Source organism: Diadema antillarum, unplaced genomic scaffold, assembly GCF_040938485.1.
Source record: "Diadema antillarum isolate AM-2024a unplaced genomic scaffold, OU_Dant_1.0 seq00002277_RagTag, whole genome shotgun sequence".
Lineage (NCBI taxonomy): Eukaryota > Metazoa > Echinodermata > Echinoidea > Diadematoida > Diadematidae > Diadema > Diadema antillarum.
The window spans coordinates 155,495-299,673 of NW_027272902.1; the positions used below are offsets into that span (position 1 = coordinate 155,495).

A 144,179-nucleotide genomic window follows, 5' to 3' on the forward strand; every position below is an offset into this window, starting at 1 on the left:
GCATATATCTTAATTAGATTAGCAAGAGCAAGGGATGTTCAGGGTCCAGTGATTTTTATTCCAAGTAGTAGGAAAAAGAATGCAAAAACTTTAATAGTTCATAAAATTCTCTGTTAATGTTATCCTATAATGACAAAAGCTTGATTATCATGTGAGTTGATCAGGCAGTGGAGAAGAAAAGGGGAATGGTAGATGAAGGAGGCAAGGACAAACCGTCCAGAAGTTTCAGTGTACATGAACTGTGTGGCCGTGGGGTGCTATAATGTGAGAGAGGGGCAGCAGACAGCCTCTCCCAAATAATTGTCCAAGCTGTAGTTACAGTCATTAAAGCTGCACTACCGCATGTGATACAAGGAGCGAAAGAAGCTTGTATGAGCACAATTAAAGATGTTCTGAATCCACATGTCATCTCTTGAGGATTCAGTTCCAGCAGCACGAGGTCCAACATGAGCTAAGGAGGGACAATCTCTGCCTGACTAGCCTGCCAGAGGGGGCTGAGGAGACAGAGGAAGAGCTTTAATACTGAGGGCGAGTCAAATGTTGCCAAGGAAGTTGGCATAGACATTTGGAAAGAGGACATCTCATCTTCATGATCTTGTCATCATCTTGGGGAAAAGGCAAGAAGGAAAGAGCAGGCAGATCAAAGTCTACTTTATTGCAAACAAAAGGAACAAACTGTATTCTGGGCATTCTAGTCTGAAAGGAAAAGAGAACATGAAAAGTGTGTACATCAATGAAGATCTAAAGGCATGCAATGTGTCACTCGATAAGTGCATGATAAATGCCAAGGAAGCTCATGATGTCGAATCGGCAACAAAACCAAATACGGGAACATGACATGCAAGTTGAATGATGGACAAAGCAGAGTCATCAAGAGCCCAGATGATCTCTTTGATATTGGCTTTGAAATTACAGACCCACTTCAGTTTTTGCAGGTTTTTGTGAAAGTCTTAGAAATTAATTAACAAGCATTGAATGAATTTCTCGGTCTAACAATTTTTTGATAGTCATGTACATACTGTAAGTATTTTGTTAATGTTGTTAATAAATTCACCTCAACTCAAATGCAAAAAAGGAAAGGGTGGTACTGGGGCTGTAGATTAGAATCTCTACACAGAGCAATACTATTTAAAATGTACCTTGGGAAAGGCCATCGGTGTCACCCGTGTGACGAATAAGTAGCGTTTGCTACTATGGACATCTTGATTCCCCATACTAGAGTACTTTGTCAGCATACATGGCCATGCTGCAAACATCCTGTCTTCAGCCATGATCTCCTGGCTGAAGTCTTGCTTGATCTGTACAAATTAGGGAACAAGATTGCATTTGTAATCATATTAAGGGTGACCCAGAAAGAATGCTATTTAAACCAAATGGAAAAAAAAAATATAATACTCAAGTCAATAACAAAAACATAAACGATGGAGTGAATTATGCATGATCATTAGCTTCTGCAAAAATGTTCATTATAAACATTTTTCTCACAAGTTTGTGTGAATTTGCACAATGTGCTTCGTTTGGCATGGAAATCTTGACAGACTGAGAAGAAAGCTCCTAATCTGTGCATAGAAACTTATTCGAAAGTGACAAAAGTGCCAGAAGTTGGTTCCAAACCACCTACCTACACGAAACAAATAGAACTCTACTAAGGTGGTATATAGTACAGGCATTAAGTTTACGTGTGGTGCATAGACTATATTGTGCGTTAAAAACACCACAATCTGTTTTTTGTCTTTATCTTCATTTTCTATAGGGGTTCTAGGGGTTCTTTTTTTCTACTGGAAGCTTACGTAGACCTTAATTCATCGAGCATCATTGATGGCAATGATGCTCAGTAAAGAATGAATTGCTCCAGCAAAAGTAGCAGAACTTAACTTGCACTTTAGTATTGGAATTTAGGGGGTTCGTTATGTTTACAGTAGATTTTAATTGTACGGTTGGACCTACTACTCATCGACCGCCTAATGTTTATTTGCTTGATAAGAATATTTAACACTGAAATTCATGCAAAAAACTTGACCTACGTGATTGAGAAAATCCAGAGCTATATAGGCTATCAAATGCCTTTGTTCCCTTTTCGATTGGAAGTTTCAGTGCAAAAATATCGCCGTCGAACTTGCGTGGCCTCGTTTCAGCTCCCCGCGGTAACGCTCCTTATTGAGAGCGACCGCTGTTTTTGCATTGACAATGCACGCAAACCGAGTTGTATTGAACACCGTGTTGTACGAAGCTTTTTAGAAACTTCCATGGACATTACATTACGATTCGGTGAAAATATTCATTCGAAATTTTGTCCTTGATTAAAACCATTAACTTTGTTAATGAACAGTGAATTTTCGCGTTTTCCCACACCATCCTCATCACCAGTCAAAGCCAATCCATTTTTATGTGCTTTGCGTGCAGTGAAATGTGTACTACTATGCGTTCAGTGCGCCAATTAATACACGGTCGGTTTATTACAAGAGGGTGGTCGTAGGGCTATATCATACAGCCGACCATGGCATAAGTTCTAAATTATGAGGTAGGAAATAATCGAGACAGGTCATTGTGTAACTGAAATTAGTTAGCAGTAGCAGTCTAAAATATAGGCCCTAGCCCTTGACTAGGCCCTAGCATTACCTAGCTAGGCCCTAGCATTACCTAGCTAGGCCCTAACCGTCACGTTAGACCCTATGCCTAACTAACTTGTTAGATTTCTACATCATCGAACTCGGACACTGCGCCTATAATTGTGCATGATGTGATACGGTGCCTGTTAGTGTTACAACTTACACTGTAGAATACTGTACAACGAATAGGCTACTGTACTGTGTCAACAATGGGAATATTCCGTACGCTGATTTAGATGATTAGTTTTTGTAAAAGAAATTCGTATTTTATGTGAAGTTTTGAAAATGGATGTAAGGATTGAATTATGCAAGTGTTTATACAAGCACGAGTTGGTTGAAAAACATAATGACAAATGTACGTACCGGTACAGACGACCTAACTTAACGTTAACGTTAACATTAACAGTTTGTTAGATCTAACGATACATGCATGAAGGCAGGCGTAGCGCAGCCCGGCCAAGAACCCAAAGCGTGAGTTCATACATCATGCAAATTACAGATGGGCATGAAGCGATGTAACTATCAGTTAAATAAATAAATACCTTGGAATGACTGGCAAAGTTCTTCTATAGCTAGACGCCATTTGCTGAGAATGTTCGTGACTCCATATAGCTGCATTTTTGCAGTCATCGTCACCGCCGTCCATCATGATGAATAGCCGCGCTACTGTATAGCTATACGTACATAAACGTGATGATGTACGTGTGTGTGTGAGGCGCAGTGGCCGCCCGGCGGCGATCGATTGCGATGCGACGAAGGATATATGCAGGCCCGCTGATTGGTTCATGACTATCACATGACTTTTGCCCATCAATTTCTGAACAACGTTGTTTAATTGCTTGGATAATCATTCCGAATTGTTTTTAAACAACCGCTGTTTAAGGCAATCAAGCTCCAATTTTCTATATTTAAACAACATTGTTTAGAATTTTAAACAACAATATTTTAAACAACGAAATTTTACACAGCGTTCTAACAGTGTATATAGTCAGTTGTAACTCCATCTCTCGAACCTCCTTGCTAGTATACCTCCTTGGTAAGACATTGCAATTCAACTTGCAGCAAAACAAGGATAAATGAAGATACAAAAGGAAATTTCAAGGAGAAGAATAAACACCCTTTTAAAGGGAAAAAAACGTTTTGCAGATGACAGGAGAGATGGGATGAAGTACTGTCTGCTTAAAAAGGTGTAAAAAGTATAATAATGAAGAAAAACACTAAACTAAACATACAGTATAATGTTAATTATAAAGAATGAATTTATATTGCATTGGTGGTTTGGATGTATGATTAATGTATGACATGAATATGAGACTGTTTATGTCCAGACTGTGGACATTTCACAGGCTATTGACCATTTCGTATGTTATTGCCCAGCATACTTGATCACGGTGAGGGCTTTCGTAAAGTTAGATACTGACCATCATACGGGACTATAATGTAGGAAAGTTTAATTACACCTTGTTGAAGTCTTCAGAGTTGTTACACCCAGAGTAAGCCGTGTATAGCTTCGTACGCAAAACGGACTGGGGAGACTCTCTCCTCTGGAGAAAAACCTCCATATTGTGATATTCAATTCAATTCAATTCAATTCAATCATAGTTTATTTCCAATCATCGAAAATCAAAAAACATAGTACAAAGTATACATGTGATGAAATATTGTTCAAACGTTTGCAAAAGATTCATGTAATATATATACGAGACAAATTATAGAACAACATATAACATGTACAATATTTAGGAAAAACACTGTATAAATACTTCGTGGGCGAGCGGAAAATAAATTCGATTATGGAAAATAGTGATCCACTAAAAAGCAAAGCTTGTCGGACGTGGATCGCTAGATAAATAATGAGTAAATTATATACTATTCTATAACAATATACATGTAATTATTTTGAGATACACCGGTTGGGAAAAATATGAAAATGAAATCATTATAATTGTCCTTATAGGTTTTCCAGTCCAATTTTGCACTTACTCCATGCGATATTACAAACAAGTCATTTTTAATTTCATGATAGTGCAACCAAAAGTACAAACTTGATATTCATAATCGCCACTTGACAGCCCAAAATGCACAAGTGACATTCAAATTCGCCATAGAGCACTGAGAAGTGCAAAAACGACATTCGTATTGGCCATAGAGCATTGGAGTTGAGCAGGGAACGACACCCAACTAAAGTTAGAGCATTCAGAATTTCAATTTCGCCTAAAGGTATGATAAAATGGGATAAGTTGGACACTGGGGCAAGTGGGACACTTAAAGGAATATGAGTACGTACGTCCTATACATTGTTTAGGAGAAGGCATTATTATTGTAGTGGAGTAAAAGTTTTGAACGAACAAACAAAACTGTAGAAACAAAATGGATGCCCTCACTGAGATAAAAATTATAGGATCATCAGAGCCATCGTCAAAATCTTGAACATCTAGATTCACAGATTCACTCCAAGATTTTGCATCGTATAGCTATTCTATGAATAACAGTGGATAAGACATGGTGGTGAATAGTGTCCTATTTGTTTCAAAAGTCGTATTTTAGTGTCGTGAGTGAAAGATTGTGCAGCAGAAATTCAGCAAAACATAAGTAGGTCAGTAAAATTTTACTTTTTTATCCATCAGTTTGATTTCGGGCATTTTCTCCTCAGATGAAACATTGATCGATGGCGCGTTGACAGCGACGTCATCATTGAGATAAAGTAGCTTCCTGTTAGTGCTTTGTTTTATTAAGACTCATTTTAGTCTTACTTTTTTTCAAAATGTTTCATTGACAAGTTCACAGGTCCGAAAAGTCCTATAAAGACTGTATCAGGCCATGACGTGAGGGCGGCAAATTTAAGAAACGAAATAATGGACATGCAACTGAAAATTGGTTTTAAAGTAACTTATTCATTGTGTTTATGATGCTACTCTTTCACCAGAATTTCCTGTAGGGAACTATTATTCAAGTAGGCCCTAATTATCAAAATAGGGGAGAAAAATGTGAGATTTCATTAATTGCTGCATTAAAACATTTCCTGTCCCACTAACCCCATGGGGTTGGGGTAAGTGGGACGCACGTAAATTGAATGGACGGTGGTGATTTTATCAGTTCCGCATATACCAACAGTTATATGTCCCAAAAAAATTACAATCAAATTTTTGCATTGATAACACCCAATATGATTAATCTGTCTAAATGCTACTTCAAGGTCTTAAAATATGACATCTTTGCTCTATTTCGCAGAAAACCCCATTCAATTTGGTTAAGCGGTCACAGAGAAATGTGCATGTTGTAAAGCATGTCATGAGTCTGATTCTTCCCTTCGATGCTTTTGTGTGTGAATACAATAGACAGAACTTGGAGGGAAGAGATTCTTGACATCCTCTACAAAATTCCTCATTTCTCTTTGACCACTGAAGAAAATCGAATGGGGTTTTCTGTAAGATGTGGGCAATGAGTTATAGTTTCATACCCTGAATTTGTATTTGGATTGATTCACTATTTTTAAAGATATCACTGCGGAGGGTCCCGTTGTAATTTTTTTTTTTTTTTTTGGGGGGGGGGGGGGACATAATCTATACGGTAGTACTTCCGCCTTTCTCGTATTATATAGACAACCCTACGCGTATAATAATGCTGTCCCACTTACCCCAATACGTCGGGGCAAGTGGGACAGTAGTTATAGAGTGTTATCTTGAACTGATTATGAATAATATTTACCCAAAACCAAATCATAATATTTATGTTTTGTTTATGGTGAAACTGAGATGCTTGAATATTTCTTGGCGCGTTTTATTTTTTGATGACTTGCAAATAAAAGCTGAAGTGTCCCACTTACCCCACTTTACCCTTTTTATGTTCATAATTATAGATAGTGTGTATTTAATCATTTAACGGTGTATTTAATTGAAATTGAAATTGAAATTGATCAGATTTATTGCCATCCAAAAAACACACAGACGGGTGAAAAGTCCGAAGACTTATAATTCCCGTTTACAAAACAAATTATACATAAATACGTGAAGATACCTTATACAATGTACAATGCAAAGAATGTTATCATCACTAAACAAAGATTAAAATAGTAAACAATCGTTTCCAAAAATCTACGAACAAATAAAACAGACACCCCAACAACCTCTTCGAAGACTTATAATTCCCGTTTACAAAACAAATTATACATAAATACGTGAAGATACCTTATACAATGTACAATGCAAAGATATAGCATCACTAAACAAAGATTAAAATAGTAAACAATCGTTACCAAAAATCTACGAACAAATAAAACAGACACCCTAACAACCTCATACATTGTAGTTTGCACTGTATAATACTCTTTATACTCATAATTATATCTCCATCTATTTTTCCTTTGTTTATATTTCATATCAAAATCAGCCTCTCCTTTTAGTCAAATCCGCAAGGGGAATGGATAACATTCGGCGATTTACGTGAATTTCAAATAACACAGATTAATCCACACAGGTTTGTGTCCGTCAAAAATATTTCAGCCTACCCAAAATTTACGTTGACCAGTCCCTATATACTCATCAATAAAAACTTTACATTTTCAAAAAATAACGTAATAACCCTGTTGATCGTTGAGACCACATATACACATATATATATATATATACACACACACACACACTCACTCACTCTTAAAACAGACACACCTTAAGATTATCAAGACAAGCATTCAAAAATAGCCACACACGTATTGCAAATTACACATCCTGAGCTATGGAATAATAAAAAAAAAAAACATACTCATTACATTCAAAAACAAAAATACACAAACAGCACATTATACATTGAATCAAAATCAACACCTTTACCAATATTCAAACCTACCCAGCACTATATATTTAAAGTGAATAAATTATCATCAATCAAAACTGTGAAGTACATGTACATTGGAAACACACAATATAACATGTAAATTATCATTCACATTCACATTATATCTTTGAGATTCACCAAATTTCCCCATATTTCTTACTTACATCTTTGAGTATTATACCTACTGCGTATAATTAAAATTCGAATCCTAAAACTGTGGACGATAATTACAAATACAATAGCAAAAACATGTATACACTGCCCAACAAATAAAGATCATTGACCAGTATGGCCTTCAATAGTCGAAATTCACCAAGATTAACAAATCACATTTAACCGGAATCTCTAAGGGTGCGTTCGAGCGCTCTAAAGCGAACCAAAGCGAACTGAACTAAAGCGTACCGTACCGTACTGTGCCAGTTTGGGAGCGTTCGAAAGCTCTGTGGAGAAAGCGTACCTCTCGAGTTATTTTTAGAAAAGGTCACGCTTGTTTGTAGCGAGAAGGTCATTCACCTTGCGCTTGACCTACTTACAGCTGCCCCGAACAAAGAGAATGATGTTTTTGCATTGTGACGTATGCACATGATACGCGCATGCTTTACAACGAACTTATGGTACGCTTTGGTACGCTTTTGGAGCACATCGGGAAGTGATCCACTTTTGGCTCGGTACAGTACGGTACGGTACACTTTAGGAGCGTTCGAACGCTCCTCTAGCGCGGTACGGTACGGTACAGTTCACTTTAGGAGAGCGCTCGAACGCGCCCTTACAGTCAGACCGCAACGTCCTGAAAAGCCTTCGCATTTATCGTACGCGTATGCATGGACCTCGCGGACATGAATACGTAATGAGCTGGGAGACCACATTTTTAGAGTGTCTGTAAATCTAAACGACACTATCAATCTTTATGATTTATACATCGATAAAAAGCTGAAGACCTGTACTTTGATGAAATTTGACCACTTAAAAGGTTATGACATATAAAATATACTGAACAAGGAAATTATGAAACACAAAATTTGCATATTTTTCATTTTTTTAAGGGGTACACTAGACCAACGAAATTAAGGTGGACCAAAATGGAAAAGGTACAAAATGAAAGAGGAAATATCATTCTATGAAAACATAATGACTTTATGTGGACTGATCCTATGAACGGGTCAGGTTGGCGAATAAATCATTGTGTTGTACAGTTAATTTTGACGAGATTTCAGTTTACCGCGAATACGCGTTTCTGATTGGTTAATTCCCTCTGAGAGGAGAGTTGAACGAACCTCGCGGAATGACAGTAAACGTGTACTCTACATAACAGTAATACACTGTGTGTAGATGACAGTGTAGGACCCTATGGTGTGTGTGTGCGCGCGCACAATGTATGTATACGCGCTCAGGTTCAGGCGCAGCTAAGATCTCCACGTAAAGAACAAGAACAACTCCACTCTGATCAATCGACAGCTCAACTTTGGCTTGAACTTTGTTTGCACAACTAGATAGAGTAGCGTGCATTAATAAATAGCATACAAATCAATAATAAAAGATCTAGCACTAAGTTTGCGCACATGAGTTCTTTGGGATTCTCTATTTTGTATTAGAATAATTATTCCTTATTAATCCATTGTATACATCGCTGAGTAATTTATCTAATGATACCCTGGGAGCGCATGATCATTCATATATATCTCAAATTGCCACACTCTGATTTTTACCCGACGAGACTTTCAATTTTTATTGTTTTCTTAGCGAGGGACCAATTCAGTTCTTACTGTGCTATTATAACAAGTATATCTAAAACGTTGACTATCATTCATGTGGTGATTCAACCTATGAACGGGTCGGGTTGGCAGTAAATAGAAAGCCTTGTTCTAAAATTTGTCTCAGGGTCGTTTGGAAAATATCGATATAATGCAGAGATATGAATAATGGTATCATAAGCTCATTTTATGTAATGTAAGCATTAAAAGGTGTGATTTATTTCAAATATTCACAAACCATGTCAATTAGTCGCGGATAGTAGATCTTCATGTCGTCAATGAGTGAATCTCGTAGACCATGCACTTTGTCTCTGAATTATCTCGCAAAATCTCGGGTGCTGAGAAGGACATGCGCAAAAACCTGCGCGTACGATAAATTTTTGATTTGAGCTCATTAACAGCAGCGTTGCGGTCTGACTGTTAGTGATACACTGGTCCTGTTATAAGAACCTGGTGGCCGTATACCTGCAAACCATAGAACGTCACATGTACAGCGCTGTATGACAAAAATGAACGCCCATCAGACAATATAAATATAGACCACAGTAGCAGGTACAAGAATGCAAAGCGAAGTGAGATGAAAACGGGCAATATCTAAAAATTCAACTATTCAATAATCGAATGAAATATGGAATGGGAGATTGTCTATATCGTTCTGTTCTCGTCCGAGGAATGACAAGTTTTGAGGCATTACGAAGATGACGTCCGGCAGCGGATTCCCTTCTCTCAGGCAGAAAATGACGATGTTTGGAGCTCAGCAATGACTTTGCAAAGTTTATAGCTAGCTCATTTATTATAAGCCGTCTCTCCTCAAGCAAAGGGATGCCTACAATCTGTAGAAATTCACAGTAAGGTCTCAAATTTGGGTAGAAAATAATTCTCAAAGCCCTCCTCTGCACGCGTTCAATGCTGATAGACTGCGCATTGGTGATGCCGGATGTTCAAACGGGTGCTGTTCGTTATTCCGAAGGTTCGTTATTCCGAAGGTTCGTTATTCCGAAGGTTCGTTGATCCGAAACACGCAAATTCCCTATACCTACACTGGTTCGTTAATCCGAAAATGAAAAAGGGTTCGTTAATCCGAACATTTGTGGCGTTATTCCGAAGGTTCGTTATTCCGAAGGTTCGTTGATCCGAAAATAAAATAGGGTTCGCTATTCCGAAGGCCCGTTAATCCGAAAATGACCTAGGGTTCGTTATTCCGAAAGTTCCTTAATCCGAAAATGAAATATATTTCGTTATTTCGAAGCTTCGTTATTCCGAAAATGAAATAAGGCTCGCTATTTCGAAGGTTCGTTATTCCGAAGGTTCGCTGATCCGAAAATAAAATAGGGTCCGTTATTCCGAAGGTTCATTAATCCGAATATATGATAAGGTTCGTTATTCCGAAGGTTCGTTAATCCAAAAATGAAATAGGGTCTGTTATTCCGAAGGTTCGTTAATCCGAAAACGAAATAAGGCTCTTTAATCCGAAAATGAAATGAGGTTCGTAATTCCGAAAATGAAATAAACTCACTGTAATGACAAAATACATTGTCGTAATAAAAAAACTGCTTGAATATGACGCAATGAAAATTCGATATTGTCTCGGGGAGGATGATACACGTGTATTAATTAATTTCAGGTAAAGCACGTCGTGTTGCCTGAAGAAGTGGCGCATCACAGATCAAGAATCTTGATTTCAATTCAGTCTGAACAATTATTTACCTGAGCGCTTGGATTTACAGCGTAGGGGACTGTGTGATTTTTCTATAGCCTATTTTCAGACATCCTCACATTTTTAATGATAATAACAGTAACGAAGTCATATTGCAAGTTTGGAATGAAGTGCTCCATTATGCCCCACCTTCCTAATACTGTAGTCGGGATCTTCGACATGCAGCGGCTCCGTGTAAATATGATCTCACATCGTCCACCTACATAATGGTTATTTTCAGCACTCTGTATCATATTTATCATGTATGATAACGACCAATATAATTGCCAACATCTATACGTACGTTTGTTTGTTTGTTTGTTTGTTTGTTTGTTTGTTTGTTTTTTAATCAATTGTACCAATATCCAATGACGGGGGGTGTTTTTTTTTTGTAAGGTGCTTGCAGATAGTCCCCTTTTTATTTTGTGTCCGTGTGTGGGGGTGTCTATCGATCTTCTGGGCTATTAGTGTCTTATAAAGAGATTTATTTCATACAGGCGAGGTATTCTAAAGGGATAATATAGTTTGATTGAGATGGAAGATTCAAATATTAACTTTTTGCATGATAATTAGAAATCTCCTGTGAAATTTAAAAAGGACACAATTCTAAAATGAATTCAATGTGTATTGTATTAAAATCGGTTTAAATGGCCGAGATATCCAAAAACAAAATAAAACATTTGGCCAAACAAAAGGTGGGTCCAACGTAGGATCCCTTTGTTTTGAAAAATTTCAACCATTTCAAACCAATCTTGCGTACTCTTTCATATTTCATAAGAAGTTTCTCATTATCTCACAAAAAAAGTTGGAAACCTGACGCCCCATCTCAGCCAATAATATACCATCCCTTTAATTTTGAATGCCATCCTTTTATTTTAAGATGGTGACCGCGGTCCCCCCCCCCCAAAAAAAAAAAAAAAAGATCATATGTTTAAAGAAAGTGAAATGCATGCAAACTGACAACTCTTTTTTTCACTTCTAACAATGGGTACCGTAACTTGAATATCCAAACAGTGCACCTAAATGCATGTGTCCAAAATCGGGTTTTACACAAAAATGTCATGGCAAAGGCTATCATAACGGAGTGTAAAACCCAATTTACGTAACTTTACGAGAGCTAGAAATGATACAAAGCACTGGCTTACACTTTGTTAGTTACCATAACGACATGAATACCATGTGTTACCATGTCACACAAAATAGTGGAGAACTGCATTTAACTTCTCATTGAATGCATGCAAAAATAATTTACCTAGTGACTGATCGGTAGGACAAGTTCTATTACATTCCACTCTTCACAGTGAAGCTTATTAAAAGAGATGTTACATTTGAAATCTGCTTGTTGAGTATATTTGATTGTTTATTTGTTTAAAAGTCTTTATTTTCAAGTCCACGCATGTGTGATTTCTTTTTTCCTGTCATGCTTGAGACATGCTAGAGTCGCAGAATATGGTAATTATTTAAAATAATGAATGTATTATCCTGACAATGATGAAGAAGTAAAGGAGTGAGAGGGGGCGAGCTCATCCTCCGCAGGAGAAAATGCCTCTACTTTCATCGTTAGTATACATGTACAAATGAAATTACAAATTACGACGGCATTCTATACGACGCCGATAAAAGTTTGTATGGAATTGCGTGTGTTTGTGTGTGCCTGTTTACATTAATGTGTGTTTTCGTGTATGTTTATGTGTCCAAAGAGAGTATGAGTATGCTGGCATCCCTTTTCAAAGTGAACATGCCTCTCTTGAATTGTTGTGATGATGATGATGATGATGATGAATTTAGACTACCGATAAACGTAAGGCTATAAGGCGACGATAATGGGGGTGCGGAAAGCGGATAGGATGGGCATTTAAACAGTAATTTCAAAGGTTCTATGTACTTGACCTCAATACACACACTCACACAATATGCGCACACGTATCAACGAACGCATAAGACAGTAATTACAACACTATATTTCGTCACAACAAGAATTTTACTCTATTTTCGGAATTTTAAGAGCCTTACTTTATTTTCGGATTCACGAACCTTTATTTTCGGACTAACGAACCCTATTTCATTTTCGGATTAACGAACCTTCGGAATAACGAAACTTATTTTATTTTCGGATCAACGAACCTTCGGAACAACGAACCTTATTTCATTTTCGGATTAACGAACCTTCGGAACAACGGAACCTTATTTTATTTTCGGATCAACGAACCTTCGGAATTACGAACCCTATTACATTTTCGAATCAACGAACCTTATTTCGTTTTCGGATTAACGAACCTTCGAAATAACGAACCTTATTTCATTTTCGGATTAACGAACCTTCGGAATAACGAATCTTATTTCATTTTCGGATTAACGAACCTTAGGAATAACGAATCTTCGGAATAACGAACCTTCGGAATAACGAACCTTCGGATTAAATACCCTTCGGAATAACGAACCTTCGGAATAACGAGCTGTAACCGTCCAAACAAAAGGCAGCAAACTCAAGGGTCGGCCGAATGTAGAGCCGATAGACGGTAACCAAATCATCAGTACTTACGCCATTTCTTTTGAGTTTGGTGAGAATGAAAAGTCTCCTGGAAGCATTTGAAATCATACGCTCCATTTGTTGATCCCACTTTAAATCATCTTGGACAAGGACCCCCAGTAATTTAACCGACGAAACGCTTTCCAGCCTTGATGAGTTGATTTCCAGGTGAAGAGGTTGTGGCTCCGTCCGCAGGAACGATATCTGCATAGCTTTACATTTGGAGGCATTGGGAAGTACATCATTGTCATTACACCATGCAACCAGTGAATTAACATGAGCTTGCATTTCAGATGACTGTGTCCTCTTCACTACTTCGACCAGGGTCAAATCATCAACATATTTCCATCTTTCTGGTGTATTAGAAGCAGCATCATCTTTAACCAATGCCAAAAAGAGGATTGGCCCGAGTCGTGTGCCTTGGGGGACCCCACAAGTAATGGCCTTCTGCTGTGAAGTTTTGCCCTTGTAACGAACAGTTTGTGATCTGTTGAAGAGAAAGCTGCAGATCGTTGGGATGATAGAACGGTCAACCTCCAAGTCAATCAATTTCTGGATCACAATCGTGACGATTGACGTGGTCGAAGGCCTTGCTGAAATCAATTGCACACATGTTGACGTATGTTCCAGACTTGTCAATTCCGCTGTGGATGGTGTCCAGGAGACTGACAAGATAGTGCATGATGGAAGTACAACGTAAATTGCCAAACTGTCTGGGATCAATTCTATCACTGATGTCTCTGATTATCCACTTGGCAAGAAAACCTTCAAATATGCGTGCTATTGTAGGAGTTATTGACATGGGACGTAATTGGTCAAAACTAGTGATGGCACTAACTTTGGGAATGGCACACACGGGTGCATTTTTCCAGATGTCGGGGAAACAGCTTTCCTGAAGGCAACAATTGAAAATTCGGGTCAAAGGGTCAGATAACTCATACGCAAATTCCCTCAGCAAACGGGTCGGACATTCATTTGGATGGCGTGCTTTGGAAGTGTTGATGCGACGAAGTCTATTATACACTTCCAGGGATGCCAAGTTCGAAAGATTTTTATGAGTGAGATTTTCACGACTCAACGTCTCGGCGCGCGCATGTGCTCGCGAGCAAGGGTGTGGGAGGGGTTAGTACGGAGCTTTTTAAATTTTTAGCTCTTAATGGTGCGATCAGGAGCAACTTAAGTGACTATTTTTTACTTATTTTGAAAGACAAAAGGGAAATATACCTTCAGTTGCAACTATCACTTTAATCCTTTGAGCTATATGCTCATTGTTAATAGGCCCAAGTTGCAGATTTCACCCAATGCGTGAGAAAAATGGGTGCCATGCGTGAGATCGTGAGACGGACCCTAAATGCTTGAGTCTCACGCACAATGCGTGAGACTTGGTAGCTCTGCACTTCTAAGCGTCCAATAACCGGAGGGGTCGTTGCTGGAAGATAGGCTGGTAGTGCCGATAGGTCAAGAGGAGAAAGCGATGAGCAGATGGCTACGAAGTGTGAGTTCAAATCTTCGGCTACTATACTTCAACATCAGTTTTGCTTGCAAAAGGAAGACTAAGCTGTTTCTTATGAAGCCCTGCAAGATGACGCATTTGCTGATGCCATTTACCAGGTTCTGAAGACTTCAAGTGTTGAACCTTACGCAGATAGAAGGTGCTTTTCGCGCGTTTGATGAGTCTTTGCACAAGGTTCCTATTATAAGTTGCCTGAAATCATGAACTCTCTTAATTTCTAGGATTTATTTTTAAGTCCTAAGGATTTATTGCTTTAAGTCCTAGCGGACTGTAAATACAGACAAAACCTTAGGACTTAAAAGTAAGTCTTAGCTAGGATTTAAAAATTTAAGTCTATGTTCGACTTAAATTTCAAGTCTATAGGATTTATTTTTTAAGTCTTATTAGATTACATTTAAATCTTTCTTAGACTTGTTTTTAGAATAAATCCAGCTTGGATTTAAACGACGAAAGACTTATTTTAAGCCTTCCTTGGATTTATTTCAAATAAATCCATCATGGATTTAAACTCAGACTACTGAAAATGACAGCCAATTGATGCACTTTCTTCACATGTAAAGGTCTATTTATTTTAACAAAATCAAACTGATGCATTTTTCACAAACAACGATAAGTTACAAAATATACAGATGATTGTCATACACATGTAGGCTCCAGAAAAAATGAAATACCACATGATGAAAACAGAGCATATTTTGCAATAGTCTCAGATGGTCACATCTTCACATTCATGTTACTGATGCTTCTTTCACTGTGTTCTGTAAACAAGTTACTAGACGACTGGAACCTTCATTGCCAAATAGATTACTTTTTTTCACTTTTTTTTAAAATCTTGCAAGATGACTCCATACGACTCGATTCACTTTCATTTTATGTATTTCTTTCCCTGGTGAGCATCGTTAAGTCGTAAGATGGAAACTATGAACAAATATAAGATTATATATGAATTCTAATAACTTAAATTTTAGAAATGATGCCGTGTAATAAATAATACAGCCTCCATTAAGTTGACGTTTAGATTTACACGCTTTGTACGTCCCATGCATGCAATTTAAAGAATTATTTGACTTTTTGGAATGATGCATAGTATAAATTTAATCAAGAGGGAAGTAAAGGCCAAAATTAGTGTAATCACATTAGAAAAGAGAAGAAATTTCCCTACACAGAATGGTGTAAAGACTATGAAAATCAGCTACGAAATAAGGAAGATATGCCTCTTTTCAATTTCACACATTTCCAGAAAACAGATCTTGTCCAGTCTTTATGAACGTCCAAATGAGGGAATTGATGATGTCATTCCTTCAAAATATTTTTACACTTTTCACCTGCATGTATTTGCATATTCATACGGACTAGTCAAGAAATGTTTTCTGAAAACGTGTTACATTTCCTTATTTCTTACCAGACTTCCCTAATTTTTCCACTATTCCGTAGGGAAAATTTACAATTGAATCCAAACTGTATTACATACAACAGTAGGGAGCAAGATCTATGTAAACTCTGAAGTAAATTCACCTTAAAACATTAAGAAGCTCAAATAACAATTAACATTCTAAACTTACTTCTAAAATTCCTTGAATATCGATTGTCTGAAATGGATTTACATAAGTACATTTCCATACTGCATTTTGGTAGACAAAATGTTTGACAAAAGAATATACAAATTCCTGCTTAATCTATTGATATTTCAGAATCCATCTCAACTGATGACAGGGAACCATCTCAAGAGACTGTTCAAGTGAGATGGACCACTAGTTTCTTAATTACTTTGATGTCATATCTCGTAACAAAGCACTATGTTGAAGTGATGCAATCTTAATTTTTAACTAGAATTATCACTCATTGTGATTAATATACCCCCACCCACAACTGAGGGAATTAGCTCAATCAGGATTATTTTTTCTTACTTTTTAATAAAGAAAAAAATTACCATGGCAATGCACTGTTCCACCTCTCAAATCAAGTGCTCAAGAAATGAGTGAGCAAGATAAATAAACTGACGATTTCTATGGTTTTTACTAAAAATTGTGTAACCATGGCAACACAATGTTGGACATTAAGAAAAAATGAAGTTTGCACAACTATAGGCCCTATATCATAGCCGTCATATGTGCCATTTTTCAAGCTAAATGCTAAAAGGGTGAGGGGTTTAGTTGAATTCACATTAGTGCATCATTTTCATGCAAAATATACTGTTACTATGGCAACACATTTTCCACACTGACAAAAGATTTTTTGCACATCTAGGTAATGTAGAGGTAACATGTGCCAAATTTGAAGCCAAAATGCTCTAAACAGAGACAGGAGAATCGAAATGTTTGTATGATTTTCATTGAAAATGCACCGTTACCATGGCAACACATTGTTTAACAATGATGAAATATGAAGTTTGCATATTTCTGAACTACAATGGTTGCATGTGCCAAATTTCAAGCCAAATGCTCAAAGACTGAGGGAGTTACCTGAATCCAAAATATTTTTGTATGATTTTCATTCAAACTATGTTGTTACCATGGCAACACAATGATCAACAATGACGAAAGGTTAAGTTTGCACATGTACGTACCATAGTGGTCAGGTGTGCCAAATGTCAAGCTAAATGCTCAAAGACTGAGGTTGTTACATGAATCCACAATATCTTTGTATGCATTTTAGTGAAAAGATGCTGTTACCAAGGCAACGCATTGTTCACCATTGATGAAAGATTAAGTTTGCACATCTATATGCTAAAGTTGTTGCATGTGCCAAATGTCAAGCCAATTACTCAAAGAGTGAGGGAGTTAACTGAATCCACAATATTTTTGTATGATTTTCATTCAAAATATGCCGTTACCATGGCAACACATTGATCGACACTTACGAAAGAATACGTTTACACATCTACATACCACAGTGGTCTTTTGTGCCAAATTTCTAGCTAAATGCTCGAAGACTAAAGGAAGTTAGCTGAATCCACAATATTTTTGTATGTTTTTTGGTTTAAAAAAAGCTGTTACCATGGCAACGCATTGCTCACCACATTGTTTCCATATCTATATACCATAGTGGTCATGTGTGCCAAATTTCAAGTCAAATGCTCTAAATTTGTTTAAGGTGCCCATCTGCGCTGAATCTATCCTTCCTCGTGGGTTCAAGCACATATTTTGGCTGGAAAACCAAAGTTTATTTCTTTATAAATAGAGAGTTTCATATTAAAGTGTTTAGCCACAACGTCATAATGAAAATAGCAACAAATCAGCGCTCAATAAATGTGATGGACAATGGCTCAACAACACTGTGGGAGTGATGAAAATTAGGTAATCGTTGAATAATTACAAAAGTGTTCAGGGGAACTTAAACTTTCTTCTTTCAATTTAAATCAATGCGGATCTGGCATTACTTTTTTTTTTTCATCATCAACCAGACATAATATACAGAAAACAAGCCAAAGATGAACAGTAAATAAATTGAAACTGGACATGTATAAAAACTTGAAATATTGCAAAAGTGAGGCACACACATACATGATAGCACCTCTAAAGGAAACATTGCGGCATTAACTTTCCTTATTGTGTTATTTTCATTTAAAAATGCACACAAAAAAAAAATTACAAGGAAACTTTACTACAACCAGGGCATGACAGACATGCTTCTTGTGTGCATGGATTTGTAGCTCAATATAAATGGAAAAGTGAGGCACACATAACATAACTCAATATCCATGAGTCAAACATTATGCATGATAGTATCTTCAAAGGAAACATTGCAGCATTTTACCTGTGTTACTTTGATTTAAGAATTCACCGAAAATTAAGAAAACTTTGCTGCACATCAGGGCAAGTCAGATATGCTTCTTGTGTGCATGGGTTTGTGGCACAATGTCGAAAAATCTTACTAGCATCATACACTGACGTGTTCTTGAAGTTCGTGGCTAATGCCCAGAACGAAGCCCTCACTTGGGATTGTAGCAGTACATGAATATGCCGCCACAAAATCAAAGAATGCTTCAAGCACCCAAGCATATTTGACGATGAAGACACAGTGGGCTTTAAAGAGTCTGTCAAATTCTTGCTTCCGGTCATCTCCAGCCTGGACTTAGTATGGTCTTGTCCAGGATGAGAAAATACTGGATGTACGTCTAGTCACTCCCTTATCTGACTAAGCAGGGCTGGCTGAAGGTGGCATCTTTAGCATCACTGAACTTCGCGCTTCTCGCTCGTGATGTATACGTTTCGCGCGGATCAACTTGGCGTTTCCCGTTTGCTAGGGCTTTCAGGTGGGAGAATCTCCAGATCAGAAGATGCTTTGGGCTGGGGTTGGAGTCTCTGCATCAGCAATGCCATGAACATTGGTTCCTACCTGAAAAGAGATTAAACATGTATAGCACTACTGATATTTCGAACTAAATTTCACTTGAATCGTTTGAGCAAATGACAAAGGCTACAATTATTATCAAATAAACTTTGCATCACATAGAGGGAAGTTAAGTTCTCAGTGAGAGGGCACTCTGGAGGAAAAAATATTAAAATATAATTTTACATATTGATCTTAAATACAATGTACTAATAACATATTCATCACATAACTTTTAGTTTGTGATGTACAAGTAAATATTTCTGATATATTTCGGAACATATTATTTTAAAACATTTTGTCTCATCTGGTAAACCTCAAAGCCTTGAAAAAAGTTCCCAGAAATCAGATTACTTTTTGCCATCATCGGGGTGGGGCCTACTTGATATTTACATGTTCCAGACTCATAAGATATTTGATGTACATATTATTACAAATCAATAGAAGTCAGCATGCATTTTTAATCCGTAATTTAATGAATTTAAAAGAAAACTGTCAAAACACGGTAGATACCCCTACACAATACTCATTGCTGAATGTTCTAAAGTTTGTTTGAGAAGAATCGCTTCAAAAACACTGATATATCAGAGAAGAAAACTTTGTATTTCTCACGACAGCATGAGAAATTCAGATTTTTAAATTCCACCTGTTACTGAGTACATGCAGATTCTACACGAGTCTTGCTTTGTAAGATACGAAGCTCAAATATTCTTCTCTAAACATGAGCTGGTACTTAAAAGCCCAATGAAACATGCATATTGATAATTCTCAAAATTGGAAGCTCAATGATTTGATCATAAACTGATTTCAAGTCTATAAACATTAAGCATATACTGTACTTACAGGCACATAGTCATTCTGCACCAGGTACTGCTGGGCATCCCTCGGGAGCATGAGAGGTCCTCTCCCTTTCTTCTACATGGGGATGTTGGGTCTGTGAAGCATCGCTGCAAGTAGTGACATTCCACAAAATTCCTATAGAATGGAACACAATACAATTTTTTTTTCAACTTTAAGTATTTCACCCATTCTCTTTAACATATTAGATATGACGTATTGTATCAGCTCTGACAATTCCTTATTATCAATATCAGTCTATGAAGAGCAAACTTTCCTGAAAGGTGTAATAGCAATGAAGCATAAACAAATGAGTAAGTTTTACTCTCACACTTTGGACAGATATTGTTCCAGTAATTATAATCAATGCCACAAGATCTATGAGGATTGGCGGAAGGACTTACTGTCTCCATCCATGTCTTCACATCTTCTTACGATGTCTTGCAACTAAGGGTGGTTTCGCTTGGCAAGTGCAAGATTCTATTGACGTAAAATGGCCCCCATCTGTTCACCATCTCCTGCACTTTTCTCGGTACAACTGGGCAAAGTCCGCATTGATGTGAAAATAAACACAAAAACTGTGAAATATCAGTGATCAGGAAGTGGAAAATGAAAAACAGAAACGCTTGACAAAAAAAAAAAAAAAAGGAAGAAAACAAATATGCTTCGGGGGTATAAACGGTCGCCATAGCCACATTTCTAGATTTTTATGTAATTAATTATTTCTTATTGGTCTCGAGGGTTGTATTTCATGCTGGAGGAAAAAATGAGACCGATATCTCTGATTTTTGTTTCAGATGTTATCGTTCAAATCAATTTTTAGAAATACCAGGGATGTCTTGCATATCTAAACACCAAGAAGGGATAGTCCTGACAGAGTACTCCTTGGAGTACAAATTATACAAATAACAGGTAATTTGCATTCCCTTTAATATCTTAAAAAATATTAAAAGTAAAAAATAAAAAAAGGCCTCATATATTGTAAAACTTCACTACATTCCCTCACTGATGTATGTGATGCTTAATGCATACATCTCAGCCAGAAGTGTAGATCTGTAGAATTTTTAAGTCTAGATCCTTCTACTCAAACACAGATCACCACATTGATTATGCTACAAAGAGAAAGACTGGAGTAGAATACCTTTATCCAGGTGCGAAATCTTGTTCCATTGCACGAGTTAATCCCATACATTATTTGTTTCACACAACGCCTTCAACAATAACACTAACAGACTTACTAGTTCAAGAAAGAGTCTTGAATTCAGTGCAGAAATGGCAACCATAATGCCTAGGTGTCCAGGCCTACTACTGAGTGGTAGTAATAATAGTAGAAGTATTTTCATGGAATGCAAATCAGTAGCACATTCACATTACATACACATGTACGCAGCCGAGTGCAAGTAGCATTGAAGTTGATTATTCCAGTAAAATGAGTGACATGATGCACGCTTGATAGTAAGAGTGTTGAGTGCACACGCCAAAGGTAATTGTTTATTGTGACATCAGACTCAGTAGACCTAGTCATGCAAATGGAACAGAAACTGTTTATTAATTGTAGACCCCCTATTTTAATATGGGAGTCAATGGAAATTGGTGATGTCAGCCAATATGGCCCATGCGATAGAAGTTTTTACAGTTCAGAGCTTGATGCCACTGCACTGGCATTGCAACATTGGCGCCCTAAACCCTGGGGCGCTCATCACACAGGGGGCTTCGTGTTTGGGCTGGTCGCAGTTCTATTGTGATAGCGCCCATAGGGTCTACGTACTATTGGTGGCCTAAACACAACGTTAAAAATAAAACCCATCTAACAGCATATGCCCTACATTTTATCACAGCATAGTGGGGCATGATAAGGCCTAGAACTGTGCCTTTCTACGTAGAAATTGATAAATTAAACCTTACAAGAGTGTAAGAAGGGGTGAACTGACACTAACTTGTTACTGTTACTCATTGTTAGACGACAGTTAGGCCTACGCTACAGTAGCCTGTTATGTCCATAGCTTTACCTTTCAGTCAAGACACCAACATCGTAAATCATTGGGTAGAATGGGCGCTTTATAAGAGTCCCTGTATTATTACACTTGTACTTGCAGTTTCACCGAAATAGAGCCCCCACAATACTAGTATAACGTTTTAGCCTACATGTAACTTGTTACAATGTTTGGATAGACACATTAGCCATGAACAGCCAACGTTAGCACTGGCGCTTCAGGGATGGACAGCGCTGTATACAGCGGCAAGGCTTAAACTCGCCAAAAATGTAGGGCGGTTAGTGCACATCTTTACATCTTTTATCTTTGGTTACTGAGTCCCAGAGTTATCAAACACATTCTTAAGCACTCATACAGTAATATGCTCACCTTTAAGCAACTTGGTCAAGCTTCCGTCAGATCATGCCCTCAGAAAACTCCGGCCTGCATGACTTCTGCCTTCAAGACCAACTCAACTGTTCGAGTCAATAGCGTTTGTTTGCAAGGAAGGTACAAGTATACTATAGTACATGTACAATGTACATATTGTGCACTGAATGTGTGTATGATATGACTACGCTATCTAGCATCGCATGAAGCAAAGTGACGGCCAGCGCCAATTCCGGTTTTAGGCGGTTCAAGATAGCGCATGACGTCATTTACAAGTCATCTGATTGGCTGAAAGTTTAAGTCCTTGTTAGATTTAGATTGCGAACAGCTTCGACACTCAACTTTTAATCGAAGCCACCTAAAATAAGTCTTAAAGACTTAAAATATTTTAAGTCGTAAGAAAGATTTAAAATTTAAGTCCTAGAAATTAAGAGAGAAGACCGTTGGAAAAACTGTTGTTGCGTTTGACGATATTACCCTTCGAATACGGTCAGACATCCAGGGCTGATCATTTATTGGCCGTCGTTTGACTGTCTTGAGTTCAAAATAAAGTCTGTATTTAGCGTTTAGCCGATCGTTGAATTCATTAGCATGGTGTTGGCATCTATGTAGAGTCTGGGAGGGCAGACCAATCCGTCTGAGTAATCCACTGTCCAAATGCTCGCACAGAGGATTCCCTAATTAATGGCCGAAAAGAAAACTTAGTACCCGGTAGTTTTTCTAGGAGGTGGAGCTGTCCTTGGGTGAAAAGAGACAACATTGTGATCACAGTTGACGAGATGGGAGCCGAGATAGCAGCTTCATTGTACTCATCACTTAAATCCGTTAGAATTTTGTCAAGAATGGCTGTACCTCTCGTGGGGGTGGCAACAACTTGGGAAAGCGAGGTTTGAATCTCAAGATCACGTACGTGTAGCCAAGTAATTGAAATCACCCAGAATGAGGAAGGACGAACTACTATAGATTGAAGACGAGCACAAGAAGAAGACAAGAAGAAGACTGGTGCACACTTTTGGTGATTTTTTTTTCCCTATCAAAAAAGTAATAGAAAGAAATATTCACCGAAAACTGAATTGCTAAATCACTGTATCAGCTCTTGTTCCGCATGTGCGACACCACTGTATAGGTCTTTATAAAATACATAGAAGTATGTAGGTTTATCTTCCTCCGACAATCAAGGAAGCTTTTGCTTTTTATGATCGCAGTTCAACGATCTGCCATGTTGCACACTTTTGATGGAATAGGGCTGTTGGAAAATTGTCAATACAAAGGTGTATAATAGCCACACATGGAGGGAAGGCGATTATAACGGGGGAGGCGTGCGGTCCAAGGGGATGTCCCCCAACAATGCGCCCCTCCCCATACGAGGGAGCTTTTGCATTTTTAGAATTGAAATGAAAACATGTTAATGTTTGCGTCGTTATGCCAATCTTGTTAGCATGACTGTATCACTTATACTCTGAGACGCGATACAAAAGCAGCAAATCCCCTATAATTTACACTTGTATCTCGTACTTGCTATTCCACTAATACGAAAACCGTCGATCTATCAAAAAGGTCTTTTTACCGTCCAAGCCACAAAATGTGAGTACCTCAGTTGATGCAATACAGAGAAAAATAAAAAGAATACAGTTAATTTTCAAAGCAAGCTAGCTACTGAGAGTTGTGCCAGCAGTACCAGTACGTACACAGAGCAAAGTACACAATTGAGTACGATTTCGCTGCCACAAGAGGTCTCCCTTTCGTTGTTTTCTTTTTTCTCGCAAAATGCGAGATTGTAAAAGTGTCGTCTCGATCCAACGATACTGTGTCCTCCATATTGGCTGCTTTCCTCAACACGCGCGCTTTGAATGAAGAAGAACTATACACATCATGATCACAGTATCAGTACAGTGCAGACAAGTAGAACGCGGAATTGTCATCTGTACAAATAGTAAACGAAACCTCAACCTCATTAAACATTTCAAAGCTTTGCCTTTGGTCACCAAGAGTTATAGCCACCATTTTAAACTGAGTCTTCTATGTCGCAAAGGTAGCATCACAAGAGTGCCACGACTTTGATGTGGATTGATTCGAAAGGTAATTACGTGATGTTTTTCGTGGTTGTAACGATATGGGTTTGTGAATTTTCGCGGGACCTAGGCTATGGCTATGCATCCTTGCGGTACTGAGTACATGTATGTCAGTATGTTGTGCTGTGTTGCTGCCTCGCGTGCTTGCATTTTGCAATGCAATGCAAGGCAAGCAAAAGAGACAGACTTGGCAGTGTCAGTGCTAATTGTTACTACAATGTTAGTTTGCAATGTCATAAGTGGTCAGTGTAATAGTAGTAATATTATCAACCAATATTTCCGTCTGACTCTAACAGTAAATTGATAGGTAATCATGTAGAAATGCACACCTACCGTTCGCTTCGCTGTTTGTCAATCAAATTTTGTGCAGCTATTGGATATGCTAAATTGAACCATATCAGAGAGTTTCCATGGAATTAGAAAGCCGAAAAGGTAAGAAAAATGAGAAATCGGAGTTGAAAAGTACGTCGGTCGCGAACATAGTCTCCAACGTGTAAGTAGTGCACCGATTTCGCAGAGAACGATGTCAACGATTATAATCGATTCTGGTAGTCTCTAATCAGCCGCTTACTAACAATATCGAACTTGACTCGTGCAATACGTGTAGCCCCTACTTTCTTTTTCGTATTTTTTCCCTTATTGTTAGCTCACCTGAGTCGAAGGCTCAAGTGAGCTATTGTGATAGTTGTTTGTTTTCATTGCCACTATCATGATTATCACTATTCAAATTATTGATACGATTATTCATACCAGGATTAAGACATCGATCCTTTCTTTAAAAATTGTGGCAAGTACAAATGTATTGATTTTATCATGACAAAAGTTGATAATAATTCAAATTGAATAGTGTTGAAGGGAGTAGAATGAGGTTGAAGGAAAAGTGGAAGAAAAAGGTTAGGCTATTATGAGGGAGAGAGAAAGAGAGAGAAAAGAAGATGAGAAGGAAGTTGAATTCAAAGAGGGTTTGTTTCTAGTATCTTCATAATTTATAGGCCTGATTAAATTAATGAATTAATGAGAATAGTATTACAAAAAGTGTATGTTATACAATCATGTATTAATATTGTGGACTTCTTAAAGTGCTCATTTTACCTAAAAAGAAACAGAATATTAATTGAAATGGTAATATGTTTTTGATTGATTAGTTCAACTTATAGTAGAAAGTAAGGCAATTGTTTTTATGATGGTATTTATTTTTCCATTTCATTTTCTTAGTTATGGATACAAAAATTGCAACCCCAGTACTTGCTTTTGTTTTGTGGGAAAAATCAATTTTATTGTGCAATATTCATGATGGATAATTCCCATTTTTTTCATATATCTTTTACTGTTTTGTACACATATTATCTGTCCAACATTTAGTCAGCAAAAAATGTTGACAGATATACAGTCACACGCAGGAGAAAATTACATAAAACGATAAAAAACAGACGCATCAAGATCACTTTCTTTCTTCCACATTTTACTGTCGAGCCGACGTAATTATTGTGGTTAAACACCAAACAAGCGGCTGTATTACAGACTACAACAATCGATTATCATCGTTATATCGCTCTTCCACATAATCGATCATCCATCATGCTACGCTGGCACGGCCGTCGATCGGCGTACTTTTGAGTCAAAATTAGCTACTTTTCTTCTGCAATTGACTATGAAATTTCATGAAACCGTCAGATATGGTCCATCTTGACATTTCTTATAGCCACAAGAAGTTTTCATTGACAAATTAAGGAAGGAAATGGTAGGTGTGCATGGTGTGCATTTCTACACGATTACCAATTGATAAGCCATAATAAATATGGCATAAACATAACAACATAACACGACTCGCGAGTAAGACATGACAACAGTGGAAGGTGGAAGGTGCATACTATGTCACTAGTATCATGTAGTAGAAGTCTATGTGTAGTAAATTTAACCAAGTTAGGTTGTTAAGTCTAACGTTATAATGTCATAGTTATATCATCCACTACTGCACTGAGTACTATTACTCAATTATGCTGTTAGACATGTTCTAGACTTCCTTTATAATTACAAATTATTACAGAATACCGGCAACCAAACACGGAGAGCGCAAATTGCTCTGAAAAGAGCGTAATTACTCTTGCCGATAGCAACCATCAAAAATATTATTAATCTGATCTGTGATACGGTCCGTGATTCGGCTGTCAACGATTGCGTTTGTTTACGTTAGCCTTCATCCTAAGAAAATCAGATTTTCACTGAACCATGAAATGAGATCAATTATCCGTAGATTGATATGTAACATACACATAAACAGTGTTTAAATCAGTCCATCTTTTCATTTTCTTGGAAAAATCTCGCATTTTAATAACTTTTCGCGTACACGTAGGCCTGTCGTAGCGGTGGCTTCGATTCGCCCATCATCATATTCATAAGTAGAGAGCTCGCTAGGGCCGAGCCAGCGCACGGCCGCCGCGCGGCGTCCGCGGGCAGTCGTAAATCACACAACACCTATAGCGACTCCCGTGGGAGCAACCGCGAAGCTCTCCACGGGCTGCGCGATCGGGCAGCCAATTTCACTGAAACAGGCATTGCAAGGTCCATTTCGTGTAGGCCTACCGTTCTTACCACATGGGCTTACTTGGGGTCGATAAATCTTCCTTTCAAAAAATCAGAAAACACTTCAATTTTGAAAAAAGTTAAGTTTCGACACTGCCATATTTTGCGCAATGTGGATTAAGTACAAAATACACCAATGTCAAGACAAATAAGTGCGAAATTTCGACTTAGCGTGCTAACAGATTGTCCTCCTCGGGCTACCTTAGCGGTTCGTAGCAGACTCAAACCAACGTACAAGGAAGGCAAAAGTAGTTCAGGTTTGTGATTCGAACATGTCGTTTGACATAGGGCCGTATTACTTTTTAAAAGAATGATATCAATGCACCCTGTCATAACTGCTACAGCTAGCGATCATCGCGAAGAGTTGAGCACTGCGTGTGTAGAAAACGATGTACTTGCGTGAGAGCACCATCTAGTGCTCAATGACGCTAGCTATTTACGTGTGTTTTCTTTACTGAATTGAGCTGAAGCACTGCACATCCATCTTTTTATTTTTTTAAACGTTTTTATCGGAGAAAAAACATAACATACACACATAAACAAAACAATAGACCTCTAAAAACTCTACAGCATTTATCATTTTAGTAATATCAAACAAGGCATTATACATTAAACATGAACTTATTGAAGTAAATACCAAGATTATTATTTTTTGAGGCAATGTTGTACTCTGTCTCATAATTTGATGTTAATTTGGATAAAAATGGAAGGTCTCGTATTCATTCTCGTATTGAGTCGTAACTTCAAGTGTACTGTGGAAACTCAATTAGAGTCTTTTTATTTTAAAATTTTTCATAAAGCCATTGCTACAAATGACTTTATCCAAAATTGGGAGGTCTGACACTTCCTTATGTAGTTTATGCAAAAAGGATCAGGATTCTATTCAGCATTTTCTAGTTTTTTGTGAGATTGTTACTCCAATCAGGTCCAGATTAGAAAGATATTTAAGCTCCAGTTTGAAAAAGACAGTAGAATTATCAAATTTTGAAAAACTCTTTGGCATCAGCCAGTCTCAATCTTACTCTTCTTGTGCCAATTTTTTTCTGCTCTGTACCACACATCCATCTTGGTAGTGTACCATGTAGAAATGTGCGGCAAGGTTAAGGGGGGGGGGGGCTATTCAGGGTTCGAAATTGGCGATGGTCCGCTGGCCATTGGCCACCTAAAATCACGTCAGACTAGCTAAAAATCATAAAATTCTGAAGTTACTAGTCCGTCTGGCTAGCCAAAATATTGCTTCAGTGTCAAAATTGATTCTAAGTAGTCCGCCTGGCTAGTTTAAAAAAAAGTTAAGTGCGACCCCTGCTATTCGCCCTTATGAGGCCATGAATTGAGAGTGTACAGCTACAGTGCAGTAAATAGATGCATCTTGGTAGTGATAACACATTGCTATTCATTACATGTACGATTCGGATTAGCATGATGATTAGAAAGACTCGGCAGGTCTAAACTAAGATATAGTAGAAGTCTATTCTCATCGACCACCTATTTTTAGATCGACCACCCTTGCGCAATGGCTTTCTCTCATATAAAATCAACAGTACTCGTGGGATGGGGCGCAATACACAGTGTATGCTGGAACACTCGAACATGATACAAATCAAGAGAAATTAGGGGGATACAGGTAAATAACCTCAGGATCCCCCGGAAACAGGCGGAAAAATGAATTGAAGAAAATCCTCATTAGTACTTACACGTAATAATTGTTAAATACATATTTGCTCATTCACTGGATTTACATGCTTTTCAATGGGAAAACAGGTGGACGACTAAAATGATGAGCTTGCGCCGGTGTACAGTAAAAAATGTGACTTGTGTTTGATGCCGATAATGCTGCGCATATGGTACAAGTCAACAATCTTAGCCCGGGATATGAATCTGCGGTATTTTGTGCCTTGAGTGCAATGAAATTAAGATGAAACTGCAGGATATTTTCTAAGATACAAGGTATTAAAATCAAAAAGTGATCAATGAGTAGTACTATGCTACGAGTACGAATTTATAAACTGTTTAACGTTAGACATGTTAGAACTTCCTCCAGTCCTGGAGAACTGCGTTTGATTCGCAGAAAGAAATTTTTAGCGATACACTAATCGTCATACACTGTGTACTAATGTGGTCAGGAGTCGAGCCAGAGACAACAGACATAAACCAACAGAGTAAACAAAAGCAAAGAGCAGAAAAGATAAGAAAGACAGGGGTTTGATCGTGCAGCAGTATGCAATGTACAATTGTACCGCCCGCAAAGTGATGAAGTATAATAGATTCTAACTTCATTTGATATTTTATCATAGATGTTCTAATTTCTAAGTTCTATACAACTTTATTTTCCTACATTTTGTTTTCCATTCTCATTGTCTTTTTTTTACAAGATGAATTTAGAATCAACAGCAAAGTTACAATTGATTTGGCCAGGGACTTCTGATTTATTAGGATGCACTGCAACTCCACGATGGCGTCTTGGGACGTAACGAGACCAGGACTTGGCATATCATACATGCATATGTGAACTAGCCAAACATTTTACTCATTACAGTAGCTAGTAGCGCTCCAAGCCTTGTGCCCGGCACATCATCAACACCACTACAACACGTGCATATTCTCTGACTAAGTGCCGCATAGGGTACACAAGGCAGTCGGCGCATGTGATTGTGCTGTTGGCTGGCCTGGAATGGAAGGATCTTCTTCTATAAAACTTACGATTGAAACAGATAAATTTTTGTGACAAGACCAAAAACAAAATGAGGAGAAAAGAGAAAAATAAGCTGTCTAGAATTTATGGGAAAAATAGCTTATGTTCAGAGCGGCGCTTGCCTGCTAGCAGCTGAAGTCCTGATTATATACGACTAGGATTTGATCTGTCGTAGCGATTTCAATCCGAAGTCCCCCAATCAATTGTAACTTCGCTATTGACTTCAAATCCATTTTTTCAAACAAATACGATGAGAATGGAGAGAAAAAAAAGCATTGTACTTGCAAGAAAATAAAATTGTCTAAAATTTATGATAAATATTTAAGGTTATTTTCATCACTTTGCGTTCGAGGTGGTAATCGATTGCGTGTTCATGTGGCTAACACTAACAGCACAGCACAGCAGGTTCTCCAAACTGTGATATCCAGCTTCTACATATGGATATACAGTACAGGGCCGGTGGCACATTTTTAAAAGTGTGGGGGGGGGGGGGCAGTTTATATTTATGATGCCACTTCCAGGTTTCATCAGCTAACAAGTAAAAAAGAAAAAGGCCTTACCCGCGCTCCCATTTAAAGGTTTCATTGCCTAGCAAGACAACAACAACAACAGCAATAACAACAACAACAACTACAAAAATTGCTCCGGTGCAACTTCTATATGGTGGCGAACATAAGTATGCATACCTCATGGCATTAAACTGACAAAAGTGTTCATAACTTCCATATTTTTTAACAAAACTTCATAGTTTTTTCTTTCTACAAAGAGCAAAGAATACAGAATTGTATTCATACCTAAGATTTACCAGTTATGAGCTGCTTCCCCAGTGATTTTTTTATAACATTGTTCTTTACAAAAGCAGTAAAAAAAATTGCTTGGACAGTCAATTCGTTCTTCTTGGCCTTCCGCTTCCTGTCTGAGAGATGACATTATTCCTTCTTAGCTTATGTGGCTGTAACAAATCGTTTACTATTTGTCTTTTTCTGTTTAGTATATACAGTCAAACCTGCCTTAGCGGCCACCTGTCTATAGCAGCCACCTGTCTATAGCGGCCACTGAAAAATCCCCCCCCCCCCCCGAGAGAAAAACCCTGTTAAAGGACAAGTTCACCTTCATAGACATGTGGGTTGAGTGAATGCAGCAATATTAGTAGAACACATTAGTGAGAGTTTGAGGAAAATCCGACAATCCGTTCAAAAGTTATGAATTTTTAAAGTTTCTGCTCAGTCATGGCTGGATGAGAAGACTACTATAGCTTGTGATGTCACATGAGTACAACAGTATAAAGAAAGTACAAAGAAAATTCACCTTATTTTCACTTTTCTCGCATAACAAAAGAACACTCGACTTCTCTCTTTCAGAAGGCAAGGGGAATAATATTATCTTTAACATACATCAATAACAAGTCGAAGAAATGTGCACTTTATTCATAAAGTAAAATTTTGTGAAATTCTCTTTTTATTTTCATTATATCGTTGTACGCATGTGACATCACACACTGTAGTAGTCTTCTCATCCAGCAGTAATTGCGCGGATACTTAAAAAATTCATAACTTTTGAACGGATTGTCGGATTTTCCTCAAACTTTCACTGATGTGTTCTACTAATATTGTTGCATTCACTCAATCCACATGTACATGAAGGTGAACTTGTCCTTTAAAGACCCTGTGTATAGCGGCCACCTGTCTAACGCGGCCAGCGGCCACAAATTAGAGTTAACCTGTCTATAGCGGCCAAAGAGCCGATAATTCAGCGTGTTTTTCTGCTTTGTAGCCGTGCCAGTCATTCATGGGCAACGATTAGTGATCGCCAGTATTATTCGCTATCGCTGCATTCATCACTCATTCAGTCATAATAATGCATTAGGTCAATTCCATTGTGACTTATGGGACAAAGTGACAATTTTCGGCAATTTCAAACCAGTATTTTGAGAAAATAGTTGCATCAAATGCATTTTTCTCAGTTCATGGTTAGATCCATCATATCACAGTTTATGAAAACACCATATTTAGTTTGAAAAGTATCATTGCATTACGTACGGTCTTGTTTCAGATCAGTGGTGTAACTTTGAAAATGACTACTTTATGAACTCTAAAAAATAAGTACAAAGTCGTATTCCCTTTTCCTTTGGTGGTTTGAAAGGGCACCAAAAGTGCTACCTCCCGTAGCATAACAAACTTATGTGGTCAATTCATCTCCTTGCCAGGGAGGCATATGTGGTCCAAAAGTGCCATTCTTCAGGGACAAATTTTACAAGGTTTTAGGGTAATCAATATTATGTTATAAAGCTTTCCAAAATTAAAATCTTATTATTGCTGTTGTAGAAGAAGAGGAGTCATACTAAATACCTATCACCATTGGAACACTACAACATCTCATATGTGCATGTGACACTACCTTTAAAGGGGTGTTTCGGACGTGACATTTTCCGTTAACAAATTAGGGTCTAGTAGAATTAGTGCTTGGAATAAGTAATTTCAAAAAGAGAGCATCAAATCATTATTTAATGCATGGCCAATGATGTGTAGATTTACATGTAGCAGTATGGAGGCATCACCCATGCTTGAATAGAAAACATTCAAAAATACATTTTTGTTAACAATTTTCCATTAACTTTTTGTCACGTCCGAAACAAATTTCAAATTGAGATAATCAATACAAAAAAATATAACTTAACAGTTTTCACCATTTCTAAATCACCACTGCTACTCTCATAAGAGTCTGTGAATATTAGGAAAGTATTTATTTTTTTATAAAAATTTTCTGGGAATTTTACGTTATACAAATGATGCACAGGATAGAGTGCGTTAGTGTAGGCGTAGTGCACTCGAGGGTATTTACAATTGTGAAACATGCACGAGGCGAAGCCGAGTGCATGTTGCACTACATTGTAAATACCCGAGAGTGAGCTACGCCTACACTAACGCCACGAAATAATCCTGTGCATCATTTGTTTTATAAAATGGGTCGAAAATTCGAAAACTAACATCATTTTTCAGCGTTTTTCACGTACCTTTGTGGGTCAAGACGTCCGAAGATGTTCGTCCCAAACTTTTACGCACGTCGCACTCGCGGAAGTCCCGCACATACAGTATAAGTATAATGGGGGGTTGGGTTTCCGGACACCCGCATGAAAACTTACTTATTTTACATAGAATATGCACCCTTTACCTTAAAGACTTGATATAGACTCCTCATATAGGCCTACTAGACAACATACTCTGAAAACGGCGTGAGAATTAACCTGCTAAATCGTTGGATTTGCTCTTCAAAGTGACTCCATGTACGCGTCCGGTCCCATAACGCTTGGTCTACTGTACTGTACAAAGTGTACGTATACGTACGTACGCCACATATGTTATGCACAAGGGAAGACAGGCCGGCCGGCCGGCAGCCCGAACTAGAAGTTGTTTACAGGATTGACAGCGCGTACGCGTATGCATGCAATTCATCAAAGGAGCCGCCGCGCGCACAGACGATCGGCAATCTACCATAGGATTACAGGCAGTGCAGTTGTACTGAAGTAAAGGAAGGAGGTGTGTCTCATTTCAGTGCTTCCTATTGGCTACATTCTTGAACCCATTTTATAATTTCCGTTAACACATGTCACGTCCGAAACACCATGTCACATCCGAAACATACACATAATAACTTTCAAGTCAGGTTCTCCACTAACAGACTTGCCAGGTAAATAGTTGCTTGTCTGACTTTCATAACAACTTACTGGTTATATGTATGCATGAATTATGTCAGCTCAGGTTCATTTGTACAATTTGGAGTAATAAATGTAAACAAAGGGTGTTTCGGACGTGACGTGTTAACAACCTACTTAAACAAATGGACCAGACACAGCAATATACATTTGTTCACTCATTCTTCTTGTATCATTATCATTTACAGGGTACAAGATGTAGAATGAATTACAACTAACATTATTTAATGGCACCTACTTGCCCAGAGACACAAGTATGCCTCATTTTAACCTAGGATTGGGATAACTGAGTGTCTTTCATTTCCTCATCCACAGAGGGAAAATGGGGAGTAGGGTTTCAAAATATGTGTAATATCTTCAGTATGTAACTCATATTTGATATCTCTTACATAGTCTCTCGGCAGTTTATTTAAATTCTTGGTAGTTTGAAAAGCAACAGATGTTTGCATTATAGTAAACACTGTTTCGGACGTGACACATTAGTGTTAACATTACTTTTTACTTGAATTCTATACAATTTTGCTCACATCCATTTGTGTTTTAAGTCAGTTTCATTGAAATACCAATGCAAGGCAAACTATTTGGAAAAAAAATTAACTTACCATTACTTTTTTTTAAAATTACTTTTTCACCGTTATTTGTCAAGAATATTCGATACATGTATGGACATGGATATTGCATAATGTTCTCATTGGATATTCACATGTTATATTTCTGTACAATACATTGCACAGCGACTCATAAGCGTGCTGCAGCAGTACATGTATGTTATTAACTTTATAGTATAGTGTCATGCTAAATTGCTGTGAATAATGAATCAGTTTCATTAATAATTCATTGATATTTCATTACATCAACTTCTATAAACACACAAACTGTAGTATTGAGAATACTGTGAAAATCAAAATGTCAGATTTCTCTCCCTACTTGTACGGTGTATGAGTAGGGTCAATCCTGATTTCAGATAAACTGCGCCCCATTAATAAACATTTTTGTAAGGAATAATCACATGATCTGGAAATGTAACTATCCAGACAAGTTACCCTTAGTCAACTATCCCCCCCCCCCCATGAAGTTCCACTTTAGTGCACTGCGCAGTTGAACTGGGATATTATTAAAGGTGTATGAAACTAGAGTGTGAGTACTAATAACTGGGAGAGGGCTACGAGCAGTAAGATACTTTTACAACTCCCCTTCTCAATTCTATATTAAAGGGTCATTCTTTTGCGCATCTCAATCTGCTCTACCAAAATATGACAAGTCAAGTTTTACAGGTTGTGCATATGGACATATAATATATGGAGAACAATCAAACTCCAAATTGAATTGAAGAGATGTAAACTTGAAATTACATCTTATACAACACCTCAGAATGATGTCGAATTGTGATTGGCCAAGAACATGTCACATGACATTCAATAGAAAATACCTATCAAACTCATTGAGAGTGACAGCCATTCAATAGGCCCCTGGCATGGGCCTATTGCATGGCTCGAAGGTACTATAGCATGGCTTCGCGGGGGGCTACTAATGCATGGCCGCTCACAGAGTTCTGTGGCTCACACCCACCCGTAGCAAAGCGCCAGCAAACTACATGTACATTGTATGTGCTGGCCGGCTGCGCTGCGCTGCCGGTACCGCGCCGTAAGTCTCACATACCAGGCGCGGCGGAGTACTGCAACGTTAACGTGTACGCGCAGCTACTTTACCTAGCTAGTTGCATGTATCGCGGCCTAATACACCTACTGCTGTGTTTTTACTTTTGACTCTGATCTGCTACTTGGACCACAGTGATCCCAAAATCAAGACTTCATTTCAAGTTGAGAAACCGTAATTTCATTATTTTTCTGTGTTTTTATACAAAATCATTTTCGGAAATAGACAAAGTCTAACTGCTAGACCTACTACTAGATCTACCGACATCTCAGATCGGCCTAACAGTCAGGCCTAACTCGATCTAACGTAAGCGTATAATGGGTATAGACCCTGCGGAGTTTGTGATTCCTGTGTGTGGTCGAATCATGACGAGTGTTTGAAAGCAGTACACAGGGTGGTTTACAATTCTCTGCCTGATTGTTACATTTATTTTTGGGCCTTCCTGAGTTGGCGGTCACTAATTTAGTACTGTGATTGTGGACAAGGTGTTGTATAAAACGAATAATTTATGATTTTGTTCGTGCATTGGGGCACGTAATACCGCACTCGGCGCGAGATTCGCCACTGGTCTATTCAACGCGGCGCTACGCGCCTTGTTGAATAGACCAGTGGCTTATCTCGCGCCTCGTGCGATATTCGTGCCCTATGCACTCACAACTCATAAATTATTCGTATAATATACTATGCACTCACAACTCATAAATTATTCGTATAATATACCATCCACTCCCAACCAGAAGCTGATTTAGCGTTAGAATAGGTGATAAAAATGAATGTTTAAAGGACATGTATATACGCATTGTAAGAACTGTACTTGTACATCCCCGAGTGAGCTAGATACATATGTACATGTAGATGTCGTATGTATGATGTCCCAACACATACAGTAAAGGGCATTGCATCATAGACAGACAGAGTAGTGCAATATATTTGAACAAGCAATGCACTTGTAAAAAATAAATTTAAGGAAATGAAAATGTAAAACGAAACTTGAATTATTATGATTACATAAACACATACAAAAAACAAAAAAACAAACAAACAAACTGGCGACTAAAAGTGGTATAAGAGGATGTAAATATGATCTTGCCTGCTAAAGTTCCCTATAAATATATTCAAACTTGATGGCATACACATGTATGGTGTATGCATAACATTATCTAACTTGTGTTCCTACAGTCACAAATACCATGGTAGTCAGGATATTTAGCATTTTATTACCAATAACATTTTTTGTACTTGTTACTGATGGTACAGTGCAGGACCAATTGATTCCAGTACAGTTCTACAAAATTTCGAGGCCATGATTTGATCTTTGTCAAAGGTATCAAAAATACAAATAACAGCATTCCTCACTTTTAATATATCGAGGTATGCATAAATGCACAAAATAATTGAGCATGTTTGCATGTGCAGGAGTTAACTGGACAGATGTTCTAAAGGTAACTACTGTAGTAATCTATCTAACTAGTAACCAATTTCAGCAGACAAGCGAGCTCTACCTCAATCGAAGGATGTGTTTGAATTCACCAGGAGAATGTTGTTGCAATTTATCAAATGCATATTATTTATGCACTGATTCTTGAATATTTGTGTAAGAAATCATAAGTACGAGATTATAAATCCTAGTGATGCCGTGACTTGGTTGTTATGTACAAAGCACAGGTCACTCACTAGGACATAAAACCACCTGTACATCCTGTATTCTTCATGACTCTTGAAAACTTGTACTAAACAATCTGGGTTGATTGAGTTTTTGGCAACATAGAATGCATGTATCTATATTATGTACTTCAAGCTCTTTATTTCACTCTGTGTCATGTAAACTTTTAAGAGTCAAGTCCGAAACAACATTATGGATTTTACTGATCTATAAAGCTTAGTGGTCTTCAATCATTATTCCTGACTTGTAAAACTGACCTTTTTCAAATGTGTGCAGGTGACATGAATCACTAAATCCGTCTGTATCTCAATATTGCCTGTACCCGACTTGTGTAATGGCAGGCTTCTTGATAACTAAATACTTTGCATGAATTGGCTATTACAGCTTTTTCCAACAAGTTAATAGGTCATTTGATGATAAATTTGCTTTTCCTCACCACTTTAATGTGGCAGGCAAGCTTGAGGGATACAGTGCGTTGCTTTGCCAGGACAATAGTTCAGGCTTGGTGAAAGGCTTTGTATCAAACATTAGAGACACAAAGTTGTGTAAACATTGTGTGTCACGTCCGAAACGAATGTCCTGCATGTATACTATTAATATGTTGAATGCATTTTAACAGGGTAATTATGCATAAACTGTGGCTTGGCCACCATTAAGATTTGAATTCTAATGAAATTGATCTTGTTATTCCACTTAAAATGAGTTACATTGTATGTTAACTACTGTGTCACGTCCGAAACAATAGCCTTTTGTTAACAGTCACGTCCAAAACAGCTGAGTCAGAAAAATATCATCACAAGTTAAAATGACCGAAATCTGGTGATACCTATATCATTGTGTTACTTCCTAAGCATGTTTTGTATACACCATTAGTGATTCATTTTCTCTCATTTTTAATAAAGAAATTCAAAAAACAAACGGTCATTTTGTAAAAAATGACATATTTTGAGTTTTCCTCCTCAAATATGAGAAAATTACATCTCCTTATCAGAAAATGTTGACTAAAATTTGGAGTCTATATTGGAAGCATGAAATATTGATAATGATGGAAAGAGAAGTTGAATATTTTTATGCTTCTATGTCAAAAAATGGAAAAATGAATTTTTCATAAAATTAGCCCCATGCTTCAGTTTGCCTCCCCGTAAATTTCCTTTTCATTGATATGGGAGCTCTGAAATATTTTTTCCCATTAAATACCAACCCTAAGTGAAATGTCCAGCAACATTTCAAAGCATGAAAAGCAATTCTAAATTTTAGCCATTTTGTCCATCAGTTACACCATTGATCTGAAACAAGACCGTACAGCAACCAAAAATTGCTGTCGTGACTTATGGGACATTTGAGGACCACCGTTTTTCACATGGGAAAGTAAGTTCTGAAATATTCTTACACACAGAGTCTCTGGAAAGATATTTTCTTTCCTGAATGTAGCAAAGGGTTGGTGCTTACCCTGAGCCAAGTGGTATGAATATCTACTCATTGGTACAGTAGCAGGATAGGGAAAACCAGTGTGACTGATGGGACACAAAAACGTGACTTATGGGACGCTATCACCTACCACATTTTGAGATTGAGAGAATAATATTAACTGATGCCGGAACAAGTTCTAGAACATCATAAAACCAATCTATGACCAAAGAACATTCAGAAAATAAGCCATCTGAATAAATTTAAGGAAATGAAAATGTAAAACGAAACTTGAATTATTATGATTACATAGACACATACAAAAAACAAAAAAACAAACAAACAAACTGGCGACTAAAAGTGGTATAAGGGGATGTAAATATGATCTTGCCTGCTAAAGTTCCCTATAAATATATTCAAACTTGATGGCATACACATGTATGGTGTATGCATAACATTATCTAACTTGTGTTCCTACAGTCACAAATACCATGGTAGTCAGGATATTTAGCATTTTATTACCAATAACATTTTTTGTACTTGTTACTGATGGTACAGTGCAGGACCAATTGATTCCAGTACAGTTCTACAAAATTTCGAGGCCATGATTTGATCTTTGTCAAAGGTATCAAAAATACAAATAACAGCATTCCTCACTTTTAATATATCGAGGTATGCATAAATGCACAAAATAATTGAGCATGTTTGCATGTGCAGGAGTTAACTGGACAGATGTTCTAAAGGTAACTACTGTAGTAATCTATCTAACTAGTAACCAATTTCAGCAGACAAGTGAGCTCTACCTCAATCGAAGGATGTGTTTGAATTCACCAGGAGAATGTTGTTGCAATTTATCAAATGCATATTATTTATGCACTGATTCTTGAATATTTGTGTAAGAAATCATAAGTACGAGATTATAAATCCTAGTGATGCCGTGACTTGGTTGTTATGTACAAAGCACAGGTCACTCACTAGGACATAAAACCACCTGTACATCCTGTATTCTTCATGACTCTTGAAAACTTGTACTAAACAATCTGGGTTGATTGAGTTTTTGGCAACATAGAATGCATGTATCTATATTATGTACTTCAAGCTCTTTATTTCACTCTGTGTCATGTAAACTTTTAAGAGTCAAGTCCGAAACAACATTATGGATTTTACTGATCTATAAAGCTTAGTGGTCTTCAATCATTATTCCTGACTCGTAAAACTGACCTTTTTCAAATGTGTGCAGGTGACATGAATCACTAAATCCGTCTGTATCTCAATATTGCCTGTACCCGACTTGTGTAATGGCAGGCTTCTTGATAACTAAATACTTTGCATGAATTGGCTATTACAGCTTTTTCCAACAAGTTAATAGGTCATTTGATGATAAATTTGCTTTTCCTCACCACTTTAATGTGGCAGGCAAGCTTGAGGGATACAGTGCGTTGCTTTGCCAGGACAATAGTTCAGGCTTGGTGAAAGGCTTTGTATCAAACATTAGAGACACAAAGTTGTGTAAACATTGTGTGTCACGTCCGAAACGAATGTCCTGCATGTATACTATTAATATGTTGAATGCATTTTAACAGGGTAATTATGCATAAACTGTGGCTTGGCCACCATTAAGATTTGAATTCTAATGAAATTGATCTTGTTATTCCACTTAAAATGAGTTACATTGTATGTTAACTACTGTGTCACGTCCGAAACAATAGCCTTTTGTTAACAGTCACGTCCAAAACAGCTGAGTCAGAAAAATATCATCACAAGTTAAAATGACCGAAATCTGGTGATACCTATATCATTGTGTTACTTCCTAAGCATGTTTTGTATACACCATTAGTGATTCATTTTCTCTCATTTCTAATAAAGAAATTCAAAAAACAAACGGTCATTTTGTAAAAAATGACATATTTTGAGTTTTCCTCCTCAAATATGAGAAAATTACATCTCCTTATCAGAAAATGTTGACTAAAATTTGGAGTCTATATTGGAAGCATGAAATATTGATAATGATGGAAAGAGAAGTTGAATATTTTTATGCTTCTATGTCAAAAAATGGAAAAATGAATTTTTCATAAAATTAGCCCCATGCTTCAGTTTGCCTCCCCGTAAATTTCCTTTTCATTGATATGGGAGCTCTGAAATATTTTTTCCCATTAAATACCAACCCTAAGTGAAATGTCCAGCAACATTTCAAAGCATGAAAAGCAATTCTAAATTTTAGCCATTTTGTCCATCAGTTACACCATTGATCTGAAACAAGACCGTACAGCAACCAAAAATTGCTGTCGTGACTTATGGGACATTTGAGGACCACCGTTTTTCACATGGGAAAGTAAGTTCTGAAATATTCTTACACACAGAGTCTCTGGAAAGATATTTTCTTTCCTGAATGTAGCAAAGGGTTGGTGCTTACCCTGAGCCAAGTGGTATGAATATCTACTCATTGGTACAGTAGCAGGATAGGGAAAACCAGTGTGACTGATGGGACACAAAAACGTGACTTATGGGACGCTATCACCTACCACATTTTGAGATTGAGAGAATAATATTAACTGATGCCGGAACAAGTTCTAGAACATCATAAAACCAATCTATGACCAAAGAACATTCAGAAAATAAGCCATCTGAGAATTACACAAGCTGTATTATGGTCATAATAGTGTATCAGAAATGATACATAAATTCTGCAAAAATTGGCAATTTTCATGAAAAATTAAGGTTTTTCGGACATAACTCCACTCCACGTTCACTGATGTTCACAAATGAGGTATCAAAATATCCGTTGTGAAAGGCTGCTTTGAGTAAACAATACCAGATCATCTAATTAAGCTTCATTAATCATCTATACTCAATAGTTTGATTTTCATAAAATGCAACCTTTCCGTGGAATTGACCATTAGTATTTAGCTTTCTTCACGACTGTAGTACACATGCTGATGTGCAACAATTTCATAAACACCGGCATTGTTCAATGCATGAAACACACGTGTGCATACGTACTCAACACACATACATGTACATGTTAGTATTTATAGATGTATACAAGGATGATACATGTACATGTAGGCAATGCACACAAAGTTAGATGACCTGTCTATAGCGGCCACCTGTCTATAGCGGCCACTCTTTCCGTCTCCCTTGGGTGGCCGCTATAGACAGGTTTGACTGTATGTGCAACTTCTCTTATGCTTTTACCTGCATGTCATAGTTCAATTACCCTCTTTCTTTCCAAAACAGATGCATTTTCCCTTTGTTTCTTGCCATTTTGACGATCCAGCAGATCGACACTGAAAATTCCAGTCTTTCAAGAACAACCTCAGTTGTAGTCCAAACAAAACAGACCTCTGTAAATCTATGGACCCTCCCCTGGTTCCGCCGGCCCTGCAGTATGCACGCGTGTGGCTGTATCCACTCCAGTGACTCGTACCATGGCTACACCCACACTTGTGTGGCTGGATGGTAAAGACACACGCGTTGTTGTATACGCTGCCTTTTGTAACTTATTGGCACCTGCCCCAAAGGTTGACCTCCCGTGCTTAAAGGACAAGTTCACCTTCATAAACATAAGGATTGAGAAAATGCAACAATATAGTAGAGCACATCAGTGAAAGTTTGAGGAAAATTGGACAATCGATGCAAAAGTTATGAATTTTTTTAATTTTTGTGTTGGAACCGCTGGATGAGGAGACTACTACAGCTTGTGAGTCATGCGTACAACAGTATAAAGAAAATGTAAAAGAAAATTCAACATATTTTCACTTTTTTCGCATAATAAAAGAGCACTTGACTTGCCTCTTTCTAAAGGCAGGGGGAATAATATTACCCATAACATTTGTCGGTAACGAGGCAGGGGAATGTGTACTTTTTTCAAAAGATGGAATTTTGTGAAATTCTCTTTATATTTTCCTTATATTGTTGTACGCATGTGACATCTAAGTTATTCATACACTGCAGTAGTCTTCTCATCCAGCGGGTACTGCACACAAACTTCAAAAATTCATAACTTTTGAACGGATTGTCTGATTTTCCTCAAAATGTCAATGATGTGTTCTACTAATATTGCTACATTCTCTCAATCCTTATGTTTATGAAGGTGAACTTGTCCTTTAAGGTTCGACCGTGCACAAAAGCACATAGGGTTTTACATGTTGCAGGCGGTCAAACTTTTGACAGCGTTGTAGTCGAATCATGGGCGACTTGCGTTGTGTGAAATATATCAAAGTGATCAAACTTCTTTTATCTCAATTTTCATTTTGTTCTACATCATAAAAGGCAATCCAACAAAATATCGCTATGATAAAGAACCAGAATCCTGTCAACGCAATCAGAATTCGGTCAGGCGATGAGCACGTCCAATGTCAATGCGCGTGCAAGGCCGCTAAAAAGTGTGCTGCGCCATACCTTGTTGGTGCAAGGTCGCATTGCTCGCGGATGTTGCGCCGCCCATTGGTGACTGAATTCTTGCCTGATGCATTTAGTCACTGCATCAGCATGTTTGGAGATGTTGTTTTTCTTTTGCATTTTTGCCAATACCATCACACTCTGAGCTTGCAATAAGGGGAAAATCGTGCAAGAGAATGGCGTATTGCTCCATTTCAAGTGCTTTTTAGGTGACCCTGATTCTCTAAACTGGGCTTAATTCTCGCGTGCTTTGGAAAAGTTGTGCTGATTTTGCATTTTTGATGGCAAAATTTGGGATTTTTGATGGATTGTCGGAGGTGACTAAGGGACTTCATGTTGTGAACGACAGTGCCAGTATTTGAAATTATGTGATTCGCGTGTGTTGTGATAATAAGGGAGTTCACGGTTGTGATTTGCGCATGTGCACAACAAAGGTCAAATGAGAATGTCTGTGTAATTACCACTGACTTTAAATGTAAAGAAGTCTCGAGCAACTATGAGAATCTGAATTATGTCGGTACAATGTATGTGTTTCAGACTAAATTGGAATGTACAGGTGTAAGTCATTCATCAACACTGTTTAGAATAATCTCTCCATGCACTTTCTCAACATTGATTTAATACAAGATGACATGCTTCAAGAAGGAATTCTTGATCACAACACATACAGGCGTCCATGTTATTTCAAAGTCTGTGGTGTAGGGGTCAAATGAGACATGCACTAACCATGAACTCCCTTATAGAATTTGCTGGCTTGTGAGTAGTGATAAGTGACTGTATTGTGGTAGGTGACCGAATAATGGTAAGCATAGACCCCGTTTACAGTGCGTGGCCGGGCTCGGCTGCGGCTCGGCCGCGGCCATGCCTTGCGTCAATTGCACGGCCGAGCCCCGCAATTTTGTCCGTTTACACTGCTGGGCTTGGCCGCGCTTTTAATTAAAACCTTTCAACATTTTGTCGTAGTGGCGCTCTGCTTGTAAACAAACGCAATTTGGTATTGTCTGGTTTTCAGACCCTTTGCCAACTGAATACCGTGGCGACGAAGTCACCGTTCGGGCAAAGGCCTTTGTCGAAGGAAAAAATCATTTGCAGGACAAAACCACCTTAAACTATACTAGTTTTCGACGTTGAGGGGGTTAATATCCTGATTAGCGAAATAGTACAGGCAGAGGGTTTGGAAGCCAGACTAAAATTGGCCGCGCATTTGGCCCAGTTTGCGTTTACACTGAGAAAAGGCCGGGCTCGGCCGCGGCTCGGCCGCGGCTCGGCCGCGGCCGATACCACCTCCAGAGCGAGGCCAAATGCGAGGCCAATTTTGGCCTCGCATTTGGCCTTTTGCGCGTTTACACTGAAGCGGGGCTGGGCCAGGCCGCGGCTCGGCCGCGGCCGAGCCTCGCACTGTAAACGGGGTCTTACCGTACAGAGACTGGGTGGATTATCTTGGCTCTAGTCAACGCTATGTCTACTAATGCATTAGAGTCTATATAGGGCCCTAGGTCTAGTCTAGCTAGACCATTCTACATCATCAGTGATCATGTAGTGTACGTTTAGTATGTACACGGTAGATACATCTTGACTAGATTTCTAGGCTATATCCTAGATCTGTAGTTTCCAGACATTGAGAATCTAGACTAGGACCGGTAGTACAAGTAGGATAGGATCTCACCTGTTAGTTCTTCTTCTTGTCCTACATCTGTATTAACACCTTGGCTTGGAGTTGCTCAGCAAAATGTAACAAGTTCTACTTTCTAAGTCTTTCTATCTACTGTATACGCTATAATTTTCGCGTACATAAATTTTCGCGAATTGCCGCTGTCACACATTTTCGCGAGTGGTTAAATTCGCGATTGGGGGAACAGAGAAAATATGAAGTGGCAAAGAAAGTGTGAATTTTCAACTTACTAGCAAATAAGAATGATACTAGTTATACACTGCATGGAAAAAACATACCAAACTCTGCGAACTAGTAAGTTAGAATTCAACATTTTTGAAGTGGTTGAGCCCATCGCGCTAGATTTCTGACGAGTGGTACGAGGGGTACGAGTAAAATTCAACGGCAACCAGCGGGAACATACGAAGCCCCGGCCCCTAAAGTTGACATGTGAATGTAGCGGCATGCAAACGCAAGAGCTAGTGCTAATACAGTACATATACATGTAATCCAAGGGTGACACGCCGCGCGTTTGTAAACGTTGTGGCGCAATATACAATGTATGTAGGTAAACAAGCTTAGCCAGTATGGTCTGTTCGGTAAGCCGTGACATGGTATACTAGTACTGAAATGTTCGTATCATCAAGGCAAGGGATTCATTTTGGAAGGTAATATTTTCGCGCGTTGTTAATTTCGCGAATAGCTCCCGACTCGCGAAATTCGCGAAAATAAAACCCACGCGAAATATATAGCGTATACAGTACTTATGTGTCAGTGACTATCCTGCCCTCTACAATTCTAGGGTGTCTGAAATGTTTTTGTAGTTTTTGAAATTCCTTGAAAAATAGATAGTGAACCATTTTGAATATGAAAGAGAATTAGATAATTAAGACATGTTTCAAATTTCATGGCAAAATGATGTGTCTGTGTCAAGAAGTTTACCTTTCAGATTACAGCACTATTACAACCTTTTTTGACAAGTATGCACAAAAAAATGTCCAAATCATGTTTGCAAACAACACTAAAAAGTTGCATACACTTGCAGGTCTCCAGTGATCAGACAATGAGCGTACCGCGGTTAGGAAATACAGTGCACTCCCGTTATAACGAAATGCTCGGGACCAGCCGTTTTCTTTTGTTATAACGAAATTTCGTTATAACCGAACAAATACAGTATATAACAAAAACAAGGTAACCACGCATATATCATATTATGTTTGTTGAATACTCATCATACACTGGAAAGCTATGTGAAATGGGATGGTACCTTTTTAATTTCGTTTGGATATTACATTCAAAAGAGAGCATAAAGTTGTTTTTGTCACACAATAAGTCGTATAGAAAATGATAGTTTAGGATTCCGTTACAGTTCGCTATTCCAAAGAGTCGTTTCTTTTCTTAGTAAAGTTCGTTACTCTGAAAGACTCTTTGTTCCGAAGTTTTGCCATTCCCAGGAATCCGAGGGTTTGTTTATTATTTTGAAGCTTCGTTCTTTTGACGATTCGTTATTCCGAAAATTCATAGTTTAGATATAAATATATTGTTCGTTTTCTGAAGGCTCGTTGATCGGAAAATGAAATGAGTTTCGTCATTCCGAAGGTTTGTAAATGAAAAAATGAGAATGGTTCACTGTTCCGAAGGTTTTTAAATCCGACAATGAAATAAGGTTTGTTATGCCGAAGAAGGTTTGTAAATAAAAAAAAAAAATAATGAGAAAGGTTAGTTATTTCGTAGGTTCGGTTATCTTTAAAGACGATTATGAAGTTTTCAATTCCTAAGTTTTGTTAGTGAACACACCTTTTTCACCTTTGGATTAACGAAACTTTTTTCAGTGTTCCGATTAACGAAAGTTTAGAATTCCTATCATTTTCTGACTAATGAACCGTCGTAATAAGAACCATATCTCATTGTCGGTTTAACGAACTTTAGTAATAACGAACTGTGAATAATGCCAAAATGTTCGTAATAACAAATCCTGTTTCATTTCCGAACCAACGGACATTTAGGTGTGTAAGAATCTGTGTGTTTTGTAATAAAGTACCTTCGGAACAATAAAATAAACCTTGTTTAATTTCAGATTATTGTATTACAATAATGCAAGTCCCCCTCGGAAACTGTGCAGGACACAAGGAGCGAACATGTACACAGTGATGTGAAGCGTTCGCCCATGCAGAGACGCTATAAATGCTTGTTCCGCTACGTATTTTCGGAAGCAATTTGCATTTCGTTATAACGGAGCACATTTCTTTTATTTTTTCTTTGTCAGTGGTGCTCAGAAAAGATTTCGTTATAATGAAAATTTCGCTATAACCGTGTTCGTTATAAGAGAATTTCGTACCATAGACTTCAATGGCGATAATTTTGGAACCAGAAGTTTTACTTCGTTATAACGAAATTTCGTTATAACTGTGTTCGTTATAACGGGAGTGCACTGTATGCGTAACAAGCGCAGAAGCCACTCCCCCGCTGTGTCGTCACACTGCATGTGATGTGTGCGTGGATATGCTCGCATGGTAACTTGCTACCCTTCCACACAGGCAGTTGTGTACATTTGCAGTCCCACGCACGCTGCATGCCCTCGTTCTATTATGAGTTTGACCACCACAACACCAACATTGCAAGCGTGAGATCGAGAGCATGCATGCTGATACGTAGATATCACTACCTTGTGTTCCTGTTGTATGCTGTAAGATCTGCTGTACGTACACAAAGGACAAGGAAGCAATAAAGCAAGCCGTCCATAATTCGACCACCTGCTACATGCAGAATCCTATGCCTTTGCGCGCCGTCAAATTTTGGCCCGGGAGGTCGAACCTTGGTACAGGTTTTTTTTTACTGAATGTACTTCAGAGAATATGCTCACACTTCAGTGTGCACATGTTCACGTTTACGTGCTGTTCATATCCTGTATAAATGGCCAAAGTCCCCACGATAAAATGTATCAAGACTCCATCATTGCTTATCCGTAAGTGTGATTGCCCCTTAGCCTTATCAATCACAAATCGGTTATTCCCCAATCAGTTAAGATGTAGCTATTGATATCAGATCCGGGATCTTTATTATGAAACAAAGATGATTGAAATAGAATAGAGTATAATATTGTTGGTAAACAAAGTTGTCTGGAAAGAATAAAAATTTAGGTAATTTTCCTAACTTTGCAAGGCGGTGTGTGATGTAGATTTCACATTGCATGTTGACGTGGCTGCAGCGATATCAAGCCTACAGTAGACTGTAGTAGACGCCTGTGCTTGAATACAGTCTAGTCACATGCATGTGGCTGTATCAAGCCACTTGGGCCATGAATACAACCACATGCATGTGGCTGGATGGTATTAAAGACACACACATGTGGCTGTATACACTGCCCCCCCCCCCCCAAAAAAAAAAAAAAAACCAAAAAACAACAACAACAACAACAAAACAAAAACAAAACAAAAACAAAAACAAAAAAACTGTGTACAGCTACAGTACATGCCTGTGATTGTATCCATCATAGCCCAAGTGGAGCCACACGTGTGTGACTAGATTGTACAAAGTTTATAACAGAGGAGAGGTGGCTGGATTTGGCTAAAGCCACATAGACATGCAATGAACGTCACACATTGTGTACCTGGTACATTGCACCTTTTGAAGCAACGAAAATAACCTAATTTTTCACACCTTCTTGCAGAATGTGCTACCTAACTTCTCAAGTTTTTCAAATTCTTTTCAAATTGGTTCAGAACTCTTGCCAGAACATGAATTTTACCAGCCCAAAAATAAAGTCCAAAAATATAAGAAACTGATATAGAAAATCATTTGTAAGTCAAAGGCTGATTAAAACACAATCATTTGAATAAACAGCACACATTGGTCTGCATGCTTAAACACATTGGGGTAAGATACTTGGACTGTTGGTATTGCATTGCATTGGGACTTCTTGACGTAAGTGTGGGAAAGTAGCTGAAGTGACATTTAGTGCAGTGCATCACTAAACAGCCATTATCTTTGGGCTTATGTATAGTTGGCTTAGGTGTAGGTTTGTACAAACCAATGTAGGGGAGAAAAGTGAAAAAAAAAAGCTTGCTTCAAAACTTTTTGCTTGCCCAATTTGGCCAAGCATCTCCCAGATTAGAATCTTTAAAAGATCTTCCCTCTAAGATAAAAGAATGCTTTGAGTAAATACATTAGTGAGTGTAACTTTCAGGTTTGTTGGGGTAACGGCAAATTCAGGGGTGACCCCTTTGGGCCAGTACCACATTTTCACAATGCTTATCTCCTTAAAAATATACATGGTCAGATTTTAACCACAAGGGGAAAAGAATCTGCAGAACAAAAAATGACTGAGTAAATGCTATTAATGAAGGTCCATTGATGAGCATATAACAATCATGTATCAAAAGATTTCTTAGAAAACTTGCCAAAATTTTGAACACAAATTGTAAATTGCAGGTACAATATGATGCCAAAGAGATCAAAATGCAAATTCCTGTGAACAGCCTACAAATGGCAATGTGCTTTCAGGCTGTCTGTCTGTCTGTCTACTTGTACTTACCGTGCCTTTCTTTTTTGTGCCTCTGCCGGAGGTGTTATGTTTTCGGGTGGTCCTTCCGTCCGTCCTTCGGTCCGTAATCAATTTGTGGACAATGTAACTAAAAAAACCGTTTGAGGTATCCTAATGAAACTTGGCATGGGATGTATGGGCAAAGTTGTGCCTATCAACTTTTAGGTGCACATTCTAAAGGTGAAAAGGTCAAGGTCAAATGCTCAAAATTTCACTATTTCCCCCGTATCTACACAGTGCCTGAAGGTACTTTCTTTCAACTTATTGTATACATGTACTACCAAATAAAGATTCTCCATATGAAGTTTTGGGTCATGAGGTCAAAGGTCAAGTCTAATGAAGCTTCACGTTTTTCTCCATATCTCGCAAAGGGTTCTTGGTATCTTAATGGAACTTATGCGTGTACTGACTGACAGTGATTACCTAGAGAATTTGGGGGTCATGGGTCAAAGGTCAGAGGTCAAAGGTCAAGATCAACTCCTCAAAATGTCACTTCTTCCCTCATATTTATGCAATGCCTGCAGGATTTTTCTTGAAACTTGATATAATATACATGTATTACCCAATAGAGATTCTCTGGGAAGTTTCTTGCCAAAAGTTCAAAGGTCAAGTGAAAGTGCTAAATTTCACTTCTTCCTCCGTGCATCGAAAGTGACTCAAGGTATCATCGTGAAACTTAGTACATATTTATGCATGTTCTACCTGACAGTGATTCTCTTGGGAACTTTAGGGTCATAAAGTCAAGGGTCAAAGGCCAGGTATAAAATGCTAATATTTTACCATTTGATACTGAAATTACACTTTTTCTCCATACCTTAAAAATTACTCAATGCATAAACTTAAAACAGGGTCAAAGTCAAGTAAAAATCCTCCAATTGCCAAATACCTGCACTCCTAGGCAATTTAGCCATTCATCCAATTAAACCTAATTCAAGGAAAGTGAACATTCAGCACATTTTTGACAAATTTGTCATTTTTGTCGAGCCCACCGGAGGTGAGGGGAGACTAAGGGATCGCCTGCAGCGTCTGTCCATCCTTCCGTCCGTCCGTCCGTCGTCTGTCCGTAACGCTACAAAAACTTCAATAACTCTTTACTCTGGGCTTCAATTGCAATCAAACTTCGAGGGAAGAGGGGTTATACAAAGTTTCACATTTTCCCATATATGAAGGTCACCTCAAGGTCAAAGCTCACAGGCAGGGGTCAATGAACTTTTAGGGCCCAATGTTAAGTTTTTATGGCGCGTTTCTATTGTGGGTCATAACTTTTGATCCATAACTCCATTTGTGACCAAACTTGGATGGTAGATGTCCCTTGGGGAGTGGATGGTCACCACAAGGTCAAAGGTCACAAGCAGGGGTCAACGAACTTTTAGAGCCCAATGTTATGTTTTTATGGCGCGTTTCTATTATGGGTCATAACTTTTGATCCATAACTCCATTTGTGACCAAACTTGGATGGTAGATGTCCCTTGGGGAGTGGATAATCACCTCAAGGTCAAAGGTCACAAGCAGGGGTCAACGAACTTTTAGAGCCCAATGTTAAGTTTTTATGGCGTGTTTCTATTATGGGTCATAACTTTTTGATCCATAGGTCCGTTTGTGACTAAACTTAGATGGTAGATGTCCTTTGGGGAGTGGATGATCACCACAAGGTCAAAGCTCACAAGCAGGGGTCAACAAACTTTTAGAGCCCAATGTTAAGTTTTTATGGCGCGTTTCTATTATGGGTCATAACTTTTGATCCATAACTCCATTTGTGACCAAACTTGGATGGTAGATGTCCCTTGGGGAGTGGATGGTCACCACAAGGTCAATGGTCACAAGCATGGGTCAACGAACTTTTAGAGCCCAATGTTAAGTTTTTATGGCGTGTTTCTATTATGGGTCCTTGATTCATAGGTCCGTTTGTGACCAAACTTGGATGGTAGATGTCCCTTGGGGAGGGGATGGTCACCACAAGGTCAAAGGTCACAGGCAGGGGTCAACAAACTTTAAGATCCCAATGTTAAATTTTTATGGCACGTTTCTTTTTTGCCATAAATTTTTACCCTGTTTTATCTCTTTTTATCTGTTATATCTCTTTTTTTATCTGTTATTCCCATTCGCTTACAATTTCTTGTATGCGAATGGGCGAGACACATTATGGCACTTGCCTTGTAATATTTTACCAATTATGTGAAACTGTCATCACACATTGTCAAGACATTGCACTATAGACATTAGGAGAACCATGCATTATGGCGGAGGCATACCAGTTGCCATAGCGACATTTCTAGTTAATACAGCAATAAGTTCAAGGCAACAACACATGAGGTATCAGTACATGTACACTTATGTATCTTTTGAAGATGAAAAGATAAACAAGTTGACTTGGTGCAAAGTTTTGATGATATTTGGTCAAAATCACTGATTTTAATGATAATCCCTTCAAACACAAACAAACAAAATACCAAGTAATGATTTTGAGTCAAACTTAAAATAGGGTACAGTTGTGGGCTGTGATAAGGTGATTTACTTGTCTGATGAGTTTTATTCCCAAAAGCATGAAAAAAAAAATAAGAGGGGTTGTGAGAAGCAAGGGAATCAACATCAGATATGTTCATGAATTTGTAAATTGAAGGATATTTGTGTCTTTTCTCTTTCAGACACCACTTCACAGAGTTGCTGCTTACCTCCTGTTTTCATGTGTTGGATATGCTATGCCGACTGTGAAGGATGACTGATCACATGATTTTGGAAAGAAGGCTCTGACGAGTGTTTACAAGCTATTGTGAATTCTCTCAATATATCTCATCCGTCGAATCATATGTGATTTTATGCACCGAGGCAAGATATCTAATTTGCCAGAATATTCAATGCAACCTTCATCATAAATGCCTAGATCAACCAAATTTGATATGAGGATTTTATAAGCTGTCAATCAAATAATGGGCTATGGAGATATTTTCAACTTGTAGTTACTTTGTCCAGACATATAACATGGAACAATAAATTACGGACAACCCTGAGGCCTTTGTGTTGTTATTCTGTGAATACATATTACATATTGCGTTGAAAATTAAAGCAAGCTACCACATGGCAGACAAATTACAGCATGACTAGAAAGGAATTTGATGCAAAACAAATTAGTACAGGTACATTTCACTTTTAGAAAATTGCATAGAGCATGATGCATTCATAGCATAGCACAACTCCGACAGCATAGATGGACGTCGAGCATTCAACGTGAACTGCCATTGGAAGTCTGCAGAAGACTTAGCCTTTTTTTTCTGTTCAAAGCTTTGCAAGAGAAAAGGAGAAAAGGAACACTGTGTCCATTTTTGTTACAATTGCTGGCTCCACTCCCCAGCTGTTACCATGGCAAGGTAACCCAGTGAGAATGGGGTTGGAAAGGCAGTAGAGTAAGGCAAGGAGAAAAAAAGGCTGGTTGCATGAAGGAGATATCAAGACACGTTCTGTGTAGAAAAGGGAAGGGAGGTATCCACAAGGAGAAGAATAAGGATATTTGGAAGGCAAGAACCAGAAGGAAGAACTCACTCTGCGTGTGATAGACCTACAGTTGTCAGTTCCACCTGCCTACTTTCTGGTGTCTCCAAAGCCATTCTGCTAATTTGCTTTCTCGCCTGGAGGTAAGTTGCACTGCACTTTTTGCTGTTTATTCTTTATCAGCTGTAAGAAATGATACTAACCATGTTGGTTTTACTTGAATGAAGCTGGTTTGCCTTACAAACTACATTAATTACAGATCTATTACCCAATGTGTTGAATATGCTGGTATTTGTATGTGTATGACTGTTAAAATTGAAGTTATGTAAAGGAATTATCCAGAAATAAGTATAAACCTACAGTGGCAATTATTCTGTCTATATGTATCTTAGGACAATTTCTTTCTGCACTGTAATGCAGGGCTGCACACTAACCCATTTTTTCAACTGGTCCGACCTGTCTGACCAATAGGTTCCCAGTTTTCCCACTTTTTACTGGTCCATCCCTGAAAAAGTTACTGGTCCGACAGTGATTTTTGCTGGTCAGGGACCTCGGACCAGTGCCAGTGTGCAGCGTTGTGTAATGTGAATTCGAGCTTATTTATTGGTAAACTGTGTGGTAGAGCGGTCTTTTCATGTCGTACAATTGTAGCTTGTAGAAATGACTTTTCTTCCATCAACAGCATCAATGTGACCATCTGTTTTGCTAGACTGGAGGAAGAAAAGCATCAGATGTAATTGATCATTTTTTGAATGATTTCTTGTCTTTCTTCTCTCCAAAGGAGAAATTCTTGCTGCATAACATAAGAATTAAAGGCATTATGTACCATTTGCAGATGAAACAAAAACCCAGATATACAACTGTAGTGCTTCAAAATAGTTCTAAAATACAGTCAACTTCGGATACGTCAAATTCGTTGGGACTGAAGAAAATGGTTCGACGTACGCGAAATTCGTGGTATGCGTACGTCGAATTTTCTTCGACTTATCTGACGTCTATCGATGTTCAACATGGTATCTGTTATACGTAGTGCCTACCGATTGTTTGCATGCCTGTCAATTGGAATTGAATCGACTTTTATATGAATGAATTGAATTAAAATCGGAATTGAAATCAAAATTTCAGAAAAATTTTTAGAAAAGATTTGGGTGGCCCTATCGCGCCACCAAAAAAAGTCAGATGTTTGCCTTTACTTTTGAAAATGAACAGCGGTAACAATCGGCTCCGTAAGATGCTAAAATAAATGTCAGATGTTTGCTTTTGATTTTTTGATTTTCGGAAATGAATAACGGTAATATTCGATTCGGTAAGATACTAAAATAAATGTCAGATGTTTGCTCATACTTTTGGAAATGAAAAACGATAAGACTCAGCTTCGTATGGTGCTAAAACTAATGTCAGATATTTGATTTTGCGTTCGGAAATGAATAAGAATAACATTCCGCTCCGGAAGACGCTGAAAGAAATGTCAAATATTTGCTTTGACGTTCGGAAATGAAAAACAATATTCAACTCCGTACGATGGTTAAATAAGTGTCGGATTTTTATGCCTCCGCCAACGAAGTGGCCGGAGGCATTATGTTTTCGGGTCATCCGTCCGTCCATCCGTACGTCCGTCCGTACGTCCGTCTCGTTTTGTTTTTGTCGATATCTTAAGAACCGTGTGGTGGTTTTACCTCAAACTTGGTATGAGGGTATATCCTGGGGGGATAATACTTTGTTTGGATTTTAGTGTCACGGGGTCAAAGGTCAAAGGTCACAGGTTATTTTGTGAACAAAAAAACTTTTGGTACAGTATTTTACATACTATGAGACTTAAACGTTTAACTTGGTGTGAGGGTAGAGTATGACAAGACAAATATTCACTGGTATTTTGGGGTCAAAGGTCAAAGGTCACAAAGGTCCTTATGATATAACAAAAATAAAATATTTTTATAATATTACAGATGTTAGACCCATGAAAGCCACTGATTAACATTGTGTTTGATCGATTTAAAAAATTCTAAAACTGAGCTGCCTGACCAGTCTAATTATGTTCAGATGGATGACACAAGAATGCAAAAATAATGAAAGTAACACATTAACTATGAAGATATCTATGATAATTGCATTTATTCTTGGTCCGAGAATAATTCTAGCACAGTAGTCTATGGAGGTGATTTCAAATTTTTACTTTTTTGAAGTACTAAATCAAGCACCTGTCTGCAGTTCTACAAGATGTACATGTAAGTAATATTGTCGGATTTGAGTGAGATATGCTCAAGCACAGCACTTCTAAGCAAGTTGTATTTGGGTATACGTTGAAGGCATTGTTAATTTACTATTAACTATGATGACTTTAGACCAGTGATACAACTGTATCGGCATGTTTCACAATTCACGTAAAGTTAAGATTTGAGGCCCAAATTTTACATTGTAAGTCTACCCCTGTGTTTGGTATCAAGTTAAAGTGAGGCAGTCATAAATGTTGAAAAAATATGTTGTTGTTGGTACCTCCAATGAACTACTTTCACCAAAAACAAACTTTCAAATCACCAGATAAGCTCGTAAATTTTTGTTGAAAAAGTGTGAATCTACATGGTGAATATGCTAATGAGCAAGTCTTGGCGGAGAGTCCGACGTCACCAAGCACAACTCTTCCCAGCTGTGTTCTGCTCGTTATGCGTACGCTAATTGTTATGGTAATCTTTGGTCTGAACGCCAAACTCAGCTACATGTGTAGACGGAGTACTGTGTACATACATTGTAAGTATGGTAAGAATTCTCGTGCGTGAGTGGTTTGTACGCAAAGTAGTATGCAGCACGGACAGAAGCTAGAAAAGGACCGTGCCTATTTGATGTCAAGTACATGGTATATTTGATTTTTAGAATATGTATAAATGTATGTTTACAATATTAATTTACATGACTTATGTAACTAAGCTTGAAATATTTTGTTTAAAATAATAAAATCACATATTTTCACATTTTATGATAAAATTACAACTGATCATTTGAACACTTAAATTGGTTTTTATAGGCACGGCTGTCAACTTGAGAGTAGGGCGTCAGTGACGTAGCATCTTTTTACAGGCTCTTACATGATCGCTTGCAGGAATTATTTTTCAAAAATCGCGAATGGAGACAGTTTTTAATTTCCACGTGTACTGTACAATAAACTGGTGAAAGGTTATATTTTTTACTATTCTTAATTATCAGCACAGTGAAAATCTCAGGACTGCCTTCCTTTAATGGATTTTTCCCTGGCATTGCTTACATGCAATAAAAAACAGTGGTCCTTTCTGCTGGAGAAAGTTATGAGGTCCTAAGTCCCATCATGGTAGGAGTGTAATGCTGGCTTATTTCCATGACATTGTGACCTTTTAACCCATGCTGTACAGAAGAAACAGCTTACTTTTCTGCTTTTTCTAAATGTATTGAAGACACACTACAATGTGGTGTGCTGTTTGCCAATAAAGGTTAAGCCAGTTTTTAGTTTTGCGCCATCTTCAAATGCTGAGGAAAATAAATGCAGCCAATTTTTAGTATTTTCAGTGAGGTATATATCCTAATTTGACAACTTGAAAGAATCAGTTCCTTTTCTTCAATATCCTTGGTTTTTAGCCACGAATTGTTCGTTGTGGTAATATACAGTGCGTATTAAAAAAAAAAAAACGCAACAAGATTTGATTTCAAATTTGTGAAGAATGTGTTAATTTTACACCAAAGTGAGTAGCAACATCTTAAAACCACATATCTCCTCTTTCCAATGATATCTTACTTATTCATACACGGTCATGGATGGCTGAGTAATCATTCTTTTTGGACAATGGGTCAAATTGGACTTGGGACCAAGTTTAGGTACTGCAAGAATCAATGCACCTTATTAGAAATTAACTAAACAAATGGAATAATGAAATTGATTTTAATGATATTAATGATCGCAATTAATGAAATTGATGAAACTAATGATCGGAACTTACCATTGTCTTCTTTCAGATACTAGTATCTCTTTTTAACATTACATTCCATGCCCCTCAACATGGCCACCATTCCTTTCCACACAGAGCTCTTTTCTCCATCTCACGCACAGCCCTGCGAATCATTGGGGCTTGGTGGCGTAGAGCTTCAAACTCATCAGTGATTCTTTGTCTCAAAGTTGCAATGTCAGGTGGAGGGGTAATGAACACTTTGCTCTTGAGATAACCTTAAAGAAAAAAGTCACAAGTCAGATCGGGAGATCGTGGTGGCCACTCCACATCATGACACAAGGCAATCACCCAATTTCCAAATACCTCAGCCAATCTGTTTCTTACTGCAACTAGTTGATGAGCTGGTGCGCCATCCTGTGCCCACCATAGGCATCTGAACACATCCTTTTGTTGTACAGAAAAATTTTCCATTAATTCAGGAATCACATTTTCATTTAAAATTCGTAAGAATCCATTTCCGTTCATGTTGTTTTCAAATAAGAAGGGCCCTAGGAACAAACCGTTTCCACAAAATCCAGCCCAGACATTCAGCTTTTCTCTACGAAAATCGACGTCATAGTTAAATGCAGAAACTGAAACTTGGTCCCAAGTCCAATTTGACCCATTGTCCAAAAAGAATGATTACTCAGCCATCCATGACCGCGTATGAATGAATAAGGTATCATTGGAAAGAGGAGATATGTGGCTGTAAGATGTTGCTACTCATTTTCGTGTAAAGTTAACACAACCTTCACAAATTCGAAATTAAATCTTGTTGCATTTTTTTTTATACGCACTGTATTGTGTGAAAGTTTTAGCAGGTTTGAGCAATAAGAACTTTAATATGTTTTTATATATTACCGGTACACATTGCCGAGGAAGAATAAGACTGATCCATGCCCACTTTCTACTGCATCAAGGTCATATGATGAGTGTTTAGAAGTGTTCTTATTCCAATGCTTTTTTTTTTTCCATTTTTTAAATATATTATCATAAGCAAAAACATAGTATTTTGGTGTAATATGCTATTGTTTTAGAGTCACATCTTGGATATCAACTCAAGTCAACATACATGTCATTATATTCATTACTCCATCTACACTGTATGTTTATACATACACGTACATTCTACATTTGAGAATGGATCCAAACACTTTGCGCACATACAACAACTTGTACTCAAGGTCAAACTGTAAAGATAAATTTTTGATGAAAATTATCATATCTTTCAACATACAAATGTTGTACCAGCCCTAATTTCATAAAACTTCTTAATAATGGCCAGCATATTTCACCTCTTCACTCTTTGGCAAAAGAGAAACAGTATGAAATATATGAAAGTGGTATTACATGACTTCAAAGGAATGCCTACAAGTATGAAATTGAACATCCATTTTGAGTTGTGAAAATGTGACATTAATTCATATTTTGTGATGGTTATGTGCTAGTGGTGAATGAAAGCGGTATTTACAATCAGGAATATCTAAAAGCAATCTCAGGAGAAAAAAAAACATATCTCTTTTTTTTAATGATTTTTTTTTCTAATATATCAGTCATTTTGATGTACGCGTAGTTTGACACCCCTAATTAAAGTGCTCATTTACGCGCATTTTAATGTAAATTTAGACCTTTCTTTTTACTTGAAATGAAGTATTTGTACACTCAGGTATAACAAACAGCAAAAAACACATATATTTACCAAGTTTTCTCATTTTTCCTGTTAAACATTTTTGCATACCCTGATTGTGCATTGACCAAGATAATTTTTGTTTCATACTTTTAGTAGACTTCCACAATGAAAACGTGAAGACAATTGTGTGCCAGTCCGTGTCCAGAAAATAAAGAGATAGGGAAAGGTGATGTCTAGATAATTCAGGTTGGACTCTAGTAGGAGAGTGCAATTAAAAGTTTCCCTGTAGCACTGAGGGCTTCAACCTGTGTGAGGCATACAAGTTTATGCTGACATTTTTGCTGATTTGTTGCTTGCCGTACCATTCGATGGTTACAGTGTGTACAGTACATGCTTGGTTACTCTAATCTCCTCATGGTGAGAATTTAGCAGTTTTGCTCATCAAGGTGACTTTAAAGGCGCATAGTCCCGGTGGGTGCGGGGGCGCTGTTGATGATACTGCCTATCACCGTTAGCATTGATACGAAGATTGCCAAAGTTGAGCTGTCATCAAGAGTAAAGCGCGTAGGTGTTGCTAGGTAACGTTGCCTTCGTTGTCTTCTCTGCGCATCACGCAGTCTGTAGTAATGCCAGGGTGCGTGCATGTGTGCTTCTTAGTATGACATCACAAAAGAAGTTTGCTAAAGCTGTCAGCCCCCTCAGCCAAATCATGAGCCGAACTGTGATCGAACCTCGGACTACAGTGGATCAGACTTCTTTGGACTTGGGGAAATGGGTCAAATTGTAAGCGCTATTAAAAAGAGGAGTCGATAGCGTAGGTCTCTATAGGAAACTTGCGCCGTGCACCTGCGTATGCATTTGACTGAACCGCTGGGACCATGTGCCTTTAATTGTATGCCATATAGTTCACTTTATAGAAAGTGAAGCATACAATGTATACAGTGTAAAAGCATTAATCTCTTTTGAGTATGGTTATACACTATTCTATCTGCTGAAAAAAATACTATAATGGTACGCTGTATGAAAGATTTTCAATATGCATACGTGTACAATTAAAGGAAACCAAAACCCAAAGAGAAATGTGGATTGAGTGAAAACAGCATGAAAATTACACATTCCATCAACTGACACACTGTATGTTGATGGTATAATACAAATAATGACTGCTATGAGGGGCACAGTTAAAATTATGGGCCCAAGGTGATGTGAAAACCGTAACCATGCCCGAAGCGAAGCTGAGGGCATGGTTATGGTTTTCACATCACGGAGGGCCTACATAGTTTTAACTGTGCCCCGAATATCAAGCAGTCATTATTTGTTTTATATACCGAAAATATAGATTCCGAAATATAGATACCGAAAATATAGATTCTAGTCTCTTTTACAGCACTCGTAATCAATGCTGATCGACAGCGCGGCGGTCGTATCATTGGTGCGTGCGTACATGAGTAATCGTTCTATGTGTACAGTGTACGGGGTTGCGACTGTCTCTAAACCAGTCCGCTAGTCTCTTTTACAGCACGCTGATCGAATGCACGGCGGTCGTATCATTGGTGCGTACATATGAGCGATCTATGTGTACGGGGTCGCGACTGTCTCCAAACCTATGTATTTACTAACTGTGCCCGGGCCCCGGTCACAGTAACTAAAAAATAGGGCACAGCTATTTTCATGACTCCCCTTTTAACCAATCAGATGAGAGGATTCTCGAAATGAAGTATATAATAGCAATTGTTCCCCCTGGTTCAGAACACAATCAAATGCTCTTTCATATGTTAGAAAAGTGAATTTTTGTGGAAATCCCTGTATATTTTCTGTATATTGTTGTCCACACATGACATCATAACATCAAGTACTGTAGTCTCCTCATCCAGTGGTTCCAACACCAAAAATTTAAAAATTCATCACTTTTGCATCGATTATCCAATTTTCCTCAAACTTTCACTGATGTGTTCTACTAATGTTGCTGCTTTCACTCAATCCACATTTCTCTTTGGGTTTTGGTTTCCTTAAACATGTACCCATACTCACTACATATAGGTGTGTTTGGTGTCACACACACACACACACACACACACACACACACACACACATTATGCTTGACCTACATTGTGTACATATTTGTACAAATGTGTAAGTGGTGCAACCACTACGATGTACATGTACAAATGTATAACGAGTACAAAACAAACAAACATTAAGCAGGAAGTCTACATGTTACCACAAGTCAAAAGGTTCATTTATAGGAGACTTGCACAATATACTGTTGACAATTTCAATGTGTAGGAGCTACAATGTACTTTCTAGACACAGATGTTTCACATAGAAGATGACATCCTGCTATTTAGTGCATACCAGAGCATACATGATGCTATTTTGTATAATTGTTGTAAGTTTTGTCATGGTGGACTCATGTTTATCTCTTTGCAAATCCAGGAACAGCATGGTATGCCACTGGCTACCATGGCCAACCCTCCTGAGCATGACTTTGCTCCATCTTGGCTCAAAATCCCTAATGACAATCGGGTGAGTGTCACATTAGATCAGATAATGTACCTGTACATTCTCTCACTGTCACCTATTATTAAACCTGACATCCCGTGGATGCAGTAGGCCTCCTGTAAATTTCCCATGTTTGTATCACTGCATCATGTGCTAACACTGACGTTATAAAGCACTGCTTGTGAAATACAGTATTTGATACAGTGTATTGAATACCTGCATGTACATTTTACAATGTACAGTGTACAAAATGTTTGTTGTTTTCATTTTCCATCCGACAAGATGGCTGGATGCCCATATTCAGCTGCACTACACAAGTAGTTCGTCTTCTGTGTACTGTACATTCTACACAATCAGAGTATTTTGGTGTATGATTCTAATGTAGAGTAAAAGGATTTCATTGTTCCTTGAATATGCACTAGGATTATGGCAATGATGATACAGTACAGTACTGCATTTCTATGCATGTGCAGATACAGGTGTATATTTTCAGTAGTGTGGAATGCTGAATGTGTGTTTAGTTTGAGATTTGTCATTGTCACTGCTTGTGTATCTGATGACTATGTTGTTGCTACACATGCAATCAAATATTTTGATCCTCATCTTTTACTCTGCTTTCTCCAAATTATAGCTCATAGCTAAACAACACTCAGACCAAAGAGCAGGGTCCAATTATCCTTCCTATGCGGAGCATTCAGATAGTGGACGCCAACGCAGTCGACATTTCTCCAATGAGTCATCATACCAGGGCTTCCCAGCACGTCATCCTCCGCAACCCAACATCCATGGATACCGCAGCAGAGAAGGTTTGAATCAAAGTATCTACTCATGACTTTCAATATGTCAAGGGCCATAGACCACATTTTCAAACCTCAGCCTCAAAGGATGCTGGAGACATTATGTATCGGAGGTTTTAGTCTGTTTATCAAGGTCAAAGGTCACTAGTTGGAAATTAAGCTTAATAGAGTTACAGGTAGTCTCTGAGGTCAGTCAGTCAAGATGAATAGATTGCTATTTACAGTAGATGAAAGTTTGAAGTTTGAAGTTTATTAACAACAACATTTAAATGAGTACATGAATACATGAATGGATACACAAGTTCATAAGTGAAGCGAGATAAATACACATATGCGTAAACATTAGAACTAAACTGGTTTTCATTGGAGAGAGCATATTACTTGTAAAAGGTATAAAACAAAAATAAAAGATAGAAAAAAGTAAGAAAGAGAAGAGAATAAGAATAATACATTATATATTACAAGATGTAGTCGTCAAAAGGATCAAAGATAGCACAAGTGCTAGTAAGGACTGATCCCTTGAACTCATTGTCTGTAGCACATCTGTACATGTATATCAATAGTAATCTAAATCAATGTGTACATGTTTTATGTAGAACTAAAGCTGAGAAGTTTCATTCTTCTTACACAGCGTAATTTATATTTCAAACAAATAATCCATAAGCTGTTTTCGAGATGACTTTAAATGTTTAAGCAATGAATAGCACCTGACTCACGATATTCACAAAAATAAAAAAGAAATATTCGGCGTATACAGTATTGCTTTTACCACTGCTGTTTTTGCAGTGAGTACCGCAGCAAGTCATATATATTTTTTTCCATTTTTGCCCTTTTTTTGTGTGTGATGCAGTAAATGCATTTTGGATTTGCTGTTTCTGTGATTTGTAAAGAGAACACATGATGATGAAAGATACGTTGAATCGAGATGCGGTCATTTTCAATTTGTTATTGCAGAAAAGAGGATCAGGCCTGGACCACGTTACCATTCTCTTGAAGATCCCATGCGTCACTCTGAGTTCCCCAGTGCCTATGCCCCACTAAATAATGGTTTTCTACCACCTCCCCACTCCCTTGGTTACTACCCCTCCTCTGATTACCACCATGCCCTGCACATTCATGGAGGCAAGCGTGGCTCCCCCCTTCACCACAATCTCAACCGCCTTGATTCCCACAACTATCATGGGCGTAATGTCTATGGAGGTGAAGGGGGCAGAAGCCGGTACAGTGGAGGTGGAGGGGCCAACAAGCACCGTGGTGGTGGCCTCAATGACAAGGCTGGTCCTGAACCTGGGGAGTCCTGTGCAGTGGAGAATAGTGGGACAAAGGTTGGAAGTCGCAACAAGAAGGGAGAAGGAGGGAGTGAGGATGGCGAGGGAGATAAAAGTGCCTTATCAAGTCATGACTTTGTAAGTTTGAGTTATGCATGTATTGTAATTGTATCCCCTGTTAGGTGTACCAGAGGATACTTATGATTCAGCAATGTTAACTGCTGCCATTTCATTACGTTTTGTGTTTAGGCAATTCTGGCCATATTTTTTTAATGGATTTTATTCTTATTCAGCATGGAGGTGTATCTTAGCATTTAGATGCCTATTACTGTTGGTGGTAGTGTCCTCGCTTGTTCTGTCTTAATACACAAAAGGTTTGATTTTTTTAAGGTCTGCTTGTCAGCGCCCTTCTAGGCACATTTCTGAATGGATTTTGTTTAGTATGTAGAATAATCTCAGTCAAATCTTAACCCTTATCATTTGTGGTGATGCTTCCCCCAATGTTTCGCCTTTTACAGAGTCAAAGGCTCTTGTATGCACTCAACCATGCACATTGCTAGATCAAGTTTTTTCAAAAGCATCATGGTTTATTTAAAAATCTGCCTGCCTGTAACTTTTCGGAAAAGTGCTCTTGCTTGTTCTGTCTTTATACACAAGATGATGGATTATTTCTAATTATCAAGCTATTGTAACATGTGGGTCTTTTCCCCTGTTGTATTTTCTTTGGGAAATGCATGAGCAGAATTTCTATAACCGGATCAAATCATCTTGAAGAAGGCTAAATCCATGTTGACATTTACATGAATTACAAGTTCTTACAATGTAGTAGTGCTCATCAGTGACAGAATTAACTCTCTCCAAGTGTATTCATGGTAAAAATATATATTTGGGGCAAATTCTTTGTTGTTTACCCCCATTTTTTTTTTCTCTCTCTCTTCTCTTTTAAACACAACAACATATTGAAAATAATTCCTAGTTTTTGTCGAGCCCACCGGAGGTGTGGGGAGACTAAGGGATCGCCTGCGGCATCTGTCCGTCCGTCCGCCGTCTGTCTGTCCGTCCGTCGTCTGTCTGTAACGCTACAAAAACTTGAATAACTCTTTACTGAGGATTTCAATTTCACTCAAACTTGGAGGGAAGAGTGGTTATACAAAGTTACACATTTTACCAAACATGAAGGGCACCTCAAGGTCAAAGGTCACAGGCAGAGGTCAATGACTTTTAGGGCCTAATGTTAAGTTTTTAGGGCGCGTTTCGTTTATGGCTCGTAACTTTTGATGTATCTGTCTGTTTGTGACCGAACTTAGATGGTAGATGTCCCTTGGGAAGTTGAAGGTTATCACAAGGTCAAAGGTCACAGACAGGGGTCAACAAACTTTTAGGGCCCAATGTTAAGTTTTTAGGGCGCGTTTCAATTGTGGCTCATAACTTTTGATCCCTTTGTCCGTTTGTGACCAAACTTGGATGGTAGATGTCCCTTGGGGAGGTGAAGGTCATCACAAGGTCAAAGGCCACAGAAAGGGTCAACAAACTTTTAGGGCCCAATGTTAAGTTTTTATGGCGCGTTATGATTGTGGCTCATAACTTGATCCCTTTGTCCGTTTGTGACCAAACTTGGACGGTAGATGTCCCTTGGGGAGTTGAAGGTCACCACAAGGTCAAAGGTCATAGGCGGGTCGATGAACTTCTGAGAGTTAGAAAAATATTTATTTCTTGTACCCAAATGGGCGAGACACAATTTGGCACTTGCCTTGTTTGTTTATTGTGGGTTCATTGAAATAGAATAGGTGGTCAATATTTTCCACAATCAATTTTATTGTTGGGAAGAAATTTGAAGCTTTTTAAGGCTTTTTTGTCGAGCCCACCGGAGGTGTGGGGAGACAAAGGGATCGCCTGCGGCGTCTGTCCGTCCGTCGTCCGTCTGTCCGTCGGTTGTCCGTCCGTCCGTCGTCCGTCCGTTGTCTGTTCGTAACGCTACAAAAACTTCAATAACTCTTTACTCTGGGCTTCAATTGCAATCAAACTTCGAGGGAAGAGGGATCATACAAAGTTTCACATTTTGCCATATATGAAGGTCACCCCAAGGTCAAAGCTGACAGGCAGGGGTCAACAAACTTTTAGAGCCCAATGTTAAGTTTTTATGGCGCGTTTCTATTATGGGTCATAACTTTTGATCCATAACTCCATTTGTGACCAAACTTGGATGGTAGATGTCCCTTGGGGAGTGGATGATCACCACAAGGTCAAAGGTCACAAGCAGGGGTCAACAAACTTTTAGAGCCCAATGTTAAGTTTTTATGGCGCGGTTCTATTATGTGTCATAACTTTTGATCCATAACTCCATTTACGACTAAACTTGGATGGTAGATGTCCCTTGAGGAGTGGATTATCACCACAAGGTCAAAGGTCTCAAGCATGGGTCAACGAACTTTTAGAGCCCAATGTTCAGTTTTTATGGTGCGTTTCTATTATGGGTCGTAACTTTAGATCCATAGGTGTGTTTGTGACCAAACTTGGATGGTAGATGTCCCTTGGGGAGTGGATGCTCACCACAAGTTCAAAGGTCACAGGCAGGGGTCAACAAACTTTTAGGGCCCAATGCTAAGTTTTTATGGCACGTTTCATTTTTGCCAAAAATTTTTACCCTTTTATATTTCTTTTTATCTGTTATATCTCTTTTTTTATCTGTTATATCCCATTCGCGTACAATTTCTTGTACGCGAATGGGCGAGACACATTATGGCACTTGCCTTGTTTCTTATTTTAGATTGAACTCGTTTGTATGTACTTATAGGAGGCATGGAAATCAACTGGATGATTGCAGGCAGGCAACAATAAGGTTATACATATATTGCAACACCTCATCAGTAAATGAATTTTATTGTAAAGTTGGGGTATTTTGTAAAGATAATGATATATATTGATAATTTGCTTTTTTCAAAATAAAGAAATTGACTTGCTTCTCACATGTCACCCCCTCCATGATAGCCTTCCTTATCTGGTGAAGGTGATGATGTCAAGAACGAGTCGTCAAAGCCTTCAGGAGCGTGGGGTAAGAGTTTCATGATTGCCTTGTATCAAAAGCTGTGTATCAAAACTTACTCTCACAAGGTGGTAAGGTCTTACATTCTTTGATGGTGGTATACAAGTATACAAACTTGTCTGAATCATTAACTTCTTTCATATTGAGCCTAGAAGCAGGGCTTTGAAGCAACACCTCAAAGTCCCAAGATCCAAAGTAGTGACAATGAATAACATCTGTGTCACATCAACCAATATACTCATGTGTTGCAGTGCATCCATATCTAAACTGGGGCATGGCATTTCTATTGGTGGGCTCAGTGATAAAATTTTGTCAGCTTTCTCTTCCTCAGTCAGAGAAACCAACTATTACTTTTTTAGTTTGACTCTTTCTTTTCTTTTTCTTTTTTTTTTTGAAATGATTTGTATTGTTGTTGACTGCTGGTTTCATTTTAAAAAGTACTGTTTTTCCCAAATTGTACCGTATGTCAAAAAAGAAATTACAACGGGACCCTCTGCAATGATAACTTTAAAAATAGTGAATCAATCCAAATACAATTTCAGGGTAAAAAACTATAACTTATTACCCACATTTTACAGAAAACCCTGTCTGATTTGCATCAGTGGTCAAGGAGAAGTGAGGACTTTTGTTGAGCATGTCAGGAATCCCTTCCCTCCAAGTTCTGTCCATTGTGTTGACACATTATGCAGTTCCAAGAGCATCCAAGTGCCAAACTTGGAAGAATCAGACCCATGACATGCTTTACAGCAATCCACATTTCTCTGTGATCACTTAACCAAATTGAATGGGGTTTTCTGCAAAATATTGCTAAAGATGTTATGTTTTAAGACCCTGAAGTAGCAGTTAGACAGTTTAAACATATTGGAACTTATCGATGTGAAAATCCAATTGTGACTTTTTGGGGAGACATACTGTATTATGGTACCAAACATGTCTATGGCAAGAAAGGTAGAAATAGTGCTTTCCACCACCTTGCCTATTGAGCCCTTAGAATACTGCGATGCTGTTTACAAAGTTGGCATCCCTGTGCATGAATTCTGATCAGGTTTGGCAGGAATCACAGGTGGGGTAGGGAATTCAAAACTATACAGAGGGTACATGTGATACCCATTGGGACCTTTTCTTTATCTAGTAATACAGGTACATTTTATTGTGTGTATTCTCTCCTATAGTTGTTGAAGGGCAACTGAACAGGTTGCTAGAGTTCATTGAGAGATGCACCATCCAGGGTTACTTGCATCAAGGTGAAATGTGTCATGAAACTTGGTTTAGCATCTTGCCTCCTGTCCCCTCCACCAAACTGAAACTGAAAAGTAAGAATTTCAACAAAGTCTGAAAAGTGCATGCACGACATAGCAGTGACATGATCATCCCAGTTTTATTTCATGCTTACAGAGAAGCGGCCAGGAACTGCCAAAATCAACATTGGCGGAAAGAAGCTTCAACTCGTGCAGAAAACCACAGCCAGCGACTCGCTGACAGCCGGCAGCACCCAGACTCCGAGCAAAATGTCTGCTCCATCCAGCATCAATGGTGTTGGCAGTATGTCCACAGCCACTAAGATGGCCCCAGCACAGACTAGTAGTCCCAGCAAAGGTCCAAAGGCTGGTCGTGCTCCTGTTAGTCTCTCATCCACCAGCACCAGCGTGTACAAATCACTGATACCATCAAAGACAACAGCTCCAAGTAAGGTGAGATAACTTTTCATGCTTCTGCAACCACTGACTGCCTGAGGCAGTATGCTTGTTGGTTGTCCATCCTCCCATCCGTGTGTGTTCATCTGTACGCCTCAGACCTCATTATTACCTCCGCCAAGGGAGGAGGTTATGTTTTCGTTACCATTGGTTTGTTTGTTTGTTATGCCTCCGCCACGAAGTGGTGCCAGAGGCATTATTTGTTTGTTTGTCCGTGTTCAAAATAACTAAAAAAGTAGAGAACGGATTTGGATGGAACTTACAGGAAAGGTTGAGAATGACACAAGTAACAAATAATTAAATTTTGGTAGTCATCCGAGGAATTTTGTGGAATTCATGAAGGATTTTTGATATTTTGACAGGTAGGGTCAATGAACTTGGGAGTTCAAGCTGCACATTTTTGAGGTTTTCAAACGTGCACTAAAGTGCATGCTCTAGTTTCTGCTAGGGCGAGGCGCGCCGCACAGCTGAGGGTTTATGACGTAACAAAGGCTTCTATATTGGGAAACTAGAGAGGGGCCGTCAAAGGCGGCAGACCCACGCCTAAGTACAAAGTCGGGGTAAACATAATGTGCATTCGGTCATCTACCAGAATTCGGCCACTTAATTGCCAGTGTGCTTCATCACCAGCCAGTGAGTTCTACCAAAGATCTTACACTGAAGTGTACGATCTTTGGTTCTACAGTAACATCACGCGCAAATCACATCATTACACATACGGTATTAACACTCATTCACGTACAGGAAAGTCCTTAAGTCTCCTCCAAAAATCCATCGAAAATCCCAAATTCCATCGTCAAAAGTGCAGAATCGGAACTTTTCCAAGCGCGCGCGAATTAAGTCCAGTTTTAAGACTAAGAGTATTGTCTACGCGACGGGTCGCCGAAAAAGCGCTAAAAATCGAGAAATACGCCGTTTTCTTGCGGGATATTTTGATTATAGCAAGCCGAGAGTGTGATGATATCAAAGGTCGTATGAGTGTACGATCTTTGATGGTATCCACAAAAGCGCAAAAGAAAAACAAAATTTACGTACCCCCTAGGCAATTACCCCTATGATTAGTGTCTACGGGAATTATTCAATGCAAGGGTTGAATGCAAATGTCTACTGCACCAGTATTCGGCCACCAACGAGCGCCGCAACGTCCCCGATGCAATTTTGCACCAACAGTGTAGAGCGCGATGCATTTTCAGCGGCCTTGCACACGCATTGACATTGAGCGCGCATATCGTGCAGTGTGACTGCGACCGAGCAAATACTCCTCCAACGAAAAAAACAATCAATGTTAATTTGAAAAATCATCAAAATACGGGCCAGTTTGTGATGACGGAGAACAAACTTTCATAAATCTAGAAGGACATAGTCCCTCAAATAGGCCTAAGCGTAAATTTCGGAATTCTTACGAACATTTGAGCAGCGAAATCGGATCGTTTGGGAGTTTACGTTTTCGTATGGTAGCGGAAAATCGCAAAGTGAGAAACGGGAAATTTTCGGAGTGGTCACTATACCATGGGGTCAAAACTTCAAGGTCACACAGAATTTGCAAGGGTCAACCGATTATCACCAAAATCTAATCGATTCTTTCCTGCCATTATCCAAACATCCCCATAACATTTCGTGCAAATCCGTTTACCCGTTCTCTTGTTATCTTGTACACAAACAAACAAACAAACAAACAAACAAACAAACAAACAAACAAACATACGGAACCCTTTACATAACCCCCTGCCGATTTTCATCGGCGTGGGTAATCAGGCAATTTTTCAGCATGTATACCTATGGGTGGAAATCACTGATCTCTATGAAAGAGCCCAAAGAGCTTTTCCCAAGTTGTGGAGAGGAGAAAAATCTTTTTGGGAAGAGCAAGATCATCGGTGGAAAGTAGCTGCTTGGCGGAGGTCTGCGCTCTCAGATCACTTTTCTAGTTACTGTATGATTTGTTTTGGTTTTTGTTTTTCTGTAAGAAAGCACTGTAGGGTATGGTCTGGGTATTTAGCCTAGTATGCTGCATGTGCCATAAATGTGCTGGCTAGATTGTTAGCAAATCCCTGTTGATGCAAGTTGCTGGTCACTACTTATTGCTAAAACTTTCATTTTCAGCCAAAATCTCAGCTAGGAAAGTCCTGTTTGAATGTGATTTGGCATGATGGAAGTAAATAGGATGAGACATATTTCAATTTTGCAGAGGAGGTTGAAAGTCAAGCATCAAGGCCAGTGGTCACAATCAATAAGCTGCATCTACACTTTGTACATCTTAATGAAGGACCACAAAGGACCATTGTGGCAGAAATAGAGATTGTGTGAGAAGGAGGAGGCATCCCAAATGTGCTGTGCTGCCACATTGCTCTTAACTGTAGTCTGTTTTTATGCCTTTGCCACAAAGTGGTGTCGTAGGCATTATGTTTTCAGGTTGTCCGTCCGTCCGTCCATAATCAATTTTGTTGACAGTGTAACTAAAAAACCTTTGGAGATATCCTCATGGAACTTGGCATGTACAATGTATGTGTATGAGGGGGTGAAGTTGTGCCTATCAACTTTTGGGTGCACATGCTCATAGTTAAAGGTCAAAAGGTCAAGGTCAAATGCTCAAAATTCTACTATTTCCCCATATCTATGCAATGCCTGAAAATATTTTCTTGAAACTTAGTGAACACATGTACTACCCAATTAAGATTCTTTGGTGAGAGTTTTGGGTCATGAGGTCAAAGGTCAAAAGGTCAAGTAAAATGTTAACATTACTTTTTTCTCCATATCTTGGAAATGGTTCAAGGTATCGTCATGGAACTAGTATATATGCACGTGCTGACTGGCAGTGATTATCTAGGAAATTTGGGATTCATGGGGTCAAAGGTCAGGGTCAACTCTTCAAAATTTTACTATTTCCCTCATATTTATGCAATGCCGGCAGGATTTTTTTTTTTAAACTTGGTGTATACTTGTATTACCCAATAGAGATTCTCTGGAAAGTTCCCCCCCCCCCCAAAAAAAAAGGGTCAAAGGTCAAAAGGTCAAAGACCAAGTGAAAGTGCTGAACTTTGCGTCTTCCTCCATATATTGGAAGTGGCTCAAGTTATCTTGAAACTTAGTTTGATTGTACATATGTTCTGCCTGATAGTGATTCTCTTATGAATTTAGGGTCATAGGGTCAAAGGCGAGGTGAAAATGGTAACAATTTACTATTCAATACAGAAATTTCACTTTTTCTCCATACCTTGAAAATTACTCAATGCATAAACTTATAAAAGGGTCAGAGTCAAGTAAAAGTCCTCAAATCCCCCAATACATGCTCTCGAACGTGAACATTCAACACATTTGTGACAAACATATCATTTTGATATTTTGCTGATTATGTGAACCTGTCATCACACCCACATATGTACTATAGACCTATTGGAAGAATCATGCATTATGGCGGAGGCATACCAGTTGCCATAGCGACATTTCTAGTTCTTTTTTGTCTTTCTTTTATTTCTTTTTACTCTTGGTCTTTTTTATCTCCTTCACCATCTTCTTCCTTTGTCTCCTTTTTGGTTCATCATTTTATCATCATTGTCACCTTTTCCTTGTTGTCATCACTTGTAAACTCTTCGTTGTCATGTGACAGTGTTCAAAAAATTTGTTTACGGTTGTCTATAATTCATCCTTTGCATGGAAAGTCACTTAAGTGTTAAATGATGCTTGAGGGGAATATGAAATGTAGAAACTGATATTTTTACTGCTTTATAATTCACAGGCCACAATGCCTCGAAAACCTATTGCTAAGGAAGTTGTAATGCGACCGGCTCCTGTCATCAGCAGCAAAGAGAAGCCCACCCCTCCAGTCCCGTCATCATCATCAGCATCATCATTGTCATCATCATCTACTTCGATATCAGCGCCATCCCCATCTGCAACATCACCTTCAGGAGGTGTGGCCTTGTCCCAGCCTTCGTCATCTGCACCACCCATAGAGGTGAGTATGTATGAATGTAAAAAACAAGTCATCAAATGTTCAGAAAGACCAGTGTCCACCAGCATTGCGTATGACATGCATTATGTCCAGCAATGACTATGAGCTTAACCCTAAAAGAGCCATGTCTTTTGGACCCAACTCACTGTTTATGGGGGGGGGGGGGGGGTTCTTGGAAGATGAATAATGAAATGAGATGAAATTTGGCATGCATATCAAGTAACACATACAATTTCATAAACACACATTTAATGATGTTCAAGTGATTGCTAATTAAGTAGGGACATGTGCAATTTTTTCAGGCTTCATGGGTTTCTTACAATATTTTTGCTAGTGAAGTTATTCTGAATTTGTATTTGTATTATTGTTGATATTTTGATTCATTACATGATTTGTCTTTCAAAAGTGAAAAAACAACAGAAGATATGTATACAAGTGTCCCACAACAGCACATCAACAAATCATGCTAAGAGTGACCATAGGAATGGATAATTGATCATATGAATTGCACTCCTAACCATAAAGAAATGCTACATCTATCTATAACCTGTGACCTTAATGTGACCTTGCATTGACCTCTGATTTGTTAATGAACTATGAATGCAGTAAGAGTGCAAACCTGGGTCCCATTTCATAAAACTTATTATCAGTGACAACTGCCACATTTCTGTGACAAATTTGCTCTTAACCAATCAGATGCGAGGATTTCTTTAGCTTATAAAAACTGTGACAACTTGTCACTGATAACAAGTTTTATGAAACGGGGCTCAGGTTTATCCATAGATGTTTCACATATATATTTCATAATGTGATTAAGTCTCTAAAAAAAGAAAAAGAAAAAAAAAATTATTATAAGTAATAGCATTTGGAAAAAAGACTGGCCTGAAGCGTGACATGTTGTAACGCCACACCATAACTACATCCAGTTTTATTTTTTGTTTTTTGTGTTTTGTTTGTTGCAAATATTGTCTAATCTTGTGCACGATTGGAGAGTAAAAAGACATGCAATCTCAACGCAGAGAAAAAAAGAACAACATTGGCTGAATAATCACCAATAATGCAGACGGTGAGGGGTGTGCTTGTATAGGAGGAACATGATTTCAGGGGGCATTTGATTTGTGGGTTTTTTTTTTTCTCTCTCTCTCTTCTCAAAATGCATTCTTTTGAGATTTAGCAGGAATCATGGTGGGGGTGGAGGATAATTAAATTTATTAGAGTGATGCTGAAGGTGAAGAAAGTTTTTGAACTAGTGTATATTAGTGTATGTGACAAAAGTATTCTACACTCTAGAATTCACCCTTTTTTAGCTCACCTGAGCCAAAGGCTCAAGTGAGCTATTGCGATCGCCCTTCGTCCGGCGTGCGTCGTGCGTCGTGCGTCGTGCGTCGTGCGTCGTCCGTCGTGCGTCGTGCGTAAACTTTTTACATTTTCATCTTCTTCTTGAAAACCCCAAGACCGATTTTCATCAAACTTGGCAGGTAGCATCCCTAGGGGGTTAGGAACTCAATTTGTTAAAATGGGCACCATGACCCACCCAGGGGGCCCCCAGGGGGGCCCAAACCCCCCCCAAAATTAAGGAATCTTTAAAAATCTTCTTCTCTAGAACCAGAAGTGATAGAGCTAAGTTAATACTATGAGTTAGTTCATTGATGACTGTAGTTTCAAGTTTGTTCATGGCAGAATCAGGGATGCCCCCCTTGGGACCCAGGGGAGGGGGGTGGGGAGGGGTTCTAATGGGGCCTAAATTGTACATTTTCATCTTCTTCTTGAGAACCCCATGACCCATTTTCACCAAACTTGGCAGGTAGCATCCCTAGGGGGTTAGTAACTCAATTTGTTAAAATGGGCACCATGCCCCACCCAGGGGGCCCCCAGGGGACCCCCAGGGGGCCCAAATCCCCCAAAATTAAGGAATCTTTAAAAATCTTCTTCTCTAGAACCAGAAGTGATGGAGCTAAGTTAATACTATGAGTTAGTACATTGATGACTGCAGTTTCAAGTTTGTTCATGGCAGAATCAGGGGTGCCCCCCTTGGGACCCAGGGGAGGGAGGTGAGGAGGGGTCCTAATGGGGCCTAAATTGTACATTTTTATCTTCTTTTTTAGAACCCCATGACCCATTTTCACCAAACTTGGCAGGTAGCATCCCTAAGGGGTTAGGATCTCAATTTGTTAAAATGGGCACCATGTCCCACCCAGGGGGCCCCCAGGGGGGCCCAAACCCCCCAAATGAAGGAATCGTTAAAAATTTTCTCTAGAATCAGAAGTTATACAGCTAAGATAATACTATGAGTGAGTACATTAATGACTGTAGTTTCGAGTTTGTTCATAGGAGATCCAGGGGTGCCCCTCGGGGGGTTGGTTAGGAAGGTCCAAATGGGGGCCTGAATCGTACATTGTCATCTTCTTCCTGAAAACCTCATGATAGATTTTTGTCAAACTTGGCAGGTAGCATCCTTAGGGGGTCAGGATCTCAATTTATCAAAATGGGCACCATGCCCCACCCAGAGGGCCCCAGGGGGCCCCCAATTCCCCAAATTAAGGAATCTTTAAAAATTTGGGCCCTTATTGTACACTTTCATCTTCTACTTCAGAATGCCTGGTCAAATTTTGGTAGAGCTGTGAATAATTTAGATTAGTGACTGCGTGAAAGGTGAACTTGCGATACTCAGGTGAGCGCTAGACCCGCGGGTCTCTTGTTTAGCTCACCTGAGCCGAAGGCTCAAGCGCTATTGCGATCGCTCTTCGTCCGGCGTCCGGCGTGCGTAAACTTTTACATTTTCATCTTCTTGAGAAGCCTTGACCGATTTTCACCAAACTTGGCAGGTAGCATCCCTAGGGGATAGAATCTCAATTTGTTTAAGTGGGCACCATACCCCACCTGGGGGGCCCCCAGAGGGGCCCAAACCCCCCAAAATTAAGGAATCTTAAAAAATCTTCTTCTCTAGAACCAGAAGTGATAGAGCTGAGTTATTACTATGAATTAGTACATTGATGACTGTAGTTTCAAGTTTGTTCATGGCGGAATCAGGGGTGCCCCCCTTCGGACCCAGTGGAGGGGGGTGGGGAGGGGTCCTAATGGGGCCCAAATTGTACATTTTCATCTTTTTCTTGAAAATCCATTATGAATTTTTACCAAAGTTGGCAGGTAGCATCCCTAGGGAGAAAGTATCTCATTCCCATCAAATGGGCACCATGCCCCACCTGGGGGCCCCAGGGGGCCTAAATTTGGACCAAAATTGTAAATTTTCAGCTTTTTCTTGTAAACCCTATAACTAATTTTCACCAAACTTTGCAAGTAGCATCCCTAGGGGGATAGAATCTCGATTCCATCAAATTGGCACCATGCCCCACCTGGGGGCCCTATTGGTTCCCCCCCCCCCCCCCCCCCTCCTGTAAGGAATCTTTACAGATTTTCTCTAGAACTGGAAGTGATTGAGCTTAGTTAATACAATGAGTCAGTATATTGATGACTGTTGTTTAAAGTTTGTTCATGGGAGAATCAGGGGTGCCCTCCCCAACCCCCCCCCCCGACCCCCTTGGGACCCAAGGAAGCGGGATGGGATGGGGGGGGGGGGGGGATCCAAATGCGGGCCTAAATTTTCATCTTTTTGCTGAAAACAACATAACGGAATTTCACCAAACTTGTCAAGTAGCATTCCCATAGGGATAAGATCTCAAAGTGTTTGAATGGGCACCATGCTTTCCTTGGGGGCCCCAGGGGGTCCAAACCTCCTAAAGTAATGAATATTAAATAATATTTTTCTCTAGTTCTAATCAAAAGTGATAGGGCTTTCAGTCTTTTTTCCCAAGCTGCATAATCCAACGTTCTATTAAGTTAGTCCATGGGCCAAGACCAAAAATGGGTTATTGGTACCACCTGAGGTGGCAAAACCTTTTTGATGTCATTTTGTTTGTCGGGCATAGATATGCTTATCAAGCTATGATAGCATTTCCAAATGAGTAGCTTAGTCATAATAAATGAATTTTTCACCAATTTGGTCTCGTTTTTATATCCCTATTCTTCTGAATTGAAACTAACCGCTATACAAAGAAGAGCACTGTCTTCTGTATGTCCACAGGTGTTCTGTTTTAAACGCGGTGCGCTTAGTCTTTATTCAAGGCAGTTAAGGGAATATCCAAAGGGTTATGATGTCCACAGCTGTCACGTGGTGCGCTTAGTCTTTATCTAAACCAATGTACCGTTATCATATCTAAAGCTCCTAATAAAAGGGATGATCTGTACTGTTTTTATACTACCCTCTCAACAAATACATCAGTTTTAAACAAAAATCACTCTGTTCATGTACAATATTATTTATTATAATGTATTGTAGTGTACCAGTACATAGTTTTTGCATTATCTTTCATTGTTGGATGGAAACAAAGCGACATTGGCGTGGTATTAGCGTTTTCACCGTAGCGTTTTCACGGGAAAATGATGAATATTGAAAAATACAGTAAAATTCACAAGGAATTGCTTTTTTGTTGTTGTTGTTTTTAGATAAAGGGAAATACACTGTATCATAAGCTTTAGTTATTCCCTTCGCCTTCTTGAATAAAGACTAAGCGCTTTCGATATCATAACCTTTGGATATTCCCTTCGCTGCCTTGAATAAAGGCTAAGCGCACCGCATTTACAACAGAACACCTGTGAACATACAGAAGACAGTGCTCTTCTTTGTATAGCTGTTAGTCTCGATTAAGAAGTATAGGGATATAACAACGAGACCAAATTGGTTAAAAATTCATTTATTATGACTAAGCTACTCATTTGGAAATGCTATCATAGCTTGACAAGCATATCTATGCCCGACAAACAAAATGATACCAAAATGGTTTTGCCACCTCAGGTGGTACCAATATCTGGCCTGGCCCATGGACTAAGTACAGTGTACTTGGCAGGTATTTTTACCAGTGTGATGGAAAATGTAAAGGGACACCATGCCCCCATTCTCAAAGCTACCCCCACCATAAGTTTCCAGTGTTCTCAGGTAAGAGTCTGCAAGAATGCATGAAAGGTGAACTTGCGATACTCGGGTGAGCGCGTGACCCCCGGGTCTCTTGTTTATGTTTCTCATTGAGTAGCAGAAGGAATGCCACACCATATGACTCCAGTCTTTGTGCACTTTTGATGTCCATCAGAACCCATCCACATTATGAACAAGCATTATTTCATGTCCCTTGTGGGAAAAAAAAAGAAGAATGTTTGAAAGTTACCTATCCCATGTATGTACCAATAGATATGAAAAATAAAAGAGGAACAGTGCTTAGCAGAGACTTCGATAGGCAAATGTAGGTATATTTTTCATACCTTGGCTTGTCAGAGTGTTTGAATACACTATTTATGTGATTAACACCAACAGCAGGCTTTCCCACATACCAGCCCAGCCATTGACATTCCCACCCCTCGTATGGTAACGGGCAAGGTCAAACGGACAGAGAAGATTGATTTCCTGAAGGAGCTTCGTCGCTCTGGCAGCGTGGACTCCCCAAGATCAACTTCTCCTCCTCAGGGTGGTCTTATCAATGGCTTGGACCAGGAACATCACCATCACAACCACCATCACAACCAACACCACTTTCACAGGTCTTCCACTAAGCAATACAACAAATCAAACTCAACCCCAATATATCAGGTAAACTACAAATTCTTGTGGAATTGTAAGACTAAATGTTTTCAAATGAAAATATATTTTGACCAACAACAAAGTTAGGTCAGGTTAAGAAGAATATTCGTAGTAAACTCTTCTGATTCTGGAATATTTATACACGATTAGTCTATTTCTGGTAATGTGGATGTAAACAAGACAAAACATTTCTCTGTACATATCTGTAAGGTTGGATTTAGTTGAAATGCACATTTGATATTGATTTTGTATATCAAACTGAGTAAGACTCTTGAACCAGTGATTTGCTGTTACTGTCACTGTCGTTCAATCCATTCCAAGATGGGTATGAGAACATCACAAAACAAAACACGGGTGTGAGAGTGCAGTTTAATCAGATACCAGACTTTTGCTACTCTTCCCAAAACTCACTTTTCAGACTTATCTTGCAGTTCAAATGGATTGAAATGTTCACAGTTTAATGCTCTTTAAACTTTTTTTTACAAAACTTTCAATTTTTTTTCTGCAAGTACTCCATGAAAACATCCATGAAAACAAGAATCGCAAGTGATGCTGTCACATCTCAGCATTACATTGCTCATTTGGGTCATAGTGGCACTGACAAGATTATCAGTACAGTGCACTCTGTTATAACGAACACGTTTATGACAGAATTCTGGTTGCAACGAAATAAATATTTAGGCAACATTACTGGCTCTTTGTTCTTTATTGTTTATTCGTCCGGTTATCACAAAATTTTATTATAACGAAAAAAATTGCCAGTCCCCAGGACTTCGGTGTAATGGGAGTCCAATGTAGTAAAAGGTTTTAGACCAATTTTCATTGTATTTTTGTGAAATCTCAAGTCTAGTTGGTTTCCAAGAGAGAAGATCATGTCAATGATACCAAGTAGGATAACCCAGACAAAAATCATACCAAGCACTAAAACAAGCAAGCCATACCTATTGCTATTCTGTGAGTGCAGTTAATAAATGTGCATTATATCTTTTACCCCAATAGCAGCCAGACCCTTTTGATGATACTGCTGTAGAGGAAACTCCAAATGAGACTAGGAACTCCATAGATGAATCTAGCATGTGCAATGGGCATCTCTCTGAGGAGGCAGCCAATGAGGATGAGGGCAAAGAGGAGGAGCCTGCTGCCATAGAAACAGATTTCATCACCAGCAAAGGTCATCGGGAAAGCATGCCAACAGATGAGACCAATCTTGACTGTCAACCAATGGAACTATCCAGTAGCTTGGAAGCAGAGAAAAGGTAACATTTAGTTGTTCAAAAATTAAGGCTTTTATATTACATACTGAATAAATGTTGCTCACCTATAAGTTTTGGCTCACCTGAGCTATTGCGTTCACTCATCATCAAGCGTCCAGCGTTCATCATCCATCGTCTGTAGTGTGTTAGCTTTATACATTTTTATCTTTTTCTTGAAAATCCCGTGACATATTTTCACCAAACTTGGCAGTTAGCATTCCTAGGAGGATAGGATCTCAATCTTTCAAATGGGCACCTTGTGCCTCCATCCCCCAAAAATGAAATATTCATGAAAATCTTCTTCGCTAGAACTAGAAGTGATAGAGCTAAGTTAATACATTGATACATTGATGACTGTAGTGTCAAGTTTGTTCATGGGGGATCCAGCAGTACCCCCCTTGGGGCCCTATAGGGTCCAAATTGGTCCCTAAATTGTATGTTGTCTTCTTCAAAACGCATGGTAAGATTTTTACCAAATATTAGGTATTATCGCAAGGGTGATAGAGTATACATTTGTACAAATGGGCCCCATTTCCCACCTGGGGGTCCCGGGGCACAGTACCCAGGGATGGGGGAGGGGAAAGACAAAACCCCCAAATTAAGAAATCTTAACAAATCTTCTCTCAAACCTTAAGTGATAAGCTAAGGTAGTGCCATGACTAAGTTAGATTAGTAAGAGTAGATTCAAGATTGTTTGTGGCAGATCAGGAGATGGGTGGGGAGACCATAATTGGGGCCAGTTTTAACAGTTAAATCTTCTGGAAAATGTATGGTCAGATTCTCACCAAACTTGACAGGGATTATCGCTAGGATGATCAAATATGTATCTGCAAATGGACATCATTCTCCACTTGGGGGCTCCAAGGAGCACAATATTCTGGGGGAGGCAAAGCCCCCAAATTTATGAAATCTTTACATACCTTCTATCTAGAACCAGAAGAGATAAAGCTAATTTGGTGCTTTGAATAAAGAGATCAGTGACTGTACTTTCTTGCTTGTTCATGGCAGATTCAGGAGTTTGGGGTCAAGTTAGGTCCCAATTTTCACATTTTCATCTTTTACTTGACAAGACAGGTATAATCACTAGAGTGTAGAAAATATATTTGTACAAATTTTTACCAGTGTGATAGAATATGCAAATGGTTGCCATGTCTCCATGGAAGCCTTCAAAGCTGCCCCCACCCCCTTCTAAGGTTGCATTGTTCTCAGATGATATTCTGCAAGAATGCATGGAAGGTGATCTTGCAATACTCAGGTGAGCGCAAGACCCCCAGGTCTATTGTTTTTATTACCATACTAATGCTGAGAGTGGTCAGAAGCGCACTTCTTGACTACTGAAGCAAAGTGTTGCAAACCATTGTGACCCAGGAAGCACACTCCACAGAACCACATCCCAGTGTGGTATAGAGTATGCCAAGGCAAACCTGTCTGTACTGCAGTGGATGCATGCATATGGAGTGGTGTATAGTGTGCCATCTTAGCAGAACAGTTTCAGTAAAATGTGATGAATGCTCTAAATGTGCTTGTATTTCATAGTGTTTGATAATCTTGCTACATTAGTAGTCAGCATCGGCATCATTATGCTAGGAAATAAGGATGCATGCTGTGAAGCAGATTTTATGCAATTAGATGGTCATCATAGCCATTAGATGTGGCCTTTATATTTGGCAAATGAACAATTTCTAAATTCTTTTTTGTTGTTCGTCTATGTTGAAAAAGTTTGTTTCTAGAACTCATCTAAAGGGTTTCTAATGATATGTATGTATACAGTGGACTCCTATGATAATGAAATTGTGAGAACCAGCAGATTCACTTTTTATACTGAAAGTTGTTACAGTTTTGAGAACAATATGAAGAAACTGAACTCTACAGTATGTCCCCACAAAAATTACAATCAGATTTTTGCATTAATAACTATTAAAATGATTAAACTGTCTAAATGCTACTTCAGGGTCTTAAAAACATAACTTAGCTGTATTTTGCAGAAAACCCCATTCAATTTGGTTAAGTGGTTACATAGAAATGAGGATTGTTGTAAAACATGTCATGGGTCTGATTCTTCCAAGTTTAGCACTTGGATGCTCGTGGAATTGCAAAATGTGTGAAGACAATGGACAAAACTTGGAGGGAAGGGATTCCTGACATGCTCTTCAAAATTCCTCATTTCTCTTTGACCACTGAAGCAAATCGGATTGGGTTTTCTGTAAGACGTGGGTAATTAGTTATAGTTTCATACCCTGAAATTGTATTTGGATTGATTCACCATTTTTAAAGTTATCATTGCAAAGGTTCCCGTTGTGATATTTTTTGGGGACATACGGTATAGCAAGAAATGTATAGTCTTAACACTCTCACAGTTAATATAATACAAGAACTATTCAGTTAAAAATTTATCATGATAACACAAAGCTCATGTTGGCATCATGCATGACCTTAAAATCAAAAGACCTCAGCTATGTAAATTGTGAAGACCTTTTCCAGATCCAGCAGTACTGTACTTAAAGATACTATTTAAAGCAAAGGTGGAGTAGGACACAATTGTCGTGTTAACATTGCCATAATCTCTTCAAGATACATGATCCAATATTCACCAAACTAAGGATGTATGCATGCTTGATGTATTTTTGTTGGAATATGTGTGGTCTACTTCTGTCATTTTACTTGCAGATATTACATTCTAGCATTTTTTTTGTTCTATAGGTTTCTTCAAGAAATGGGTTGGCACGAGCACAGTGACAACGAAGAGGGATATGCGCCCATCACAGAAGATGAACTTAGAGAATTCAAACTTCGATCACAGCAGGTACTTTTGCATGTAGTCATTTAAGCAATATCACAGGGTTTTCAGCTATGCTGAAGATTAGATATCACATTTTACAAAAATTTTGATTATAGCAAATTGGTAAAGGACAGATGCAGTGTCGTTACAAAAACAAACAAACAAACACATGAACACATGTTGACATGGATTCAAAGCCCTGTGTAGATCAGTGCAGAATCACTCCTAGTTGTGGATTAAGCATGAAAGTGTATATCTACCAGGTCTCCTCATTGTTTCACTAGCCTTATGAAACAACAATTGATCTTAAGAGGAAAAGGTAGATGGTGTAGTATGGATTGTATGCTTGCAAAAAAAAAAAAAAAAAAAATTGAGGGAAGGGGGAGTAAAGTGTATAAAAATCCCCACAATTTTCATATTCATTGATATTGAGAATGAGTTCATCTTCCCCTCCAGGATCACTGTCTTTTATCATCCAAGGGCTGTTGATGATGATATCCTGCTTCTTCACCAGATTGCTCAACTTTTTGACAGATTCAAATTTTTGCAAGAAAATCTTGATAAAAATTTGAATTTAATAATTCATCAATATAATCTGCATATAGTACAATTGATATGACCTGCATCTTGTTGACTCTTACAGAGTTAAATGGATGAACAGAATGGTAGAGGTTTCACTATTTCCCCCATATCTATGCAATGCCTGAGGGTATTTTCTTCAAACTTAGTGTGTACATGTACTACCAAATAAAGATTCTCCCGAAAGAGTTCAGGTCATGGGGTCAAAGGTCAAGTGAAAATGTTAAAATTTCACTTTTTTCTCCATATCTCACAAATGGTTCAAGGTATCTTCATGGAACTTTTTACATATGCATGCACTGACTGGCAGTGATTTATTACGGAATGTAGGGGTCATGGGTCTATGCAACGCCTGCACAATTTTTCTTGAAACTTAGTGTATGCATGTATTACCCAATAGAAATTCTCTTGGAAGTTTCTTGCCATAAGATCAAAGGTCAAGTAAAAGTGCTAAATTTCACTTCTTCCTTAAACCTATGAAAGGGTCAATAGTCAAGTTAAAATCCTGAAATGATGACATAAATGGTATCCAGCGTACCAAATAAAAATCAGTCATTTTGTTGAATTATTATTTTTTTTTTTAAGGTTGTACCCTGGGTTGCCAAAAAGTGGAAATTATTTTGGTGCTGGAGCTAGCGCGCACTAGCCACTGCACTAAACCACACTGCACTGCACTGAAGCACAAGCTATTGCTAGCACAACGTACCATGCATGCATAGTATAACATGCAGTGGCATGGGAATGACTATGTACACACACACACATAGTGCAGCATTTCTCTGCAGCTGTCCTCGAGTGGACGTGAGGTAGCGCTACACAACGTGGTACCCCGGGGTACCGTAGTACCCCGGGGTAACGCGTGATGCATCAAATCCCCAAATACCTGCACTCTCAGACAATATAGCCATTCGTCCAATTAAACCTAGTTCAAGGAAAGTGAACATACAACACATTTGTGACAAACCTGTAATTTTAACATTTTGCCAGTTATGTGAAACTGTCATCACACATTGTCAATACATTATACAACAGACCTTTTAGGAGAACCATGCATTATGGCGGAGGCATACCAGTCGTCATAGTGACATTTTTAGTTGTTTTTGTTTTTGTTTTTTTGTATTGCAACTGATTGACAAATTGCTTTCTATTGACATACATGAGCAGCAAATTAATCAGTAATTAGTAGTAGCCTTAAAAAAAAAAATCATAGGCATACATACTTGGGCAGGATTCAAATCTACGACCTCCTGGGGGGCATTTCATGAAGCATTTTGTCTGACAAAGTTGTCAGACAAATTTTCTCACAGCCAATCAGATGCAAGGATTTCAGTAGCTTGTAACAGTTTGTCAGAAAAATATCCGACCAAAATGCTTCATGAAATGCCCCCCTGATCAGCGGACAGGCGTCTCCTCCACTAGACCACCGAGCTAGCGTCTGACATCTGGTGCTGGTTCTAAACCTTTAGCATGCAGTGGGTACTGTGTAATTATTCAAATTAATGAAATTCGTGTGTCAATTTGTCAGGCGGAAGCTCGGTGGTCTAGTGGAGAAGATGTCTGTCTGGTGATATTGATCAGGAGATCGTAAGATTGAATCCTGCTCAAGTATGTATGCCCATGATTTTTTATCATGGCTACTACTAAAACACTGATTAGTTTGTTGCTCATTTATGTCGACGTAGGGCAATTTATCAAGTTGCAGTAAAAACAAGTCAACATAAAAAACTTGTAAAGATAATCTTTTGCAATAAACTGCTGATGAAAATTATAAGGAAAGAATTCACAAACCAAAGCAAGACTGCCCTGCCAAATGCACAGCCCATTGTGACACTAATGTAAACCAAATCAGATTGACAAGTAATAATACTTTTCAATTATTAGGTCCTGAAGAATTGTAATGTGTCCTCATCTGCTGTTCTAATGTTATTCTGTGATATTTAAATCTTTGCGTGCATATGTGACCAAGCACTTGAAAGTGAAAAGTGGAAAATCTTTTCCTTAGTTTTATTTGCCTTTTACTGCAAAGTAATGTATCATTGCTATTTCTGTCCTTTTGTTTTATGTTTATTCCATGTTGCAATTTCTCTTTGCTTCATTTGTTTGCTGTTTGTACTTGTAGATCAAGAGGAATGGCTTCAACCGGCCCCAGCCTTTCATCCTGAACCACATACCCCACCCAGTCATGAGCGCAATAACTGCTATGACAATAGAGGATGCAGAGCTTACCTCCTCTGATGATGATTCCTCAGATGATGACTTATAGGATCCAGCTGAATGTGATGGGGTTCAGAATGCCTGCATCCCTCACCAAGCCACCAAGTTTGCTTTTTTCTTTCTTTCCTTCTTTCTTTGTGGTATGGTACCACACTACTCATTGAGATGTACTTCTTCAGGATTAAATGTCCTAAGTGGGACTGTGAGTCTTTGGCCACCAGCCATGTTGCCAGTAAGTCTAAGACTCCCTTGCACAATGTATCCATGTCCACTCATTGAATCTAACACCTTCATAAAGCTAAAATAGTGCACACGAAAGGTATTCCATCCTCACACACACATACACAAACACAAACATGCATACTGGTATTCAATGTCTATGTTACAGCTGCAAAGCAAACACCAGAAGAGTATAGCATTGCTGATCTGTCCCCTTACACAGTAATCTCTCTCTCAAGAAAACCTCAAGAATTAAAAGAATTAGGCTGTATTAGCTGTATTCTGAATAATACCAATGTGATAGTGTTTCCCAAATGAATGAGGTCTGATGAGCCAAGACCATTTTTATTGTCATTCAAAAGACATTATTTGACATGTGTTTGTTTTTCACAAGTGAGAACATTAGATATACATATCATTGTTAGAGTGTGGATAAATTCATATCTTTATCATAAGTACATTTCATTGCAGATGCTATTAAAAGGCATATAAATGCGTGGGAGGTGTGAATGGAGAAAGACAGCAGGTGTGATATACAAATGTTGTTTCATTGTGACAAAATAATCATGTTTTATCTTCCACAACGATGAGTATATATACCTGTACTTCCAGTCTGTTGCGTGTGTCTTTTTTGTACCAAATACAAACTTTTTATCTTAATATTCAAGAAGTGAGTTTTCTACCACAATCAATGTTTTTCCTATTCATATATTTGTTTTGTGATTCATTACAATATCTTCAAAAGAAAATCAAAGTTGTTACTTAAGCTAGGTATATGCAAGGCTCTACAAAGCCCAGAATTTGATTCAGTCTGCAATAAAAGAAATTAAAGGTGTGCCATTATGTTTTCATAATCTTGATACATATCTATGTACTGCACAAGTAGGCTCATTATTTGGTCCACTTCAGGCTGTGAAAGTTGTTCAAGAGGCCATGAACGAGTGATAACACAGACCAGCGAGAGCAAGCCACACAAGTTGAAATGACCGTGAAATTAGTGATTCATGCAGAGTAGACCTTGTCTGATTTCCTCAGTGTAATTGGCAATAAATGCCAGTAAACCTTTTTTTCTATGAAAACTGACGAAGTCGATGTCATGGATTAGCAATCTTGGTGTCATATGTGAACATGCTTATTCGGTAGGAAAGAACACCATACATCACTTAACAAATTTCCATACTACTATGATTTTTCTCTGAGTTAACTGAGCCATAGATCCGCAAAGTCTCCCCAATTTTGTAGGAATATCAGGATGTCTGGACAAGACAACATGTCAATCTCCCTGATTTATGAAGTATTTTTTTGCCCTTTTAGAGATGCTTGTAACACAAAAAATATCTCTGTGATTACTCTTTCAAAGCTCCATAAATTTGGTGTTTGAATGTTGGCAGCCTTGTAGTGAGAGGGCTTGTAATGTAAACTGTAGCCTTGTCATGTGTTCAACTTATTCCCAAACCACAACTGTCACATCACTAGCACATTATTCATGATCTTGTGTCATAGATGTGTTTCTTTTAAAACATTTTGTATTGTTTTTTTCATGTTGGTGTTTTCTGCAGCAGGATTGTATACAGGCATGTGTCCAATTGTGTTATTCCTCACAGAAAAAGTGCAAGATTGTGCTTTCATTGTGCTAGGCCAACTAGTTAGTACAAGTACTGTGATATCTCTTATTCAAGATGCTCATACCTTTTTAGGCGAGCATGCCTACTATGAAGAACACAAGATGGATAATGTGATATCTTTGTCCTACTATCAATGCTGATTTCAGGGTCTACACATGTATATGTCACAACCTTTATAGGTACTAGGGGAAGAGATATCCCGTACAATGAGCTTCAAGCTCATTACTGACCATGCAATTATTTCAGTGGACACTTCTTATCAAGGACACCTTTTTTTACACATATATAACAAACTGGTTATAAAACATCAACTTCTTCTCTCAATGTCCAAATATCTTGGTATTTTGTTACCTTTTAAAACCCTAATATTACCAAATTTCAATACACATAACAAAGTGACATCACTGATCATAATGCAGGTCTACCATCATTATTTTTTTCATTATTGTAATGTTTTTGTATTTTGTTTTTATTTCTCTGTCATACATTATATGTACCACTTTGCAGGAGTTGGGATTTCATGAGAGATTTTAGTTTTCAAAAGGACAACATTGAGATCTAGCAAGTGAGATTGGTCTGGTTCACCAAAATAGCCTAACATACAGTATGTAGTGAGATTTATGTAATGGGTTTTAGAGCATGAATTAAACAAACAGCAAAACTATATCTGTGTGGTTGTGATTGTCTTGAACGAGGAATTAGTGATTACTGACTTGAGAGATTCCAGCTTCCAGGGCTAGTTGAGAGTGGTATCTGCAGTAGCTGTGCCTTACACCTTCATCTGAAGGAATGATTTATACTCTTGGTAGTTTCGCTGTGAGTGAAAATTTGGGAGAATACCACAAACAGCTCTCTACAGATTTACTTGGAAAACTGGTCGTTTTTTTTTTTCTTGTGTGTGTGTAAAATTTCAGTCTGCAATCCTTTTATTCTTTCTTAGTTTTGTATATCGTTTTGGGTTTTTTCAGTTGGCAACAAAGAAGCAGTGCCTGTATTAATCTAAAATCTTCACCTTGATCACTAGTAAGGCACTACATGTTTTTCTATTGCCACTTCTTTTGAGGCAACGCAACCCTTAAAAAAATGTTTGCAGCACCTACAGTATTTGACTCTGAGAGTAGATCACTCTTTACATGCTTTATTCATGCCATTTTTCACTCCCTTGATTTATGCTCACTTGATTCTGTTATATGTCAATGTCTTCCCAGCTGGATGAAGAGCAAGGAAAGTTACCATAACTAGCAAATGCTGGCTAGCCATAGCAAAATGGATGGGAAACAATTCATCACACTCACTTCACACATAACACAAAGATTTGGGGCATGGGGAATGTAATAAATTCTTGACGTACTGTTTTGAAAAAAAAAAATGATAAAAATCTCACTCTTGATGATCCGCAGTTTTAACTTAGCCACTTAGCCGTAAATGCCAACAAGCAAAAGAAGAGTTCACCAAACAATTATATGAGATGCTGTGGGTTGCATGCATTTTTTTTAGCTCACCTAAGCCGAAGGCTCAAGTGAGCTATTGCGATCGCTCTTCGTCTGGCGTGTGTCGTCCGTCGTGCGTAAACTTTTACATTTTCATCTTCTTCTTGAGAACCCCTTGACCGATTTTCACCAAACTTGGCATGTAGCATCCCTAGGGGGATAGGATCTCAATTTGTTCAAGTGGGCACCATACCCCACCTGGGGGGCCCCCAGAGGGGCCCAAACCCCCCAAAATTAAGGAATCTTAAAAAATCTTCTTCTCTAGAACCAGAAGTGATGGAGCTAAGTTAATACTATGAATTAGTACATTGATGACTGTAGTTTCAAGTTTGTTCATGGCGGAATCAGGGGTGCCCCCCTTGGGACCCAAGGGAGGGGAGTGGGGAGGGGTCCTAATGGGGCCCAAATTGTACATTTTCATCTTTTTCTTGAAAATGCCATAATGAATTTTCACCAAAGTTGGCAGGTAGCATCCCTAGGGGGAAAGAATCTCATTCCCATCAAATGGGCACCATGCCCCACCTGGGGGCCTCAAGGGGGCCTAAATTTGGATCGAAATTGTAAATTTTCATCTTTTTCTTAAAAAACCCTATCACTAATTTTCACCAAACTTGGCAGGTAGCATCCCTAGGGGGATAGAATCTCAATTCCATCAAATGGGCACCATGCCCCACCCCCCTCCTGTAAAGAATCTTTACAGATTTTTTTTCTAGAACTGGAAGTGATTGAGCTAAGTTAATACAATGAGTCAGTATATTGATGACTGTCGTTTCAAGTTTGTTCATTGGAGAATCAGGGGTGCCCCCACCCCCTTGGGACCCAAGGAAGCGGGATGGGATGGGGGGGGGGTGGTGGTCCAAATGTGGGCCTAAATTTTCATCTTCTTGCTGAAAACAACATAATGGATTTTCACCAAACTTGTCAAGTAGCATTCCCATAGGGATAAAATCTCAAAGTGTTTGAATGGGCACCATGCTTTTCTTGGGGGCCCCAGGGGGTCCAAACCTCCTAAAGTAATGAATATTAAATAATATTTTTCTCTAGTTCTAATCAAAAGTGATAGGGCTTTAAGTCTTTTTTCCCAAGCTGCATAATCCAACATTCTATAAAGTACAGTGTACTTGGCAGGTATTTTTACCAGTGTGATGGAATATGTAAATGGACACCATGCCCCCATTCTCAAAGCTACCCCCACCATAAGTTTCCAATGTTCTCGGGTAAGAATCTGCAAGAATGCATGGAAGGTGAACTTGCGATACTCAGGTGAGCGCGTGACCCCCGGGTCTCTTGTTTTCCTTCCCTTGATAAAGGTTTGTAGTCCAAAAATTTGTTATTAGGTGCAACAGGAAATTATACAGCAGGAAAATATGAATGGAGGCTAATAAACATTTAAGGGAAGTTAGTTTTGTGTTTGTTGCAACATCTTGAGAGAGGAAGGAGTGAGGATTATTTCATGCATGTGTGTCACATGTCTATGACAAGACACTAGTATCCTATGCCTTCGCAATTGTTCTACTGGGAGGAGCTGTGTACCCTGGTTAATACAGTGCATTTTTTTTGTTTCTTTTGAATAGTGTTCTTGTATGGTCATGGAGAATCGTGGATGCGAAATTCAAAACAACTTTTTCGTCAAAATGTAAAAATTTTGAACAACAACAACAAGTGGTAAAACATCCTCGCCTGGGATGTAGCACTTTGATTTACTTTTATCTTGTGTATTTTTGTTAGCAAACATTTTTTGAATATGATAATATCATTTCATTTTTGTGTCAAGATGTCAAATATTACTTACACACCCCCTGTCAAGTCTTCTGTCAGGTATACCTGATGCATGTCTGATTCCATAGTTGTCTGATGGCTGTGCCTCTCTATCTTCTGAAGTCTGCACAGACTGCACAATGCCCAGCACAGAGCTCTGCTTTAGAAGTTCATGTTTAAAGCTCGTAAGGAATGTCAGGAAAGCCTTAGAAAGGGAAGTTTGGCATTTATATATTCTCAGGTGATCCGCTTACATCTGTGATATTTATACAGACATCCATTTGTCAGTTGGTCCTACATTGAATTCATTTTGTTTTTCATAACAACAAGATTGTATTTGTGACAACTTTGTTTTCGGTAAAATTTTTGAGATCTTCCTGCACTTTCCTTATTACTTATCTTACTCTGTGCTACTTGTGTTTGCACTGTAGACTGCTGTCGTGGTAAAACAGTTTTCAGATCGATCTGTACTCAAGTATCATTCTTTGTACTATTTGTAAAGAAGCAGAATGAATACTTAATTGGCACAAATGGGATTGTCTCATTGAAAATGATTAAAAAAGAATACCATATATATATTAATCTTGTTGTTTTCCCACATTGTGAAGAGCTGTGCTCAAAACTCTTCTGATGTACAGGAACTTGTGTCAAACTGCGAAGAATATGTCACTTATATGGTTTTTTTCATTTAAGTTTTGTTGATTTTACACTGAAAGCTAAATTAAAAGCAGAAATGTTGATGCATACAGACATGACATAAGTGAAGCAAATAAGCATATTTTTCCATATCTTACAACCTACAAGTAGCATTGATGTAAGACCGACAGCAGAGATACTGTGGGCTACAAAGAGAGAGAGAGAGGGAGAGAGAGAGAGAGAGAGAGAGATTGAGTGAAAGGGGAGAGATTTAAGAGGTATGAGAAAGATAAAAGTATTGACAAAACTGTACTGCACTTAGCAGATCTGTGCATGATGTAATAAATTCTTTGCTGTTTATGAAAAAGTGTCTCAATAAAAAAAGAAAGTTTGTTACATCTTGAAACTTTCTGCCCTTATTTCATTCTGTTTCCATGCCATTGCAAGGGTTGTATTGCATTGCTGTATGTTGTTAAGAGTATTATATGTACTAGATACTGGCAATCTGGATGAAATTTCATGAGTGGTGGAGTTTGTCCACAGTGACTGAATGAGATATGGGTGTTTTCCCTTTTCAAGAAAGAATGTTAAAGGCACATGGTCTCAGTGGTTTAGTCAAATGCGTACACAGGCGCACGGCGCAAGTTTCCCATAGAGACCTACACTATCGACTCCTCTTTAGTGCTTACGCTGTGACCCACTTCGCCGAGTCGGAAGAAGTGCGATCCACTGTAGTCAGTAGTCCAATCACAGTTCGGCTGAATAGGGATGACAGCTTTAGCAAACTTCTTTTGTGATGTCATAATAAGAAGCACACATGCACGCACCCTGGCATTACTACAGACTGCGTGGTGTGCAGAGAAGACAATGACGGCAACGTTACTTAGCAACACCTACGCGCTTTACTCTTGATGACAGCTCAACTTTGGCAATCTTCGTATCAATGCTAATGATGATCGGCAGTATCATCAACAGCGCCCTCTACACTACCGGGACTATGCACCTTTAATGGTTTTCCACCTTAGATACAGTATATTATCCCATGCACATATAGGAGATATACTTTAGTGTGGTTAGAGCGGATCACAGACAACCTGTGAATTTTGCCCCCCCCCAAAAAAAAAAAAAAAAAAGAAGAAAAAAAAAAAAATAAATAAATAAATAGATAAATAAATAAAAATAAATAGATTAAATGAAATGAATTAAAAATTAAAGCTCCTGCAAAACATAGTAGGCCTATCCAAATACAGTACAACTTTGTTGTTTGCTTTAAGATTGATTAGTATGAACTTGTTTAGTGTCAGTTACATTGTCCAAATGTACTGCTTTACACTTGCCATTTTATACACCTCTGCCCGAAGGATACATGTAGCACTGGTTTGGGGATGTCTGCCCATGTGTTGCGGATACTACAGTACTGTATTGCAATATCACAGATTCAAAAGAACACTCAGATTTTTTTCCCCTTGGCTAAGGTATGCTACATGAGGCATTAATGTACTGATAAGAGTCGGGCAAATTTCTCAGTGTTAAATTGTGGCCAACAATCTTTTTTTTTAACCCTAACTAGGCCGGGGGGGGGGGGGGGGGGGGGGGGCCCCCTCGATGTTTCGCGCGATGTATCGCTATCGCGAGAAGCTATTGCCGCGACGTTTCATGACTTTTTTCTTTCGAGTCTCCCGCATCTTTTGACACCAAATTTGCGATGCCCGGGTGCGTGGTTCCGAAGTTGCGCATAAATATGCATGTGTATGTCGGACCAAAAATTGCTCAAAAACGTGAATTTGTGTACAATTTCAATGCAAACTGTGTTTACAGGCAAATTTCATAAAAGCATGATTATTTTGGGGGTTTATTGATTAAAATCAATTAATATCACATTTTCTTGTTCGGAACAATGTCACGGACAAATTTCATCGAAAAAACAATGTAAAACATAAAGTCGAAAAAACAAAGAAATACATAAGAAATTCAAAAAACAATAAAATACTTGGGAAATTTTTGTCTGATTGCGCAATTTTTTTCTCTGACATTTGCTAAGGACACTAAAAGGAATATTTACACCAAAAATGTGCCTGTTTTGAGCTTTATTTTGTGATTTATACCAAATTGTCTGATTTCATGCATCATTATGCATAAATTAGCATAATTTAGTGTAAATGATAATTTTTGGGAAAAATTAACTTCATGGTACTTTAGATTACATCATAGGCAATGCGTGTGCCAATTTTCGTCGCGATCGCGCGGTTGATGGCCGAGATCCGGAGGGGGGGGGGGGGCCTGGGAGCCCCCCCCCCCCCCCCAGTTTTGCCAGTTTTGGCTAGAATTTACATGATGCTAGTTCATGAAGGGAAGCAGGGCCCCCCTCATTAGTTGATGAAATGAAAGGAAGAATATAGGTTAAGTGCGAGTTTTTCCGCCTCTTTCCACCTCCCTGATTTCAAAGTACATGTATGGTAGCCCTAGGCCCTACTACATATCGACCACCTTCTTTTAAACCGACCGCGTATAATTCGCGCACTGAACACTGAGTACGCACTTCCCTGCGCGCAAAGCACATAAAAATGGATTGGCTTTGAATGTAGATGAGGATGGTGTGGGAATTCTAAAACGCGATAATTCACTGTTCATTAATGGTTTTAATCAAGGACAAAATTTCGAATGAATATTTTCACCGAATCGTAATGAGGGCACAATGTAATGTCTATGGAAGTTTCTAAAAGGCTTCTAAAAAGCTTCGTACAACACGGTGTTCAATACAACTCGGTTTGCGTGCATTGCCAATGCAAAAACAGCGGTCGATCCTATTAACACGATTTACCGCGGGGAGCTGAAACGAGGCCACGCAAGTTCGTCGGCGATATTTTTGCACTGAAACTTCGAATCGAAAAGGGAACAACGGCATTTGATAGAGCTGGATTTTCTCAATCACGTAGGTCAAGTTTTTACGTGAATTTCAGTGTTAAATATTCTTAGCAAGCAAGTAAACATTAGGCGGTCGATGAGTAGTAGGTCCAACCCTCCAAACTGATAATGGATCACGTGCATCGATAAACCGTGGTGATTCATCGTTGTGGCATCCAATTGAGAATCCACGTGTTCGTTCAAGCATGGAGCTACGTTCCATGCAACGGGGGGACAACTTTTTGTACGTGTACGCACGCACGTCCGGTGTGCAACAAACGATACCGCTCAAGCAAGTGATATTGATAAGCTATGATGATTGCAATACGCTCAATCACCGGCACGAGGACACGAGTATAGACTGTGCTTCTTCCGTCAGGGTGGATTAGGCTAAATACAATGTAAATCAGTAGGCCCGACTTGTTGCAAACGCAGATTCTATATTCCTTTCAAAGTTATACAACACACGCACACACACACACACACACACGCGCGCACACACACACATAAATGCATTTTCCAATGTCTACTAGTATTCACTTTCATTCAATGATAACAAAAACAGCAATTTACAGTACTTTTGGTATTACATGTACCGTACAATGTAACAAAAAAGTTCTGTACTGTAATATTTCCGCACTTGAAGTAGAAATTAACAACCGTAACAATTGAGAAATATCATTTCCTCATTTTTCATTGTCAACAGATGGAATGAAAAAGTAGTTACCCCCCCCCCCCAAAAAAAAAATAAAATAAAATAAAATAAATAAATAGAATAAAAATAAATAAAAATAGAAGTATGTCTATAGAATAAAATCCATACCTAAACCAATTTCCCCTACAACTATACCCTTCCTAATAATATATCTTTACAGCTATCACATTCCCCCCCCCCCCCCTTCCTATAACATCATGACCCTTACAACTGTCCAAAACATCAAAACACTTTCCTCTTTATATCCAGCCCAATACCAGACAGACATTTGTTATTCCTCTATCCACCTTTTTAACCCGTTGAGGACGAGTCCCGAGTATACTCGGGCAGGTGTCTATGGGAATTGCGTGTTGTAGCGAAATCAAACCGTCCTCAACGGGTAGGGATGGTACAGTGTTGGTGGAGATGAGAATAGATGAGAATTGGGCTTTTTGCGAGATACTAAGAAAACACTTATGATAAGTACAGAACATTCCATTTTAAGAGGACTTCAAAGTTTATTTGATGAAAATCGGATTTGGAATGACTGAAAATCCCAAAACAAAGTAAAACAAAGCGATTGTAATAAAGTGTGGGTCCCACACTTTATTGAGAATTACTCTTTTTGGGATATTTCAGCCATTTCAAAACCAATTTCCATCAAATAAATATTGAATTCCACGTAGAATTACATGAGCTTTCATATTTCATAAGATGTTTCTCAATATCTCACCAAAACATGTTAGAAACCTGAAATTAGGTCTCAACCAAAACTGTACGATCCCTTTAAAATGGAAATCCACCACCCCCCCCCCAAAAAAAAAAAAAAACTCTTAAAAAGATAGATTAAAAAATTGGGAAAAATCTCTACTGAACGTTCCAAAAACAACAAAAATCAGATGCGAAATAAGGAACTTCGAAGATGTGACATTTTGACATTTCACATTTTGTGGAAAACATTCTTGATCAGTCCTTTATACGAATATTGAAATGAGCGAGTTGATGATGTCATGCCCTTACAATTTTTCATTTATGCTATGAAAATATAAATCTCGAATAAAATGTCATTTTTAGCTAATACAGGTAAAAGCATATTCCCATACCAAAATATATTAGACTTAACATTTGTGGGTTTTTTTTTCATTTTGGGTGGTTTTAAGGTATGTTTTATATTCATACAGCTGAGATAGGAAATTTTATCATTTCTGTATATGAAATGAATAAGGAATCGTGAGAGTATGACGTATACATCGTCAACTTGCTGATTTGAACTGAACTGAACTGATCAGCTTGAATATTCTAAAGACTGGTCAAGAAGCGTTTTCCGAAAAATTTTGAAATTTCAGAATGTTATAACTTCCTTATTTTGTATCCGATTTTGACCCTTTTTTTACACTGTTCTGTAGAGTTTTTCTCTTTATTAGATTGATGTAATGTTGGAGTGGATTTCTTCTTTAATTCCAAATCCAAACAACCCCAACCCACGTCCATCAGCACAAACATTAATGTACTTATATTGTCCCTAACTCGCTTATCCTCCCTTCCCTCCACAATTCACAATCCAACCATAACCACAACAACTATACGCTATACCTATGTGCAAGCTGACCTATAAGACATACTCTCATAAAATGCTGTTATACACATAATTATATACATCATGTACCTGTAAACAAAAGCTACTGGCATTCTGGATGAATACACAGCACTTTGCCATGTCAAAAAACAAAAAAAACAAAAAACTTGTACTGGGGACCCTATAGTATCATACTTTTCGTGAGGAGTTATTTAATAAAAGAAATGTGTCCCCGTTGTTATGATGGGCAGAAAGGGTTAAACACAAGAATGCATGGGGTGTGAAACTAACTTTACGTAACCATTCCCATATCAGTAAGTATACAATTCCAGTTTATTTCTACGTAAAGATTTTCTTCTTTTTTTCTTCATCACAATGTGTGACTAATATTTTCTTTAATTCTGTCAATGACGATGTCGATTGTGACTTTACCTTGGATACTCATTATCATAAATTATATTATTAAGATAACCGTATCAGATCCCAATTTTAAGAAGTTCCTTCAACACCCACGTGTATATCTTACCAATCTGCTACATGTACCTCGCCTCTTGTGTGTACCTCTTCTACCTCAAAATTCTCAGTTATATCCTGCCAAAAACTCAATTGTTTTATTTTAGCGCAATTCCAAGATGAGCGTGAATAAGTTGATGGGCTTTGACTATTATTCGAAAGGAGCATAAGTTATCAACAGCGAAACCAAATTTAGAAACTCAATTTTGGAGCACATTATAATACTCGTCTTGCAGTATATTAAAATCAGCATGATGTCATTATCAAAGACCTAACTTTGAAGCCATACATAATCATAATCATAATCATAATCATAATGTCTTATTTACCCAGGGTAACCTTTTCAGTGTTGGCACTGCTCTACCAGAGGGCCCTGCCATTATTATTACCCTAGCATTGCCAGTTACCCATTTATATACTGCTGGGTCGAGAGGGACATAAAATTAGGGTGGGTAAAAGCATCTTGTCCGAGGACGTAAGCACTGGGCGGTATTCGAACTTTGGTCCTCCGATCGGGAGTCGAGAGTCTTAACCACTATGCCACAGCGCCCTTAACATCGTTCTTGTTTATCTATTTTTTTTTTGGGGGGGGGATTTACTGAAGAGTAAGCCTACTATGATACAATATCATGCACTGTATCATTAAAAAAAATAGTGTGATGAAAGTGCGTATGATACAGTGTATCTTCCTCTTTAATTGTGATAAATGCAACAACCTCTACAGATACATGGTTGGCTTATAAATGGCGCTTTGTATCCTGTCGAACGTGTCTCGAACCCATGGGCCTTCTAGAGTGTCGATCTCGTGTTCCCCTTTTTCGTTGTGTCAAACTCGTGGACTATGTTTGCATAGTGTCTGTCTCGTGAGCCTCTTATGAGTGTAGTGTCGAACTCTTGCATAGGCTTTATTTGCCCATGCAGTGTCGAACTCATGGGCTGTATGACTGGTGGGCTGTATAACTCGTGGAATGCAGACTCATGGACCTATACACTATTGTATTTTCAATGTCGAACTCGTGGGCCGTATGGGTGTCGGTCTCGTGGGATGCCCCCGACAAGGTGGCAACCGAGCTTACTGCAGTACTATAGTACCCATCTAAAACACAAATAAATAAAGAAAAAACTTTTCCGTGTCATACATGCGAGGCATAGCCTACGGTGCCATCTACTGAACTTTTGCCTATTTATTATAGTAATGCACCCTCTTGTCGAATTTTTGTCGGTGATTCCTGATGCCTTAATATTTCGAAACGAAATTCCATTACTTTTTTTCTGTGATCTTTCCTGCATGTCTTGGTACCAATGGTAATCAGACATACAGTATACGGGTGCCATTATTAAAACAGGCATGTCGCTGAAATTTCGCTAAACATAGACTGCACCTTTGTGCAAAATCAGAAACTTTTCAAAATTGTGTAGATACTTTCTATAAAGTATCGTTACTTTCTCAAAAAGTGTACAGCAAATAAATCACTCACACACACACACACACACACACTCTCTCTCTCTCTCACACACACACATACACACACAGTCAAAATAGGTTGGGAAAAAAGCAAAGATAAAACCGAAGAAAATTGGAAAACTATAAATACGTAAGAAAAGAAAATCACAACCTATTTAATTATTTTCTATGAAGAATAAGAAAGGAAGTTACTAATATATTGTACCAAAAGTTGTTATTCCCGAAGTTTTATTACATGAAAAATAAACAAAGCTAGATTTCTCGCATAAATTAGCATAAATTAAGTCATTTATGATAAAAGAAAAGGAAATTCAGCCATGGATTTCATCATTTACCCTCGCGCAAAATTTTTCAGGCAATCGGGCTATTCATGGCCGAGATGTCGAGGGGAGGGGGCCATTAAGCATTAAACATCTGAAACTGGTGTTATGGATTCATCATTCTAGAAAACCCTTAATTAATTAAAAGATTTTATTTTCTTTGTTTTCAGGCTTCCTGGACAATATAATTTGCAATATACATAGTATTACATAAAGCCAGTTCACAGATAGCTCATGGGCGCATTGGTACAATGACCTTTCTTTTTTATCAGTTGGTTAGGCACTTCACTCGCTTTTAAAGCAGCATGATGCATAAGCATGCCCACAATAAAATTATGGAATTCATGTTCAAACAAAGAATGAACTTACGGTGAGCAGGTGGCAAGAATGGTTTGTCAGTTGATACTTCGGCAGGCATTCATATTGTTTTGTGTAGAATGTATAAATTAACTTTTTCGACCAACATTGCTAACTAACATAGCTTGTTGTCAGGTGGATATTATGTTAGTAAGCATAAGGATTACATGAATAATCATTACATCAGGGATGCTTATCTCACTGAATTAAAAAGAAAATATGCTTGATTGTACAAATGACCAGTCCTTTTCTGTTCATGCGCAAAGTGGAACGGTAAACTGGTTTATTGCACATGATATTATGCTAATGACATGATTATACCGATTATATGCAATGGTAATAATAATAAAAGTGAAAATAATGATAATAAAAATGATAATAATAATAATAATAATAATAATAATAAAAATTATAATGATACTAATACTAATACTATACTTATAATAAAAGGTGGCAAGAATGGTTTGTCAATTGAGACTTCGGCAGGCATTCATATTGTTTTGTGTAGAATGTATAAATTAACTTTTTCGACCAACATTGCTAAATAACATAGCTTGTTGTCAGGTGGATATTATGTTAGTAAGCACCATTTATAAGGATTGCATGAATAATCTTACATCAGGGATGCTTATCTCACTGAATTAAAAAGAAAATATGCTTGATTGTACAAATGACCTTTTCTATGACTGAGCTGAGCTGACTGAGCTGCAGTCTAGCCGAGCCCACGTCCCCGTTCCGCAGTGCACTTGATTTATCATAGGCCCTATTCATTTCAAGTACTGGACTGGCAACGAGCCGTCTACAACTAAAACAGTGGCGGATCCATGCAGAAGGGGACGCACCGGGCGCGCGCCCCCTCTTTATTTGTTGTTAAAACAAAAGAAATAAAAAGAAAAAATGGGGGGGGGGGGCACATGCGCCCCTTTAATTTTGTAAAGCCGCCTCCCCTTTAAGGAATTCCTGGATCCGCCCCTGTAAAAAGATTATGAAAGCACTTAACGCTGGATTTAAAGGGTGTGTACAGTTCTGGTCGAGGTGAAGATTTAGCTTTTAACGTTTTGTGAGATATTCAGAAACCACTCTATGAGATGTCAAAGAGCATGCGGTTCTAAGGGGTACCAAAAGTTTATTCGATGAAATCGGTTTTGAAATGGCTGAGATATCCAAAAACAAGGTGAAACAAAGAGATACTAATAAAGTTGGGGCATGTCGCCTTTTATTATTAGCACTTTTTTGGATATCTCAGCCATTTGAAAACCAATTTTCATCAAATAAACGTTGAATCCTTCTTAAAACTAAATGCTCTTTCATATTTCATAAGAGGCTTTTCGTCATCTCACTTATAAACGTTCAAAACATGAATCCCTACCTAAACCAGTACTGTACAGTCCCTTTAACCATAACCAGCTGGCAGGCCTTTTTCTTTTTATCTGTAAAATTCTGTGGCCGGATTTTAGTTTATTTTATTATCTTTTTTTTTGGGGGGGGGGGGATTGGGGTTGAATCACCACCCTTCCACCCCCCCCCCCCATATCGGCGTCGATCGCGCAATCTCCATAAAAATTGGCACATACGTGCTTCCTGTGGTATACCAAACTATTACAAAAATGAACATTTCCCTTTTGTTACATTTTATATTAATGACTAATGTTGATATGCGTAAAATCATACATTTACATTGCTCTCAATCAGAAAATAGAACTCCTAGAATCCAAATTTTTTGGTGTAAATATTCTTTGTAGCATTCCTAACAATGCGCTTGAATTGATAAAAATCTATTTCTTATGTATTTTATATTCTTATTTATTTCTTTGTTTTTCAATCTATTTAGTTATTTTTTTCGCAAAATTTATCTCAGAACCTATTTCAAGCATTATTATGTTAAAATTGATTGATTTCAGCCAATGAAAGTGAAAATAATCAAAATTGTGATTTTGTCTAGACCCATTTTTATTGACTTTGTACACAAAATCATGTTTTTGAGCCATTTTCGGTCTAACGAACATGTGTAAAGCCGTTCATGCAGCGTCGTAACGGTATGCCTGATTTTCACGAAAATGGTGTCATACGACGTGGCGCGGCGCGGTCAAAAAAAAAAAAAAAATGGCGGGGGCGGAATGGTCGTGGAAAATTGTCGAGGCCGAGGGGGTAGATTCCCCCCCCCCCCCGGGGGGGGGGGGGGGCTTTTTTTTTTTTTGACGCTGTGCATATCAAAGAAAGTATATCACAATTATTCGACAAGCTGTGTACTTAATACACGTAGTACTTTAATTAGTAGGCCCTACTCCCGCTTGTACAGGTGCCTTACATAGTGTTTGCGCCCGAGTACATTGTTGCTGTCCTGGTATTACTTTGTGTCTGTTTTGTTGTTACGTGTTTGTTTGGTTTTTTCTTCTTCATTGTTTGTTGTTCGTTTTTGTTTGTTGTTGTTGATGTTGTTGTTGTTGATGTTGTTGTTGTTCTTTTTCTTCTCTTTGTTGTTGATGTTGTTGCAGGGGCGGATCCAGGGAGGACCGCAACCGGCGCACGCCCCCCCCCCCCTTTATTTTTTTTTTTTGTTGAAACAAAAGAAATAAAAGAAAAACTGGGTGGAGGGGTGCGTGCACCACCCTTTAATTTTGTAAACGGGCCCCCTCTTCACGGAATTCCTGGATCCGCCCCTGTGTTGTTCTTGTTAATGTTGTTGTTCTTCTTCTTCTTTTTCCTTCTTTTTGTTGTTGCTGTTATTGGACGGACGAGTGTCCCGCCCGGCGTGTTTTTTTTAGACGGCGCAGATTGGGGACCCTAAAAATCTATTGGGGACCCTATCCCTAAACCTAACCCTAATCCTAATCCTAACCCTAACCATCACACCCTAACCCTAACCCTAACCCTAACCCCAACCCTAACCCTAACCCTAACCCTAACCCTAACCCTAACCAAAAACCCTAACCCAACGTTTTTCCCACAGGTTTAACACGCGCCGAGCCCCAATCTGCGCCGTCTTTAAAAAAACGCGTCCCGCCCGCCCGTATTAAAGTGGAGCGATTTTGGTGGTCATAGGTGGTATCGTGCCTTACCTACGTGAGTTATACCGTACTCTAGGAGCTGTGTACTAACACGTCCGGTATGCGTGATGCGATGAAAAACATCGATCTACTAGTACTCGTAGATCCTCTCGTACTAGTATTTGTATGCTGTTGCGAATGTGATACTTGGTGAATGAGTGATCATGTGAGCTCCTACCGCACTGGGATGGGGACTGTAGTGCTCGCTCGCACGCGACGGACACAGCCTCACCCAGCAGAACCAACAGCGCGTAGTACGTAACGGTGTAAAGTTTTTACGGACCGGGCACGGCGTCGCGATACATACGCGAGTCAGGAGCTGGCTTCAGTAAATGCAGATTAGCTACAGTCAATATTGGCTCACCACTACCCCAAGTCACCTGTAGAATGTATTGTAAAATTACCATTTTCAGGTCGAATAGCATCACCCAAGCATAGTTATAATCATAGCCTGAAAGATTACCCACAGTGTGTTACAAATATCCAGGCTGGATTCTTCCGAAGAACTCTGCAGAACGCCTGATTTCATGGACATGGTACGGAATATGTCATCGCCATGTTGTTGAGCGGCGATTGTCCCATCAGCAGTAGTGCCAGTGGTAAAATAGGAATTCCAGTTCTTTTGCGGACATCTTCGTCGAAGCTTGCCTTCTACTCACCTACCATTATGGTCTATTTCCCGGACATGTCATATTGGTGCTACCTCATCACGGGCTTGGCAATCGTCTTCATGTTCATCGAAATGCTTCTATTGACATTCCACCTTATCGGCATACTCTATGCGTAAGTACATGTACAATGTACAATGATGTAGGCCTACTTCTGAGTTCTGTACTACCTCCTACTTTACTAGACTAACTTTAGTGTAGCCTAACACTGTCTGTAACAATCCACTAACGAGTAAAACCTGTAACACTAAACAGTATAAATTAACAATCTATGCAGGCATGCAGTGCAGTAGTGCAGACCAGGGCCCCATTTCATCAAAAAAGTTGATAGGATAGCAACTCTTGCCAGAAATTAGCTGTGTGATGTAGCATAAATTACAGCGTAGTGTAGGCAATCACCTGAATTACCAAGACTGATTCAGATGCCCAGTAAGTTGAAGACGAAGAAGATAGAGGGTCATTAAAATTAGGATTCAATCCTTAGCCTGAGGAGTTCCATGTGATATAGGGTTAGACTCTATCCACAGGATGGTCAGTTTATGCAATCTGAATTAAATTTGTTGTATTCCTATTTCCATACATAGACCAATGGTATCTTTCTCTTCACGGCAGGCTTATTTGATGTTGGGACATGATGTAAACTTCTGGTCAGCCCCCCCCCCCCCCCTGTTTGGGGGGGGGGGAGGTGACCATACATGACCCTGATGTCCTATTCACTTCAGATAAGAAGCCCAACGTGAAGAGAAAAATACCACCAGTCTATGTACTAAGTATGATGGTTGAGTCACCCATGACGATGTCATAGTTAACGTTTATGCATGTTTGACTCACGTTTTATCACTGAAATTCTATGAAATCCCACTCACATACAGGAAAAATGCTGAAGATTCCAGTAGAACCACAAGTTCACTGATCGATACTGGAAATTTGCAGCTATCGTCCTCAAACGCGAACGATGCAGAATATAGTTGTGCGCTAAGAAAGGGGCCCGCAACTCGTTACCCGCGCTCCAATAGGCAAAGCACGTAAAAAACATGTCCGGGACCAGACCTTAAGTTTGTGGATGGTATCCTGCAGTTACTGTTTATTTAAAATAAATTGTTTGCAACCAATGGAGTCAATAGACCAGTAGTGAGACACCCTAACCCTAACCCTAGCCAGAAACAGACAGAAAATAACACCAAAAGAAATGAAAAGGATAGAAAGGAGTGTTAAACTAAAATCACAACTTCCCAAGAGCAGAAACTGGAAGCCTGTCTGCTGTAACAATCAGCATTCTTCCAGAATCTCGGGTAAGGGTAAAGGTAAAGCAAAGTAGATCTTGTCAAGCTTTGGGAAAGCGTTCTGTTTTTCAAATCTATGTCTGTTAATTTTGTGGATAATGAGCAAAGTTGTAGAGAAAATGCCCAGCTTTGCTTTGATGTACACATGTACTGTATACGCTATATATTTCGCGGGGGTTTTATTTTCGCGAATTTCACGAGTCGGGAGCTATTCGCGAAATTAACAACACGCGAAAATATTACCTTCCAAAATAATCCCTTGCCTTGATGATACGAACATTTCAGTACTAGAATACCAATACATGTCACGGCTTACCGAACAGACCATACTGACTAAAGCTTGTTTACGCACGTCCACGTCTACTTACGAATACTGTAGAGAGCCAATCCATTATCGCAAGGGGACCACTCGTCAGAAATCTAGCACGATGGACTTAACCACTTCAAAAATGTTGAATTCTAACTTACTAGTTCGCAGAGTTTGCCAAGTCTTTTTCATGCAGTGTATAACTAGTATCATTCTTATATGCTATTAAGTTGAAAATTCACACTTTCTTTGCCACTTCATATTTTCTCTGGTTCCCCAATCGCGAATTTAACCACTCGCGAAAATGTGTGACAGCGGCAATTCGCGAAAATTTATGTACGCGAAAATTATAGCGTATACAGTAAATTGTATGACAAATCTACACTGTCAAACCTTGGCATGGGAGGTCAAACCTTGGTGCCAGTGCCACGCCAATAGCTATGAAGGGATTTCGTAATAGGATGTCAAATACACAAGTAAATTGTAGATAATTTATCCATCTACTCAGCACTCATTTCTAATACATGATAAAATACTCCGCGCTTTTGGGCTGCATCTGTAGTCACTGATGTTACTGGAAATGATCCTCCAATTGAAAGTTCAATTATTGCACTTCTGCCGTATGTAGGTGACACACATGAACATACATTGTGACACAAATAATTCTGGCAAATAAGGTACTTTACAGTGGCACAATGATGAATGGTCCATGAGATGGCGATATTAGAGATGGAATTTACAGGCACAGAGGGATAGATCGATTGAGAGATCTAGGGAAGTTTGTGAGTCCGATGTTTGGATTTAGACGACGTTGGGTGAGTTAGCAACTTGACGTTTCCGTGCTTTCACATCAAAAGCTGGTCAATGAGGGTGTGAGTGTGAATTATTGAATTTTCTGGATGAATAGTTGTAACAGGCGTGTGAAAATTCTTTAAGACACGGAGCGAAGGAAGGAGACTGGTTGGAAAGGATGTCCATCTTACATTGCTATGGTGACCGGAGGAGTGACTGGAGGTGTAATTACGTTGGTCGCGAAGAATTTCAGATAGATGAGTGTTCGCAATGCAGTGGACCAGAGCGGTCATAAAATGGTGCTTGTACTAAGTAGTGTGACCATGAGTGGATATGGGTGGACGAAAAAAAATTGATTCTTGGAATAGTAAAGTGAGAAAGTGAAAGCATGACTCAGTGTGCTGCTACAGCTACATTAATGTAGAGGCACGACTTATGCACACAAAACAGGGTCAGAAACTTAAAATTTACTCACAAATCCAGACGACCCTTGATAGTCAACAGAAAGCCTGTATGCCACAGGCATGTCTTTGGTGCTATAGCACAAGCCATGATTGGCTAGCGAATGTATATGTACAATTGTGTAGTTTCCAAACCACTTATTTCACACAGTCAAAGTGTGAAGATATCATGGTGGTTTACAGTGTAATATATTTGACACAACCAAGAAAATTTGTTTATTTAGGCAGTAAAGGACTTTTGGAGGAACCAAAGTTTACCTGTCATGACTTACAATATGACCTAAATCTTTATTTATTCAAATTAAAAATAATGCATTTTGTGAAGCATACATTTGTATTTCATGTCAAATACCGCCACCCTGCCACCACGTACGAGATAGTGAATATGAACATCCACAGCCTTGTGCTAGCGTGTTTTGGCTAAAGCTAGAGAACTTTCCATTTTCCAGTCCAGTTAGAAACTAGTAAAGCACTCAGAGAGCATATAGACCTCTACCAAGCAGCTCATTTCCACCCATATGCAGCCTTGTAGCGTATAGATCACCTACAGCCTGTATGCTAAAATAAAGTGGTCCTTACAACTTTTTCCCAATGATAAAGACCCTTTCTAGTGTCTCGACCTGAGCTTTCTGCTGTCTGTGCCTGGAGTGGGCACTCAGCAGTGCATGTACAGTAAGTGCACCTGAAATACGAGCAGCTTGAATTCCCTCTTGTGTATCCTACTTTCCAATAATTTTAAAGAATCATTCAAAGAATTAAAAAAACAAATCACTGAATCCAGATTGTGATCTGGATGGTTATTAAAAGGTGATAAATCTTTTTCTTGTGTCATTATCACCTGTACCTGTAAATTTCATCCAAATCTGTTCACAACTTTTTTAGTTATTTTGCAAATAGACAAAGAAACCAGCTCTGGCAAAGACATACAGCTCCTTGGCAGAGGTAATAATAAAGTGTGACTTTGATAGAGGGTAGACTAAACTAGATAGTTAGGTACCATACAGTAAATGTTACATTGCATGTTACATCCTGTTTATGAACACATGTGCTGCAATAAATTTGTATGCCAAGTTAACAATGCACTGCTTCCTGTACAAACAAATTAAATTGTAGCACAATTGTCACGTGTAGAGTATACATAATACATAGGCTAGGGCAGGGCCCTGTTGCATGAGAAGATGTAATCAGACATAACAAAAAGTCAGAAAATCAAACATACTGTGTCAGATATCAGCCAATCAAAATTGAGTATTCACAGACTAACATTGTATGTTTGATGTTCTGACTTTAATATGTTGTAGGTTTGATCTTAACTTTTATGCAACAGGGCGTGAGGTTTTGTAAAAATTGTCTTTGTGTCCCTCCACTACCCAAACAGGGATTTTTCTCATTACAGCTGTTTACATCTAACATATCTATCTTGTCATGCATTCTCTGAAATACAGGAAGCTGTTCATGTTCAGGAAACCGACCAATGTGCTGCGGGATGAGCTGCCAGGAATTTCCATCCTCAAGCCCCTGTGTGGCACTGATGTCAACCTTCCTTCCAATCTAGAAAGTTACTTCCAACTTGATTATCCCAGGGTGGGTGGCAAAAGAAACCTTATGCAATGTACAAATGTATACCATTGTAGACATGATCAGACCCATTTTAGCAGAGACGTAATGTATCAGGGAGTGGTCATTTGGACCTCCAGGGCTTTTAGCAACCTGTCCTTCTGGTTGTTGTAAACTCTTACTTCTTCTGTGTCATGTTGAAGGCTTATAACAATTGAGGGTGAGACTGTCACAGTACTTACACATCTAATACTCTCAGTCTAACCTCCAAAAGACTCATGCTTGTGAAGACTAGAAATGTGTAGTGTCTATCTATAAAAAAGAATACATTTAATAAATCAAATACCAATACATGATGAGAGCCTGAGTTTATTTATGTTCACAACCCTTGAAAGGCATACATATATTTCTAATTCAGGGCAAGTCCAAGATAAGGTCCCCTCAGAAGGCAAAATTTCATCTTCGATCAATATTGACATGTTTGGTATCATTTTGAAGCTTATGAGTTGAAGTTTTGATTTCCATGGAGGAAAAAATGATATTATGTAAATTTATGCAAATTTCAAGGGCTTCATTTGCATAAATGTGAAACACAGCGTTACGTATGGGACATTTATAAAAATTCATATTAATTCAAAGGAAAGCAAATGATATTTGATTTATATGTGGACATAAGAAGTTCATCACATAGTTTAACTTGGTATGAAAATTTAGGGATTATGCAAATGATTATGCAAATTAGCTCGTGTCCTATCATGAGATGTCCCATACGTAACAAAATGAGGTCATTTTTTTAGGTTTTTTCTGAAATTGCTAAGGTTATTTTAATGCCCTTTTGGAAAGTTCTAATTTATTGTTTAGAGAAATTAAATACCAGAGAAAAAAGAAAAAAAAGTAAAAGAAACATTTTTTATTAGGCATTGAAATAATGTTGCGTATGGGACAAATGCGTTACGTATGGGACATCCTCATACATATTGCATGTGAATGCATGTAGCTAGCTAAGAAAGTCTCTCAGTACACATATATGGTCAATCATCCTGAAGAAAGCATCCCAACATTGTAGCTACTTTTTGAGTTATAGACACTTGAAACAATACATGAACTTGACTGAACAATTTTCAGAAAGGGGGAGGGGAAAATGGCAAAATACACAATGAAAAATCAGCATTAAAGGGATGGTATAGTTTTTTGTAGAAATGAGGATTCAGTTTTCAACATTTAATGAGATGATTGGAAACCAATTATATGAATTACTTAAGAGCATACAATCGTAAGACTAGAGGAATTCAAAGTTTATGTATGGAGTTCGAATTTGAAATGGTCGTAAAAAAAAATAAAGTAAAATGATTTTTTTATTTATTGCAAGTGATACACAAATTGTCCTTATTCAGTTTTCAATAGTAGCCACAACAAAATTCATGGGTATACATACCGAGGTGTGACTCGAATCAATGACCTGACTGCTAGACAGACATCATAATCTACTCGATCACTGGGGTTCCATGCAGCAGGTATTGCTTATTTATTAAACTTGATATTTCTTGTGTCAAGTTGATTTTTATTGAAACTGAATGGCAAACTGCCCTTCATCATAGGAAGTAAACACTTTAAACTATTCAATTTTTCAGTTGTAACTATCCTGATAAAAATAGGGCATACATACTAAAGGTTGGTCATAAAAATATAGAATATGATTAAATGTGATTATGATGGTAAATATCTGGGGAATATTGTTCCCTTGTCAATCTGGATCAGTATTTGAGTAATTTCAACTGATTCCACCTCAATAATTATGCAAAAATTTGTTTATGGGTATTTTGCAAAATTATTTTGCAAAATACCCATAAACATGGTTCTCCACACACTAAACGAATGGGGGACAAAGGGCATGCATACCCAGGTTGGTCATAAATATATAAAAATATGATTGAATATGATTATGATGGTGAATATTTGGGGAATATTGTTTCCTTGACAATCTGGATCAGTATTTGAGTAGTTTCAACTGATTTTACTTCAATAATTATGCAAAATACCCATAAACATGGTTCTTCACACACTAAATGAATGGGGGACAAACTGTCCCATACGTAACTGTCCCATACGTAACGCGTCATGTCTGTCTTTAATTAGAACCTGTAATTAGAGCTTTTTGCCTAATGACATGAAACTTACCTGTGATAATCTTGAGTGTTGTGACTTTCATCACAGTGAGTTACAAGTTGTAGAATGATATACTTTCAGAGAGTTTTGAGGTTGAAAAAAATGTTCAAAAAAACAAAATTTTTCTGGTCCCATACGTAACGGCACATATTTTCTCTTCTAGAATATAATTGTCAAGGTAATTTTTCTCAATTTTTTACATGATTATACTTCTCCTAGATATCAATCACCATGATGAAGTTCAATATGATCAAAGGCCATTAACACTATTTTTCAGGTCATAAAAGTCTCTGAATGTCCCATACGTAACGTGCGCGTTATCTTGGACTTGCCCTTCAACATTTTAGATGTACTTGTAGTCAAGTACAAGTTGGATTCAATTTAAAACAGGAATATGGTATCCCAATTGTGTGATTAAAATGCCATAGTGTGAGGCTTTGACCCAGGGAGATGATGATCTTTGGTGCAATTGTGGCTTTATTTTGTGAATGAGCTGTAATGAAATGAAATAAAATGAAATATCAATGAAGGTGACTAATACCCCAGCCTAACATGTCTGTACTGGTACACTGCCATAAGTAATCAATAGTAACTAAATGTGCTGTTACCATGGCAACATACTTTCTGTTACTCTCGCAATATGTCTTGCATAAGTTTACATCACAATTACCATGTGTGAATAACCTGCAAACTGGAAGAGAATTTTAATCTACAGGGCTTTTTAGGCAATACTGCTCTGTTGCCATGGTAATGTACTTTTCACTACTCTTGAAAATTTGCCCTGTACAACTTTGCATCAAGTTCATACCAAATTTGTTTTGAACTGACATTGAAGAGAGACTTTGGGCGAATGATGTGGTCATACAGGCAAGTAATGAGTAGCAATTTGATGCAGACTGTCATGTCTCTTTGAAAGACTCTCATATTGTGTCAATTGTGTTATACACTGTACATCTGGTTTTGTAGATTCTTGAAATAATTTTCCTGTGCACAGATTTAAGTTCTTCAGTTTGTAAGCGATTCTGAAGAATTTTGGCACACATGTTGATTGTGGTGTAAAGTTGTGGGAGACATATTTTTAAAGAGTAGCAGAATGTATGTTGCCATGGAAACATCACATTACGGCCCCCAAGCTATGATAAGAAGATAGAATTTATCAATTTTTGATGCAATTCAAATGAATTTTGGCACACATTTGACTTCATATGAGGATGTGTTCGACACAATTTCTGAGAGTAGCAGAAAATGTGTTGCTGTGGGAATACAGTGAAACCCCGTTATAACGAGGTCCGTGGGACCGGCGATATTACCTCGTTATTACCCGTACCTCGTTATAACCGTACGCATCAAAAACAAAGAAAAACATAAGCACGAAATCATATACATTGTACCTATCAATCAGACTGTAGAACAATCTTTACTTTGTTATTACACAACTATGGATCATCATTATTGAGATATAATAAAGGGAAATTATTTGTGAATTAGACGAAAAAGTAGGGTTGAAATGAGTTAATTCTTTATTGTAGTTCTTGTTCGTTAATTTTTTCTAATACCAGCGCAAATATTACAGGCATTGTTTTCCGTAACTTGCGAGGTATTTTTACGCTGTTGGTGCCCAGCGGGAATGATGATTTCATGAATCATTCCAACTGTAATCTTGTACAATACATGTATATGATCGTTGCGCTCGAAGGGATTAAAAATACGTTCTCTATTTTCTTCCAAAAATCTCTTCGCGTTTTGTACATCCATTCTTGAAAAATATGCGACAGGATTGAAGGTGGAAGGTTAAGATCCTTTTTACGCAAATCTGTACCTCGTAGACCATTCTGAAAGAAAGAAAAATCTTCATTGTGAAATGCAGTGTTAAAATTGTGATAATGAACAAACCAAGATCTATTAAAACTAATAAATTTGCGTTTGTTTCTTTTTCTGATTTAGGTTAACATGCGTTATTCAACCATTTTTTACGCTAATGTCACCTGGCGAGATCGCGATGATTTTAGAGTACAATACATGCGTTGTTTACTGTTAACTTGCGAGGTATTTTACGCTGTTGGTGCCCAACGGGAATTCGATAATTTCATGAATCATTTTCGGCCGTAATTTTATACGATGTATGATCGTTGCGTCCGAAGGGATTAAAAATGCGTTCTTTATTTTCTTTCGAAAATCTCTTCGCGTGTTGTACATCCTTGAACTGTTAAATGCGTTTGTTTCTTTTTCCGAAGACCGATTAAGTAGATTAACATGCGTTATTCAACTATTTTACGCTATACTGTCTCCCGGCGAGATCGCGATGATTTCATTAATTATTTCGGCTTTAATATACACACTCATATTTAAAGTATTATTTGTTAAATGATGATGAACAAATCCAGATCTATTCAAGTCAATAAATGCGTTTGTTTCTTTTTCTGAACACCGATTAAATAGGTTAACTTACGTTATTCAACTATTTTTACGCTACTGTCACCCGGCGAGATCGCGATGATTTCATTAATTATTTCGGCTTTAATCATACACACTCATATTTAAATTATCATTTGTTGAATGATAATGAACAAATCCAGATCTTTTCAAATTAATAAATGCGTTTGTTTCTTTTTCTGAACACCGATTAAGTAGGTTAACATGCGTTATTCAACTATTTTTACGCTACTATCACCTGGCGAGATCGCGATGATTTCATTGATTATTTCGGCTTTAATCATCGACACTCATATTTGCTAACCAGCAAAAGACCTGGAAGTTGGAACTAAAAATGGAAAGGATATAATGATGAGTTGCACACGCATTCCAATTGTCCATTTTTGGCCACAAGTGTCGCTACATGAAAAGTTTTTGAGTGCATTATCTTTTTCTTTTTTTTTCTCGTTGCGCTGTGTTCTGCCCTAATATCACGCACGCGTGTCTCGCGAAAAAAAAAAATCGAATGATTATGTTTAATGATTTAGTAGGAACATCGGAAGGCATTCCTGTGTCTTATCGCGTGATTAAGAAGAAAACATGGAAGGAACGGTTCTCTGCAAAACGGGAAAAAGGCGTGGATAGCGTGAATTCGGTTGTCAGTGTTTTGTTTGTCGCGTGTTTGAAAGCGGCAATTTAGTCTAAAAATTGAACCTCGTTATATCCGATCAGGTTGCTTATGTTTTTCTTTATCGTGATGCTCTGAAATTGTCCTCGTTATAACCGGAATCTCGTTATAACCGAACTTGTTATAACCGAGTCGTTCTGCCATAGGTTTACACGCAAAGGAAAACGGGACCAATGCGATCACCTCGTTATAAGCGGTTCCTCATTATAACCGAACTCGTTATAACGGGGTTTCACTGTAGTGCATTATGGCCCTAAGATAGTACTCCCCAGCTCGGCACTGTAATGAGAATGAGTTTTGTTATGATTTTGTTATTTTCCCAAAGTTGCCATCACAGAATATTTACGTACCCTTTTGAAAATCCTGCAGCACATTGCAGTTGCCAGGAATACGTAGTATCAACACATTGGGAATGTTCAAACACACACACACACACACACACACACACACAAATCAATCAATATTGTATGCTGTAATCCATGCTGTTTTTTGTTTTCCTTTTCATGCAAGCAGTATGAACTTCTCATCTGCATCCAAGATGAAGGGGACCCAGCAATAAAAGTTGTGGAGCCACTTATGGAAAAATACCCTCACATTGATGCAAGACTGTTTCTAGGCAAGTGTACATCCTGTTTCTAGTCATCAGAAACAGAATTGTTAGTTTAGACTTAAGTGTACTACTGTAAGCTGACCTGTGTTGAATTTGAACTACAGGTCACCATCTGAGAATGTAGTCAATACATTGCACTTCCGTTATAACGAACATGGTTATAACGAAATTCTGGTTACAACGAAATGAAAATCCAGGTCTCAAAATTATCGGCTCTGTGTTTTATTATTGTTTACTTGTTCAATTATAAAGAAATCTTGATATAACGAAGAAAACTGCCAGTCCCGAGGACTTCGTTATAATGTGAGTCCTCTATACCTAATGTTTTGCAGAATAGACCAGCTAGAAGTCACTAGCAGATCATTTTATGTGTTCTTTATATCATGCAGGATATCTCATTGAGATATTGATCAATTGACCCAGTTCAGCAGGAAGGCTATGGCCCTATTAAGCCTCTAATTATGAAGAGTGGCATTGAAGGGATGGTTTAGTATTGATGGAGATGAGGATTTAGCTTTTGAATATTTGTGAGATACCAAGAAACCACTTATGAAATAATACAGAGCATACCATTCTAGAGGAATTCAAAGTTTATTAGATGACAATTCAATTTGGAATGGCTGAGACATCCAAAAATAAAGTAAAACAAAGTGATCCTAATAAAAGGTGGGTAAAATGTGAGTCCCACCTTTTATTAGGATTGCTCTGTTTTGGATATCTCAGACTTTTCAAAACCAATTTTCATCAAATAAACATTGAATCCCTCTCAGGGGAATTACATGCTCTTTCATATTTCATGAGAGGTTTCTCATTATCTCACCAAAAAAGAATTGTGAAGTTCAAATTGAAATGCATTGCATATCCAAGCACTATAATTTTTTTCATGGACCTACTATTCACATGGACTATTAAAAGAGGTCTTTCTTTGATCCGACCTGCATCACCGCCACCCAATTATGTGCATCTTGATGAGTACATTCAGATGTTTGGACAATGAGGATTGTGTAATCGTACATCGTCACTGACATAAGAACTATTTCCCTCATTTTGGTTTTATTACGCTGAGGTGCCTTTTAAGGCTTACTGCCTTTGAAAAGTCAACAATGATGGGGAGCAGCAAACCTCAAATCATGACAAATTGTCCATGTTTACTCTGAAACAATGCAAAAAAGTGGGGAAAATTAGATTACAAATTACAACCATCCTGCCGAAATACTTGCTTTCTCTTGTAAACTATGTGCATTTCGCAAATGAAATTGATAATAATAATAATAATAATACATTCTGCTTATATAGCGCATGTTACACTGAAGTCTCTATGCGCTTTACAACAATTTCTATAACAATGCAATGAGAAAATACATATGTAATACAATACAACTGACTACAACAACAATAAAGAAATTACGAGAAATGACCAAAGTATTGATTAAATAAATACATTGATTGAATAATTAACTGAGCGATGATTTCCTAATGTATACTACAACTGCAGTTATTTTCTTCTGCGCATGTAGTCTTTCGAAAGATACGTCAAAGCGCCGTCTTGTTTCTAATCCAGGCTGGCTGTCTGTGGTGCACAATGAGATCAAAGCAGGAAGCATCTTTAGAATGCTATTCTATGTATGATGTTTTGACTGAAACAAGTGTTTGAATTAATTAACGAGCGAGGTACATTGTATGTCCATGTGTAGTAGGTCCATGGTTTTTTACATGGTCACAACTATCGAGTGTAGACGAATTATGTTCATGTATTTATGGATCTCTATTCTTTACTCTTGATAACTTGTGATCAACGTCAATCACATCATTCATCACCAATAATGTATGTACAATCACCGACAGGGCAGAGTACACAAATAAGTCGTTTGAGTGAACACAAACCTTGTACTGGTTTTGATTTGGTTTCATACACGTCAACTTACCTCGACAGAGTCAAGATCTTGTGTTCATATCATGCAGCTTCACTGCCTGAATCATAGCTAACTGTTTAGATTGGCACCTGATTTGTTGAATTTTTTTTTTTTTTTTTTTTTTTTTTAACATGGCATATCTGAAACCAACATCTCATTTATTCTGTGATGCTTTCAAATGCATTTTTTGTTATTGTAATGGAATGTGTAAATTACATTGTACTCTGTTGATTTATGGCAGGTGAATGAAATTGTTTCTATTTGGCTCTTTGATAAGACTTATCTCTTAATGATGAGACAGTAAACACCAGTATGCAGTAAAATATACATTCACATGCTATTCAATGCTGTGTATAATATTACTGAGTGTTGGTATACATTGTACTGTGCAAACTTCTTTTTTTATACTGTGTTGTCATAGTTTCCTCCTTTACTTGACCTTCTTTTGCCTGCATATGTAGGTGGTTCAAAGGTAGGAATCAACCCTAAGGTGAACAATATGCTACCAGGCTACAAAGTATCCAAGTATGACATCATCATGATTAGTGACAGTGGTATTTCAAGTAAGTAAACCTGATATAACTAGGGTGCTGTAATAATGATGTGATCACAGTACCCATGTATTGCTGTCAGGTACGAGATTACTCCAGGGTGCAATGTGTACAAGGTTTTATCATCATTGATATAATTTGACTGAAGATTGTGGTACATTAAGCCTGGACAAGGGGAGGGGGATGTATTACATGCATATGTACAGTACACCAGGGTCCTGTGTTCCTGTTTTGACATCCTCACACACTAGAACCTGTTGTAGCAATGATTGCAAGTGCCCAGGTATTAAAAATTGTAAATGCAGTAAGAGATAGGAATTTTTCTTCTTTGAATATACAAATTGTACATGTATCCTAAAGATTTTAGAAGCTTGTAATGTGATCTTTTGATATTATGTAAGGAATGTGCACCCGTACTTCACAAGCAAGGAGTATCTAGAACAGCATATATTAATTATACTGGCAAAGTGACACCTGGTATGTATTGTATCCTTTGACAGAAATGTTTTGTCATGTTTCTCATGTTTGATTTAAACATGCCAAAATGTTTAAAGAATTTTTACGTTAGACTGTAGATGATGTATGCATGCAAAAGTATTGCTACTTACACAATGTATATAGTGTGATATGATGGATGATTATTCTTTTCAATTTTGTACATCAGTTTCACCAACCACACTGACTGAAATGGTAACAAGGATGACCCCAAAGGTTGGCATGGTACATGGGCTACCATTTGTTCATGATAGGGCTGGATTTTCATCAACATTAGACAAGGTAAGGGGTACAGTATGTTCTCACTCATGTCAGGTTGTTCTAGAGATCAATTAACATTATTTAATTGTGATAGAGAATCCTAAAATTATCTAACAACTAACTTTGGGGGATTCTGCTTTCTGAATACTTCATGACTATTTTTCGAAACAAGGACTTCTTGATGTCTTCTACCAGCCCAAGGAGGTTCAAGACTTTCTTATTCCCTGTGATCCATGTTGAAGCTGCCACAAAAAAAAAAAACATAAAAAAGATTAAAGATAAAGAATTTGAAGTATTGAAAAAAAAACCTGCAGCTGTCCCACAGATAGGAAGACAGTTGATTCATGTATCATTGCATTATAACCAGCCATTCTTGAAGGAAGATGTTTCTGTGATGGTACAAATGGTAATTACTTTTCGCTGTCCCCACTTAGTAGCTCTAAAAGTTGCATGATACATACTGCTGCAGACAAGGGGATATGCAAGCAAATTGATAAAATAGGAATCAAAATTACCTGACTTAAAATGTTTTTGCAGTAATCTGAGATTCCAATGAATAAAAAAGTATGCTTGAAAATTATACCATAACAGTATCATTTGTCAGAAGTGAATGCAAAAATGATAAAATCGGACTTCCAGTTTCAAATACTTTCACAATATTAATCTCGGATTCACATTTTTGCATATATTTTTGAACAGGATTTACTTTAGTTTTATATGCTTAAATATCATTATGTGAAATTTCATTTCATTTAATAAGTAAACTAGAAAATATATCTGACATTATGTTAGCGTTCAAAACGAATTTTCAGATTGCTCAGAAACACCTCAATCATCAAAAGCAGTATTAAATGAATCTGATTTCTTTTTTTCAGTGAATCCCTTAGACAGAGCTATTACCCCATAAAATCATGAATGATGATGTGAGCACATGAGGTACTGTAATGAATTATCACATAAAGTACTGATCTAAATTTTGGTTTCTTTCAGGTGTATTTTGGTGGTGCTCATGCCAGGATGTATATCACAGCATGTGTGGCTGGAGTGAACTGTGTCTCTGGCATGCTAAATATCATCAGGAAATCAATTCTTGAAGAGGCAGGGGGAATGAGCCAGTTTGCAAAGTACATCTCTGAAGATTACTACATGGGCATTGCTACATTTAAAAGGTGAGTAGTGAGTAGATCAGATTTGTTTTTTATTTGAATGTATTCATCTCTCCAAGAAAAGTTTTAGTCATTTCTGGTGCTTTTCACTGACAAACTACATCAACAAGAAATGCATAGAGCTGACCCGCACATGTACATGAATAATACGCCTAACATTTCGTTTCTGTTCAAACCAGGTAAAAATTTCAAAATTTGAGTCACAATCCTGATCACAACCTAAAATGTTATTTTGAATGCAATAAAGACAAAAATTGCATATACGATTCAACATCGACAGCATGCAGTGGTACTTCTAACTGCATGTCACATCATGAGTTGTCAACCAATGGGATTTATAGCTAAAATCTTTTTAGGTGCTGAATAACATTTGCTAGTGCCCAACTGTCTTCTAGCTGATAACTAATGTAGAATAAGTCATTCATGTTCAGTTGCAAAATAATGCAATTTGCGTGTTAAACAATTGGCCATTTTGCATTTGCCATGTTCATGCTTGGTATGTGGTTTGTATTAAAAAAATAATAATAAAAAGCTTCAGAATAAAGGAATCAACTCAGTCTCTGAAAGCAGTGACTCTGAAATAAGATACATACAATGATAGTTGTGCCTATCAGAGTGCTGAATGGCTGATCTTTTCCACATGATGACTGGAGCCAAATGTGCTTTCATCTTCCCTGCATACACAGAGCTGAATGAGGGCTTTCGAGATGTTTTATCCATTTTTTCATATTTCACTTTGTACTAGAGTATAAGCTGTGAAAGCCTGTCTAGGTAAGATTGATCATGGCATTAAAAATCTCGCAAGGAAACATATGGTGATGTATGGAATTCTAACACATGCCACACGCATGAATAGAAACACCTCAGGAGACAAAATGACAGAAAATGCAATTTCATACTTGAAATTGAAGCTGCATCTTGCTCTTCATGATTTGGCTGGAGAAAAACTTTCTTCCACTTTCCAATGATGTTTGATTATAACAAGTCTAGGATTAATCAACGTTTAGCACCAGCTACTTTATTTCTTTTTTCTTTTTTGTCACTGTGTTTGTAGGTGAGGAAAGGGAAACTCAGACATATTGTGTGCCACTGTGTACTCATGCACAAGTGTATATTTTATGGATTTCATTAATAGTGCTGGTACTAGTCAAAATGTCATGAATGGTCTGATACAGAGGTTTGATCACTGCATCTTAAATACCAGCCTTGGTACTCATCAAACTTCGTAAGATGTGGTCATGAAGTTACAAAAACAGGATGAACATATTCTTGGCCAGTAGGCATTCATTTATAAAGATTTTAAGAATCATTACTTACAAGAGTACTGCTTAAAAATCTCAATGAGCCCAAAACTTTAAATGGACACCAGAGACTCCAACAAGCTACATGTAGATTTTTTTTTTTTCCATTTCATTAAAAGTTGATATGATAGCGACTCTTGCTGGAATGGCAGCAGTCATGGTAATGACAAGAATCCAGCTTCCTGATTGGCTGTTGCCATGAGAAGTTGCCATTCCAGCAAGATTTGCTATCTTAACTGATACGTGTATTGCGATTGCTCTTCGTCCGGCGTCTGGCATGCGTTGTGCATAAACTTTTCACATTTTCATCTTCTTGAGAACCCCATGACCGATTTTCACAAAACTTGGCAGGTACATGTAGCATCCCTAGAGGAATAGGATCTCAATTTTTTTCAAATGGGCACCATGCCCCACCTGGGGGGCCCCCAGGGGACCCAAATTACCCAAAATTAAAGAATCTTAAAAAATCTTCTTCTCTAGAACCAACAGTGATAGAGCTAAGTTAAAGGACAAGTGCACCTTCATAGACATGTGGGTTGAGTGAATGCAGCAATATTAGTAGAACACATCAGTGAGAGTTTGAGCAAAATCGGACAATCCGTTAAAAAGTTATGAATTTTCGAAGTTTCAGCTCAGTCACGGCTGGATGAAAAGACTACTATAGCTTGTGATGTCATATGAGTACAACGATATAAAGAAAGAATAAAGAAAATTCAACATATTTCCATTTTTCTCGCATAACAAAAGAACACTCGACTTCTCTCTTTCAGAAAGCAGGGGGAATAATATTACCCTTAACATACGTCAGGTTCAAGTCGAAGAACTGTGCACTTTGTTAAAAAAGTAAAGTTTTGTGAAATTCTCTTTTTATTTTCCTTATATAGTTGTACGCATGTGACATCATACACTGTAGTAGTCTTCTCTTCCAGCAGTGACTGTGCAGATACCTAAAATATTCGTAACTTTTGAACGGATTGTCCAATTTTCCTCAAACTCTCACTAATGTGTTCTACTAATATTGCTACATTCTCTCAATCCTTATGTATATGAAGGTGGACTTGTCCTTTAATACCATGAATTACCAGGTAGTACATTTATGACTGAAGTTTCAGGTTTGTTCATGGCGGAAGTAGGGGTGCCCCCCTTGGGACCCAGGGGAGTGGCTGGGCAGGGGTCCTTATGGGGCCTAATTTGTACATTTTCATCCTCTTCTTGAAAACCCTGTGACGAATCTTCACCAAACTTGGTAGGTAGCATCCCTAGGGGGATAGAATCTCAATTTCATCAAATGGGCACCATGCCCCACCTGGGGATCCCCAGGAGGGCCCACCCACCCCCAGTAAGGAATCTTTCAATTTTCTCAAGAACCAAAAGTGATTGAGCTAAGTTAATACAATGAGTCAGTATATTGATGACTGTTGTTTCAAGTTTGTTCATGGCAGAATCAGGGTGACCCACCCTTGGGTCCCAGGGGAGTGGGATGGGATGAGTCCAAATTGGGACTTAGTGATAGAGCTTTAAGTCTTTTTCTTTCCAAACTACTTAGTCCATCATTTTATAACGTACAGTGTCCTGAGCAGGTATTATTTTTACCAGTGTGATGGAATATGCAAATGGACACCATGCCCCCAGCTTTCAAAGTTGCCCAGCCCCCCCCCCCCCCCCCCCCCCCCCCCCCCCCCCCCGGCCCAAGTTTCCACTGTTCTCAGGTAAGAGTGTACAAGAATGCATGGAAGGTGAACGAGACCCCCAGGTCTCTTGTTTTGAAATGGGACCTATGTCCATACTTTCACTAATAAATGAAAATGTTGTGCAAGATATTAAAGCAAGATCAACTTCATATGGCATCCCCTTAGCATTCTCTTTTGTGTGTGTGTTTTTTTGTTCTTCAGTGGATATGTACAGAGATTGAGCCCCTTCCCTGCAATGCAAAATTCAGGCAGCTCATCCCTGAAGTCATTCAGGAAAAGAATGGTCAGGTATGGTTGTATGTATGTGTGATTGTACACGGTTACAATATTGAGACTTTCTGTATAAACCATGTTATGTCAATCAGGAGAAAAAAAAGTACAAATTCCAATTTAAAAAAAAAGAAATGTTTTTTTACCTTTTCTGGTCTCGGCCTTAGTGTATTTGGGCTGACACGTAGAAAGGAATGTTCATAATTCATAAATTTCATAACTTGCTGGCCATATTTCAAATTATAAACACTAAGAGGATTGATACCAGATGTCATTGTCTCTGTCAAGTACAGTTATATCATTCTTATTAGGTCTATCATTATTGTCATCACTAGTAGCAATACAGCAGCAGCAGCAGCAGCAGTAGTAGTAGTAGTAGTACCTGGTAGTAGTAGTAGTAGTAGTAGTAGTAGTAGTAGTAGAAGTAGTAGTAGTGTAATAGTAGTAGTAATAGTTGTAGTAGTAGTAGTAGTTGGTAGTAGTAATAGTAGAAGTAGTAGTAGTAGTAGTAATAGTAGTAGTAGTAGTAGTAGTAATAGTAGTAATAATTTTGTACATGTATTAGAGGTACTAGTGGTATCATCACCAACTGAAAAGTAAATCATAATTTTTCATGATAGTCATAGAAAATATGTGACCCGCGACAACGGTTTCAGGCAAAAGTCGGGAATTTTGAAAATCCAGTTTTTCATTGAATCACATTGCCCATTTCCTAAGCTTTGCATTGATATGAAACACTTGTATTTTCCGATACCGTAAGTGGGCATATAAAGCGAAATATAATGCACTTCTTAATTTGTAAACCTGACAAAATAGCGAGAAAACGGGCTTTGAAGATTCACCTCTTGCTCAAAGACAATGTCCGAGCACTGATGCAAGGTGAGAATCACCCATCCGTACGATGGTGCCAATCGAGATTAAGCTCCGCCTCTAGCAACCACAGCGCCTTCTGATTGGCTCACTGAGAGAGTCAAATTTCCCGCTCACCTTTCTTGGAACTCAGCGTGCGGAGCCGAACACAAATGGGTTTCGCTCGGGTTTGTTTACAACTTCGTCTTTCAAGATGGCGGATAGGGTAATTGCAAGCCTGCTGGTGTATGTGTGTATGGTGCACGCATTACCCAATGGCATCCACACGCCCCGCCAGTGTGTGTACACATAACAGGAGTGGGTGGCGCACTCGTGTCCACATCTTTATAAATCGTGTTTTCATTTTGGTTGATTTGTACTTTTATCATTGGGGACCCTTTCGAAGGCAGAAAAAATTGCTAACAGTTAGAGCTGACAAGGGTCATGCCTCCTGTTATTTTTTTTTTCAAGTCGTGCACTGTGCGATGGTGTTTATCATTAAAAAAACACACACGCACACACAACTACTTAGTTTGGCGCAATCTTGACGTTTAGAATTTATATTGGTCATTTATTACCACTCCTTTTCTCTCCTCTGCTGTCTCTTGAGTCAATCTTCTGTCATAATTATTAGCACGCATTTTCGAGAATATTGTACGTTTTCTTTTGACAAGATTATGTCATTTTGCTGCAATTGAAATGTGAATTTTCGATCGCATGTTGCACCATTTGTGTGGCCATTTGCGACTCTGATGGGTTCAAACCATGTTCCTCATGTATCTCTTTTCACGTTGGAAGTTAGCGTTGCTGTTCGCTTTTTGTTTCACTTCCGCTGTCGAACATAGCGGTAGAAAAGCTTGGAAAGTAAAAGCTAAGAGCGTACACTGTGCGAGCGAGCGTATCTGTTGTAGCAACAACAATGGAGCTTGCACGCGTGGACAAAACATTCCCAAAATGCTGCGAGACGTGTCTCCGAAAGCCAGACTATGTACAAATACAATACAATATTAGTATTTCTATAGCGCTCTTACAAATAGTACATATGTATCACAGCGCTTCACAAATCTAAAAGAAAGATAGAAAAAATACAATACAACAAACAAGGAGAGAAAGAAAAAAAAAGTACATAAGGAATCAATTAGTTATTGAAAAGGAAAGTCTTCAACGACTTCTGGAAAACTGACAGAGATGGTGATTCCCTGATACTTTGAGGGAGCTGATTCCATAGGCGTGGGGCAGCTGCTGAGAAGGATGTGTGTGCAACCCACTAGCCAATCACACGCGACACGCCACGCCACGCCGTAGCAACACTGGGCACATTGGCGCGGCGTTCGAAAGAAGATCGAAATTGACGAGTGTGATCCAATATAGGGTGTTTAAAATTCCATTTTCGCTTGGAAAAACTTAATATTATGCTATGAGATTTAGTGTACGTAGAAAACATATCAAGGATTCTATTTCTGCAAAAAACCAAAATCGACAAAAATAATCGTCAAAATCTTTGTAACCCGCTTAGAAGGGAATTTGCTCTTGCGACTTTTGCCTGAAACCGTCGTCGCGGGTCACATATGTGCAATGAATCAACACACATTCATATAAGGGCTTCAAAGATGTCTGTGTTCTGTATGAAGATGACACTAGGTTTCCTTATGAAAAACAGATGGTAAAGCCAATTGTAAGTTTATTTCTTTTTTATACAACATGTCGTAAGTGGGTTAGGGTTAGGGTTATGTTTGTGGATGGAATTTATGTTTGGTTTCAGGTGCAGATATTCCATGGGAACAATTGTCGCTGGAGCAAATGTCATGTAATCCTCGGTGTCAGATGGATATATTTCATTTAGTATAATACTATTAATATTTGCCATGTTTCCTTGTGATGGCAGGTGGACTATGGTGCGCATATCTACTGTTCCAACTACCCTCATCCTAGAACCCCTTACGGAGTGCCTCGTCTTGGGTGTGGCTGCCTCCTGGGCAGCCTCCTATCTTTTCAGCTGGGATCCCATCATCTTCTTCATATGCCATATACTGCAATGGTTCGCTCTAGACTACATGCAACTCAAAGTCCTCCAGGTTTGTGCTATATGTGCTGACACAGCATTGATGGTGTAGGACTACACTGTATGATCATTGGCTCTGTTAAGTCATTTGAATGAGATTGTGAAACCAAGATAGGTCTTTCATATTTTGAGTATGAAACTTAGCATACTACATAAATATCCCGGCATTTACATCAGTTGTAAATTTTGATTTTGGGTTCGCCATCCTATAGGAGTAGAGATATACCGGTATGTCCCACTGATAAATGTCAGTGTCAGTGGAATAATGTGTCAAGATCTTTCTCATGTTTGCATGTTTAGAATCCTTGTGACAGACCTTAAAGGATTTTAATGTTGGGTATATCAGTACTGTGCTAGTGATATCTAGCATAACATTGAAGTTAATCATACTCCATACTGAATGGAATAAATTGTACATTAAAAGTGAAGAAAGGAAACTGAGCCAGGATTTCATGAGAGATGCCCTTACACATATAGTACACTAACTAGCTCTTTTCCCGTGCCCACATTTTAGTGACCAGCTCATGGCCTTGCTTTATTCTCTGTTGCTACTGATTGTAAGATTGACGTTTATTCATGCTTGACTCTCTTCTGGATGAATGTAGCATCCACAGCAACATTTTGAAAACAATACACCAACTACCTCTTTATCATTATTTCCCTCCCCTTTGAATTCTCTTTCACTTTTACTCTTGTGTTTGTCTCTCCTTTCACTTCATTGGTTTATCTCACTTTCTTTCTTTCTTTTACTCATACAGATGTTAAAATGTGTGCCATAATATCATTTCAGTTTTCTATAAACAGTATTGTGTATGTTTTTTATTTACTCTAATAATTCAATTGTTAAAATTGCAATGAGGTGTATAAAAAGTTGGATGCTGTATTGAGATGAATAAATGATTTACAGTAAGATATCCTATTTCAGTGTGGAATCAAGCAGAGTCAATGTTTGTATTTCAATTTCTAATGTTCAGAGAGGGCCGCTCAACTTCACCAAAGTGGATTATGCACTTGCATGGCTGTATCGTGAGGTCATGACAATATTCTACTTCTGGGAAGGTGCCTTTAGTCAGAATGTCACATGGCGGACTGGCACATATCGACTGCGATGGGGAGGTTATCTTGAAGAGTGCTGACAGGAGCATTGTCATGTCTGTAGACCACATCAAGTGTTTGGTTGCAGTGGGACACTCTGCTGGTTGGTCTTTGTGAAGAATACTAGTCTGATCTGTTTCAGTAAGCCCTTGACATTTTTCAATGAGGTTTTTCCAGAACCTGGGAGAAATGCATGTTTGTTATCAATATTCATTGATTTGCCTATGTACATTTTGTGTCATGTCAAAACGCCCATTTTGTTCTTACTGGCAATACAGGGTTTTTGTCGAGCCTACCGGAGGTGAGGGGAGACTAAGGGATCGCCTGCGGCGTCTGTCCGTCCGTTGGCCGTCCGTCCGTCCGTCCGTCGTCTGTCCGTAACGCTACAAAAACTTCAATAACTCTTTACTCTGGGCTTCAATTGCAATCAAACTTTGAGGGAAGAGGGGTCACACAAAGTTTCACATTTTACCATTAATTATATTATAAAGGTCAAAGCTACAAGACAGGGGTAAATGAACTTTAGGGCCCAATGTTAAGTTTTTATGGCGCGTTTCTATTATTGGTCATAACTTTTGATCCATAGGTCTGTTTGTGACCAAACTTGGATGGTAGATGTCTCTTGGGGAGTGGATGGTCACCACAAGGTCAAAGGTCACAAGCATGGGTCAACAAACTTTTAGAGCCCAATGTTAAGTTTTTATGGCGCTTTTCTATTATGGGTCATAACTTTTGATCCATGGGTCCGTTTGTGACCAAACTTGGATGGTAGATGTCCCTTGGGGAGTGGATGGTCACCACAAGGTCAAAAGTCACAAGCATGGGTCAACAAACTTTTAGAGCCCAATGTTAAGTGTTTATGGCGCGTTTCTATTATGGGTCATAACTTTTGATCCATAGGTCCGTTTGTGACCAAACTTGGATGGTAGATGTCCCTTGGGGAGTGGATGGTCACCACAAGGTCAAAGGTCACAGGCAGGGGTCAACAAACTTTTAGAGCCCAATGTTAAGTTTTTATGGTGCATTTCTATTATGGGTCATAACTTTTGATCCATAACTCCATTTGTGACTAAACTTGGATGGTTAGATGTCCCTTGGGGAGTGGATGATCACCACAAAGTCAAAGGTCACAGGCAGGGGTCAACAAACTTTAAGGGCCCAATGTTAAGTTTTTTTGGCTTGTTTCTTTTTTGCCATAAATTTTTACCCTTTTATATCTCCTTTTATCTGTTATATTTCTTTTTTTATCTGTTATATCCCATCGCGAGACACATTATGGCAGTTGCCTTGTTTTTCGCTGAGCAGGATAATGTGTAGACTACTGTTTTGTCTATTTTGACAGTATTGTCAAAGCCAAATACCAAAATTCAATATTTTGTTGTTGTTGTTGTTGTTGTTGTTCAGGGATTGCAATATATTGTCAACTCTTTACCACAGACTGAATCGATGCTTCCCAAAAGGGGATTTTCTATTTTTGTTTATGAATGCGTCTGCTTTTCAAAGTAGTTTTAACATCAAAATCCATCTCCAAGGTTTCAAACATACTTTTTCTTGATAAAGTATGACAATTCTGCACAACTCTGTGAACTCATAAACTGCAAATCATGTGTGTATATAGAGAAAAGGAATATAACACTCCCCTCTGAACTGCTCACCCGATGATGTGTTGTGACATTCCACCCAATCCAGTGAATGAATAGATATGCATTTCATGTTCAAAGGAGGAAGAGTTGAAGTGCCATGTTTGAATCATCAACTTCATTTACAAAGAAACAAGAATTATAACTGAAGTGGCCACTGTGATCTTTCTGTGGTCTTCATATTATTGATGATATTGAAGAGAATATTTCACAGTATTTAGATCCACCGACATGCTGTTAATGACAACTTACGTCCTCTGTTTAGTGATATATATTTCTGGTGAGAGGACTTCTTGGTATCCACTATGTAGACTCTGAAGAGATGACTCCTCTGCTGGGCATCTTAATTTAGGGCAATGACCATCACTTGTCTTCAGCTGTGTATCAGTCAATACATGCCACATGTTGGCTTCTTTCTTCCCAATGATCCTATCTCTTCTACACAACTTCAGCCTCTTCTGGTACGTGGTTGAACAAACTTGCTTATGTAATACTTTGTGATTCTTGTCAGGCATCATTTCTGGAGAGAATGATGTTTGTGTTAAGTCAGAAGAGTATTGTATGGGAGGACTTTGTTTTTAACAAGCCTGCCTATCCCTAAGAATGTGAAGCATTTAGTTGGCACATCTAGGAAAGTGCGAGTGATGGAAACTTTATGTTAAAGGTTTTGCTGTATACATGGGTATTCATGTATGAATACTGTGAAGTACATAGTTGATGCTCAGAGAAAAGCTTTATGTGAGAGAGAAAGATATTGATAGACCATAGCAATATCTCTTTCATGAAAATAACACATATTTAGAGTACATTACATTTGCAAGAGATCCTACTTTTGTTCTTATGGGGATTTTTTTTTCTCACCATAAATATTTGATAGAAAATACTCTGTTTAACCTCAATGTTGTGCATCTGTCAGAAATGTCCACACTCAACATCCAGATACAATCACCATCCTGTGTAGTTGTGATTACATGTCACTTGTCATAGTCATTATGATTTACCTTCCATATTTACAAATGTATCTTGATTAAGGTACTGGTATTAAAATCTTAATATAAAGTTTTTGTTTATGTGTGTACAAAGGAGTACATGGGTCTAGGACCAAAAGATATCTTACCATATCACTGCTCATCCAGCTGTAATCAAAGAGATATTTTTATGGAAGATGTCTGCTTTGTCATTTGAATACACCACTTCTCCTTCCCATCCCCCCCCCCCCCCCCACCAGAATCCTTATAATCTTTGAACAAAACCATTAATAAAAAAACATTGACATTATCCTGGAAAAAATTAAAATAGACTTTCATTCTTTTTAAGCAAATCTTTTAAGCTCACCTGAGCCAAAGGCTCAAGTGAGCTGTCGCTATCGTTCATCATCTGCCGTCCGCCTTGTGTCGTGTGTGAACATTTTACATTTACAGCTTCTTGAAGACCTCATGACAGATTTTCACCAAACATAACAGTAGCAACCCTAAGGTGATGTGATCTCAATTTGTTTAACTGGGCACAATGTACCCACCCCCACCCCCACCCTACCCAGGGCCCCAAGGGGGTCCTAATGCCCCCAAATTGAGGAATTTTTATAATCTTCTTCTCTAAAACTGGAATTGAAAGAGGTAGTTTATGCTATTAAAATAGATATCAAAATGAGTGTACTTTCAAGTTTGTTTATGACAGAACCAGGGCTGGCCCTCTTGGAGTACCAAATTAAGGGCCAATTTTCACGCTTCCATTTTCACTTTAAAGATACGTGTTTAAATTTTCACATAAACTTGGCTGGTGATAGAATATGTATTTGGTCATACGGTTTCCTCAAAACCCCAAATTTAAGAATAATGATACATATATATATTTAAAAAAAAGAATGGTGTGAGTGTATACATTGGTAAGTGTTCTACCAAGTTTTTTATGGCTTATCCAGTTGTGGCCCCCTTGGGGCTGGGACCAAATTTGAGGTCATTTTTCTTATTTTGATATTCTTTTTGAAAACACATGGTCAGATTTTTTCAAAATTGATAGTTATTATTGCCAGTGTGATAGAATGTACAAGTAGACACCATGCCCTCCCAACTGCCCCAAAATGTTCTTCTTTATAGGTAAAAGTCTGCAAAAATGTGTGGAAGGTGAACTTTACTCAGATGAGCGCTAGACCCCCTTGGTCTCTTGTGTTGTCTTGCCAAAGCTCATATTTACTGCTTTCATGTTTTATGAACAACGTAATTTGTGGTATTTAGTAATAGATTTTGCATATTTATACAATGTTTTGTTTTTTTTTCTCACTGGAAAACAGATTTTGAATTCTGTAGTTTAAAGAATGATATTACCTGAAGAGGTCAGTTGAACGTTGTAACTTATAAATACATGTACATGCTCACTGTCAAAAATGTGTATATAAAAATGAGTAAGACCAATAGATTATTTATCTTGTGTTTTATGATGAATGTAAATTTTTAATGACAGTTTTGCTACACATGTTTTGTATGACTCTTATTTGCCTGATATACTCCCCTAGTGCTGGCTATGTTGACATGATTAAGTGTTCTTGATAAGTATAAAGGAGGATTAGTTGTTCCTTGTGTCATTGATATGCAGTAATTGTGATGGGCTTATTCTTTTCAATGAATGTGTACCTAATAGGAGATATCACGGGACTGATTTAAGATGCTTTTAGAGACACATTTAGCACTTTACCTACTCTCTCAGTATTTGAACTATTTGTGTATTTATTATGTGGACACAAAAATTTATCCGGGAAGGGTTGTGTTTTTGGATGGCATTTCAAGACTTTGTTGTCATTCTGCTACATTGATGCAATGTGCAAAATTTATGTATGATGTGTACAGTGCACTCCCATTATGATGAGCACTGTTGTAACGAAATTCCAGTTACAACGAAATAAAACTTGAGGCCAGAACATTATCCTCTCTACGGGGTTTTTTAGCTCACCTGAGCGGAGGGCTCAAGTGAGCTATTGCCATCGCTCTTCATCCGGTGTCCGTCATCCGTCGTCCGTTGTGCGTAAACTTTTTACATTTTCATCTTCTTCTTGAGAACCCCTTGTCCGATTTTCACCAAACTTTACAGGTAGCATCCCTAGGGGGATAGGATCTCAATTTGTTCCAGTGGGCACCATACCCCACCTGGGGGCCCCCCAGAGGGGCCCAAACCCCCCAAAATTAAGGAATCTTAAAAAATCTTCTTCTCTAGAACCAGAAGTGATAGAGCTAAGGTAGTACTATGAATTAGTATATTGATGACAGTAGTTTCAAGTTTGTTCATGGTGGAATCAGCAGTGCCCCCCATGGGACCCAGGGGAGGGGGGTGGGGAGGGGTCCTTAATGGGGCCCAAATTGTACATTTTCATCTTTTTCTTGAAAATGCCATTATGAATTTTCACCAAAGTTGGCTGGTAGCATCCCTAGGGGGAAAGAATCTCATTCCCATCAAATGGGCACCATGCCCCACCTGGGGGGGCCCCAGGGGGCCTAAATTTGGACCGGAATTGTAAATTTTCATCTTTTCTTGAAAACTCTATCACAAACTTTCACCAAACTTGGCAGGTAGCATCCCTAGGGGGATAGAATCTCAATTCTATCAAATGGGCACCATGCCCAACCTGGGGGCCCCAGGGGTCCCACCCCACCCCCCCCCCCCCCCTCCTGTAAGGAATCTTTACAGATTTTCTCAGAACCAGAAGTGATTGAGTTAAGTTAATACAATGAGTCAGTATATATTGATGACTGTTGTTTCGAGTTTGTTCATGGGAGAATCAGGGTTGCCCTCCCCCCCCCCCCCCCCTTTGGGACCCAAGGAAGCGGAATGGGATGGAGGGGGGGGGGGTCCAAATGCGATCCTAAATTTTCATCTTCTTGCTGAAAACAACATCATGGATTTTCATCAAACTTGGCAAGTAGCATTCCCATGGGGATAAGATCTCAAAGTGTTTGAATGGGCACCATGCTTTCCTTGGGGGCCCCAGGGGTTCCAAACCTGCTAAATTAATGAATATTCGATAATATTTTTCTCTAGTTCTAATCAAAAGTGATAGGGCTTTAAGTCTTTTTTTTCCCCAAGCTGCATAATCCAACATTCTATAAAGTACAGTGTACTTGGCAGGTATTTTTATCAGTGTGATCGAATATGTAAATGGACACCATGCCCCCAGCTCTCAAAGCTACCCCCACCGTAAGTTTCCAATGTTCTCAGGTAAGAGTCTGCAAGAATGCATGGAAGGTGAACTTGCGATACTCAGGTGAGCGCGTGACCCCTTGGTCTCTTGGTTTTTTTTTTTTTGTTTATTTGTTCGGTTATAGCGAAATGTCGATATAATGAAAAAAAAATACCGGTCCCAAGGACTTCATTGTAACGGGAGTCCACTGTACTCACATGGCTATGTACTATGTGACTCTTAGTCCAATGTCCTTGCTTCATAATTTTTGACTCAGATTTGAATGCCGAGTCTGAGTAGCATGTATCATTGTTTGGAAAAAGGCATAAAGCAAGCCCCCATTTATTACCTGTGCTTGCCGTTCATCCCACATTTGTTAATGCTCATTTGGGAAATACTCAAACTTTTTGCTGATGATAGAGGATGTTCAACTAGTTTTTATTTGCGATATTTATTTGACAGCTGAATTTTGCAAAAGGTATACTGTAAAAGTGGATATTTTCGCGCGACTAATTTTTCGCACTCGGCGGGGTAAGAAGAGTTTCGCGTGTTTTTAATCCCGCGGAATCAAGGCATCAACTACTGGAACATATGGGAAGCAAAAATATTCGCGTGCCTTTATTTTCGTGCTAGTTTCAGGTGGCGCGAAATGCGCGAAAATTTCAACACCGCGAAAATTTCCACTTTTACAGTAATCTGTATCGTCGCTTGAGCGACAAGACCTCGTATCTACAAAATGACAAATGTTCAGGAGAGCAGAAAATCATGGCAGCCAAAGCACTGTATCAAATGGGAGAGCCTTTCCTTTTACATGCTGTGGTGGCTTCATTTTTGGGGTAAGACAGCTAGGATTTGGACAGGACAACATTTACCTGATAATCTAACCATTAATCAAAAAAAGTCATTTTCACCAAAATTTCAGATAAGAGGTCTTGTCGCCCCAGCGACGATGTGTGTTTAGTGCAAGTCTTAGGGAAGTATCAGAGGTACAATATGTAGGGGTTAGGCCTCAGACAAGAGAATAGTCAGTAAGTTGGAGTCTTGTTTATTGTTTTTTAATGTGTATGCTAGATTTCACCATTCAGCCTTTGGTGACAGAGTGTATTATAATGAGACTGGCCAATGACACAGGTATATCATGACTGGATGTGGCGAGCTCTAATGTTTCTTTCTATGATCAACTTTGACATGAAGTCTGCTTTAACCCAGATTTATGATTGTCAAAATAACCTCTGCAGTTTTCTGTGGGTTACTTCATGTATAGAGAACATGACCAAACATTCGAATTTTAAATAATTAAGTGTCTGTGTACATACTGATGTGAAACTGCACAAATCTGCAAACGCTTGCAACCCATCCTATATAGTCAAGTTGTAATGTTCAGTGTAGCACTGTTTTCCGTGGGAATGCTACTGATAAAGCATTACCGTATTTCCAGAGTGTAGTACACGTATTTACAATGCCTCACATTATTCAAGAAAAGGCTGTTGACCTTAATGTCAGGGCTGCCAACTCTCACGCATTGAGTGTGAGACTCACGCATTTTGGTCCTTTCTCACTCCAAAACTTTATCTCATTTGCATGCATTTCTATTGATCTGACTCATTTTGACTCCTAAATTATAGCATTGGCCTATTGGAGTCTCACTCTCAACAAGTTTCCAGTGTTGGCAGCCCTGTAATGTGCTTTGTTTGACAATTGGCACACATGCTGCAGCTGGAGTGCTTTCTTTGCTGATTGGCATTGGCACTGGCACTGGAAATGTTCTGACTCTAATTGTTGATTGATATTAACTAATCCCCCTAGTCCCTATTGTGCCACTATGGTCTTCCTGTCTGATGATTTGCACATTGCTGCACCTGAGTGGGCTTGCTGATGCTGATGAAGAGCTTGGCAAGTTAAGCCAGGATAAATGCTTAGGCATGCAACGTATAAAGGGTTAAGTTAATTTTGCAACTACAAATGAGTACAACTTTACCAAACGTCATGGCAGATGTTCTTCAAGGAAATATTAACCATAAAAATCACCACTGATATCTGCAGCCTATAACTCCAAATGGTTGCACCAGCCATTTGTATGGTCTTTACCATGTATCACTATTCCACCTTGGTGACTGCATGATAGCCTTCCTGTGTCTGTGTAGAAGTTGGAGAGAACATTGCCTCCAATGTATCTGTTAAATTTTTAGCTGCTGTAGTAAAGTACTAATTGGGTTGATTGCATAATTTTCTTGATGTAAGCTTTTAGTGCTTTTTTTTTTTTTCAAGTATACATTGTGACCTGGTTGTCTTTCCTTGTTATGGCACAAGTGTGAAGCGTAAAGAATTGCTAAAGCAGAAAGAAGTACTTTTTGGTTGTTTCCAATAAGTCTCTATTCACGAGCTGATGAAAGAAACATCTGATTTAAATTTGTTCAGTGAATTTTTGATGAAGTCAGAAAGACTGATGACATTGTGCAGTTGTTACTTGATGGCTTGTGGATTCATTTCTTGAGTGAGACATACATTTGCAGATTGTGAGAATTTGTGGAATAATTGATCTTGGTCTGATGTGCTGTATATGCCAAATATTTTTGGGAGGTTTTTATTTTCACGTATTTTACAAGTTAGACTGTGCTATTCGCAAGTTTAAACACACTCACAAATATGAACTCTGTTGCCGACATGAATGTAATGTGCATGACTACATTTCTCTGTTCAGCACTGCACTCCACAATTGTGAATTTAACCACTTGTGAAATTGTTGGGAAGTCCTGATTCGCAAAAAGTTAGACTTGCGAAATATTTGGCATCTACAGTATTTGGTATGATGATGAAGATTAGCATTATATTATCGTAATTATTGTAATCATGATTATCATATTGTTGTTCATATTATTATTGTTACTACTACTACCCACTACTACTTCTACTTCAACTACTACTGGTATCCATAGTACTTGTCGTATAGTCCTTGCTGTCATTATTTTTTTTTTATTTGTTTTGTTTGAAATTATGCTCAGCAAAGGCTAAAGTGATCAGATTTTGTTATCATTTTGTAAGCAGTAACACTGGGAAAGATTGTAATGTTTTTGGTTTTATTGTGCGTGTTTGATGTTACTTTTTTACGTCACTTCCACTCATTCAGCTTAACCCTATGGGAACAAGTACCATAATTTATAATCTTTTGATCAGTGTCAAGTGAAACTTTAGGCGAATGCTGCCACCTATGGTATGCCAAGGAAAATGCTTTAGATGGCACATCTTTCCCCAAATCCTTCATGTATGCATCTATCTAACCTGCAGTCAGCTACATATGAATGTTTATGGGACAGTGGTACATGTTTGTTGCCTTGGGTGTTTGAGTGGTTAGATGTAGGCATTAAAGGGATAGTACAGTATTGGTGGAGATGAAAATTGGGCTTTTAACTTTTTGTGAGATACCAAGAAAACACTTATGATATAGTACAGAGCATACCATCTTAAGAGGAATTCAAAGTTTATTTGATGAAAATCGGGTTTTGAATGACTGAAACATCCAAAAACAAAGTAAAACAAAGCGATCGTAATAAAGTGTGGGTCCCACACTTTATTAGAATCGCTCTTTTTTTGGATATCTCAGCCATTTAAAAACAATTTTCATCAAATAAACGTTGAATTCCTCATAGAATTACATGCTCTTTCATATTTCATAAGAGGTTTCTCATTATCTCACCGAAAAATGTGAGAAACCTGAAATTAGGTCTCAACCAAAACTATATGATCCCTTTAAACCGAAAACTGTTCTTGTGTGTGTTTCTTTTGACCCTAAAACACTGTATCTGTTTTTATTACGCATTCACCACAAAGTGTCGCCAGAGACATTATGTTTTTGGGTTGTCTGTCCGCCTTTCCATCCGTAATAAATTTTGTGGACAGCGTAACTTAAAAACAGTTTGAGGCATCCTAATATAACTTAGCATATGTATGTATGAGTGACGAAGTTGTGCCTATCAAGTATGGGGGGGGGGGGGGGGGGCACATGCTCATGGTCAAAGTTCAAGGTCAAATTCTGATAATTCAGTATTTCCACCATATCTATATAATATGTAATGCCTGAAGTTATTTTCTTGAAACTTAGTGTAGAGAGGAATTAGCACTTAAAGATTTTGTTGGAAAAGCTTTCGGCCATGGGGTCAAAGCTCAGAGGTCAAATGAAAATGCTAAAATTCAACTTTATTCCTCCATATCGGAAATAGCTAAAGGTATTTTCATTGCAACTTAGTACATTATACCTGTACTGCCTGACAATGATTCTCTTGGGAATATTGGGGTCATGGGGTCAATGCTAAAATTCTACTATTTAGTGCTGAAATGACACTTTCTCTCCATACCTTAGAAATTATTCAATGCATAAAACAGAATCAAACTAGGTATGTACATGCATAACTGCACAATGATTCTGTGGGGAAAACTTTGGACCATGAGGTCAAAAGTCAAGTGGACATGTTAATATGTCACAGTTTTTTTCTGTAAAAAAAAAAGAAAAAAAGCTCAAAGTATTGTAATGAAAACTGGATGTTCCTATTTAGTGATTATTTGAAGAATTTTTGGTCATAAGGTGAAGGGCAATTATCAAAGATCACATGAAAATGCTCACATTTCAAATATTGGCTCTCTTAAACAATTGAGCCATCTGTCCAAATGAAACATAGTCAAAGGAAAGTAAAACAACACATTTGTGACAAACATGTCATTTCAATTTTTTTTCAATCATGTGAAACTGTCATCTCACACTGTCAAGACATACTCTAGACCTGTTGGGTAGAACAATGCCATATGGTGGAGGCATACTAGTTGCCATAGCGACATTTCTAAATCATCTTTTTTTTCTTTTTCTTTTTTTTAGGTTTCATAGGTGCAATCGCTTTACTCTACTGTGTGTAATGCATTGGTACATATGAGATGCTAAACCCAAAACCTATCCGGTAGTACAGTGCACTCCCGTTATAACAAACATGGCTATAACAAAACATTTTCCTCCCTATGTGTTTTTATTGTTTATTTGTTAGATTAAAACGAAATTTTGATATAATGAAAGATAACTGCCGGTCCAAAGGACTTCGTTGTAACGAGAGTCCACTGTATGTTTTCAGTACATAATACCCAATACCATGCCTTCATACTAGTATTCAGTCGACACACATAAGTGTAAAAGTGATCTATCAGACAGAGAAAATAATACGGATGTGTAACTGATCGCTGTACTGCTGTCTTAGACCCTGCTGTGGTAATCTGTAATATGGTACATAAACTAAAATGATACAGTTATTACTATTGCACTCTTGTATTTCATAATGGAGGATGAGGTAGATAATTCAGCATTGGTAAAATGAGCCTCTTTCCAGCTTTTATTGAGTGCATGGTACATGTATTAAGCACCACTGGAGACCAAAGTAATGAAGACCTTCCCTGCTCTGATGTGAAGTACAATTGTATGTGAGCACTCTCACAAGAAAAGCCTACAATTCCTGAAGTCAGTAGGGATTTTATGTTGGATATAGCTTCTGGTATAGAAAAAAGTACCATATGATAGCTCATTTGGCAATGCAGTTTGCCCTGCATTGGTATTATCTTTCAAGTATTGTCAGTTTAGTAAGATTTATAAAATATTTCTTCATAAACTTTCACCTTGAAAGAGTGAGCTTGAAGGGAAAGAGAGATTGACTGTGTACATGTTTGTAGTTAATAACTTGAAAATGGCAGGAAAGAGCCCCACACTCATGAAATGTTGTAAAACTGAAGGTTTTTGATTGACCTGGGTAAGTGGTGAATTACAAGACACTGCCTCAAAGGACACGATTTCCATGCCTTTCTTCAAGAGCATAGAAATCAGTTTTGATGGATAGTAGGTTGTTCAGATGATACATGTATTTCCCTGTTACTCTTTGTATACAATGTAGCTTGCATAAAGTGTACTCAATTCGAGTCTCAAGTGCATACGGGGACAGTTAAGTTTTGTTTGTAACAAGATATGAAAAGGAGGGAGGAGCACTCTGTGTTCCTTTTTACACCTTGTGATCTATTTGAATGCTGCAGTGTATTGATCAGATGTCATGGATGCATGTTGATAGTTAAGTGTGTAGCTACATGTAACTGGCTTCATGAGTCACATGTCAGAAAGTGGGATGTGTGTTTTACAGCACTGGCATGCTGTCAAAAGAGGAAGCAATGGAAATACGACAACTTTTTAATGTAAATCTAGCTATTTATGGTGTCTACATATATCCAGATAAGTAAGGTTGAATTGCTTATATTTGGACAATACATTAAACTGCAATGCATTGACATGATGCTGTAAAATATGAGACGGTGAGAATTCTGGCGGACCCATTTTTCATTATCTTCACATAACTGTAGTATGGTAATTTTTGCCGTATGTGCATGCATTTTACAATGGTTAAACAGGTTTCCAGGTGGTTTGTTTTTGCAGTTTTGTATCAATGATGTTTTGTTAGGTTGTCAAGTGCAAAGGTGAGCAAATGTGTGTAAGACATTCTGTATGTTGTGTAGAATGTGTGTATAGTACAATGTTGTGCTGACACAAACATTTATTTCTTGAATTCCATGTAATATATGGTATATATATTGAGAACTTTATCATGAATATATTGCTATCAATGTGTTCACTTCATATGAAGCACACCTTTTTATTACTGGCATATGAATTTGACTCATGGAAGGAAATATACTATGTTGGTTTGTTTTTTGTACATACTGGTTCCTTGTCTGTTATTGCCATGTCAGAGAATTGTACAACTGAAAGAGAAGGGGGAAAAATGAACCCGAGGAGGGAACAAAGTCAAAACAGATGTGTGATACCCCTGAAATACACACTGTACTTGAAGTTTGCACTATATAAATTACTCAAGACATGGTGGGTGTATGTGTGTGTGTGTGTGTGTGTGTGTGTGTATACAATATACATGTATATAAACAATGCATCTGTTTAGGAAAGGCAAGATTTTTGCAAGTTGCTGATTTGTTGGACTTAGTTTTGAAAAAAAAAAATAGTTTATGCTATACAGTACAGTAGTTATATTGAGAGAAATGAAAAAATTGAAAGCTTTTAGTTACATGTATGTCATTAAATTGACTAATATTACCAAGTGGGACATTACAATGCATATATACGTAGTGTAGACAAGAACTTTGGGGCACATTTAATTTCATGAATCTTGGTTCTCGCAAAATTTGTGAAATTAAAAAGCATGCGGTCATTTCTGGTTTTACAGTAATGCTTCAAATGCACATTAAAATACCCTCCACAATTTAATTTCTCTACCTGTCATATCCCAACATAATGACGAGGAAGGGTGCGACAGTATGCTACTAATCACATGTACTGTAAAAGTGGAAACTTTTGCAGGGTGGATATGTGTAGTACGACATGAAACTGCCATGAAAATACAAGCAAGTGAACTACATATTTGCTTGCTGTATAATGCAATGTCAATGAATGTATAATATAGACTGGCCTTGAGGGGGGTACATTTACATGTATATCATGAAGTAGAGTCATATTGCTGGAGTCTTCAACTTGGGAAAATAAGATTCCACACTACTAATAAGCAATTAACGTACCCCTGAAAGTGGCCAATCCGTTTCACTATTATTAAATGCCCTGTCACGCATTCCAGGCTTGTTGCATGTAGAGATTTTCTAGTACACTGGATAATTTTCTGCGGGCAGACAAGCATTTGAGTGAGTTTTGCATGCGTCTTACCTGCTGGATGCGTGCTACATGTACTTATGTTCCTACTTGCATGTGCGACCTGTTTGTCAGGTGTATGGGTGGCGTGTAAGAGCTTTGAGACTGATCCGTCTTTAGTTACGGGCAGCAAGGTGCGGGTGCTACAGGCCTCCTACTGGTGTTCTGCATGGACCTCTGCGGGCATCCTCCTCTACTCATCCAGAACAAGTTTTGAGCATGCTCAAGGGCCCTATCACACCTTTCCGGGCAAGCGTTGACGGTTGTTTGCGACTTGCAGTGAGCAATTTTTGCTGCCTGGAGGTTCCTGCAGATAGCCCACACCTGACAGTACCTGTAGCAGCTATCTTGTCTGTAGTTGTCTGGAGGTGCACATGCACGTCAGATTTACCCAGCCAAGGTTTAAGCATGGTCAAAACTTGTTCCAGGTGAGTCGCAGGGGATTACCTGCAGAGGTCCATGCAGAACACCAGTACAACTGTACGAAGCCCGCAACCCCCGCAAGTCACAGGCAGTTAACCCTCTTGAAGTACTGGTACATGTATGTAGGTTGTCCATGGATTTGTGCCTATGCGCAGGAAACGTGTGTCATCTGCGGGTGTTTTATGAGCATAATATGGGTGTTTAACTGGTAAGGAATGATGTAGATACTGCCAATATCCAAGTAGCTGGTCAATTCTGTGGGCATGGAACAAGCTACAAACGAGCAAATTGTGTGCATGCTGAGGGTCAGTTACTGCCTTTCTGCTGGTTATGTAGTTGAGAGTTGGCTGCGGTCAAGGTGATAATGCAATTTTGTGAGAACTTCTGCCACATGGAAAGTCCTTCTCAGGGATTCCTTCACTGAGTTGTCAGCCCTCACGCGCCACCCATGCGTCCGACACACAGGTCACAAGGAATACACACAAGTAGAATGTAAGTAGCACATGTCAAGCAGGTAAGACACATGCAAAACTCACCCAAATCCTTGTCCACCCGCATAAATTATCCTGCATGCTGGAAAATCCATACACACAACAAGCCCATGTAGCTTGTCCAGAAAGGTATGACAGGGCCTAAACTTGGCTGCGCGTAAATAGGACTTGCGTGTTCACCTTCGGGCAACTACACAGCAATTAGCCATCAGCCATTTGCTGAGTAGTGCAAAAATAGAGATCGTCTTGATACCTTCAGAAAACCAAGTTCTCAGCACAGATTTTATTCACTTTAACTGGAAAATAATAATTCACTCTGTAAAAGCTGCCTTGACTCTTCCATAATTGACTCAAAATATGTGCAGGTACTTTCTCAACTTGCACACTTTCACAATTTCAGGTCAATCTTTGCTGAGCTTTCACTCAGTATCAAAAAAAAAACAAATTAATCCCATTTTCTTTGCTCACTTTTCCACTAATAAATAAAAAAGAAACAGAACTAGGTTTCTACAAGCATGCCATCTCTGCTCAACTTTTAGGGAAACAGCATTTATTGTAACAGGCTTCAAAATTAATGTGCAGCACTCATTAAATGGATTACAATGTACATTGTATCTGTAAATGGAGAATCTTTTTGTATACATTGAAGTACACACTGAAGTACCTCAATAATGTTCTGCAATTATGCATCACTTACCCTGGTTTCATTAAGATTGTACCACCCTTTGTCAACTCATATCAGGCTATCATAGAGTGTACTTACAGCTGTGCGACAGCACTTTTAAAGCACTGATGACACACATGTGGTCAGTTTTATAATATCCATCATAAGTAACAACAGTAATAACAAACACGTAATGATGACTCTAGTCAATGTCAACAATGTTTTCCAGCAATAGGTTTGTGGTCCAAATAAAATAGAAAAGCATTAAGTTGTACAACTTTGTACGTATTTACTGAACTAATTTCCATACATTTGTGTACCAATTATTATGCTCTACTGTATGTATGCTTTCTGATTTAAAGAAAACATAACATTGTGATGTTACAGCAATTATTAAGATCCTTTGAAGAATGTAAGGCAATGAAACATCCTTATCATTATATATACACTGTATTGTTGAAAGAAAGCCTAAATACAGATCATGTAATGTGAGATTAAGGAGTGATGAGGTTTCTCCTACTTTTGACCTTAAAGGACATCAACTGGGAAGTACATGTACATATTGTACATACTGTAGATGCAAACTGCACACTGCAACCCTCATGATACAGCATACCTGAGATGTCTTTTCATGATGAAATCAGGTGAATTTAAACATGACATTGATTGTCACTTTAAGTCATACTTATGAATATGACATACTGGTATTACTTCCCAGTCCTTATATCATGTAGACAGTAACAATCATGAGCATACAGATGTATCCAATACAGAAACTCCGACCTGTAAGTGAACATTACTGGAAACTTACAAACCTTTGCATAGTGGAAATCACTGTATCTTGACACTTCTTGTAATACACAGGAATGGACACAAGAAATATTGTACAAATAGTCTTCTTCTTTTTTTCTGTCTTGAACACAGCAAAGGATTGTGGTCAAATTTGCAATCACAGAATATTTCCACAAGTATAGTACAGCAAAAACAAATCTGCCATCAACAGCTTTAGAAACTATGAATACACAACAAAACCCATCCGAGTGTTAACACATTATGTACACCATGTACATAATATACATTTAGGTGATACCTAATTTGGGTCATGAATCATATGATTGTGTGTGGTATTGCAATGATATTTTCTTCAACACATTTTAAGATTAAATCAAAGTATAGCTGTAAACATACATGTACTGCTCTGTAATGAAAAAGAAAAAGCAGTCTATTTCTTTTGTGTTGAGTAAAATATTCAAGGAAATCACAAAAGAGAATGGTTTAGATTTATGAGATTCATATCATGTAATTTAAGCAGTCAGGAATGCTATCTCATTGAAATACAGTGGAAAACACAGACATGCAGTATGGCTTAGAGAAGCATACTCCTTATTTCTTTTATCAGTGGTAACACTGAATTCATGTTTTCATTCTTCACTCGTAAAATGATACTAAATTGCCAAAAATGCTGTAACATTTCATCAGCATTTGACTTTCCTACATAAAGATGTAAAATTCCAATTAGTATCTCTCAAAAAGTTTTGTGAACAATCAATTTACACCATAACATACAGAGTACCAGTATTTACACAGTTGAGGTCATGGGTAAAAGCATGCTTTGTATTTTACTGGTCTACCACAGTCTTGTGTGCATATACAGTTTGAATAGCCTGTTTCAGTATCAGAAGATTTGGTGAATACAAATTATACAATATGAAGTTATAATTTTAGCTTACAAGATGAAAGAAAAATCAATGTTACATATGGAATATCAATCAAGTGATTAAGAGAGAGAGAGAGAGATACTGTATGGACACATTTGAGGGGATTTTGAGAAGGGGTGCACGTACAGACACTTGTACAATGTCAGCATGGTTGATTGCTTGATGAGAGTCAGTTGTACTGAGATTTTGGAAACAACAGCACATTGTTTCTACAGTATCTTAATTTGGTACACTTGACACAAAGATAGCACAGCTGAATCATTATAACACGTTGAAGAGGGTACCAGCATTTGATAAACTCATAATCAACAATGAATGATTTTGCTTTGAACAAGCAAAACAATGATAAGCAGTATTAACAGTGTGCAATACATACACATGTAGGCCTACACAGTTCTCTTTAATATCTAGGGGCATACATTGTAAACCTCTTAGTGTGAAAGACCCTGCAGGGCTGATTAATTCAGAACAGAATCAAATTCACATGGAAAAACAGCATCATATATGAATTACATGATTTATACATGTTGTGTGTCTGTAAATCTTACTCGTTACCAAGCTCCAAGTGATCTAATCCTGCTAAAATCAAATCCAAGCAGGCATCAACATACTCGTCATGGTGATTAGCCAGATGTTGAAGATGATCAGTGTCTTCCCAATAGGCCTCCCTTACTTCTATACCTTGCTCTCTGCGCTGCCTCACAATCTCTTGTATGTCTGCACATGATGCAATACAGTCCTTCTTGGAGTAGATAAAGAGCTGGGGACATTCCATTTTGTCACTAGCAATGGCTGTGAGGAAGGAATCCATGAGCCTGTTTGCCTCCCAGTAGCTAGGTAGGACAATGTGCTTCAGCAGCAGCCATGCCCAGTAGGGAGCAGTCATGACATAGGAAACTGGCCAGGAACGTGAAGCACTACTTGGAGAGAAGAGAGACAATGCCCTAAAACCAGACAAGAATGTTGGTCGACATGGAGCACTGTCGAAGATGACACCACCAATTTTTAACGCTGCAAATTGGCCAGGATCACGCCCATTCAGAATTTCGGTGACTGCACGGTAAATGTATGTTCCTCCATTGCTGAACAGATGAAAGAAGATGGGATTTTCCTCCAATCCCAAATCGAAAAATGCTTCAAGTACTTTCTCTGCAACGCTGTGCACTCCTCCTAGCTTTCCTTCAAACAGGTATTCACCTGGTAGAACATATCGGATGGTGACATAGCCTTCAGACATGTAAATGGCACTGTATTTGGCAAGTTCCTTGTCATCGGCATTATACCAACCAAGGAGAAAGACAACCGGCTCCTTCTCTAGCCCCCCTTCAGTCAGTTCAACCTCCGCACAAGCTGCTGCAGCTTCACAACTTCGAGGAGACCCAACATTTGAAAATTTGGTTGGGAATGTTACATGGTACTCCAGTTCGTCAGCCATATCTTTTCTGTCTTACTTGTATTTTTGAAGTGTTCACTGTTATTCTACAAAATGTAGTTGGTTATTGCAAGTCCCACTTCCAAGTAAACAGTTTCTGTACTGCTTGCATGCAATAGTACTTAGAGGGTCTAAATTTACTGTAATACTACAGTAGTACTTGATTTCTAGTAGTCTAGCACCTAGCAGCTCTCCAGTTACAATTGAGAAACTTCAGCTGCAGGGGAATTAGATCTAGGGCAAGTCTGAGAACTCCATTAGGCAGCACTAGCTATGGCACAGCACAGGGCACTCCACTGTCTGCACTGTTCACGTTCAGGCTGATCACAGTACAGACAATTCACAATAGACTTGCAGCATCGATGACTATTCATACTCTTGGCACCGGTTCCTGAGAGAAAACACAGGGGATGACGGAGACCTCGCTCAGTACGATAAGCCAGACATTCATTCAGTAGATGTAGAAACCAAACCGAACCACATGGCACATGCTGCCGGTGCCGGCCCCCATCACCGCACCACACCTTCTCGTTAGATTGCTGCTTCGGCTTGGCACAATCTCGTCAATCTTGTCGCTGAAGCAAGTTGGAGGAGCATTCAAAAAGATATTCGATAACGTAACAAACCGACATAGGTGTGGATTTATGGCCAGAATACCTCTGCTTCAGGGCGTAACAGTTTATTTCTCTTTCGGATGACAAGTGATCTAATGAGATGAGGATTTACACGATCATACCGACGTGACTTGCACTTGCGAAGCCGGCCGTTTCTAACGACGCCAAATGTGTCTTTGACTAGACTAACGTAGTCTTTGCCTGGCTGGTCTCGATCTTGCTTTGCATGGGCCTTTCCCGGAGAGCTAGTGTTAGCTGGACATGATCGATGAGACGTTGTCGGCGGGTCCTTTCGAAGCTAATATCCCAAATACAGCGTTCAAAATTGGCATATCATGTTGTCCACACGGAGTCACACATACTTCTCTAGACTCTATATTCTATTTGGCAATCAATTCATCAAAATAGAAACTGAGAGCTCTACAAGTCTCGAGCACACTGTATAGTTTATGCAATTCAGATCATGCAAGCGGCAAGTTCCGCGGCGTCGAACAACAGCGTCGCGTCCGTCCTCCGGTGCGGTGTGCGCTACATATTTACAGGTCGTCGTCCACTCACTGCATGCACTTACTGGGCACTGCATGCCTGGGGAAGCTTCGGAATTATGATCCGGCCATCGAGCCGATTGAGGGCAGCAAACACATTGTAACAGTGGAGAAAATTCATTCAAATACAGTAGCCAATATATTTCTCTCATAATACATGTACATCATGACCCTGTTTAAAAATAAGTCTACTCCGTTTTAAAAGTCTTGGAACTCTTAAAATTTGAGCAGGGACAGTCTGCCTTTACTTTTTTTTTTGTTCTCTTGACGCTGTGCGTGTGTGTGTACGCGCTTAACACTCTTTTGGGAATATTTTGTAATTCATCATTTGAAACATTGTGAAGACATATCCAAGAGAGATTATTATATTCTTTGGAATTTCGGGTTATTGAAATAGATTTAAAGGCATAATTTACCGTTTGCAGATGAAACAAAAACCCAGCATTAGTGCTTTGAAATAGTTCTAAAATGTGAGTTAGGGATAAAAATAACCACTGTAAAAATTTGCATCCGTATAATAAATACACAGAATGTGAACAATAGTTATAACAAAAACGTTTCCTGACTAAACCGTCTATAGTTATGGTTCATTGAGAAAATTACTGATATCTCCTTATATTCTAGGCTTTATTGTGAGCATTATATATGGTAGGATGTTTTGTGATACAACAGACCTACACGTACATGCATCAAATGTGATATCTTGAAAACTGTTTAAATCACTGCTCCCAAAGGTAAACAGGACCTTTAAGTGGATGTGTAAACAGTTTGATAATGTTAAAGAAACATACAATTTTGGGATTTAGGACGCATACAAAAAGACGCCAACTAGAGAAAAAAAAACCGATGCATTTTAGTTTTCGAGCTGATAAACACGGAAAAGAATAATTATTAGCGGTCAAAGCTGTGAAGTTATTTTACCAACAAAAGTAGAAAACTTTACACAATCTGCCAAAATGAACCAATTTATTCGAAAGACTGCTTAGTCTTTCATTGGAATCATGGCCAGTGGTGCTCCTGGCAACTAAAAGGAGACATTTTCCCTCCAACGATGTGGAAATGATAATTTATGTATAGTACAATGTTTTGGTACTTCGCTTGTCATAAATGGTATTTCCATTATGTATTCTATTTATTATTTCAATTCATTTCATTTTTTTTTTTTTGCATTTTCACACAGCAAAAGAAATTTGCATACAAATATAGGTTTTCCCGGCCAATTTCGCACTTTTGTCAGTCCATTTGATCAAAGATTCGTTCAATTTAGCGAAAATCCTCGTCACTGCACATTCTGTCATTCAAAATTGCAACTTGTTCGTTCAATTTAGCATTTCGATCAATGAAATTCGCACATGTGCCTTTCGAATTTGTAAAACGGTCATTCAAATTGACACGTGCTCTCGCCAGCCAAATTCGCCAGTACAGTGGCGGAAAGCGGTATTTCAGTCATTCAATTTCGCGTATGGGCAGTCAAATTCCGAACATGTTCATTCAAATTGGCGTAATGTTATTTCTATTTTGTAAAGGTGAGAACCGTAATTTATACGTATTTAAATGTGAATTTTTGTTTCATCCACACACTGCTAAGTATAATAAGAATAACTCAAGTTTGTTGTTCTGTAAGGCTTGTGCAGAAAGGGTAGGTTGGGTGGTGGCGCGTCGCGTTAATGGGAACACCACCCTTCGTTCAAAGCCTCCCCCCCCCCCCGGTTTTGCCGAAAAGGTGCGTTGGGAGCGTTGGGTCGCGTCGCGTTGACTGGAACCCCACCCTTTGTCCAAAGTCCCCCCCCCCCCCCCCCGGTTTTGCCGAAAGGGTGTGTTGGTACTTTTTCTCATGTACTATTAAAAGACGAGTTTTGAACTTATATTTAACCTTCAAACAACCATTTCAAAGAGGCTATCGTCCGGATCTAATATTTAGTTCGTCCAATGTTCA

General features: G+C 38.4%; 3 protein-coding genes across 6 annotated transcripts; 2 read left to right on the forward strand and 1 right to left on the reverse strand.

The window, feature by feature from the left end:
* Positions 1 to 24,389: 24,389 nt before the first annotated feature.
* Positions 24,390 to 89,671, forward strand: LOC139714448 (uncharacterized). 4 transcript variants are annotated; one of them, XM_071626158.1, is made up of 12 exons: positions 24,390 to 24,543; positions 51,490 to 52,473; positions 60,347 to 60,436; positions 61,044 to 61,218; positions 62,164 to 62,615; positions 65,466 to 65,529; positions 66,916 to 67,211; positions 70,948 to 71,166; positions 76,529 to 76,801; positions 77,792 to 78,048; positions 80,746 to 80,848; positions 83,523 to 89,671. In XM_071626158.1, exons 3-12 carry the CDS (start codon positions 60,359 to 60,361, stop codon positions 83,664 to 83,666), a joined length of 2,061 nt encoding a protein of 686 aa, XP_071482259.1. In that variant the 5' UTR covers positions 24,390 to 24,543; positions 51,490 to 52,473; positions 60,347 to 60,358; the 3' UTR covers positions 83,667 to 89,671. The 4 variants fall into 4 exon arrangements, with proteins under 4 accessions (XP_071482259.1, XP_071482258.1, XP_071482257.1 ...); XM_071626157.1 differs by lacking the exons at positions 24,390 to 24,543; positions 51,490 to 52,473 and having other exon boundaries at positions 59,951 to 60,436; positions 77,795 to 78,048; XM_071626156.1 differs by lacking the exons at positions 24,390 to 24,543; positions 51,490 to 52,473 and having other exon boundaries at positions 59,951 to 60,436; positions 76,532 to 76,801.
* A 10,904-nt stretch (positions 89,672 to 100,575) lies between these two features.
* On the forward strand, positions 100,576 to 123,968 carry LOC139714451 (ceramide glucosyltransferase-like). Its single transcript, XM_071626161.1, has 9 exons — positions 100,576 to 101,004; positions 105,178 to 105,316; positions 111,069 to 111,171; positions 113,540 to 113,641; positions 114,294 to 114,406; positions 115,376 to 115,554; positions 118,745 to 118,831; positions 121,548 to 121,737; positions 122,699 to 123,968. The coding sequence occupies exons 1-9, from the start codon at positions 100,778 to 100,780 to the stop codon at positions 122,858 to 122,860; spliced, it is 1,302 nt and encodes a 433-aa protein (XP_071482262.1). The 5' UTR covers positions 100,576 to 100,777; the 3' UTR covers positions 122,861 to 123,968.
* A 16,080-nt stretch (positions 123,969 to 140,048) lies between these two features.
* On the reverse strand, positions 140,049 to 141,097 carry LOC139714447 (transmembrane protein 53-like). The gene has a single exon (XM_071626153.1). The coding sequence runs from the start codon at positions 141,085 to 141,087 to the stop codon at positions 140,197 to 140,199; it is 891 nt and encodes a 296-aa protein (XP_071482254.1). The 5' UTR covers positions 141,088 to 141,097; the 3' UTR covers positions 140,049 to 140,196.
* Positions 141,098 to 144,179: the final 3,082 nt, after the last annotated feature.

Excerpts from the sequence above, each read along its gene's own strand:
- LOC139714448 (XM_071626155.1), top strand. The coding sequence starts at position 60,224 with ATGTTTCACATAGAAGATGACATCCTGCTATTTAGTGCATACCAGAGC. Across the intron at positions 65,530-66,915 it reads AAAGCCTTCAGGAGCGTGGG|AGAAGCGGCCAGGAACTGCC; the intron begins GTAAGAGTTTCA and ends TCATGCTTACAG. Across the intron at positions 67,212-70,947 it reads AGACAACAGCTCCAAGTAAG|GCCACAATGCCTCGAAAACC; the intron begins GTGAGATAACTT and ends TATAATTCACAG.
- LOC139714447 (XM_071626153.1), bottom strand. The coding sequence starts at position 141,087 with ATGGCTGACGAACTGGAGTACCATGTAACATTCCCAACCAAATTTTCA.
- LOC139714451 (XM_071626161.1), top strand. The coding sequence starts at position 100,778 with ATGTTGTTGAGCGGCGATTGTCCCATCAGCAGTAGTGCCAGTGGTAAA. Across the intron at positions 113,642-114,293 it reads TAGTGACAGTGGTATTTCAA|TTTCACCAACCACACTGACT; the intron begins GTAAGTAAACCT and ends TTTGTACATCAG. Across the intron at positions 115,555-118,744 it reads GGCATTGCTACATTTAAAAG|TGGATATGTACAGAGATTGA; the intron begins GTGAGTAGTGAG and ends TTTGTTCTTCAG.